Source organism: Trametes versicolor (genome assembly GCF_000271585.1).
Source record: "Trametes versicolor FP-101664 SS1 unplaced genomic scaffold TRAVEscaffold_13, whole genome shotgun sequence".
NCBI classification, from domain to species: domain Eukaryota; kingdom Fungi; phylum Basidiomycota; class Agaricomycetes; order Polyporales; family Polyporaceae; genus Trametes; species Trametes versicolor.
In genome coordinates this window covers 1373104-1498669 of record NW_007360333.1, presented here as the reverse complement: position 1 = coordinate 1498669, position 125566 = coordinate 1373104, and the positions used below count along the sequence as shown (strand labels likewise).

General features: G+C 57.1%; 37 protein-coding genes and 3 non-coding genes across 40 annotated transcripts in view; 16 read left to right on the top strand and 24 right to left on the bottom strand.

Annotated features, from left to right (window-relative positions):
* Nucleotides 1–3722: 3722 nt before the first annotated feature.
* On the bottom strand, nucleotides 3723–4009 carry TRAVEDRAFT_53373 (uncharacterized protein; the record flags this gene model as incomplete). The annotated part of the gene is made up of 2 exons (XM_008046275.1): nucleotides 3723–3925; nucleotides 4000–4009. The coding sequence occupies 2 exons, from the start codon at nucleotides 4007–4009 to the stop codon at nucleotides 3723–3725; spliced, it is 213 nt and encodes a 70-aa protein (XP_008044466.1).
* A 6068-nt stretch (nucleotides 4010–10077) lies between these two features.
* Nucleotides 10078–13004, top strand: TRAVEDRAFT_175070 (uncharacterized protein). Its single transcript, XM_008046274.1, has 4 exons — nucleotides 10078–10487; nucleotides 10609–10708; nucleotides 10766–12023; nucleotides 12080–13004. The coding sequence occupies exons 1-4, from the start codon at nucleotides 10279–10281 to the stop codon at nucleotides 12481–12483; spliced, it is 1971 nt and encodes a 656-aa protein (XP_008044465.1). The 5' UTR covers nucleotides 10078–10278; the 3' UTR covers nucleotides 12484–13004.
* A 7103-nt stretch (nucleotides 13005–20107) lies between these two features.
* On the top strand, nucleotides 20108–22151 carry TRAVEDRAFT_53371 (O-acetylhomoserine ami; the record flags this gene model as incomplete). Its single annotated transcript, XM_008046273.1, has 13 exons — nucleotides 20108–20142; nucleotides 20206–20320; nucleotides 20383–20408; nucleotides 20470–20512; nucleotides 20567–20694; nucleotides 20756–20774; nucleotides 20833–20851; nucleotides 20905–21114; nucleotides 21174–21281; nucleotides 21338–21581; nucleotides 21656–21855; nucleotides 21917–22017; nucleotides 22080–22151. 13 exons carry the CDS (start codon nucleotides 20108–20110, stop codon nucleotides 22149–22151), a joined length of 1320 nt encoding a protein of 439 aa, XP_008044464.1.
* Nucleotides 22152–22519: 368 nt separating this feature from the next.
* TRAVEDRAFT_24307 (uncharacterized protein) lies at nucleotides 22520–23294 on the bottom strand (the record flags this gene model as incomplete). Its single annotated transcript, XM_008045810.1, has 3 exons — nucleotides 22520–22724; nucleotides 22790–23007; nucleotides 23064–23294. 3 exons carry the CDS (start codon nucleotides 23292–23294, stop codon nucleotides 22520–22522), a joined length of 654 nt encoding a protein of 217 aa, XP_008044001.1.
* Nucleotides 23295–23448: 154 nt separating this feature from the next.
* Nucleotides 23449–24004, top strand: TRAVEDRAFT_31937 (uncharacterized protein). Its single transcript, XM_008045864.1, has 2 exons — nucleotides 23449–23809; nucleotides 23863–24004. The coding sequence occupies exons 1-2, from the start codon at nucleotides 23608–23610 to the stop codon at nucleotides 23919–23921; spliced, it is 261 nt and encodes an 86-aa protein (XP_008044055.1). The 5' UTR covers nucleotides 23449–23607; the 3' UTR covers nucleotides 23922–24004.
* A 316-nt stretch (nucleotides 24005–24320) lies between these two features.
* On the bottom strand, nucleotides 24321–24409 carry TRAVEDRAFT_t221. The gene has a single exon. It is a non-coding gene; the product is annotated as a tRNA-Trp (tRNA).
* Nucleotides 24410–26755: 2346 nt separating this feature from the next.
* TRAVEDRAFT_53369 (uncharacterized protein) lies at nucleotides 26756–30267 on the bottom strand (the record flags this gene model as incomplete). Its single annotated transcript, XM_008046272.1, has 22 exons — nucleotides 26756–26893; nucleotides 27310–27420; nucleotides 27473–27508; nucleotides 27564–27571; nucleotides 28519–28576; nucleotides 28632–28659; nucleotides 28719–28731; nucleotides 28783–28829; nucleotides 28891–28997; nucleotides 29052–29091; nucleotides 29160–29175; nucleotides 29232–29268; nucleotides 29322–29362; nucleotides 29413–29438; nucleotides 29490–29515; nucleotides 29584–29601; nucleotides 29664–29673; nucleotides 29730–29786; nucleotides 29845–29886; nucleotides 29942–29955; nucleotides 30018–30096; nucleotides 30155–30267. The coding sequence occupies 22 exons, from the start codon at nucleotides 30265–30267 to the stop codon at nucleotides 26756–26758; spliced, it is 1065 nt and encodes a 354-aa protein (XP_008044463.1).
* Nucleotides 30268–31014: 747 nt separating this feature from the next.
* Nucleotides 31015–34647, bottom strand: TRAVEDRAFT_175066 (uncharacterized protein). Its single transcript, XM_008046271.1, has 5 exons — nucleotides 34043–34647; nucleotides 33410–33985; nucleotides 32490–33359; nucleotides 31941–32436; nucleotides 31015–31888 (listed from the first exon to the last, which is right to left on the bottom strand). Exons 1-5 carry the CDS (start codon nucleotides 34568–34570, stop codon nucleotides 31257–31259), a joined length of 3102 nt encoding a protein of 1033 aa, XP_008044462.1. The 5' UTR covers nucleotides 34571–34647; the 3' UTR covers nucleotides 31015–31256.
* Nucleotides 34648–35442: 795 nt separating this feature from the next.
* TRAVEDRAFT_155754 (uncharacterized protein) lies at nucleotides 35443–42995 on the bottom strand. The gene is made up of 24 exons (XM_008046270.1): nucleotides 42349–42995; nucleotides 42109–42288; nucleotides 41362–42058; nucleotides 41224–41306; nucleotides 40966–41170; nucleotides 40818–40910; nucleotides 40590–40765; nucleotides 40100–40541; nucleotides 39759–40044; nucleotides 39443–39711; nucleotides 39206–39390; nucleotides 38093–39154; nucleotides 37811–38041; nucleotides 37713–37756; nucleotides 37393–37657; nucleotides 37163–37339; nucleotides 37083–37112; nucleotides 36919–37024; nucleotides 36687–36869; nucleotides 36319–36629; nucleotides 36106–36266; nucleotides 35792–36053; nucleotides 35658–35737; nucleotides 35443–35607 (listed from the first exon to the last, which is right to left on the bottom strand). The coding sequence occupies exons 1-24, from the start codon at nucleotides 42885–42887 to the stop codon at nucleotides 35570–35572; spliced, it is 6105 nt and encodes a 2034-aa protein (XP_008044461.1). The 5' UTR covers nucleotides 42888–42995; the 3' UTR covers nucleotides 35443–35569.
* Nucleotides 42996–43732: 737 nt separating this feature from the next.
* Nucleotides 43733–45647, top strand: TRAVEDRAFT_155752 (DUF6-domain-containing protein). The gene is made up of 12 exons (XM_008046269.1): nucleotides 43733–43861; nucleotides 43916–43933; nucleotides 44064–44095; nucleotides 44154–44231; nucleotides 44285–44436; nucleotides 44496–44613; nucleotides 44676–44713; nucleotides 44782–44872; nucleotides 44927–45020; nucleotides 45077–45142; nucleotides 45193–45297; nucleotides 45355–45647. Exons 1-12 carry the CDS (start codon nucleotides 43766–43768, stop codon nucleotides 45562–45564), a joined length of 1098 nt encoding a protein of 365 aa, XP_008044460.1. The 5' UTR covers nucleotides 43733–43765; the 3' UTR covers nucleotides 45565–45647.
* A 222-nt stretch (nucleotides 45648–45869) lies between these two features.
* Nucleotides 45870–48192, top strand: TRAVEDRAFT_155750 (ENTH-domain-containing protein). Its single transcript, XM_008046268.1, has 7 exons — nucleotides 45870–46149; nucleotides 46205–46283; nucleotides 46338–46861; nucleotides 46917–47067; nucleotides 47120–47304; nucleotides 47359–47646; nucleotides 47700–48192. The coding sequence occupies exons 1-7, from the start codon at nucleotides 45986–45988 to the stop codon at nucleotides 47812–47814; spliced, it is 1506 nt and encodes a 501-aa protein (XP_008044459.1). The 5' UTR covers nucleotides 45870–45985; the 3' UTR covers nucleotides 47815–48192.
* A 132-nt stretch (nucleotides 48193–48324) lies between these two features.
* On the bottom strand, nucleotides 48325–51385 carry TRAVEDRAFT_31931 (5-oxoprolinase). Its single transcript, XM_008045863.1, has 9 exons — nucleotides 51225–51385; nucleotides 51055–51171; nucleotides 50628–51005; nucleotides 50121–50568; nucleotides 49855–50070; nucleotides 49595–49798; nucleotides 49462–49545; nucleotides 49280–49408; nucleotides 48325–49230 (listed from the first exon to the last, which is right to left on the bottom strand). The coding sequence occupies exons 1-9, from the start codon at nucleotides 51349–51351 to the stop codon at nucleotides 48627–48629; spliced, it is 2307 nt and encodes a 768-aa protein (XP_008044054.1). The 5' UTR covers nucleotides 51352–51385; the 3' UTR covers nucleotides 48325–48626.
* A 623-nt stretch (nucleotides 51386–52008) lies between these two features.
* TRAVEDRAFT_24301 (beta-tubulin 1 tubb1) lies at nucleotides 52009–53649 on the bottom strand (the record flags this gene model as incomplete). The annotated part of the gene is made up of 6 exons (XM_008045809.1): nucleotides 52009–52060; nucleotides 52114–52627; nucleotides 52684–53061; nucleotides 53143–53487; nucleotides 53543–53558; nucleotides 53617–53649. 6 exons carry the CDS (start codon nucleotides 53647–53649, stop codon nucleotides 52009–52011), a joined length of 1338 nt encoding a protein of 445 aa, XP_008044000.1.
* Nucleotides 53650–56300: 2651 nt separating this feature from the next.
* On the bottom strand, nucleotides 56301–57510 carry TRAVEDRAFT_24300 (glycoside hydrolase; the record flags this gene model as incomplete). The annotated part of the gene is made up of 10 exons (XM_008045808.1): nucleotides 56301–56376; nucleotides 56426–56449; nucleotides 56510–56582; nucleotides 56646–56717; nucleotides 56761–56782; nucleotides 56848–56876; nucleotides 56928–57008; nucleotides 57071–57253; nucleotides 57318–57358; nucleotides 57410–57510. The coding sequence occupies 10 exons, from the start codon at nucleotides 57508–57510 to the stop codon at nucleotides 56301–56303; spliced, it is 702 nt and encodes a 233-aa protein (XP_008043999.1).
* A 679-nt stretch (nucleotides 57511–58189) lies between these two features.
* Nucleotides 58190–59982, bottom strand: TRAVEDRAFT_75160 (uncharacterized protein; the record flags this gene model as incomplete). The annotated part of the gene is made up of 3 exons (XM_008046267.1): nucleotides 58190–58256; nucleotides 58325–59481; nucleotides 59532–59982. The coding sequence occupies 2 exons, from the start codon at nucleotides 59980–59982 to the stop codon at nucleotides 58325–58327; spliced, it is 1608 nt and encodes a 535-aa protein (XP_008044458.1). The 3' UTR covers nucleotides 58190–58256.
* A 519-nt stretch (nucleotides 59983–60501) lies between these two features.
* Nucleotides 60502–62780, top strand: TRAVEDRAFT_175049 (uncharacterized protein; the record flags this gene model as incomplete). Its single annotated transcript, XM_008046266.1, has 4 exons — nucleotides 60502–60859; nucleotides 61410–61807; nucleotides 61875–62635; nucleotides 62687–62780. 4 exons carry the CDS (start codon nucleotides 60502–60504, stop codon nucleotides 62778–62780), a joined length of 1611 nt encoding a protein of 536 aa, XP_008044457.1.
* A 213-nt stretch (nucleotides 62781–62993) lies between these two features.
* TRAVEDRAFT_155735 (serine/threonine protein kinase BUD32) lies at nucleotides 62994–64264 on the top strand (the record flags this gene model as incomplete). The annotated part of the gene is made up of 6 exons (XM_008046265.1): nucleotides 62994–63071; nucleotides 63143–63321; nucleotides 63385–63587; nucleotides 63640–63764; nucleotides 63820–64009; nucleotides 64065–64264. 6 exons carry the CDS (start codon nucleotides 62997–62999, stop codon nucleotides 64100–64102), a joined length of 810 nt encoding a protein of 269 aa, XP_008044456.1. The 3' UTR covers nucleotides 64103–64264.
* Nucleotides 64265–64899: 635 nt separating this feature from the next.
* TRAVEDRAFT_135003 (uncharacterized protein) lies at nucleotides 64900–65292 on the bottom strand (the record flags this gene model as incomplete). The annotated part of the gene is made up of 3 exons (XM_008046264.1): nucleotides 64900–64946; nucleotides 65046–65187; nucleotides 65251–65292. The coding sequence occupies 3 exons, from the start codon at nucleotides 65290–65292 to the stop codon at nucleotides 64900–64902; spliced, it is 231 nt and encodes a 76-aa protein (XP_008044455.1).
* Nucleotides 65293–65905: 613 nt separating this feature from the next.
* TRAVEDRAFT_175042 (drug/metabolite transporter) lies at nucleotides 65906–67675 on the bottom strand (the record flags this gene model as incomplete). The annotated part of the gene is made up of 11 exons (XM_008046263.1): nucleotides 67322–67675; nucleotides 67252–67265; nucleotides 67170–67201; nucleotides 67037–67114; nucleotides 66830–66981; nucleotides 66632–66764; nucleotides 66538–66575; nucleotides 66389–66479; nucleotides 66236–66329; nucleotides 66111–66176; nucleotides 65906–66055 (listed from the first exon to the last, which is right to left on the bottom strand). Exons 1-11 carry the CDS (start codon nucleotides 67512–67514, stop codon nucleotides 65906–65908), a joined length of 1041 nt encoding a protein of 346 aa, XP_008044454.1. The 5' UTR covers nucleotides 67515–67675.
* A 1794-nt stretch (nucleotides 67676–69469) lies between these two features.
* On the top strand, nucleotides 69470–71950 carry TRAVEDRAFT_75155 (uncharacterized protein; the record flags this gene model as incomplete). The annotated part of the gene is made up of 22 exons (XM_008046262.1): nucleotides 69470–69493; nucleotides 69552–69691; nucleotides 69749–69827; nucleotides 69891–69904; nucleotides 69957–69998; nucleotides 70072–70130; nucleotides 70252–70277; nucleotides 70337–70362; nucleotides 70426–70451; nucleotides 70505–70539; nucleotides 70590–70614; nucleotides 70665–70676; nucleotides 70741–70756; nucleotides 70816–70852; nucleotides 70919–71019; nucleotides 71092–71138; nucleotides 71188–71200; nucleotides 71256–71283; nucleotides 71344–71401; nucleotides 71459–71483; nucleotides 71544–71676; nucleotides 71734–71950. The coding sequence occupies 22 exons, from the start codon at nucleotides 69470–69472 to the stop codon at nucleotides 71857–71859; spliced, it is 1092 nt and encodes a 363-aa protein (XP_008044453.1). The 3' UTR covers nucleotides 71860–71950.
* A 179-nt stretch (nucleotides 71951–72129) lies between these two features.
* On the top strand, nucleotides 72130–73798 carry TRAVEDRAFT_175040 (uncharacterized protein; the record flags this gene model as incomplete). The annotated part of the gene is made up of 9 exons (XM_008046261.1): nucleotides 72130–72392; nucleotides 72460–72526; nucleotides 72582–72870; nucleotides 72930–73004; nucleotides 73057–73071; nucleotides 73124–73270; nucleotides 73323–73383; nucleotides 73444–73537; nucleotides 73593–73798. 9 exons carry the CDS (start codon nucleotides 72130–72132, stop codon nucleotides 73737–73739), a joined length of 1158 nt encoding a protein of 385 aa, XP_008044452.1. The 3' UTR covers nucleotides 73740–73798.
* Nucleotides 73799–73888: 90 nt separating this feature from the next.
* TRAVEDRAFT_t220 lies at nucleotides 73889–73960 on the bottom strand. The gene has a single exon. It is a non-coding gene; the product is annotated as a tRNA-Glu (tRNA).
* A 108-nt stretch (nucleotides 73961–74068) lies between these two features.
* On the top strand, nucleotides 74069–75291 carry TRAVEDRAFT_75153 (ribosomal protein S5 domain 2-like protein; the record flags this gene model as incomplete). The annotated part of the gene is made up of 5 exons (XM_008046260.1): nucleotides 74069–74232; nucleotides 74299–74418; nucleotides 74476–74578; nucleotides 74635–74772; nucleotides 74832–75291. 5 exons carry the CDS (start codon nucleotides 74069–74071, stop codon nucleotides 75156–75158), a joined length of 852 nt encoding a protein of 283 aa, XP_008044451.1. The 3' UTR covers nucleotides 75159–75291.
* An 803-nt stretch (nucleotides 75292–76094) lies between these two features.
* TRAVEDRAFT_134518 (uncharacterized protein) lies at nucleotides 76095–77358 on the bottom strand (the record flags this gene model as incomplete). Its single annotated transcript, XM_008046259.1, has 6 exons — nucleotides 76095–76431; nucleotides 76622–76731; nucleotides 76795–76999; nucleotides 77055–77061; nucleotides 77126–77201; nucleotides 77260–77358. The coding sequence occupies 6 exons, from the start codon at nucleotides 77356–77358 to the stop codon at nucleotides 76095–76097; spliced, it is 834 nt and encodes a 277-aa protein (XP_008044450.1).
* Nucleotides 77359–79298: 1940 nt separating this feature from the next.
* Nucleotides 79299–81622, top strand: TRAVEDRAFT_155725 (uncharacterized protein). Its single transcript, XM_008046258.1, has 2 exons — nucleotides 79299–80686; nucleotides 80756–81622. The coding sequence occupies exons 1-2, from the start codon at nucleotides 79538–79540 to the stop codon at nucleotides 81158–81160; spliced, it is 1554 nt and encodes a 517-aa protein (XP_008044449.1). The 5' UTR covers nucleotides 79299–79537; the 3' UTR covers nucleotides 81161–81622.
* A 1185-nt stretch (nucleotides 81623–82807) lies between these two features.
* Nucleotides 82808–83735, top strand: TRAVEDRAFT_135477 (thioredoxin-like protein; the record flags this gene model as incomplete). Its single annotated transcript, XM_008046257.1, has 6 exons — nucleotides 82808–82908; nucleotides 82971–82994; nucleotides 83057–83142; nucleotides 83202–83400; nucleotides 83458–83536; nucleotides 83595–83735. 6 exons carry the CDS (start codon nucleotides 82808–82810, stop codon nucleotides 83733–83735), a joined length of 630 nt encoding a protein of 209 aa, XP_008044448.1.
* Nucleotides 83736–84269: 534 nt separating this feature from the next.
* Nucleotides 84270–84845, bottom strand: TRAVEDRAFT_135518 (Trm112p-domain-containing protein; the record flags this gene model as incomplete). Its single annotated transcript, XM_008046256.1, has 4 exons — nucleotides 84270–84296; nucleotides 84360–84437; nucleotides 84506–84589; nucleotides 84663–84845. The coding sequence occupies 4 exons, from the start codon at nucleotides 84843–84845 to the stop codon at nucleotides 84270–84272; spliced, it is 372 nt and encodes a 123-aa protein (XP_008044447.1).
* Nucleotides 84846–84981: 136 nt separating this feature from the next.
* Nucleotides 84982–85053, top strand: TRAVEDRAFT_t245. Its single transcript has one exon. It is a non-coding gene; the product is annotated as a tRNA-Glu (tRNA).
* Nucleotides 85054–85186: 133 nt separating this feature from the next.
* On the bottom strand, nucleotides 85187–87684 carry TRAVEDRAFT_155714 (uncharacterized protein). Its single transcript, XM_008046255.1, has 6 exons — nucleotides 86099–87684; nucleotides 86006–86043; nucleotides 85944–85951; nucleotides 85657–85878; nucleotides 85459–85591; nucleotides 85187–85410 (listed from the first exon to the last, which is right to left on the bottom strand). Exons 1-6 carry the CDS (start codon nucleotides 87640–87642, stop codon nucleotides 85382–85384), a joined length of 1974 nt encoding a protein of 657 aa, XP_008044446.1. The 5' UTR covers nucleotides 87643–87684; the 3' UTR covers nucleotides 85187–85381.
* Nucleotides 87685–89277: 1593 nt separating this feature from the next.
* On the bottom strand, nucleotides 89278–89967 carry TRAVEDRAFT_92044 (uncharacterized protein; the record flags this gene model as incomplete). Its single annotated transcript, XM_008046254.1, has 1 exon — nucleotides 89278–89967. A coding segment is annotated over one exon (690 nt), but the record flags the coding sequence as incomplete, so codon positions are not given.
* Nucleotides 89968–91117: 1150 nt separating this feature from the next.
* On the bottom strand, nucleotides 91118–93815 carry TRAVEDRAFT_31918 (uncharacterized protein). The gene is made up of 7 exons (XM_008045862.1): nucleotides 93319–93815; nucleotides 92402–93262; nucleotides 92200–92327; nucleotides 92023–92144; nucleotides 91650–91953; nucleotides 91219–91582; nucleotides 91118–91165 (listed from the first exon to the last, which is right to left on the bottom strand). The coding sequence occupies exons 3-7, from the start codon at nucleotides 92235–92237 to the stop codon at nucleotides 91124–91126; spliced, it is 870 nt and encodes a 289-aa protein (XP_008044053.1). The 5' UTR covers nucleotides 92238–92327; nucleotides 92402–93262; nucleotides 93319–93815; the 3' UTR covers nucleotides 91118–91123.
* A 34-nt stretch (nucleotides 93816–93849) lies between these two features.
* TRAVEDRAFT_135512 (uncharacterized protein) lies at nucleotides 93850–94197 on the bottom strand (the record flags this gene model as incomplete). The annotated part of the gene is made up of 1 exon (XM_008046253.1): nucleotides 93850–94197. A coding segment is annotated over one exon (348 nt), but the record flags the coding sequence as incomplete, so codon positions are not given.
* A 503-nt stretch (nucleotides 94198–94700) lies between these two features.
* On the bottom strand, nucleotides 94701–97302 carry TRAVEDRAFT_175022 (uncharacterized protein; the record flags this gene model as incomplete). The annotated part of the gene is given in 16 exon segments (XM_008046252.1): nucleotides 94701–94855; nucleotides 94907–94980; nucleotides 95042–95135; nucleotides 95193–95227; nucleotides 95290–95307; nucleotides 95366–95467; nucleotides 95521–95580; nucleotides 95636–95773; nucleotides 95833–95854; nucleotides 95917–96209; nucleotides 96265–96392; nucleotides 96450–96697; nucleotides 96755–96845; nucleotides 96904–97077; nucleotides 97092–97107; nucleotides 97151–97302. The coding sequence occupies 16 exon segments, from the start codon at nucleotides 97300–97302 to the stop codon at nucleotides 94701–94703; spliced, it is 1800 nt and encodes a 599-aa protein (XP_008044443.1).
* Nucleotides 97303–98785: 1483 nt separating this feature from the next.
* On the top strand, nucleotides 98786–100329 carry TRAVEDRAFT_53347 (FAD/NAD-P-binding domain-containing protein; the record flags this gene model as incomplete). The annotated part of the gene is made up of 2 exons (XM_008046251.1): nucleotides 98786–98974; nucleotides 99028–100329. 2 exons carry the CDS (start codon nucleotides 98786–98788, stop codon nucleotides 100327–100329), a joined length of 1491 nt encoding a protein of 496 aa, XP_008044442.1.
* Nucleotides 100330–100895: 566 nt separating this feature from the next.
* TRAVEDRAFT_75146 (uncharacterized protein) lies at nucleotides 100896–103190 on the top strand. Its single transcript, XM_008046250.1, has 5 exons — nucleotides 100896–101137; nucleotides 101202–101585; nucleotides 101737–101927; nucleotides 101986–102125; nucleotides 102182–103190. Exons 1-5 carry the CDS (start codon nucleotides 100989–100991, stop codon nucleotides 102662–102664), a joined length of 1347 nt encoding a protein of 448 aa, XP_008044441.1. The 5' UTR covers nucleotides 100896–100988; the 3' UTR covers nucleotides 102665–103190.
* Nucleotides 103191–106141: 2951 nt separating this feature from the next.
* On the bottom strand, nucleotides 106142–110068 carry TRAVEDRAFT_31915 (OPT oligopeptide transporter). Its single transcript, XM_008045861.1, has 13 exons — nucleotides 109912–110068; nucleotides 109221–109317; nucleotides 109073–109147; nucleotides 108847–109016; nucleotides 108618–108779; nucleotides 108478–108564; nucleotides 107644–108424; nucleotides 107501–107587; nucleotides 107380–107443; nucleotides 107186–107329; nucleotides 106679–107130; nucleotides 106412–106616; nucleotides 106142–106345 (listed from the first exon to the last, which is right to left on the bottom strand). Exons 2-13 carry the CDS (start codon nucleotides 109300–109302, stop codon nucleotides 106330–106332), a joined length of 2325 nt encoding a protein of 774 aa, XP_008044052.1. The 5' UTR covers nucleotides 109303–109317; nucleotides 109912–110068; the 3' UTR covers nucleotides 106142–106329.
* Nucleotides 110069–111960: 1892 nt separating this feature from the next.
* On the bottom strand, nucleotides 111961–116281 carry TRAVEDRAFT_175011 (uncharacterized protein). Its single transcript, XM_008046249.1, has 4 exons — nucleotides 115535–116281; nucleotides 114610–115484; nucleotides 114202–114537; nucleotides 111961–114139 (listed from the first exon to the last, which is right to left on the bottom strand). Exons 1-4 carry the CDS (start codon nucleotides 116223–116225, stop codon nucleotides 112475–112477), a joined length of 3567 nt encoding a protein of 1188 aa, XP_008044440.1. The 5' UTR covers nucleotides 116226–116281; the 3' UTR covers nucleotides 111961–112474.
* A 298-nt stretch (nucleotides 116282–116579) lies between these two features.
* On the bottom strand, nucleotides 116580–116996 carry TRAVEDRAFT_40476 (uncharacterized protein; the record flags this gene model as incomplete). The annotated part of the gene is made up of 2 exons (XM_008045894.1): nucleotides 116580–116750; nucleotides 116808–116996. The coding sequence occupies 2 exons, from the start codon at nucleotides 116994–116996 to the stop codon at nucleotides 116580–116582; spliced, it is 360 nt and encodes a 119-aa protein (XP_008044085.1).
* A 4439-nt stretch (nucleotides 116997–121435) lies between these two features.
* On the top strand, nucleotides 121436–122117 carry TRAVEDRAFT_134604 (cyclophilin; the record flags this gene model as incomplete). Its single annotated transcript, XM_008046248.1, has 4 exons — nucleotides 121436–121603; nucleotides 121674–121749; nucleotides 121805–121884; nucleotides 121956–122117. 4 exons carry the CDS (start codon nucleotides 121436–121438, stop codon nucleotides 122115–122117), a joined length of 486 nt encoding a protein of 161 aa, XP_008044439.1.
* Nucleotides 122118–122601: 484 nt separating this feature from the next.
* The window catches only part of TRAVEDRAFT_155699 (small oligopeptide transporter), a 3311-nt gene continuing 346 nt past the window's right edge, over nucleotides 122602–125566 (bottom strand). Inside the window, exons 2-12 of the mRNA XM_008046247.1 lie at nucleotides 125524–125566; nucleotides 125299–125468; nucleotides 125066–125227; nucleotides 124928–125014; nucleotides 124091–124871; nucleotides 123946–124032; nucleotides 123823–123886; nucleotides 123628–123771; nucleotides 123118–123569; nucleotides 122857–123052; nucleotides 122602–122791 (exon numbers count right to left, since the gene is read on the bottom strand). The exon at nucleotides 125524–125566 is cut by the window's right edge and continues 26 nt beyond it. Coding sequence (XP_008044438.1) covers nucleotides 122776–122791; nucleotides 122857–123052; nucleotides 123118–123569; nucleotides 123628–123771; nucleotides 123823–123886; nucleotides 123946–124032; nucleotides 124091–124871; nucleotides 124928–125014; nucleotides 125066–125227; nucleotides 125299–125468; nucleotides 125524–125566 — 2202 coding nt within the window. The 3' untranslated portion in view covers nucleotides 122602–122775. The remainder of the gene's footprint in view (nucleotides 122792–122856; nucleotides 123053–123117; nucleotides 123570–123627; nucleotides 123772–123822; nucleotides 123887–123945; nucleotides 124033–124090; nucleotides 124872–124927; nucleotides 125015–125065; nucleotides 125228–125298; nucleotides 125469–125523) is intronic.

Here is a 125566-nt window from a genome sequence, read left to right as displayed (position 1 = left end):
CGTTGCTAGCCATGCACAGCACCAGGGCGAACGATGCGGATACGATCGGCAGAGGCGCCCCAGGTTCTCATGGACGTTCTGCCAGGACCCCCGATTATAGTAGGTGAACCTACATCTCAAAAATCCAGGATTTGGGCCTTTTTGTCCGCGTCCGAAAAAGTTCCCACGCTTTCTGAGTGCAGTTTTGAACGTTTCAGCCAAATCGGAGGCGGTCGACTTTTCAAAATGGACATTTTTGTCCGGAAAAGGCTGATGTAGGTTCCCCTACCATTGTCGGGGGTCCTGTTCTGCCACCGCCCTTCAATTGTGCACAGGGCACGCTGTTCGGCGTCGTCATTCCGTGGCCGAGGCGGGCCTCGCGACTAGACTGACAGCCTACAGGGCGCACGGGGGTGCGGGGAAGGGGCGTCGCGCGTAGCGGGTGCGCACATGGGGCTCTGGGCGTGAAACGCGACCTGGCGAGGCACCGGGGTTATGAGCCCCTTTGCGCATTGGGGCGTTCGTGTGGTCGGTCCGCCACACCGTACGGTGCGGTTGTTTCACTCTGACGTGCATTCTATGTTCACTGATGTGGTAGTGAAGTTGGGAGTCTCTATGTACCATCTATACATTTCAACACACTCGACTAGCAGTCATGAACGGCGCAAGTCGACCAGCCGCCTGCGTATCAACCGCGAACGCCTCTCAATATCTCTACGTAAACCTAATGAATGCATAGGCGTACATTCGGCCCTCCTCCCTACCTGCGGACGCAGTCGTACCAGGCCAGAGCTCGCCGTGGCCGAGAGTCGCGATGCGCCCCAGAGGAGGCGGGGCGCTGCCGCATATGGCTCTCCACGTCGATCCGGATCGTCGGTGCACCACTGCGGGACCGAGGCACTAGCACAGCTTTTCACTAGAGCTCCCAGGTACATCCACTCAGCCAGATCCGTTCTCCCCGACCACCTTCCCAGAGCTTCCCAGCAGACCGTCCTCAGCGGCTCGGAACGACGCATCGTACGAGCTCGTACGCCTTTCTGATCCAAGGATCCACCCAGCGCCGAGATGTAACCACGACGTTCCCACCACACCCCGCCCGTACCTGCCCGCACGCCCTCTTTCGCCCCCGAAGTCGTCGGTAAGGCACGCAGCTGGGCCGCCGGCAGCCCCGACCGAGGGAGGGGGCGGGACCTGGGCGGATGCCCCGATCGGTCGATATCACGAGGCAGCCAGCCGATTGGGTTGGGCCTGGTTGGGCGCAGGGCTGCGCGGGATCTCGTCGCGGCGGCATCGACACGGGCGAGCGGGCGGGGGATCCGTCGTCCCAGCGCGGGCCCGCCGCCCCTCCGTGATCGGCGCGTGCCGATTGGGCGCGGCATGGTTGGGCGCGTCTGGGCGTGCATGGGGAGAGGGAACGAATGGACAGCTGAAAACGCGGGGCTCCCATTGGGCGATGGGGCGCATAGGCTGCGCGGGGGGCGAGGTGGTGATTGGAGGGGAAGAGTGGGGGACGCTACCAAACGCGACGGCGGCTAGTAGACGCGAGGGATTCCGGGCCTCAAGTTATACGCTGGTCTGAGGGTTATGTTTCCTTCGATTGAACATATTCGATGTGCGCCTACCGCCCTGCGGAGGAGCTAACTAATATCTTCCTAGACGCGGCCGCCTTTGTCAAGTCCGACCGCTATACATCGCGACTATGATTGAAGGTCAGCACGCGTAAAGTCGTCGCACATTCAGTACTCAGCGCAGGACCAACAAACACATCGCGTATCGACTGGGGTGCCTCGGACGCAATGGACATCACTCACCGGCATCCACCGCAAGACGCCGAGCCACACTTAATTCCAATGCTCCAGGCTTCTCGCGTCTCAAGTTTCCGACGCGCTTCCGACCCTCTCAGCGCGCCGCCTTTTCCAATTAATGCATAAGTACCAATAGTCAGTACTAGTCAGCCCCCGCACTTCCTGCATTGAATCCCTGCACATGCACGCGTCGGGTTTGTCATTTCACTTGAACGAGCAGCGCGCCAGCCCCGACGAGAGCTCCGCGCATCCTCGGAGGGGAGGGCGGAAGGCGGGCTCCGGACGGCCAGGGTGGGCACATTCAATCGTGAGCGGGCGTGTGCGGCGGAGCGCCCGCTCCTGGGAGGCAGCGAGGCTCGAAGAGGGAGCTAGAGGGAGAGATCCCTACCAAACTGATGGTCGCGGGAATCAGCGTGTCGCAGGATACCTACGCGAGAGCAGCATGTGGATACATACCGTAAGAACACCTTCGGGGACTTATCCTATGAACTATAGGTAGCGCATCGTGTTTTCTAGGTTCGCGGAGTAACGATACACCGCGCAAGCCTGAGCATCGCTGCGGACGGAAAGCGGTGCTCCCCCAACTTGTTGTGTTGGATGGAGGCGAAAGCTCCGGGGTCAGCAGGGAGATTGCCTGGAGATTGCCTCGGGAGTCGTCTGATGTTCCTGCATACATGGCCTCCTCATGGCCGTTGGCAGTGCATTGGAGGTGGCAGCTCCGCAATCCGAAAGTCAACTCAACTTGAAGGGTACCTTAATACTGCGCACGGCCGCGGTTAGCAGGGTCGCCGAGTATGGGCGTCTATGTTATGTACTACGGGCTCGGCGCTACGCTACGCCCGCGAGCTCTGGAACTGTCGAACTTGGCACGAGGCGGGCGGTGGCTTGTTGTGCGTACGCGCTGCGGGAGCCACGTATGCGCTTCGCGTGCTGTGGGGACTGAGCTCTGCGGAGGGAGCAGTTGGCTGTGCATTGAGGTTCAGCGGGGACTTCGGAGGAGTGCATACGAGGCCCCAGAAATTTGTGCGCACCATTCGCGGCTTGAGCTCACTTGTGAGTTGGGAACGTGTTTAAGAAGAGAGAATGAGTCGTACGCCTTCGTGTACGGGGCCGCAGACCTTTGAGAGCTTAGAGCACCACCTACATTGGGGTTGACGCGTCCCGCAAACTTGAGTCAAGCAAAGCCATGTCACTCCTGGTTCTAAGTAAAGCCGCGTCAGCCTAAATCCATTGAGTCGCAGGTAGACCCTGAGCACGTACCCCAGTAGCCCAAGAATGATGTAGAAGGCAGCACAGGAGACTAGCCGCAGCACGGCGGCATTGGGCTGAACATCTGCCCGCTCGACGTCAGCCTACACTCAACACAGACACAGACCACCCCAGAAAAGGGACACCCCCCCTCATGTCAGAGTGATATGGCCGAGGAATGACATGTGTAACGAGCAGAAGCCCAAGAGGCCGAACAGAAACTGGAACGTGAAACGCACCAGACGACGCCAGGGTGCAGGATGAACGGTGCCCCCCGCGAACATGATCACACCATCATCATCACAGTAGCACGGATGTCATTGTCAAGCCAGCGAGAAGCGCGAACCCCGAGCGGGCGCGCACACGCAGCCCATGCAGGCCCGGGGTGTGCGGGTCCGGGTTGTGTGGTCGTTCGTCGTTGGGGGCGAGTGGTGCTGCGAACGGATCCTCCGCATGCATGTGGTGCTCGGGTGATGTGCCTGGGACACCCCAACGCATACACAGCGCTCAGTGGAGGTCTGTAAAGAAAAGAGGGGCTGCGAGCACTCATCATGGTATGAATGGGTGTCAAGGGGCCCGAGAATGCCTTCGAGCGTCGCGCTGCGAGCTCCGGAACCGGCGGGGCGCAGCAGCAGGCGGCGGGCCCGGAAGTGGGTTCAGCCAGAGCGCGATGCGCCCCATCTTGGGCTTCTACCCGTCCGCAGGCCTAGCGAGGGAAGCGGAGGGCGTAACCCGAGCGTTGCAAATGGAGCTGTGAATGGCCGAGTGCGTGCGCGGACGCTGAATTCCGACGACGGAGCCTGGTGCGCGGGCGTCGTCCGCCGGAGGACTGGCAAAGCGGGCCCGTGACACAGATCCAGCGAGCTCCAGGAGCTGGGGATCCGTCCGAGGGCCTGTAGTGCATGAGGTAAGCAGGTGCAATATGTCCTGGTACGGGTACGGGGACTAGATGAGTGGACGCGCGTACCTTCGGGCATAGTTGCTACACGTCGCATCTGCAACCCGGAGGATGGAGAACGAGTTGTCTGCAGTCATGCATTGAAGTCAGCGTGTGCAATATGTCCCCGTACGGGTACCAGACGAGTGGACGCACGTACCTTCGGACATACCCCAGACGTATCGCATCCGTACAAGCCCGGAGGACGAACACAGCGGACTCTACCGCGCAGTCACGTCTTCAAGCTCCAGTAGGTCCGAGATCTCACCTGAATTGCCAAAGGAGTCAGCCATATGGGGCGCAAAGCCCCGTGCAGCGCAGAAGCTGACGAATCCCGCACTTACACACTGCAGTACATGCGTACATACTCGCTCGGCGCGCGCTGCTATTGCGTCCGCGGCGGCCGCAGCGATCTAGGACCACCTACACAGCCAGCGGCTCCCTGTGCGCCTCGATGGTTCATAGGCGCGCGCTCCCGCGGCCGCGGGTGCCCTGTAAGAGCCACTAGCTAGCACCGCCAGTGACGCGCACGACGTGTTGACAGCGGGGCCGAGCGTAGGCCTGCGCCGACATGCACGCTCGGGCTGTCACTGCGGCCAGTCGATATCGGAATTCAGGAGACGCACAGGATGATGATGTCATAGCGTACCTTCCGACTCCGAGGCGCCTCGCACACGCGCAGTGACGAATGCGAACGCTGACCTGCAGCTTCTTGCATGCTGCTGAGTGTGAATGCTGCCCATTCATTGGCATTCGCGTTCGCCGGTCGGCCTTCTGCCCGACGGTGTGATGCGGTACGCTATGGAAGTCAGCAGGGAGGTGAGGAAGGAGTACGGAGAGCTAACTCAGCCGGGCGTGCTTGGTAAGCCCGTATGGCATCGCGAAGAGCACGCAGCTGTAGAGAGAATTCCGAGTCCGAGTTCTCCGGGGCGCAGTGTGGGGAGCGCCGCCGAGAAGAGCGCACATATGCGTCGAGGATCTTCGTGGCGTTCGCAAGTCCACTGGGCCCGGAAGCAAAGTCGTTGTGGCAAATCGACACCGTGCAGGCAAGATTCGTACGCTGGATGTGGGCGCCCGGCACGGGTATAGATGTGCCCGGGTGCCGGTGTATATGCAACGAAGTACTGCGAGAGTTCGTATGCTGGACTGCCCCCGGGGGCAGCCCCGGGCACTTGAGGCGATAGAGAGGCCAAGGAGGTCATGACGCGTCTGAAATGCCGATGTGAGTTCCTCTCCGCACGGAAGCATATGCTGCCCTCTGTCAGGCAGCACGAGGCCTCGCGCACAGCTCGCGTGCGCCGTGCACCCGTACGCTCGCCGTCCGATCCCCCCGCCGCTAAGTGACGTCGTCCGGGCGAAGCTGCGTCCAGCGCTGGGCACAGTAAGCAGCCGCACGTACTTACACACCCGAAGGTTCAGCGTGTCGCCCCCCAGGCGTGTGCGCGTACGGCATCCGAGTCCTGGCGTGCACAATCGAAGCCGGGCCTCGCGGTCCCGCGGTGCAGGCGTCGAACAAGAAGCCGAGAGCTTGATCCTCGAAGGGCGCATCTGCTTCCATGCTCGAGTGTGTGCATTGCCGCGCGAGGACAGATCCAGCCCAGCGTCCGAGGAGGCTCGGTGGCATCGTGCGAGCGTCCGCCGTCAAACTGTATACCGCGGGCGGGTGCGTTCGCAGGCCAGGTCAGCACGAGCACAGCCAGCCATCCGGATTCCGAAGGTTCAGGCTCAGGCCGGCATTGTTGGCAGCGTATCAGCCGCGAACACCACGTAGCACGCCGTGGGCTGTGTACGCTTCGCGTCGCCCCGTGTAGATGTGGTGCGAGAGCGGACATGGTCACGGTGCGTGTGCGCACGGCGAGGCGGGGCTTCGACGTCAGCTTAGCGTTCGGGCGACGTCGGACGAATCCGCCTAGCGAGGGATTTGGCAAAAGCAAAGCGGAGCACTGCGCGTGGCCAATGACCGAGTTCGAAAGAGCGCACGAGACTCATGTAGTGGGACGTAGCAGTGCAACTGCAAGCGGGAGTGCCTGCATGACGGGCGCATACGTAGCCCAGGAGCGCAGGCTCCCGCTCCAGGGACTGCAGCGCCCGCCCGCGCACCCGATCAAGCACACGTCCCGAAGCGGCGAGCGCACCCCAGCGCGCCGGCATCGATCACCCCAGATCACTGACTAAGCCGCGTGCACGATCTCCCGGGCTCAGCCGATTCCCCCAGATCAGATCGCCCCTCGATCGCATTTGGTCTGCAGCAAGGGCGTGCGGCGGCTGGGCCAGGTGTGGGTCTGGGGGCGGGCGGTGGAGGTGTGGCGCTTCGACGGGGGTTCGTGAAGGTGCAGGTAGGTCTATGGTGGGGACGCTAGCTAGGTTTGACAGCTCGCTGGAAATTGGGTGGAATGTGCGAGAGGGTGCGTGTGTTGACTTGTGCGGACGTGGCTGACGTAGACGAAGCGGTGTTCGAAGGATGCGTAAGGCTTCGGCGCACAAAAATTGAACGGTGAGTCGAGCAGTTACCTGAAACCTCCGAAGAGAACGTCTACTCATTTCGAGTCAATGCAGCAAACCTAGGATCGTCGAAAATAGGCAATTGGATGAAGTACACGTATGTTCTGCCATTTACCAACATTGAACACCTCGTCTTCGGTCTTCGGTCCTCGGCCGTCGGTTGCGCCCAGATCGGAGGCGCACCCCTCCCCACGCCCGCACGAGGCACGCTGTGCCGCCGCCATCGCCGGAGACGAACGGCGCTGACGTCGTGGGAGCACAGGCGCGATGCGGGAATGCCGCCGCCGCCGCCGCATGCTACGCGACGCCCGCCTTAAAGCCCACCCTAGGCGCGTCCGCGATGGGACGCTGGGCGCTCGCAGGAGAGTTAGGGTTCGCAGCGGTGGATCAGTGCGCGCGGAGGTGGATGCGTTGCGACGGCGACGCTTGACATGATTACGGTGGTCTGCCTGCGCGCAGACGTTCAGGCGCTGCTTCGTCGACGACGGCGTGTGGTTGCGTGTTACGGGAGGGCGGCCTGCGAGGCGCGTCAACGTACTTACCTATGCAGGGTCCGTTTCCGCACGCGCGGCGAGCTGCTGGGCAACGCATGGAAGCGCGGACCCCGCCCCTTCTCCCAATACGCCAAGTTCGTCTTCGCCTTCGACCCCGCACCCCACAGCGAAGAACTAAGAACGAATCCTCCATAGAGTCCCTGCAGAACAACGAATACCGAAGGACGGCGGCGGGCCCGCGGGTCCCGGGGTGCCGCAATACACAAGCCCAAGTCAGTCCTCTATCACAGCCAGATCTGCAGCAGGGTGCATCCCATGGGGCGGTATTCCCTGCGCGGACGCGTCCGCGGCCTCGCAGCAGGCTAGAAGCGGGCGTGCCGGCAGGCGGGAGTCGCCTTGTGGGACGGCGAACAAAGGAGTGCGCTCAGAGGGGAAGCTGCTTTGCTGGGCTCGGGTGGAGGAAGCTCGGAGTACAAGAGTGGTACGTGAAGCCGCAGGTACGCGACGGCCGCATATCGTCCGCGGCTGCACAGCACAGCACGGCGAGCTCAAGCGGGTGTACGCACACGGACATAAGGATGCCTAAGGCGAGCCGGGCTCGGGCAGGCCTGGACGCCAGCTGTGGAGCTGAGATCCAGATGGGACGCTATAGATACACACCCTCAGCGCGGTAACTCTCGGGAGCCTGGGCGGGATGCATGTGTGCACTATGCAGAGCTTAAATGGAGTTCCATCGTGCTTGGCTAAGGGCTTCGGGTTCGCGGGTTCGAGTTCGTGCACAGTTACCCGCGAGTACGGGCACATACGCGCCGACATCAACGTTAGCTTCGGTGTCAGTGTGCTTGATGAGATGTTGACGGCCGGAGAAGCCACTGCAGCTGCGCCCCGCGGACGGGTCTTCGAGTCGTACGAGGGGCGGGTGCGGGCACTGGTAAGGCACCGGGGAAATGTGGCGGTATCCGTGTGTAGCGGTCTTAATCGAGCCTCCCGAATCTCAGAACCTGCTCCTCTGCGGGTGCGTCCCACGGTGTGTTCGGGGCCTTCTGGGCGGATATGTGCATGTATGCCCAGACGAGTCCCACCTGGGATCGCACGCGTGGCTGGTGCTTCTGCTACCTTTGTCCCAGGTGGGCAGACGGTCAGATCACAGGGCCCGACAGTGTACTGTACGCGGGATATTGTGCGGACTCGCTCCGACAGATGGGCTACGACGCCGTGCGGGAATCAACGTTCTGAGTCTGGGTCCAACAGCGGGCGCCGGAGGACCTATGAGCGGTACGAATAATACAGCTGTCGCGGATGTAAGTCAAGGATGCCCGTCTTATAAGACTGAGACTGACCCGGGCAGAGATGATATATGATTGAGTATATTGAGTGATGTACAGCATTGGGGATCGTCGAGGTGGACGCCAACACCCGATCGAGCCCTGATCACAGCTTGCACCCATCCTACTTGCGAAAGTCGATTTGTGACCGTTGACAACGATGGCGGTAGAAATGTCGCAGATCCTGTCAGGGTGAGTGCTGTCGGCATCAATCCCGCTTGTATCTCCGTACGGCGTCCACACGACGTGCGCCAAATGGCTGTGTAGCCGCTGCAACAGACCCGCTCCCGCTCCCGTGAGCACCGTTCAAGTCTGCAGGCGCCGTGCCGTACGCTGCACATGCCCCATCCGCATTGCAAATCATCCAGCAATGCCGCAACAACTCCCGACACGGCGAGTAGTGAGGGGCGCGCAACGCCCTCTGGGAACATGGAAGCAGGAGTATGGAAGGGGCCCGGAGGCAGGCCCGCACACCCGAACGCCCGCCCGCTGGAGTCTGCCGCCGCCGAGGAGCGCGAGGTTGGGGCACGATGATCACGGCAGGGGCCCGGCGTGGTAACGCAGGCAACTCATGAGACTGGCCACCTGGCGCGCACTGCAGGCGGCGGAGCACAAGGCTGCAGACAGGGCGCGGAGCTGCTGGCCGACGACGGCGCGCAGGGCTTCCCGAAGCGGGAACTCGGACCTGTCTACGGGCAGCGCTGTGTGCTAGGTTATAGCTATAAACTGCATCGCGGGTGGATCGATGGGCTTCCGCGCTAGCTCTGTCATGGGCAGCGCGCGCCCTCCAGCTCGGCGTCCGGGAACCTACGCAAATGGGCGGCCCACGCGGTTGTGCACCGCTGCCAACCACACGACGGACAGAGAAGGGGCGCGCAGACGGAAATGGCTCTAGAGAGCGGCCAGAGATCCGCGCAGGGGGCGCGGCTGTGTGGGTTCGTTCGGGGTGTGCACCCGCGGCGGGCGGGGGATGGGCGCGACGCCCGCAGCGGAAGCAGGCGCTCTGACAGACGGGGGCCTCATCCGTGCAGCCGCGCACGGGCGATTGGCTGGGTGCGGGTGCGGGTGCGCAGGCGCACTTGGCTTGTCAGGCAGGCGTTTCATGGCGGTGTGCAGACGTCGCGGACGTGGGCGAGCAATGTTAGTGGTGGCCTGTGGCCGTACACGCAGGCCGAGACTCGTGCACGGATCGAGCCCGTGCAGGTCCGACTCGGGAGGTGCTGTCGCTGAGGGCGGGGCGAGGCGCAGGGCTATTCTGGACGCGAGGCGGCGGTGGGCTGAGAGCGTAGGTATCCGGGTGGTGCGGCGTCGTGGACCGCCTCAAAGTCAAAGGAGGATGCGCAGGCCGCGGTTCGCAGGAAGTACGTATACCTACTGTGCACATCGCAGAACGTCCACGTCGGCCGGGGCGGACGAATCTTCCGGCTGCGTCGAGTGCTCGCTCGTGAAATGGGCGCACCGCCTCGGGGCTCCTCGACGTCGTGCTGAGTGAGCGCAGCGCGAGGACGAGCGGGGCGGGCGAGGGGAGGCGTGCCTCGGAAGGACGGCATTACCGAGCGGCGGGGCAGGCGCCGGGGGCCAAGCAGCCGGATCTGGCGGGGGCTGGGTACGGGTCTGGGGGTGTTTGGCGCTGCTTGGGGGCAGCGAGGGGTGGTGTGATGGGAGATCCCGATTTGGCGAAGGGGTCGCCGGGGGTGGGACCGGCCGCTGGAGCGTATATTATGGATGCGGCCCCAGCGCGGATCTGAAATCCCAATCCCATCCCCTCCTCCTCCATCCGTTTCCGAGTTCCCGTCCTCGCTCCTCCGTCCCCTCTGCGCACCGCGCACCCACTCCTTAAAGTCCTCGCACTCCCACTCGGCCCTCTAGACGTCTCCCGTGTCCCGCCATAGACTTGCGCTTAACGACCGATCTCCACTCGCACGACGACTTTCCGCCAACCCAGCACCGCGACGGCAACTTCTACTCCCCCGAGAACTCCCTCTGCGATGGCTACTGCGCAGCCGATCTCCTTTCAATCTGCTGAGCAGCAGGACTTCAACATGGGCTCGGGCTCGTTCACTGGGACGAACGGGTCCTTCAACCCCTCCTCATACACCAAGCACCTCATTGGCTCCCCCTTCTCATTCCGAGGGGGCTCGTATGGCAGCCGCTTCTACCCTGGCATGTCCCCTGGGCAGCTCCTTGGGCCATTAGAGTGAGTACTCATATCATCTTTCGTCTCGTTTGCGCGAGTGCAAGGTCGCTTGACCAAGCCTCACGCGAACATCCTTTTGCAATATCCTACTTCTACATATATGCTGACACATCCACTCCAGTCCGAACGACTTCAAGTTTGGCAAGATGTCATCGTCGATCGAGAGTGACAGGGGCTCCATAGTGAACGCCCTCCATGTGTTCGACAGGCAGGACGAACTTGTACGTCGATCATTTTGCTTTCCTCCCGACCTAATCCCTGATATGGTGGCGTCGCAGGCGCGAGACTACACTTGCTGCGGTCTGAACTTGAACGACTTGCATGCGCTCGTCGATCACTTCGAGGAGTGCCATGTCGTCGTCCTCGACCCATATGCTCCCCAGCAAGCCATCGCACAAGCGAACGGCACGTCCTCCCACCCTGCGTCTGGCGCACAACGCTCGGTGTCGTACTTCCCCGACGCGAACGGTGTGCCTTCGAACCAACAGTCGGGTCCTCAGCAGCAGTCAATATCATACCAAGGGTTTGATCCCGATGATATGGAATTGGATGTCGACCAGAACCAAAGTGCGCCGTCTTCCGGAGCGCCTTCGCCTCCCGACACTCCCGTGTCCACTCCCCTCAACTCCTACCCCTCGTACTCCCACTCTGCGCTCCCCTCCCCCGCGCTTGCTCACGCGAGTCAGCCGGCGTCGCCCATCTCCGCGTTTGACACGACCACCGTCCTCCCATCTCGCGCTCACCACATGAGTGGTTTCCGTTCGAGCGTCGGTGGCTCCGGCTCCGGTTCTGGTGCACGCGCTGAGGACGCGTTCAACGCGTACGCGGGCTACTCGGACTACTCGAGCCTACTCCCCGGGACCAACCCGCTCGGTGGCGGCGCGAACACTATGTTCATGCAGCAGCAGCAGAACCAGATGGCGAACATGTCTCTTGGCCCTATGAACGGCAACCAGGCGTCGTGCGCACCTACCGCGCTGCTCCTGTCGAACAGTGCTGGAAACACGCCTGACAGCACTCCCGCGTCGTCCCGTGTCGCGTCGCCCATTCCGGGCAGCTCGACCACGTACCGCAATGTCGCTCCATCTGGTTCGCAGAACGCGCAGGCATCATCATCTGGTGCGTCGTCAAGTAACGGGTCTGGCTCGAACCCCGCGAGCCCTTCGACGCCCCGCGCATCCACCACCCTCTCGCGCCCCGCGTCATCGCTGCTCCTCTCGAAGCCGTTCCGCTGCCCCAAGCCGAACTGCAACAAGAGCTACAAGCAGGCGAACGGCCTGAAGTACCACATGACGCACGGGTCTTGCAACTTCGCGCCCCCCAAGGATCTCGAGCACTTGCAGGAGCTCCTTGCGAGCAAGCGTAGCGAGAAGGCAGCGAAGGCTGGCGAGAACGGTGCGGTCGCGACCGAGGCAGAGGTTACCTTGAGCGACGCCGAGTTGAGGGAGGTCGAGAAGGAGGCTGAGCGGAGACTCAGGCCGTATGCTTGCGGTGTTGGTGACTGCCAGAGGAGGTACAAGAACATGAACGGCCTAAGTGAGTATATGTATGCCCCCCTTAGGGCGCAAACAGTCACTAACGAACATTTACAGGGTATCACTACCAGCACTCTGGCGACCACGGCGCGATCGGACTTGCGCTTCTTGCGAGCGGGCAGCACGAGTGTCTCCAGCACAACAAGAGTCACTCGCGGCATGCGACGCCCTCGCAGCCCGCGACCCCTTCGCAGCCGTCGCCTCGCTCGCCGACGACCCCTTCTAGTCAGTCGTCGTTCGCGCAGCAGCAGTCGTCCGCGTTCGCACAGCCGCCGACCTACCAGAGCGCGTCGCTCAACCCGCCGACGTACGCGTACCAGCCGAGCGCGAGTCAGCAGTTCGCGCAGCAGCAGGCGGCCCCGCAACCCCAGCAGCAGTACACCCAGGCCCAGTCACAGCCGATCCCGCAACAGCAGAGTCAGCACTACTCGGCTCAGGGCTTCAATATGATGCAGCAATAATCGCCGCCGTCCGCTGCTAGCCCTCTTCCTCATGTGTCCCGATGGATTGCTCCGTGCTCCCGGCTACCCTAGACATCAACCGCTCTCACGTCCGTCACTGCACGACCCGCCCGCCCTGGATCCCGGCAGGCGCAAAAAAGTACAGACACAGCACGCGTCAGCGGCGTACATAATGCAGTCTCTCTCATCGCGCGTCCGTCTCTTCCCATCCTTGTTTGTGTCCGTTCGCCTCTGCTCCATGATGATTTCCCTACTCCGTGTTTTCCGTCTGTCTCCCCTCCCAACCAGTGTATAATCGATAGTTTCACTCGTTCGCGTTCGTTCCCGGCGTCCCGGTCCCAGTCCCGTCCTCTCTGCTCTTGCACTGCTCGACGCTCACATATCCCGGTCGAGCTCCATGATTCTCATTACACTCCTCCCCTTCACCCCGTAATATAGCCGCCCCTCCTTCCTTCCCTTCCCCGCCCCACCCACGTTCCCACTCCATCTCGCGCTCTTCTTGCTGGTTCGCCCGTTTCGCCCCCCGCTGCTGGGGTCTTATAATACTAGTGTGTCCACTACGATGACTCTCTCTATCCCCTACGCGCGCGACCGTACCGTTTCGAATCCGCTCGTTACGCACGCGCAAAAAGTACATATCGCACTCAACACGACACATGAAAAAGTAGGGTACGCTAGCGCATTACGTGGTCTCTTCTCCCGTCTCTCCGTCTCTCTGTTTTTCTCGATATCTGTCTACGTTACGATACATGCACGGCCATGGGGCGCGCGCGGATCGAGCGACTGGTGCGCGTCCGCGGCGCCCGCCCTCCCCGACCCCTGTACGCTATGTTACTGCCAGCTCCTCCCCGCTTGATGCAATGGAGTAGATGTTTTCCATTTTGAATCGGTGCGCCGTGTGTGTCGAGCGATTGGTTGTTCCAGTGCCAGACCCCAAGGGCGCAGAGTGAGAACGGGGGCGTCGGTGCTATCGCGCTGCCTGCGGCACGACGCCCCACATCCGCGTCGCGCGCACCGCCCGCGCTCCGCACGGACCCACTCGCGTCCTGATCTCGGGGCGACTGGATCCACTGTACGCGAATGTGGGGGGCTAATGCGTCGGGGGTAGTCGCGGTCGCGGGCGTCCTGTGCGTTTTAGTACTCAGGGTCGAGGGGTCGGGGAAGTGAGGTACGCCGTGTAGAATGAAACGTTCAAGCTTGTTCGACGTCGACGCGCCAGGGGGCGCTAGGGCGGAGAGCAGCCTGGTCGCGCTCGCACACTGAGAGGGACGGTCGATTCAGGGGCAGCACGGCGCGCCGCGGGGGAAGCCGTCGACATCGACATCGACCATCGCACCGCGCGACAGCACCCAGCAGCGTCCTCGTCTCCGGCTTCGTCTTCGAGTTCGCTCTTGCTTCGCGCTCCGTATGTGCAGATTGCTGCGGAGGAGACTCGTGGCAGCACGTCCCCGCTGCACCGCTTCCGAGTCGAACCTTCTGACTTCTGCCTGCTGTCGCCCGTGCCCGTTATTAACGTACACGCTATCTGTGGGAGATCGCACCACCATCGAGCTCGAGAATCCGGATAGCACCAGGCTCCAGCATGCATTGACACCTCGCGCGTAAGTCGCCAACGGGCAATGACAATGGGCGAGTGGGCCCCGTGCACGGCGCCGTCGGGTAAGCGCGATCGATAGCGGCAGCACATCGCGTCCCGACGACCCGCGAGGACCGTCCCGTCGTCGCGTGTGCCGCGCGCGGCTCCCCGAGGCTCCTTGCGGTCGGCCCTCAGGGAACGCTGCTTCGCTTCGCAGGGTTCGCTGCGTGCCCCGGCACGGCGATCCTGCAGGCTGCGTGGCGTGCAGAGCGTAGTCAGATGGCGCCACAGATGAGATGGGGATGAGGAAGAGGAGGGATCGGCCGGATGGGGCGTGTGCGGGCACACCCGCGTCTTCGGGCGGATGGTCCGCGACGCCGTGGCCCGTGGGTGCGCGATGGGTAGGTGCGCTGCCACTCTGGTGTTGCGTCGCAGTTCAAACTCTGCGTGTCGTCGGGGCGGCGACCGTCGTCGTATCGACATCCGACGTGTAGCTCGTGGCGCGTCCGCGTTCGGGCGATCGCCAGGGAACACGAAGGCGAGAGTGGCTCTACGGACGGCCGCGGCAGTAGCAGCGACGGCAGCGGTAGCAGGGCGGCGGATGCGACCGCGAAAGGCTGAAGCTTCAATCCGAATCGTCCGCAGGCTCCTAGCTAGCCCCAGCGTAGTACGAGATCCATGCGGCGACAGTGAGAGACTCGGACAGCGGGGTGCGCGTCGGCCGCGTGCTGCGCAACGTGCCCGGACGCGTGTCTGGCAGGTGGGAACGACGGGCGCGAGGCAGTCACGGGGTCCATGCACGAGAACGCAAGCCAGCAGCCGGGGAGACGCAGAGAGGCAGGCGGAGATGCGAGCCAGAGTGACGGCGGGGGAGAGCGGGAGCAGTGTCGAGCGTCCGATTAGGGGCACAGCGGAGTCGAAGCGGGATGCGCGCGGGCAAAGTCAAGAGGACGCGTCTCATGTCCCATGTCCGGGGATGCTGATGAAGGGCAGTCCCGCATCGGGCAGCGCAGGCGCGAAGAAGTGTGCGCGTGCACGTCCTTCTGTGCGGAGAAGGCGCGTGTCGGAGCGGAAGGAGGCGTACTGCGCGGGAGGAGGTGGGGGCGCGCCTGGGAACGCATCAACACGCGTGGGGCGAGCGTGGACGCGAGCGCACAGGAATGCGCGGGGAGCGATATGAATAGCGGGCGGCGCCGAGCACACCCCATCGTTCGGGCGAAGTTGTCAGATCGCGCGAGAGCCTCGGGCGCAGCAGTGCGGGCGTGTGAGGAGGGGGAGGAGATGGGCAAGATGGGTGAGATTGGGGCCGGCCATCCCCAGGATGGGTGGAACGCATCTGCCATGGCAGGACTGGGGTCAGAGCAGGAAGCGGTGGGGGTGCATGTTGTGCGGGAAATGGGTTGAACCATGGATAGAGAAGGGGACAGGTCGTGGTACCATGAGAGACGCGGATGCAGTAGCACAACAAAACAAGCTCGTTACAGCACCAGGAGATGGAACAGTGATCACGAACATAGTCATATTGGAATGGAAGACCATCCAGAGCATGAGCGTGAGCCAAGACGAAGGCAGTGAGACAAGCAGAAGTCGTATGTTCACGATATTGAAAGCGGGTGAGGCGAGTGTCTTGTAGTCGGTGGGCAAGGGGAGCAGTGGTATTCGACCCCATCTTGCACGTTGAGATTGAGTCGAGTTGAGATAGACTTCTATCTCCAAAGATGGAATCTAAGGGGTTCTATCAGCGAGGCGGAGCCGCACATACTCACCTAGCAGGTACAGTACTGTCGGCTTCTAGCGCGGATGATGCGACGAGACCGGAGGTACAACCTCGGGCGTTAAACAGGTTGATACTAGCAGTCGAAGCCCCGGAAGGTTTGAATTGGGCGGTTTGATGTAGCGTCGGAGACGGCTGGGAACGACGCGGCCCTAAAGGTTGCGGAACATGGATTTGGAGCGGAGAGAGTGGCTGCTTTCTTTCCGACGGTTTTAAAGGTAGTCATTTGTCCACGGCATCAGTTGTAGGGCTCTGTAGATGCAACGGTACGCACCTGGATCGCATTACGCCCGCGTTCCCTGCGTATGGGCGAACACCTACGGTTCAGATAGCACAAGAACGATGTCGACATGCAAAACGAATCCCGGTGTCCTCTTTACTGGCGCCACGCGTCGTTCCAACTACAGATGCGGAGGGTTTTGCGAGCGCCGGGTCCTAAGCCCACATCCTATGGGAACGGGGACGGGCAAAAGGTTGGAAGAAGGGACCAAGGACGGTCGACGAAGAGCATAGGTTGAACCCTGCAGCTGTAAATCGTCACAAAACCGAATCGTGCATTGAACACGCTTGCACGTCGTTGCGGAGGACTATTGCGTATCTGCTAGACATACATTAGTTTCGCTACGGAAGGGCTAGTAGACAATCATGGCGAACCTGCTACCAGACAAGTCGGTGCTCTGGCATGACGTCCAGGCCGTGGTATTACGCGCAGCACACATTCCATACCTGCGTGTTTGAGCTTGGTGATGATTGAGTCCTGATAGTGTTGACATGTAGAACGGACGTTGGTGCCCTAGTTGCGAGCGCCACGCGTCGTTGCATGATTGGACAAGTAGACGCGTTCTGCACGAGAGTTTTTGCAGCGCGCGGTGCCCTAAGCCAAAGCGCAACATTGGCATGAGACAGTGGATATCGACGGTAAGAAAGGTATATCGAGACACACCTAACGGCAGATTGTGTGCCCCCGCACCGTCGACTGCAAGATGTCATTAGTAATTGTCGAGGAGTACCTGCATCCGATGGGGCATGCAGCGGCGGTGGAGCACACGACCATATATACAAGGGCCTAAGGATATGAGTTCTGCTGATTGTGTTAGACCGGGCACGGGAATGGGGTGACGGTTCGGGAGTAGAGTAGAGGGGAAGAGTTAATTGTCGGGCGTTGGTGGCGCCCTTGACATAGCGTCGCGAAGAAGTTGACATGTGGATATAAAGCTACTAAAAGGATGGACAATGCAAAGATGTTGCTCTGAAAGTATATGGTGTCGCATATACGATCTTCAACATACAATGAAAAAATAGAAACGCGCCCCAGGTGTCGAAGCACCATTCAGCGCCACGCGATGGGCCAGTGAGTATTGAAGAGCCAACGCGGAGGCACGGCAATCTATAAGACAAGACAAGTAGAACCAGAGACCAGAAGGGGGGAGTCTACAGAGAGGAGGATGGAGGATGGGGGGGGGAGGAGAATAAGAACAGAAAATTTCTGGGTTCTGTGCGTCCGAGTAGGCGAGGCGGCTACGTCGGCACTCTCCGGCATTATTGCCTTTTTAGGACAGAAGTGTGTAGTTCGGAGGTGGCGGCGCCTCAGGCTCCTACCCATCCGCCGTTTCGAGGTAAGGGGATAAGTCCTGCAGCGTACACAGGCTGAATTCCGACATACCGTATGTTCAGCGCTTACCACTGTACTGTATCACGTGCACACTCCTTTGAATCTTATTTCCCCTTACCTCTCCACGGCGGCTGGCACCAAACGTCTGTAAACAACGGGGCTCGGTGATGTAGCGCCCACATCCGACCCCATTTGGTAGGCCATCAACTAAGGGCGCTTCCGAATTCTCGAAATTCTCGTTCTCGCGTGCCGTCGCGCGAGGTCGCGCGTCGTGCACACCGCGCGCGCAGCGAGCTCGCGGCTCGCCCTCGCCCTCGCCCTCGCCCTTCCACAATTTTTTCTGACTTGACTAGCGTGCACTTTGCTATGCCCGGCAGCATTGTACAAGTGGACTGCGCTGCGCATTTTCTTTTCCCCGATGGTCGAAATCACCTGTCAGTAGTAGTATTACCTCCTCTTGCTTCAATCCTTGGATTGACCTGTTCTCAGCGTTGGTACGACCCCAATGAATCTCAAAATCTATTCAATTTGTGACCTTAACAACGTTTTACCACATTCTCGTGTGCGCGCGCGGCCGCTTTCTCAACGTGCACATGAGTAGTACGCACTATTACACGCTAGTACCTGCACATGCCCCAAACACTCGCGCCGCGGCGGTGTGAGGCCTCGCGCGGACACATTCACGTCCGATTCGCATTGTAAATTTACTCAAGTACGTCCCGAGCAGGATGCGGCTGCTTTAGTTGGGTTTGTGGTGACTCCGGGTACCATGTTCTGGCAAGGTAGTTCAGTGACTGCTTGCCGAGGTTGTGTTGTGTGCAGAGTCCGGAACCCTCCAGTAGCCCCGCGCACGCGTACAGACTAGCTTGAAATGAATATACCTCTACACTTCACGTGCTAAATGTCAGGAAACATGGGACTCGAGCCGCGAGCTCGCTGCGCGCGCGGTGTGCACGACGCGCGACCTCGCGCGACGGCACGCGAGAACGAGAATTTCGAGAATTCGGAAGCGCCCTTAGTTGATGGCCTACCAAATGGGGTCGGATGTGGGCGCTACATCACCGAGCCCCGTTGTTTACAGACGTTTGGTGCCAGCCGCCGTGGAGAGGTAAGGGGAAATAAGATTCAAAGGAGTGTGCACGTGATACAGTACAGTGGTAAGCGCTGAACATACGGTATGTCGGAATTCAGCCTGTGTACGCTGCAGGACTTATCCCCTTACCTCGAAACGGCGGATGGGTAGGAGCCTGGCGGCGCCTCCGTCTCCTCCTTCAAGTTGAACTTCACTCTTTCGACACCAACCTCTGATATTTGCAAACTGTCTGTCGTCAATATTGTGACGTGGAATCAGCGTCGCAAGCTCTGTGCCCCTGTCCGCGGTTGTTGTTAGATACGACGCTGAAAGCAACGTGACAAGTTTGGCATGCTGATGATGCATCGTTCAAGTCGCCAACAGAAGTCTGAAACAGTAAGAAATGCTTTCTCCAGTTTACACCGTTTCATTCCTGAATAACATGCTACCTATAATCAGAGGATCGTCGAACCCGCCACATGCCCCGGGCTGAGCTCAGGTTCACCGCCAGTAAGGTTCAAATGCCGAGCAGATGCTCCCAGCCAGGCATCCAGTGGCCTGCATGATGAACTAAAGTAATGCCACCGCGGTACTATTGACTCAGGCACCGTTATAAACAGTCTCCGGAGGTATCGTGATCCTCAACAGCTCCCAACGGTTCAAAGGATGGCAGAACTCGTACTGCTGACCAACTCACTTAGTTTGCGCCAAAGGGAGTGACTCTTTAGCAGACGCCCTTTCCGCACAAGCAAGCGGTGCGCTACGCTGCCCCGAATACCACTGGGTCGTACGCTGCCGTTCTCAGTCTACCCGGTCTTCTCCGAGGCATGATTCTTCCCATACTGCAACTTCTCACACTGGATCTCCTCGTGTGGCTGAGAACACCGTACAGAACTGTTCAACATGAACTGATCGGAAGTACGAGGTCTGTGCTGCTTGCCTGCGTAATGTCTACCGATCTGACAGGTTTGGATGACAACAGCTCCCCGGATAAAAAATGCTGGAGTTGGTTGTTGTCAAAACGGGTGTATGCTTAGGCTTCCCGAAGCACTGACCGGAAAGCAGGCATCACGAAGGGTTCTTATGCCGGTTGCGTTTTCCCGCACGGAAACGTGACCTCCTTACGCATCTTACGGAGACATCCGCGTTGCCACGTCTGCAGACGTGCATGGCGTCCGCGCCTATCCTCCGAAACCTCACGATTGCAGAGGAACTCTCTGTATGTGCCAGTCACTTCCGTCGTGCATTGCATATAACTGAGACGCTATGGCGCGAGTCACCCATTGGGAGGCGGCACGTCTCGGAACGGCTCCCGGCGGTTATGGAACAGACGGCTCGCGTTGCAGCTTGTTACACGACGCGGCCGCTCACTGGTGACGCTTCTCGTCCACATCCTGCCCACAGAAAGGGATGTGGGGTGCCTCTTCCTCCGAGTTTCTCCATGCTTGCAATCCAATAGCTAGCATCACGCCATGGTGGACGCCTCAACCCCCGCGCCCTCCGGTCCTAAAGGTATAAAGGCCCGTCGAATTGTAAGGGCAAGGGCACCGCCCTACAAACCAGCCCTGCCCATATATCACTTGCAGCAAAATGATCCCCACATCTTCCTCTACCAGCTTCTACAAGTGAGTTGTATTCCCTCCCCCATGATATTGGCTGCGTGTTGACTTTTCACTGCGAAACGTCAGGGAGCCCGAGTTCGAGACTATCCAGCTCCATGCTGGACAGGAGGTCGACTCTGCCACGAACGCACGTGCGCCGCCCATCTATGCCAGCACTAGCTTCGTCTTTAACAACTCCAAGGTATGCCATCTACGCCGTTTCCGCATATACCGCCTTTTTCTCACCGTTGCCTCGCTCGACAGCACGGCGCGGATCTGTTTGGGCTGAGGTACGCCGGATTTATTGCCGTGTCTCTGCCCAACCGGGGTCGCTCACCAACGCCTTCTCAGGTCCCTCGGTAACATCTACTCGCGCATGGGCAATCCCACCGTGGTCTGTTATGTGTTCTTTCTCTGCAATGGTCACGGGCTTACATCAAGGTCGTAGAGTGTATTCGAGAGACGCATGGCAGCCCTGGAAGGCGGCGTAGCGGCCGTCGCGACCGCGAGCGGTCACGCCGCGCAATTCATGGCCATCGCCGCTATCTGCCGCGCAGGGGACAACATTGTCTCGTCGTGAGTTTGCGCTGGTTTATGAATGAACTGTGTATCGGCTGAACTGTACCTTGTCTTCCAGGTCCTATCTGTATGGAGGAGTAAGTAACTGACTCTAAGCATCGTCCTTCCGAGCTCATCGTGCTGATTACCGGTCAGACTTACAATCAATTTAAAGGTGCGCATACAAACCCGTCTTGGAAAGTTCCCTGCTCACGTTTCCAATCCCAGTCTTCCTCAAGAAGTTCGCTATTTCCGTCAAGTTCGTGCACGCTCAGGACCCAGCAGCGTTCGCGGCCGCCATCGACGAGAAGACCAAGGCGCTCTATGTAGAGAGCATCGGGAACCCCAAGAACACCGTCGCACCTCTCCCGGAGATAGCCAAGGTGGCACACGATAACGGCATCCCGCTCATTGTCGACAACACCTTTGGTGTCGGCGGTAGGTCCAAGTCCTTGATCGTGTTGCCCATATACTGATGAAGCATACAACCTGAACAGGCTACCTCATCAGACCGATCGAGCATGGCGCCGACATAGTCACTCACAGCGCCACGAAGTGGATTGGCGGGCACGGCACCGTCCTTGGCGGGGTCGTCGTCGACGGCGGTACGCTCCCCTTCCCCCTCCCCTCTCCCTACACGCTAACTCGTACGCGCGCACAGGCAAATTTGACTGGGCAGCGTCGGGCAAGTTCCCCGACTTCACCGAGCCCGCGGAGGGGTACCACGGGATGCGCTTCACCGAGACGTTCGGGCGCGCGGTGCTCGCGGTAAAGTGTCGGCTCGACGTCCTGCGCGACATGGGTCCCTGCATGGACCCCTTCGCGGCGTTTCTCCTCCTGCAAGGTCTCGAGACGCTCAGCCTGCGCGCGCAGCGGCACTCGGACAACGCGCTCGAGCTCGCACGGTGCGTTCCTTCCATTTCCCGTTCTCCAAGTATTCGTGGGACTGGGTGCTGATTAATGGCGGGGCGCGCGGCAGATGGCTAGAACGCCACCCAAAGGTCGCGTGGGTCTCGTACCTCGGGCTGCCCACGCACGAGTCGCACGCGGACGCGCTGCGGCTGCTCCGCGTGCGGCGCGCGTTCGGCGGCATGCTCACGTTTGGCGTGCGCGGCGATGCGCAGGTCGGGAGCGAGGTCGTCGACAAGCTGAAGCTCGCGAGCAACCTCGCGAACGTCGGTACGTCTTCTCCATTTCCTATTCGGCAAATAATGGGGTGCTGATGGATGTGCTGCGGTAGGGGATGCGAAGACGCTGGTTATTCACCCGGCGAGCACGACGCACCAGCAGCTGAGCGCGGAGGAGCAGCTCGCTTCGGGGGTGACGCCTGACCTCATCCGGGTGCGCAGTAGATTTACCCACCGCATGCTCCTCCGCCATACTCATGTTCGCTATTGTCCCAGGTGTCCGTCGGCATCGAGAACATTTCCGACATCATAGCGGACTTCGATAACGCACTGAAGGTCGTGCCGTAAAGCCGGACACGCGAAGATCGGGGCGGACGTGCAGAATTGTATTGAGACAATGAGACACGTAGTGAGACAACATGGAGTGGGGCCCAGGATACAACAAATAGATAGGAAACAAACAGATGAGTAGCGGTAGTAAAAGCAAGCGACAGCCTAGGCTCGTGCACGATATACGACATGACGATACACTGCGAGGGGAGGGAGCGCGTACTAGCGGGGAGACACAAAAACAACGACGAAAGCCCAGAGCATATGGAAGGGCGAGAGAGGGGGTGTCAGCAGAGGGAGGATGATTGAATAAGTAACGGAGCATGCAGGAAAGGGGTGTGAATAACAGAATGATAACCTCGATGCGTAATGTGACGCATAGCCCGCTATTGGTAGTCGGCCAGATCCTCACAGTCGGCCAGTGGCACCAGGCCCTCGGCGGCAGCGTAGTAGTCGAGCTTCGGGAGCACGACGGTGGGGACGACCTTGATCTCGTAGAGCGCAAGCTCCGACGCGGTGAAGGCCTCCTTGGAGTAAACGAGGTCCTTTACGGCGCCGCCGTCTTCCTCGAGCTCGAGCTCAACGGGAATGCTGTGAGGGGAGGGGCCGAAATTTAGCCACCGTGCGCGGTCTCAGGGGGGCCGGACGGAACTCACCATTGGACGATCTCGCCGCTCTTGGCGATGATGTCGATAACGGAGGGGAATATTTTGAGCTCGTCGGAGCCCACGAGGGTAGACTCCTCAGAGTGGGAGTCGACGGAGGGAGCGGACTCCACCGAGGCCTTGTCGGCGTCGGCGCGCCGCTGGAGTTCCTCCTCGATCTCGTCGACGAGGGAGGTATGGATGTCCTCGGAAAGAGGAGCGAGCACGCGCTGAGGGGGGCAGTCAGTAAGGCGCGGCGGGGGCAGAGTAAGCAGTGGCTAAATACCGGAAGGCTTTCCCGCGGGCGACGCTTGGGGAGGTCCTTCGCCCGAGAGCGGCGGCTGCGAAGGCGGTTGGCGTCGGAGGAAACAGCCCCCGGCTTGTGCCCGCTGACGATCTTCGAGATGGAGGACTTGACCTTCGCGGCCACAGGGGCGACCCGACGGGCCTTGACAGCGTTCACGGACGCCATAGACCTGCCAATGGCAGCAGTAATAACGATGGCGAAAGAGACCATGGCGGTGTAAGTGAAAGGCAGGTGTCAAGGTATAGGGGGACGTCGAGAATGGTGGGGGACTCTGGGGCTCCGGAGGGAGGCGCGGCCGGGTCTTTATACGGGGCGGGGACGGTACCAATCGCGTTGGCGCGCAACTGTGAAAAGGTGATCGGGGGGACGGTATGCGAGCATTGCCCACGACCCAAAGAGAACAATGGCTTGATTATGAGGCTAGTCAAAGCGGCCCTCATGATCGCTGCTTTAGAGGTAACATCAAACTCTACGTCCCTCCCCCCAGGCTCGGCGGACCATCGGCGTGACTGGCTAAGAAACAATGAACAGCCAGCCCCGCAATAGGATTGCGTCGGGCGGGATTATCTTCTGCCCATCATCAATGTCGCGTTACGATAGCAAACCCCAAGCCCACACGAAGGGCCCGATAGAACACGAGTCAGGCATTGCGACAAGCGGGGCCCTTGGATTACTGCGCGGCTCTTTGTCCTCAGCCTTGCTGGAAGTATCTATCCCTCAGGTCTTTCAGACGTCAAAAGAGTGATAAGTCTATATTGAGATTAATTGCTTGCACCTCGTTTCAGCAGACTGGAAGTCTATTGCATGACTGTGTCTGATTTCTCCACATCCCGCTAGCGGTGGCCGCCCTAGGATGCGGCGAGTTGATGACGTCCGGGACATTGTTCTCTGCAGCAGAGTTCGCCAAGCATGAAAGTCAGATGCTCCGTTACATGCTTGGACGTACTTGAGAAACACTTTGAGCATGTGTGCCACTGAAAGAGTCAAGGCGAAAACGGATGCCGGCAGGGGGAAGACGGTCGTTCGGATCATAGACGATTGGCGCTGGGACTCACAAATGCAAATAACTGCAACTTTAGCCACCACCCACTCTCTAGGAAAGTGGCGGCACCGCGTGTTACAGGCTTGCTGCGGGATGCCAAATCCCAAGCGATATGCCGCCTCCAGCTCTGACAGTCCATATCAATATTACTGTATGCTCTGCTGCTACGGAGCTGAGCGATAAAAACAAAAATCTGAACCTTGCCCGGATTGAACGGACGACCTTGAGGATACTCCAAGAGAAAGCTCTGGAATCTCACGCGCTACCACTGTGCCAAAGGTTCATATTGGTTTGAGCCTTAACTCCGTATATGATCATTAATGAACGTTCGCAGGCCTTCATCGACAGCACCATATCCATACACCTTCAAGCAACGACCAACGCACTCTCTAAGCCTCGTTCTAACATCGACCTCCGGTATGAAATATTCGAGCATCTAGCCCCATTGCCGCTTGGGCTGATTTCGCACCCTGGAAAGATGCGCGAGCATGCATATGAGAGAAGGTCAGTTTTGCAAAGGCACTGGACACTCTTGAGGGCCGCTTTAACATGCATATGTCGAGCCTTCGCGGAACCCGCATCGAGCGTCCTTCGGCGAGCTCTATATGTTGGCCTACTACATACCTCTCTTCTGTCCCTCTGGAGGATTCAAACGGGCTGTAAAACCGACGATCCCAGACAGTCACTGCATAAACCGCCAACGCCGTCCACCACGGACGAGTGAGTGCTGGTGAGGAAGGGAATGAGAGATAATGGGTAGCCGCCTAATACTGGCCGTTGAGAGACTAAGTAGTTGTAAGTAGGCACGGTAAGCCCTACTTAGTGTAGTCAGAGTTGGAGCTACACCGCGCGAGATGGACTAGCGGTGCATGGTGTCCGGGGTGCCAGTTGGCCTCGCACAGGCTAGCGTTCGTGTGCCACGGGCTCCGCTCGTCCTACCTTGGAGCTACACAACGCGTCTGGTTGCAGCTTGGCCTCGTCTCTCTTTTCTACGCCACGTAATATCTTATACGCGTGGGTAGCAGCCTCGTTAAATAACCCTCGAACTCTCATCGACAGCCCTATACGACTACGATCATACCACCCCAATCGACTGCACTCGTCCTTCACCCCTCTCGGAGGTCTGCAGGTCAACTTCCACGCTCTCACGAACAGTCCCCTAGACCTCAGACTTCTCCAAAGCACGAGGACATCAAGCGTCCAGCTGACCTCGTTCTTCCTGCTTTGTTCTGCTGGTACATGCAGCGCGATCTGGCACGGAAGGTGCGGAGACAGATATCAGCCTATATGTATCTATGGTGCGTCCGTCCTCTATCTGTACAGCAGCTAACAACACGACACATTTCCCAGGTGGCGGATCCTCAGCTTCGTCGGGGAGTTCAAGGTAAGGTGATACGGCCTGTGCCGGCTGAACTATACTCGCCCCACAATGAACGTTGAGCATTGCCTTTCAGGCCGAGGTGCGTATCCAGCCCTTCTGGGCTCGTCTTCGGTGTCGGCGCCGAACTGTGTTTCATAACTGATTGCACATTTCAGGCTAATATCTAAAACACAAAACATTGTGGCTGGGGATCTGGATAACCTCAGGGCGGCGCCGCATCTAGCGGCCTCAGCGTGGTACGCATTCTCTAAGTCGCCCCGGTAAGCTCAATTCCATCCTCGCATCCTTAACTGACGTTCACGTCCAGTAACGGTTCTGGGCTCACAAGTTCTCAACACAAGGCGGCAGCCAAGAGCCTTGCCGGTCAAGCGAAGGGCGGTGACTCCGGGTCGTTGGAGGGCGGTGAATGCGCCGTGCCGTGTCGCGCAGGGCGGGTCATTGGTCTAGAATGGCCAAGTTTCAGGGCAGTACCGATATGTACGCGTAGTAGTGAAAATAAATTATTTGTAGCTATAAGTATCTGGTCCAGAAACGTCGACTTCTAGCTAGGAGCAGGCCTAGAGTGATCAAGGCTCTTTCCTGATGTGTCCGCCCGCGGGGGGCTCTAGCGGTCTCTCGTTCGCAGCGCGACTAGCCTACCTAGTGCAGAGTCGCAGCGCGCGCGCGGCGTTGCCTCGCGCGATGTTGCTGCAGCTCTGCTATACGATATCGTCCTCACTCGGTGTGTATTGAGCTACCAGGTCTCTCCGTAGATCGTGCAACTGCATTGCTAGGCGGTCCAGCTACATCCTGAAACTACCTGATACCCGGTAACGTCGCGCACTCTCAGGTAAATTTGCACTACCATACCCAGCCCGCTAAGCACTAGTCTTGACCCACCTTTGTAGCACGATCACGCCACAAGTGTACTAGAAGAGGGTTTTACGCAGTGAGTGGTGCGTCGCGTCTGCAAAGATACGTGGGTGCGGTCACCTACGACTCGAACTCGTGGTACACCTGATGCCACGCTAGAGTACCCCGTTCGTGTTCCCAGAATTGCTAGTCAAGGGGGTCTGATAACCAGAACCTTTGGCTACTTCCGCCATATTATGATTTACAGCTAGCTCAGGGTCCGGGCCATCCACGAGTCAGACATCAATGTGTAGTATCTAAGATATGTGCAAGCAAGGGCGCGTGCTTGCGTGCCCCGCCACGAGAACCCCCACATCCATCGCATGTCCCGAGACAGGGCCTTCAACTTCTGCCATGTCAAACTGACAATGCACCCTTCAGGTCCAGCACCGATTCATCGGCTATCGAATGGTCCTTGCCGTCCGTCATAACCTCGGTGACGGTGGTGACCTTGATGTTGATCGGGCCTGCAGATGACACCGAAGACCATTGAGCCTAGTACGCACCCGCGATGAGCCGCTACACCCGAAACGCCGCTCACGGTCATCAGCGAAACCGCCGGACGCTCGCGAGCACTCGGGAGCGCTTGGGAGCGCTCCCAAATGGCGCGATCACTCCCAATTCGAGGCCATGGTGTAGGAGGTTTCGCCCTGTCTCGGCAAACCCCCAGGAGCGCTGCCAAACCCCCCGAGCGGTCGCGTCGTTTGCGAGCGAACGCGCCATTGGGGAGCACTCCCGAGCACTCCCAAGTACACCCAGCCATTTGTATTAAAAAAAGAAATGATATTCCCATTCGAGCGTTCTCGAAACAGGCGGACACGACATCTACGATGAAAGCACTAATTGATTGCGATGTACTAATACAACATGCAGGCCGCAGACTAGATATTGCACAAAAAGAGAAGACTAACCTCGCTGCTCGGGGAGGGCGGCACAGGCACGAATGCCATGCGACCGTTGATATTCCAGTGGTATCCATGCGCACCTGAACCAGCTTGGAGACTCGGGACCATGAGAACGCACTGGGAACAAGGCGGTTAACACAGAGTCATCTCTGGGAAGTTAAAAACTTACGTGGACTCGGATCGCGTATGACGAAGGTCGAGCAGACTATGGAGCATATTAAATCACAGCTCCGCAAGTTAGAGGGGGGCTAAAGACGTACCGAAGTTCCTGATCGTTGGGCGGTGTCATTGTTAGCGTTGTGCCACGCATATAGCTTGTTCATCGCATGTTAGCTGAGTTGAAGGGCGAGATACGGGACGTGGGAATGAAAAGTGAGACTCACACCACAAAAGCGAATATCAGTCCACAAGATTTGGTGTGGCCGCATTTACCCACCTGTTGGACACGTTAGCGCGAGCCTGCAAACGAGCAAAGGAGCGGACGCACGCGGAGTCTACTAGATGATGGACAAGGAGTGGAACTCACGTAGAGTTGCACAGGACATCCGGCGGGAGGCGGGCAAGATGGCCGAGGCGAGCCCAGAGCGCAAGCGATGGAGGAGGTAAGAGGAAGAGGGGCAACAGAGGAAGAAGAGCCCCGACGGAAGCCTTATGTAGGAGTCGAAATGGAAGGCGGCGCGGGACTTGAATAACTGACATCTGGGTATCCCAAAGAGGTCCTCTTGCCGCTGGATTCGGTCATTGTTGGCGTCGGCTCGTGGAAGTGATGTTTGAAGGGGTGAAGTGGTACCTTCGGAAACCTGGAAAGTACTCCTGGGTATTTGGGAGCTCATGGAAGTGCTTGGGAGCGCTCCCCAACCTAGGACGGGCGCCAAATCCTTGGGAGCGTCGTGCGGTTTCGCTGATGGTAGGCTGCAGGTAATGAGTTCTTACCGACTGCATGCCCCGGCTCGCTCTCCGAGTCGCGTGTTTCATCAACCAGGGCGAGCCCGAGCGGCCCTGGGCGGGCCACTTTTGGAGGTCGGAGCACCGCGACGGTGCGTCGGGGGAGAGATAGTCGCGGCAGTGGTTGAGCCTCGATGGAGGTTAGTACTTGCACAAATGAACGCACGGAAGATAACGCTTACTCTGCAAGGAGTGACACAGCATACACTAATGCGTCGAAGGGTATAGGTTTCGGTCAATGTTTTCTCGTAGAAGGAAAGATATACGCACGTTGAGTCGCGACGATGTCGACTGCGACGCAGACCCGGCTCTTAGACCAGACGATCGCCTAGAGAGCAGTCAGTTCGCTCAGCCGTATGTTACAGACCAGGTCCTGTACTCACAAAAACCAAAGAGAGCAGACTTGTAAAGCTAGAATGGAGCTCGTATAGGCACATGGAGATTGAAGGCGGACAAATCTTTCCGCTTACAATATTAGCAGACCTGGCACCAGTCAGCCCATCGTGAATGATCTCAAGTTATTGATGGACTTACCTGTGTTCCATGTGTAGGTGATCAGAACTTTGAGAGTGTGATCCGTCCTGAGATACGCGCGTTTAGTGGACGATCACATGCGTAAGAGGTGAGATATGTAAAACCTACTTTTCAAAGTCTGTCCGCTTACGAAGCAGTCGTAATCTGTGAATGAGCGCACCCGCAAGCAATGCACTTGCCACCATAACTGCTGCTGAATGTGCGACGCCGAGTAGCTGCGAGCTCACAGGTCAGACTCGGCCGACGTAGTTCATGGTTCAAAGACTGACCCGGGTCTTCCTGACCACCTCGGGGGTGCGCGGTAGGTATCTGACGGTCCACGGAGATAAGTATATGCCTGCGTTCCCGGCAGTTATAAGAAGGCAGGAGCAACTGACAATAGGACCGTGGCAGCTGCAAAAACAACGAAACAGTGAGCGAGGCCGGAAACATTGCGTCGGTCTACTCACCAATAGCAGTCCCAAATTGCCCGGCAGTGAGTATAGCCTTATGTGCTACTTCAGTACCTGCGAAGAAACATCTGAGGTGTGTTAACTCACAGCACCAGCAACGATCATAAGCCCATGATACGTCGGCCACACTGTAAAGTTCATGTCAGTACAGCGCCTCCAAGTGATAACGCTGGCGTACTGAGGTAGACACGTCTTGCAAACAGGCTAACCGATAGATCAATGAGTGTTCTGCAGACTGACAACAACACGACATACCTCTGAGTGAAACAGAAAATCACTGCCTGCAGAGAACGACAAGGGTTTAACAAGGGCTCCGAAGAGCTTGCCAGTAAGCATTCATTGGACTCACTGCAAACACGTTCAGGATCTACCGAATGACATGGCATGTAAGCAGGTTGACACTCGGGGTACATACAATGATTCACGTACGTCCATGGACCTGCATGTTCTCTGTTAGTAACTGTGCCTAGCATGATTGCGAACCACCGGACGTACCAGCGATTCTTCTCTGGGATCATGTCGAGATATCGATCGAGCACGAGAAACTCGTAGCTACATAATGCCAGCCGCAAATGAGTCCAGCTGTCCGAAGAAGTAGCGCTTAACACACCTCGCATGCATACACAGCACACTGTGGATAGTTTCCAACGCACTATTCCTATCTGAGCTTGGAATTCGCAAAGGCCACTACCCACGTGAACACGCACAGGATGATTATGATCTATAGTACAACGGCGTGGGTGAGATGTCGCTCGCCTGTACGACGCCCGAGATGCTGCGTACCAATGGTTTCAATATCCGCGTCTGCTCTTTCTGGTATATGCAGAAAGTGTACGTCTGGTGCACGGTCATCCCGTATAGTCTGACATAAAGCAAGAGGTCAGAGCATGAATACCCGACCATATGATGGTCGTACGGACATGAGGCCCAGAAAGGTGCCCAGGAGCAGTGAGCCGAGGTTTCTGAACTGCTCGAACTGGTCGTCGGTGGAGGTGAGGAGGCCATCGGCAGTCGAGGTAGTGTTGGACACCATGCTGGTCTATGGAACGGCGGCTGCAGGACATGGCTGCACGCTTTATAGGCATACACTAGCGTATCAAGATGAGCGATGAGTACGGATAGTCATCATCGACTGACCGTATGCCACCCATGATACTTGGAGAACGGCGGCATTCTCTAGACATCCGCCCAGTGCGTGAGAGTCGGGCGAAGCAGCCGCGGAAGGCTCGAGCGGCGTAGGTGGACGAGGACAGTGTCGGAACCTGTGTAATGCGCGATCAGAATAGAACCAAGCAATGTCGAGAGAAACCACCTTACAAGGCGCTCAACATTCGCCACTCACGAGTCGAAAACACATCTTTGAGCGTACTTGGGAGTGCTCTCGTAACCAGCAACCCTAATAGCCATCTGCTCGTTGACGTACACAGTCAATGCGGTCTCCTCGTGTGAGGAGTTCCTGTGAGACCATAGTACGCCGGACATGGTGCGGCGGAAGCGGAGCAAGTACTTAGTGGCATTCCGGATACACCCAAGTTACTCGGCATCATCTGTCACATTGCGGTTTTCCATGTACGCCGAGACGGATATCTCCGCAGAAACGAGTAGACCCAGACCGGCGGATGGTAGGTAACATCCATTTTCAGCTCACGCACTTTGGATAAGAAGGTTGGATCAGTGGAATTGGGCGGAGTAGAATAGTGCCCCACTTACCCCGGAAAGTATCCCCAGCTGCGACACGAGTCGCTTCATCCCCCAGATCACACCGCGGCCGTTAGATGGAAAAGCATGAGATAGAAATGCATGGTTGGATTAGGAGCTACGTAACATGGAGTCTAGCTATACCACTACCGATACAGCGAGCCATCAGTAGTACATCGCGTCCGTGAAAAGTCGTGAATGCCGTCGCAGACGTGGAGGGGACATCTAGACAGCGAACAAACGGACTCAAAACAAGCACACAGCATACATAGACGACGACGACACGAACCAGCGTTACGAGGCGACATAGCGAGGCACACAGGCTTACGCCGGCCGGCGCGCACCCAGACGCGACGCACCCCACTTCCTCGCGGGCGGGGTGACGGTCTGGAACCCGTCGTCGTCCTTTGAAGGCTCCTTCGCAGGATTCGGGGACGCAGGCGCCTTCGCGGCAGGCGGGGGAGTCGCGGTGACTCTCGTAGGTGCAATGGTTGCGGGGGATGCGGGCCTCGCGGGAGTGCTGTCGCCAGCTCCACTCTCTTTGGCTGCCTGGCGTGCGCGCCAACCACCACCTCCACTGCTGGCGGCGGAGGCGAGGGCACCCGGACGGTACTTCGGAGCCGGACTCTCTGACCTGTCGGGCGTAGCAGAGCGAGCAGGAGGCAGAGCGCTGGCTGCTCCAGGCCGCCTCCATGCCGCTGCCTCGGGTGCAGCGCGAGCGGGTGCGGCGGCAGGGGTAGGTGCGGCGGCTTGCGCTTTCGCGGCTTGCCGACGTGCCATCGCCTCGTCCTCGCGCTGCTGCTGGCGGCGAGCGGCCTCCATCGCCTGTTGGCGCTCTTCTTCCCGCTCCTTGCGCTTGGCTGCGGCAGCCTCCTCGTCCGCGCGCTTCTTTTCCTCGGCGGCAGCACGAGCAGCGGCTTCCTCCTCTTCTCTGCGCTCCTCTTCTGCGATGCGCTCTGCAGGGAGACGGATGAACATATGCGTGCACAACAAAAGAAAAACACAAACCTGCTTCCAAGCGAGCCTCCTCCTCTTCCTGCTCCCTCCGAATACGCTCTTCCTCCTCGAGGCGCTGGTACTCCTCCTCGCGCTCCTTGAGGACGGCGGCGCGACGCTTCGCCTTCTCCTCCGCCATCTTCTTCTGGGCCGTTGCCTGCATCTTGGCGAACTCCTCGCCTCTGCGGGAGTGGATGGAGTCCTTGAGAGTGTTGTAGTCGTTGAGCATCCGCGTCAGGCGGTGCTTCGTCTCGACGTCCTGCAGGTGAGCGGCGCGGCTGGCCTCCAGACGAGCTTTCTGCGTCGTCTCGAAGACGGCGCGGTCGTTCGCCTGCTGCACCTCGTAGTCCTTGGCGAGAAGAGGACGCTCCTCCTTGCGGTACGCACGCTCGACGTGATCGAGGCGCTTGGTAAGGACACGCATGCGCTCGTTGAGCTCCTTCTTCTCCTTCTCCAGCTGCTCGACCTGCATACGCATGAGACTGTCGGTGTTGAGGCTCTCCATATCCTAGCAAGGCATGATCAGTAGCGATCCGTGCAAAAACTCGCGGGAAATCTTACCGTGATGTCGACCTTCAACGTGCCCTTCTCCTTCAAGCTCTGGGCGAGCTTCTTGGCCTCCTCGACACGGATGTTCTCGATCTCCTTCCGAGCACGCTCCACCTCCTTGTTGCGCAGCTCCTGGGCGGCACGACGCGCCTCCTCCTCTTGCTGGCGACGGAGGATTTCAGCACGGCGGCTGGCCTCCTCCTTCTCCTTGCGGACAGACAGCTCGGAGAGCAGCTCACGCCGACGCGCAACGAGCGCGCGACGGACCTGAAGCGCCTTGCGCTCGGCCTGTGCGGCGGCAGCAAGGGCGGCAAACTTCGCTTGCTGCTCTTCCTCGGTTGGCGGGGTGGGAGGGAATAGAGCAGCGAGGGAGTTGTGGAGAGTGATCGCGACGTCGCTTAGGCGAGTGCGCACAAACTCCGAGCTGGAGGGCTGCACGGCGCTGACGTTGACCATGGACGTCGACGAGCTGGGATCCTCGACGGCAGCGAAGGCGCTGTCGGTGAAGGTGATGCTGCCTGCGGCATGGTCGACGCGCACGTTCAGCTCACCGCGGCGAGCACAGCCCATTACGTAGGCCTCAATTTGCTCATTGTCGTAGGAGCCGGTGCCTTCGACAGCAACCTCGCGCAGGGGCGCAACAAGCTCGAGCAGGTTGCTGATGTTGATGGTGGTGTAGACCTGAGACAGCTGAGAGAGAAGGCGGGAGAGAAGGGCATGTTGGAGGAGCGGGACGTATGAAGAGTAGGACGAGTCGGCGGCAAGAGATGTCAGGAGGGGTGCAACAGAGGAGCAAAGCGTGAGGGGGTCGAAAGTGACCTCGAGGACGTTGTACAGAGACTTCACAGACTCCGGCGAGAGTTTGAGCACGTTACGTGCCAACTATCGCCAAATGTCAGTGACCAAGCCGCCAAACATAAAAATAGACGCACAGCCTCGCGCAACAAGCTAGCTCTTGTAGGGGTCTTGGTGAGTCCGAGCAAGGATGACAGCCTGGCACCCTTGCCCTTCATCTCCTCGGCTCCTGCTTCGCCCTGGATACCGACCGGAACGGCAAGCGCGCTGACAAGAACCTGACCAGCTAGCCTGCTCATCTCCTCCTCCGACTTGCCACCGATCGCAGATACAACCGCGTAGTACCGGCCCCAGGCAGCAGCGTGATACAGAGCGTTTCCGCTCATGAGGAAGATCCTGGTCAGCTTCTCGTAGTAGTTGGCCATCATAGAGGGCCGAGGAGCCTTCTTCGCCATAGTGAGCAAATTGTGGACATCCTCGACTGAGCGGAAGGCCTCCTGCCAGAGCTCAAGTTCTACGGAGGTGTTCAGCTGGGCGAACCGTGTGTCGAGATGGTGCTGCAGAATATCGGGGTCCGAGAGGTTGATGGCATGGGGCTGGTGGGCGTATTTCGCGACGTTGGACAAATGCAGGCGGAGAGTCTCGCAGAGGCGGCGGAATTCCACCTTACGCTCGTGCTTGAGGCAGAACTTGAATGCCTGCTGGGCGATTTGCTATACCGGCAAAATTGTTACGTCATGTAAACATTCATCGGGCCTGCAGGCACGAACCTGGTAGATGGTCTCCAGCCGGGCATTGTTTTTGAGGGTCTCGAGAGCGGTACGGTAGCTCTCCCAGAGGAACTTGAGCCAAGGAGTGACAAGGGCCCGATCGGTCCTGTCCTTGCTCTGGTCTCCACTCACCGCGCCGAGAAGGATGCTCTCCGGGGTCTCGCTGGCCTCAAGATCATCGACGTCGACAGCTACAGCCTTGTCGGCCTTCTCCTGCGCCTCCTGCACCTTCGCATCGGAAAGCTGAATGAATCGGTTAATGACGACCTCGATGGACGCCACGCTCGTATTTTGGGCAATGTTCTTGTACTGCATGAGACCCTCCTTTGCCGTACGACCCTTCCGCAAGTCGACGCAAAGTTCAATGAAGCGCAGCATGATAGGTTCCAGGGAGGCCAGAGGTGTAGAGCGGAATCGCTTCGAGGAGAACATCTCAGTGAGTGATTGCAGGGCGGCATGAGTCTGGCCGACGGAGACAAGGCCCTCGGCCTGCTTGAGGACCGTCTCGGGTTTTGAGAACGGTGCCATGCTGGGCAGATTTTGACGTAGAAGTCGTCGAGAGCGTCGGAGACGGCGAAGGTGGCGAGGATGTCGAGGACGACGACGAGGGAGGGGCAAAAAGTTGCGGGCTGCAAGTCAGACTCTGTCCCAGCTTCGCTACCGAAAGACAAGGTTTATCAGATCCTAACTCCGATCACCTAGGCGCCGTCACACAGGCGCCGTGCCGTATCACTGTACATAATAATAAGTAGCGCCCATTTCGGTAGGGTCACCTCTGGTCATCTCCGCACATTAGATGATTTTACTCATGAAGTTGTATGTATGTACTAGTGGCACGGAGACTTCGAGGCTTCACAGCTAAGTTTCACGGCCGAAGCTGCCACTGGATCACTGTACTACAGGAGCTTGTAAATGCGGAAACGAGGATGGCGGGTCACCTCTGCAGAAAGTCCTAATGGGGGCGATATATGTATCCGATGTCCCGCAGAATTCACGATCCATGCACACCTTGACTCCCTCACTGTACGCTGGACAGAGTATAAGTAGTCGCTGCCGCTCAATTAGCCGACGCTGACCACATCTTACCCGCCACTTTCATCGTTGTACATGTGTCATCTGAGAACGTGGTTGTGCAGGACGCCACACCGATAAAGTCTACTAGGTGTGCACTTCCTACACTTCCAGTTCAGCGACGCGCAAAGGCAGGTATTCCGATTTCTCTGAACTTGCGTGGTTTGGCTATGAGATCTTTGCTACAGTCCGTCATTCGGAACGCAGAGCATGTTTCGGGACATGTCCCACAAAACACACCCCGCGCCCCCGAATGTTCTCCATCTCCGCGTGCCCCCTCTTCGCAAGAGAGCGACTGCAAAGGTCAGGGAGCTCGACGAGTGGATAATAAATTAGGTGCAAAGTTGGTCTACACTACTGATATCATGCAATAGCTCTACAATATGCAATACCCTTAGAGTCCCTGAAAAGTCCGGTATGTGCAATGAACGTCTGACGGTGAGCGTATAAAAAGTTCTACTCCTTGTCCTCCTCCGCGGCTTCTAGCATCATGTCTGTATGACAAGTCAGCGCTAGGCCCAATGATATGATATCGTACTCTTACCACTCCACATAGAATTTTGCATCGTGTCCATGTCGTCTTCGTCCTCGGAACGGGACTCTCTCGACATCGATGCGTCCAGCCTAGCCCCAGTGTCAGCACAGACGTTCAACACATACGCCAACGTAAGAACACACCTGCTGCCCATGTCTATGGACAACATGGTGACGTCGCTCGTCCTCTGCCGCCGCTGCAGCGTGCGTCGCGACGGCGTGTCTGGCTCGAACGACAGCATGTCCGCCGAGAACGACAACTCCGGAGATTGAAATGCGCCCGGGGAGATCGTAGGCGTCTCCGCCCCGCCGAAGCGATGAATGGGCGTTTGACCAGGCGATGTAATGTCACGAGTGATCATTGGCGGGGTAGCGGGGAAATCGTCGACGACGATGGCAGGAATGTCTGCATACTGGTGAGCCCTTGTGGATATGCGCCTTGTGACGCAGATACTGACCTGATTGGACCAGGCCGTAATGCTCCATGCGAGCCTGCTCTCTCTGCGCGAGATACCGCCGGCGGTACAGGATCATGAGTAGCAGGGACTGCACGCGGTCGAAGTCCACTAGATCCGTGACGAGCTTGTTCGTTTCGGTCCGTACGACAAGATCCTTGAGGCTGCGAAGTAATATGAGCAACACATACGCACACAGCATGCGTAGATACGTACACGAGAGCCTCTCGGTCGACAATCAGCTTGTGATGCGCCAAAAGCAGCAGCATGTTGGTGAAGGAGATGCCCTTGCCGGGTTCGTGCGAGATGCGTGCCTCATGGTAGAGCCGGTTGTACAAGTTCTTCCTCCGCTTGATAGCAGCACGGTCGACGCCGCTGAGGATTCCGTCTACCTTGTTGAAATCATAGCCGCCGACGATCTTCTCGTGCCACGAGTCGACACCCTGCGAATCCTTGGAGTAGGCCATGATTCTGCGGATGCTGTACTCTGCGGGGTAGATCCGGACTTCGAAGATGCCGCTCAATTTCTAAGGTGAATATCAGTATATGCGTTCGGCCGCTTCCTTGCGTCTCGAACCACGTACCCCAAAGAATCGCACGAAGTTGGCACGCTCCAGATAACCGGTCTTCGGGTTCGCGAACTCGGCCCACACCTTCTTGAACGCGCGCATCTCTTCTCGAGTGATCGATTTGGCCCCGCTGGACATCTGGAATACGTAGTAGAAACTCTCGACGACCACACCGGTGAACAAGTTGGCAAAGATGTACTGCGCGACCGTCAGTGCCGGAGCAACGTCCACCATAAAGATGACTCACCATGCTCAGCAAGTTCCACGCGATGAAGAGAGTGAAAGACCAATAGATGCTGCCGCAGTCGGTCTCCCCGTTGAGATTAACCGTGCAGCGAGGGTAGTCCAGAGCGCTACAGTGAGCAATGGTGTTCAGTATGAGCTCGATCAATTAATGACAGGTGGGCTTACAAGTCGTGCATATACTGATTCCAGCCCTCTCTGTGTGGTGATCAGCACTTGAACAGCAGGCTACACGCAACTGCACATACCCTGTTGTCATGAAGGCTAACATGACCAAAGCTTTGGCCATGCTGGAGTAGTTAGAGTTCCGTGCTTCGCCCGTGTTCCATTTGGTCAGACTGAAGACCTCCACGAAGAGGATCGCGAAGAACAGGAACAGGATAACCCAAAGCCCGAGCAGACTGAGAATGACCGGAAGACTCCCCCTGTGACGGGCTTTAGCACAACAATACACGCATACACAGGGGTTATAACGTACACGGCGGTCTTAAACAGCTTGTTGAGACTGTTCACGCGCTGCACGAGCTTGAACGCAATGCTGGTTATGAAGAGCTTCTGCAGCTGCTGGATGACGAAGCCTCCCGTGTTGAAGCGTACGATCAGAGTGGCGACGAGACTGCCGCCAGCAACGATGATGTCGAAGATGTTCCAGCCGTTTGCGCTGTAGCTCCTCCACCCGAGGCCCAACATCCTGACGAGGATGTCCACGACATACATGACCGTGACGAAGAGGAAGAAGTCGTCTGAAGGAATGCGTTCAGACATCCACTTCATAGCTGACTGACAGAAATCACATACTGCGCGCTTCGTCCAAGATGTCCTGCGGTGTGAACGTCTGCGTCCTGTCGCGCAAAAGTGAGTCATCTGAAAAGCGAAGAAGGTCATGAGGTACTTACATAAGAGCGACGACGTGCAAGGTGTACAACACAGTCATCATCCGATGCCACCAACCATGCTTGTGGACAGCACGATCGTAGCACCACTGCCTGACGGCCCATGTGGGTCTCTTCTTTGGACGTTTGGAAGGACGCTGCCTCTTGACGAGTTTCTGCAAGTCGATCCACTCTCGTTGGGCCTGCGTAAGCAGGGCAGAGCCGGTCTTCGACGTGAAATTGCCGATGATGATACTGCGCTCGACATAAGCGTTGTGCTCGATGATGACGCCAGAATCGACTCACCTGACAAAGAGCGTGAAGATGACAACGCCGCCCAGCAAGTTGTAGATGAGGAAGAAGATCGAGTTGCCGACGGACGCGTTGGTCTGCGGTTGTTGCCCTTCACCAGTGACACTCGTCGCAACACCTAGCACATCCACCCAGCCCTCGAGCGAGACGATCTCGAACAGAATGAGGAGAGACTGTCGGAAGCTGTCAAACGAGAATGTAGTCGAAGGCGCGGGGTTGTCCCACACTCGTGGAACGAGGTAGGTGAACGAGTTCCCATCGTTGACGAAGCCTGTCGAGTACTCGTTGATACAGTCGCTGATGCCAGACGCCGAGGAGTCGTTGCACTCGTTCGTGACGCCCGCGAAGATGTTGAGACCCCAGACGGCGTAGGGGATCATGTACAGGATCGCGAGGAGCGCAGCGTCGAGGATACGGGCGATGCCAGAAATAATCAACGATTCGAAGGTGGACCGCATCTTCTCAATGAGCGTGATAAGCCGCAGGGCGCGAAGAGCCTTCAAAGAGCGTGTGAGGCGGCTGAGACCCCCGATGAAGATGAGGCCCGTGGCAGCGTTGACGAGGATACCCACGAGGATGAAAAAGTCGAGAACGTTCCAGATGCTACGAATGTATGCGTTCGGGGTGAACAGGAAACCGTCCGCGATGATCTTGATGACGAATTCGAGAGCAAGGACAAGGGCAAACGACCCCTCAGCGAGATCAAACCAGGTTCCACGGATCGGGCCATTCTCGGCGTAGAAGTCGCGGCGGTATATGGGAGTCGCGATGCTCTCCACCACAATTCCTCCAATGACGGTCAGGAGGAGCAGGAGTTGGAAGATGGGGTGAGCGATTGCCGAGTGAGGCGTTCCGAAGATACGATCTCCTCCTGGCGGAGCAACGAGCTTCTGGCACGCCTTGCGGAGCCAGTTCTTCTGCGAGAAGACCCAGAACGTCTTGTCGTAGCTAGGGTGGTCACGGATGAAATCGGCCTTCTGCGCCCGGCGCTCGTATAGAGCATCGTTGAGCTCTTCCACGTCGACTGCGTCGTTGTTCAAGGCTGCCAGTACCTCCCTGAGACGAGGGTCAACGAATGACGCATGTGACAGTGAACTATGCACTCACAGATGCCTCTCGGTTTCTTCATCTACAGGATCCGCAGTCGCAACCGAGTCCCGACGAGTGTTACGGAGAGTAGTGAGTGGCATGTCTCCAGCAGTAATCTCGCCCGCGAAGAGACGCTGTAGTCGTCTTAGGGTAGACTTCGCCGAGTACTGCTTTTGCGCACCGCCGCGCCGGGTCTTTGTGTCCTGCAAAGGGTAGTTAGTGTCTAGCGTAAGTTGCAGCAGAGAGGGCGCATACAACGAAGGAGTTCTCTCGTTTCGGGAGGCCGTAGTCTTGCACGAGCGCCTTCTGCATTGGCAGCACCAAGTTCGACGGCAGCTCCACCTCGATGGCCTTCGGCTGCGCCTTGAACCACCGGTAGGGGTTCAGCTTGCGAACCCAAGTAGAGCGCACTTGCTGTGGACGATGCGAGGCCCAATAGTGCGAGGCTTGCCTACTGCGCTTCGACTCCTCAGCGACATCGAAGTTCTCGTTGATGACGGCGATGAACATTTGCAGCACGATGTCTAGCAGGGATTTAGCGGGATATCAGCAAAGACTACGGGATACTTACAGTTTGCGAAGAACATCCATCCAGCCACGAAGAGCACAACTATGACGGACTGTCGAAGGGGAACTTCGGGTTCCGCAGCCTTGTAGAGTACATCTGTCCAGTTCTCGGACGAGAACACCTGATAGATGCCGAGGAAGGTGTTGTATAACGTCCCGAAGTCGATAAGCTCCCCAGATTTGACATCCCCTCCGACTAGCTGGACCGCGAAGAGCGCGGCGAGCAAGTTGATCTCGATGAGGAACAGAGACATGTTGGCCAGACCGTACATGTTCCCGAAGACCGCGAGCTGAACGGAGAGAAATTTGGTCAAATTATCGCGATATTAAAGACAAACTACTTACCAGTAGGGGCTTCATCCTAGGAATCTCCAGGATCACGCGGTAGAACCGCATAAGTTGGAAGATCGTCAGCCAAGGGTAGAGCGGCGAGCGGTGTATAGCCGGAATTTGGATGATGCTTGACCCGATCGCGAGCAGCAAGTCGAGGACGTTCTGCCCCCGGTAGAAGAACTTCCGCCAGTCAGGCAAGTAGGCGAGCACCCGGATGATAATCTCGACGTCAAAAGTGAGCGTGAGCGCAAGCTCACCCTTGTCCAAGATCTCCGCATGCATGTCCGAGATGTCAACAGTGCGCGTCGCCTGCAGAACAAGCGATGCTAGAGCGAAGAAGACCCAGCACCAGCGGATACTCTCGTAGACCTCCCGGATACGGTTCCTGCCAGCAACGCGTCTGCCATCGACCATCGACCAGCCCTCTTCGTTCTCTTCGACCACGGCGGCAAGGCTGTAGCACGGTCAGCGGGCGTTTCAACCAGAGGAAGATGTAACATACGGTGCCGCTCCGAATGCACTCTTCTTTGTGTCCGACCGGATAGCTGAGAACGTATTGGTGATCACCGCAACGAACAGGTTGATGAGCCAGAAGTTCAGGACGATGATGCAGACGATGTAGAAGAAACAGGACACGAAGAACTCGGCGTCCATCATCTGATACATAAGGCCAGACCACTGTGGAGAAAATTAGCCGGAATGCGGGAATAAAATATGGCTATATGCGCACCCCGTTTGCTGAGGAGACGATTACGACCTGGAGAGCAGCGAAGTAGATCATGTCAAAGCTCTCAAGGTCCGAATTTGGATTGTCTGCGTTCTCCTGTGCGCGTTATTCTTGGTGAGACGGAGTGACATATGAAGCAATGAGTACATACCACGCAAATTTGTCCGAGTGGGCAGATGAATCCTTTGGGTGAAGCATTCTGCCCGTCCGCATTGATGTAGCCCATTGTTTGCAGCGTTGTCGAATTGATGTACCCGCCACAATTCTGGTCGAGCGCGATGTCATCTTCGCCCAGGGTAGGGAGCAGATGGCATGTCCGACGAAAGGAGCCCTTGAACGATTGAATGCCGACAATGCTGCGGAAACTATTAGCAACGGATGTTCTTGATCAAAGGTATGCAAAACTCACGAGAAGAGAATCATTGCGAACAGCACGAAGTAAGAAACGCTGGCGAGAAGCGGCCGGGCAGTCTTCAGAGATCGCATGATCGTCTGTGCACCACCAAGTTAAATCAAGTTGGGTTGGACGAATGGACAGTATGCTCACAGTTGTACCGGAAGTGATGGCCAGCAATCGAGCCGTCCGCAGGACACTCATAGCGCGGAATAAGCCAATGTGGTACTGATTTCGTTCTACGCCAGAAGATGCCAAAACCACTGTTATCCAGAAGCTCAAGATAGCGACAAAGTCAATCCTAGTCCAGCTATGTCGGAGGTAAGGCAGGTTGCGATGAGTTTGCCCCCTCGAGTCCTCCACACTGAGGCGGAATGGTAATGACAGCGTATTTTCGGAGTTGTCGGAGCGCAGTGCTTTGGAAAGGAATGTTGGTTCGGATGGATTCCGCATATGAGCATGCAAGTGTTGCGCTCCTGACAGAGCTTTCTCCGCCATTGGAGACTTCGACTGGGTAGTATCAGAACGCGGTCGCGAAGGTGTATTGTTGCTCCCAGCTGAGGGTTGTGATGCCGATAAGGAATGATGCGCAAGGGTGAACGGGCGAGCAAGGTTTTTGCGAAATTGCTTCAAGCGTTGCGTCATAGAGAGTCCTCGGTGAAGCTGGGATGGACCGTGGGTGCTAGTGACGGAAGGGGTTCGAGCGATATTGAAGCTGGCTTCGACAGCTGTGTTCGGCGGGCGCGCCATGTTCGGGTATGTCGCGAAGGGTGACTGAAAGAGTGTGGAGACAGGAACTTCCGGGTCTAGTAAGAGTCCAGATACACATATTCGCGCAAAGGCTTCCAGACTACAGCGAGTGAGCTTGGATACGAATGCCAATCTGAACGTATCACCCACGTGAATAAGCAGAACAGTACGAATAGCACATAGTCTTCCCAGGCATGGAAGTAACCCTTCATGGGAGGAGGTGGGCTATCGTCCGGCCAGTCTTCTGGCAGAGCATGGGGGCGAGATGCCTGGATCGCGAGAACAAGTCCGTTAATGATAATTAGGAGCAATATGATCGGTTCAGTCCATCTGCGGAGCGAGCGTAAGCACTGCAAGCACTGCGCACTTGTACACTTCAAGACCACTTACGGATATGTGAGGAACTTATACAATGCGAGGCGTAGTTTGCTGTGGGGACCTAGGCATCCCAGTGTGCGCCCTCGTATGGGCAGCGTCTTCGTCAAGTCAGGCAGCGCCTCATCCTCGTCGGGTATCTCATCGTCATCCTCGTCCCGGTTCTCGTCGCGTTCGTGTGCGTCATGCAATCGCACGTGCTCATCCAGGCCGAGCCCTCCGAAGTTGACGACGCGTAACGACGCGCGCCGCAAGTTGCCAGAGAAAGTCTTCAGCGTCGTTCCCGTCTTCTTGAGCGGCGACGCGCCGTACCGGACTGTCCTCCGCTTGCCACGCACCGATGCACCAGTCCTCTCCGCATCCACGCTCTCCCCGGTTCCCCACTCCGGTCCCACTCCTTGCCGCGACATGTTGGAGGTGAGGTGTGCTTCGTCGTCATCGCGCGTACTGTCCGTAGTGTCCCCCGACTCCCGGAAATGAGATGAAATGAGCGAAGCAGAGGATTGTCCTGGCTGTGACGCGGAGTAGACCGGATTCGAGTCTTGATAGCGCATTTCGCCTGCACGATACGAGTAGTCACGGAAAGGCGGGTCCTCATCCGTGGGCGAGAAGAAGGGGTCCTCGTTTGAACTCCACGTCGCATTCCCGGAACGCGACGGGCCTGGTGTGGAATCTGACGGCTGCAGGTTGAAACGTAGAGGGTCCTGGATAGCGTTGGCTCCTCCCCAGCTAGTCCGTCGCCGAGAGATGTTGTCAGAAGAGAGAGGTGTTGCGGGCCGAGAACTGCCAAGTCCAGCGGGCGTGCCAGATAAGTCGACAGCAGAAGACGAGGAAGAGTGACGAGATAGGTCCGAGTGGTTTGCCTCCATGCGAGACAGAAAGGAGGACTTCAGAGGAGCGCACTGTGCATGACGGCGGCGACGGGTCGATGGGCGTTGTCACCGTTTCCGACGGCGCGCAGGCTTCACCGCCTGAGATATTTGCGCTCCGACTCTCTTTGATTGGTCCTACCCGGCGGAGATCGGCAACGGCATCTCGGCTGCACCGCGGCTTTTCAATCTCCCGTTAGATCTCGGCTAACTCGCAGATCAAGTGCTAATTATTATGGGCGCTTATTATCATCGTCCTCGAGCCTCTCGACGTCGAGCGGGCGCCGTCCTCCTCACTCTCACTCCACGACCGCTCTTTCCACTGTAGCCTGAGGTGCTGGATCATTAAACGATAACGATAAAACGACATGTCCACGACAAGAACGCCCTATGACGCATCCACACCTGACCGGTCCAGTTTCGACGCTGCTATTCCATTATCACCCCTTGTGTCCTACATTCCCGCACCCAGTCCTATTCGCTATGCCAAACGGCCACCATACTCTGGGAGACTACACGGCTACCTGCTCAAAGGGAGGGAGATAGTCAAAAGTAACTTAGGGATGCTGCTTGTAGCGTCCGCCCAGCTATTCTTCTCCCTCATGAATGTGTGGGTCAAGAAGCTGAATAGTCTAGATACCCCTGTACCGGCTTTCGAGGTGAGTTTCAGTGTTCTCTGATCATTTATGATGAACTCATTAGAGATACTGTAGCTCATTTTTGTGCGGATGGTGAGTGCTCATTGCTCCAGTCGCATGGGCTATTCGCTGGATTAGCGAATGAGACAGCGTGCACTTCGATTGAGAGCGGCATAGAGTAGACGAAACCATCAGTACGTGACTTACTGACCCTTACTCGCAGTCTATTACATGGGTATGTTGCATATCGTACATGTGAGCTCTACGGCGTTACTCCACGACGCAGGCGCCTTACATTCATGTTGTTCTCGAGGCTCATCGTGAAGGTTCCCGACCCCATCCTTGGACCAAAAGGAGTGCGCCTTCTTCTCGTTGCCCGCGGATTCTTCGGGTACGTTTGTATCCCAGTCTTCCTCGGATGGCAGCTGATTTATACTGCGGCAGATTTTTCGGCCTCTTCGGGGTGTACTACTCGCTGCAGTACCTGTCATTATCCGACGCGACAGTATTGACCTTCCTTGCTCCCATGTGCACGGCAGTGACAGGTGCCGTGCTGTTACATGAGAAGCTCTCCTGGCGCGAGGCATTTGCAGGACGTGAGTATATGCGGCTCGTTCGACTTCTACGTCATGTAGCTCATCGTGACACCATGCAGTGGCCAGCCTGCTTGGCGTTGTCCTGATAGCTCGCCCTGATTTTATCTTCGGAAAACAGCATCATGGGATACCATCCGCGAGTGACGTGACTCCCGCGCAGCGAGTGGGTGCAGTAGGGTGAGCGGGATAATAAGTCCGTGTGCCCTTGAAATCCGCTCTAAGACTATTGTACCCCACAGAATCGCTCTACTTGGCGTCCTGGGAGCTACTGGAGCTTGTGAGTTATTTGGTTTTCGATCGAGATCCTCAGCACCACATAGAAATATACTGAGCCATGTTACCCAGATACCAGCATACGCGCCGTTGGAAAACGCGCGCACCCTCTGCACAATCTAGTCTCGTTCTCATCCCAGTGTGTCATCGTGGCGACAGTAGCGTAGGTCCTAGAAACACCTCGTCACGCAACACGAACTCAACCGCTGCTGTTCAGGATGATTGTCATGCGCACGCCAGTCGTTGTACCCATGAGATGGGATTGGCTTCTGATGCTGCTGCTCATTGGCCTGTTTGGGTTCATAGCACAGGTAAGATACCTCAGGCCAAGATATATGCTGTTACTCCTAACTGGCTATTTCACAAGGTCCTCTTGACTATGGGGTTGCAACGTGAGACTGCTGGAAGGGGAACCATGGCTGTCTACGTCCAGGTGAGCATTGCCCAGAATAACTCGTGTGCCCAGTCTCACCGAATGAATAGATTATATTCGCCACGATTTTCGAGCGTGTAATATTCCACACCTCGCCGTCGCTGCTGTCCCTTTTCGGGACTTTCATTATTCTCACATCCGCTGTTTATGTGGCCGTTAGTTTCATATCTCCCCTCCGATATTTCCAGCCCACGCTCACCTGGTTCATTCAGCTCATCAAAGTGAGGACGCAAGAAAACACCCTTGCCGGCGGTATCACCGCGTCCGACGATGCCTCAGTCGAGGAGGGTCTATTGGCGAACGCTGACGGCGAAACGCTGCAAGACTTTAAGGACATAGAACTTGCCAACGCGGTCGTAGTTGGCTCTGACGTGTCGCACACCCCTAGCCCAGAACACGGTACGGATATCACAAAGGCATAACGCGCAGCGCTTGGCAAAACGACATGTCCGGAGATGCGACATCTCTATCGTGCTTTGTATCCTATATATATACTAGATTTCATTCTATCGTAGCATACCTCATCTATATCTCTGTATGCAATCATCCGTTAGCGAGAGCATGCATTCGTGAGCGTCGGTATGGGGAGGATGTGTATTGAACACCTTGCACCGTGAACGAGCTCGAGCTCGAGCGTCACTGTCGCGCAGAAGGCTGCGCACGAGCGCCTAATGACTGCGTCCGCGCGGGGAAGTACTCGCAGTAGGTTGTTCACAACGACGACCACGGCGACACCAGCTCATTACCTACAGCCCTATTAGCTCGGCATATATAGCCTAGGACGTTCTCTGTGCTTCCTCCGCTCCCACCCCCTCGCGAACCAAGGACCAGCGAGGTCTAGCGATGTCCGGCATGCAGCACCTCGGCAAGGGCATCGTCCGCGCAGCCAAAAACTACACGAAGGGATACTCAGATGTTCAATCCAAGGTTCGGGATGCGACGTCGAACGACCCCTGGGGTCCATCGGGCACCCAGATGAACGAGCTCGCGCAGCTATCATATAACCAGTACGTCCCCCTTCGCCGCAGTCGCACCCGTCCGACAAGCCTCATCCCCGGTTAGGGACAACTTCGTGGAGATCATGGAGATGTTGGACAAGCGTTTGAACGACAAGGGGAAGAACTGGCGGCACGTCTTCAAGGTGCGTGGGTCCCTTGCCGCATCCCGGTGTACTTCCCGCTGATCGGGTGCGCAGTCACTCACGGTGCTCGACTATCTCCTCCATGCGGGCTCCGAGAACGTTGTGGTGTACTTCCGGGACAACCTATACGTTATCAAGACCCTAAAGGAGTTTCAATATGTCGACGAGGAGGGCAAGGACCAGGGCGCGAACGTCCGGCAGAAGGCGAAGGACATTACGAACCTGCTCCAGGACGAGTCACGGTTGCGCCATGAGCGGAGAGACCGCGCCATGATGCGCGATCGGATGGTCCGTGGTAGGGGTGAAGGAGGCGAAGACGATAGCGAGAACGCGCAGAGGCGGTCGCAGAGTCTCCCTTCACGGAAACGGAACGGTGGGGGCCGGGAGGATGATGAACTGCGCAAGGCACTGGAGGAGAGCAAGCGGACCGCGGCGGAGGAGCAGGCGCGGGCGAGGCTCACGGCCGAGGAACGCGACCTGCAGCAGGCAATCAAGCTCAGCGAGGAAGAGGAGGCTCGCCGTGCGAAGGCTGTACAAGACGCGAACCAGTCGGGTCTGTTCGATGATGCCCAGCAACAGTGAGTGTATTCGTCCATCCAGATGAGAGTTGAGCCAATACTTATGTGGTCGTAGAGCATCACAGTCCAGCACAAATCCCTTCCCGCTCGTGGACACCTCCTTCCAGAACCAATCCCAGTTCATCCAGCCTCAGTTCACCCAAATCCAACCCCAATTCACGTCCTTCAACCCGTACCAGCAGCAGGCTCAGCAGGAAGCCATGCAGGTAAATCGCCTCTATCCTTTCCTTCGAGGCCCCTAGTTGACGTACGATGTAGGCCGAGTACATGCGCCAGCAGCAGGAGTGGCAGATGCAACAGCAGCAACTCCAGGCGCAACAGCAACAGCAGCTTCAGCAGGAGGAATGGATGCGGCAGCAACAGCTACTCCAAATGCAGCAACAGCAGCAGCAGTTCCTCATGCCCCAGCAGCAGCCACTTATGCCGCAAGCGACCGGCTTTGGGTGAGTACTTCGTGAAACTACTAGTGACATTTATTGACATTGATATTGATATAGCTCCAACAACCCCTTCGCGCCAGCGATGTCACTATCTACTTCCAACCTGCCCTCTACAAACGGCCTCCAGGCCGCAAGTCCGGTCTCGTTCAACTTGCAGGGCACCTACGGCCAACAGCCACAAGTGTCGCAGTCCCCTCCACCCGCCTCACAATCCGCACCACCTGGTAGGCAGAGCACCATGCCCGCGGTCAAGACGCGCGCAGACGAGGAGAATGCGAAGCTCGCCGGCCTCCTGGCGAACCGGGAGGAAGGCATCGACACGTTCGGAAACTTCGGTGCTCTCCGGTCAGTCGCGTTCCGCGTTTCAGTCTTATGCGCATTTATTAAACTCCACGCAGATACGGACAACAGGCGGGGAAATACATGGCGCCGCAGCAGACAGGCCACAACCCGTTCGCGCACCAGCAGCAACAGCAGCAGCAGGGCGCGGATCAACCCTTCTTCTCGATCTAGGCTTCAGGACACACTACCTACAGCGTCCCTCGTTGCTCCCGTCCGCGCGCCCTCGCTCTCCTTCTCTCGTTGGTTCCGCCCAGCCACCAGCTATACCCATTCCTGTCGTCTGGTACCTGCTCTGCCCCCTATGCGAAACGATCGACCGCCTCGCGGATTGTACCCGTTGACAATGTTTGTATGGTTTTGTTCATGACTGTTGAAAGTATTTGCCTTGGGAGCGTGGAGGGGAGCAACGGCACCTTGTTTGGTGCGTGGACCGTCAAAGAAGCCGAACGTTTGGATGATTCGCCGTGATGAAGTCAGGGGGTGAAATAATACAGAACTCGTAATACATGTGTAGATCTAGGCCTACGAAATGTGCAGAGGTGATACCGGATGAGGTGGCTGAGAACCGAGGACTGTCCAGTGTGGCGAGGAGGGGTGATTTGACGTCAATACCGATACATATCGTATACCTGCAAAAAAGGTTTATACTCGCCGTGGGCACACACGGTAACATATACCCTTCTCAGTCCACCAGCGTGATAGCCCCGGTTGATCCCAGCACATCCTTTCCAATAGTACATGCATCGTACACAGTTACATCGTTCTACATCTTCTCCTACACGGCAGACAAAGGTCAAAACCGACATGCCACTACAGCCATGCGATAGCCAAAACCGGCGTTAAACTATCGCATCCTTTCCGGCCTTTTTTCAGGCTATCACATCCTTTTCAGCCTTTTGGTCAGGTTATACCCCGACTATAGCACCTAAGGGCTTCCGCACCTTGCCTGCCGTGCTACCGTCCGCTTCCTTTCATTTCCGCATTCACTCCAAGGTGATGTAGAGGTGTTTGCTCGTCAGCACGGCCGTCGCCCCAGGGATGATCACAATCGTCTGCGTGTTGTCGATGATCATCGCAGGGCCCTTCACCGTGTCCCCAGCACTGAGCGACTCGAGCAAGTACACCGGAGTATCCTTCACGCGCCCGACCCCGTCGAAGTACACGCTGTACGCCCCATCGGCCTTCGCGGGGTCGACCGCGCGCGTCTCGATGTGCGCGACCTCGTCGAACACGGACTCCCCGAGCGTGTCGAACGTCTTCCCGATCCCGCGCACCTTCACGTCGTCGACGATCACCGCCTTGCTCTCGAGCAGGAACCCGAACTCGGCCTTGTACACGCGCCGGAACGCCGCGGCGAAGTCTTCCGCGCCATCGCCGTCCGCGGGTGTGGGTAGCACCATCAACGCCGTGTCCGTACCCTCGAAGCGCATGTTGAGCATGCGCTCGGTGTGCACGCGTGCCCCCTCGAAGCCTTGCCGGGAGAGCTCCTCGCGCACTTGCGCGTCGAGCTTGTCCAAGCGCGCACGGAGGACCGCACGGTTGTCGGGCGTGTAGAATGTCGACGAGGGCTCCTGCAGCTCGAACGCCCTAAGAGGAAAGTCAGGAATAGTAGTTGGTGAATTACAGTGGAACGTACCGGTCAGCGAGAGCGAGGCCGTATGCGGACAGAATCGAACTGTAGTGGTGAATGAGGATCGTCTTGATGCCGAGCAGCTGGGCGATCTCGCATGCATGTTGGCCACCGGCACCACCGAAGCTCGCGAGGCTATATACAAACATGGTCAGCGTAGAGAGTAGAAACGGAAGTCGAGTGCATACATATGCCTAGACGTCGCGTATCCACGAGCCTCGGTCAGGGCGCGGATAGGCCTGCACATCGTCTCGTTTGCAACCTTGATGAACCTGTATGACTTTTCAGATGGCATCCTCGCTGAACGGAAATGGCACTGACCCGTAAACGATCTCGTCCAGACCCATCTTCTTCTCTTCGCTGACGGAGGCGTTGATCTCCTGCACGAGTTGATCGAAGGCGGAGCGCGACGCCTCAACGTCGAGGGGCTCTTCCTCAGACTTGCCAAAGATCTTGGGGAAGTAGTCGGGCACTAGGCGGCCTAGGATGAGATTAGCGTCCGTCACGGCCAACGGTCCTCCCTTCCTGTTGACACCGCATCAGGACTCGCATCAGCGTGTAATGCAGAGTTAAAAGCATACCTATAACACGCAGGTCCTGGCTCTGCACCCGCGCTGTGCGGTCCAGCGAGGAATAGCCCGTTCCGGAACGTCAGACATGAGCCTCCTCCAGCAGCGACGGTGTTGATGTCCAGCTGTGGTGACTGGATAGTGACCCCCGCTGTCGTTGTCTCGTACACAACCTCGTAACGACCCGCAAAGCGCGAGACGTCCGTCGAAGTGCCGCCAACGTCGATGCTAGCCCACTCAGTCAGCCCGGTACGATATTATACCGCATATATGCGCACCCAATGACCGGCGTCTTCTTCTTCTCGTCCCAGCTAGTGAGCGCATAACCGACAACGCCCCCAGCAGGACCGCTCAGAATGCTCTTCAGCCCGGAGAAGTTGTTCAGGTCGAGCAGGCCGCCGTCGCTGCCCATGAACTCCACGCGCGGGCTCCGCACCTTCCCGTCGCGCAGCTTCGCGTCGAACCCGGTGAAGAAGCCGTCGAGGTACTGCCGCAGGACGGGCGTGAGGTACGCGTCCGCGGTCGAGGACACGCCGCGCGGGACCATCTTGATCATAGGCAGCAGCTGCGAGGACGCGGAGACGTGGGCGAAGCCGAGCGTGCGCGCAAGCGCGGCGACCTGCAGTTCGTGCTCGGGGTACGTGTAGGAGTGGCAGAAGACGATCGCGATGGAGCGGTAGCCGTCATCGTAGAGCTTCTGTAGATCCGCTCGCACACCCTCGATGTCTGGGTAGCGGCAGTCAGGCGCGAGGTGTGGGGTGCATGATATTGGCAAACCGGCTCACCTGGTCTACGCATCACCCTAACTGCCTCGCCTGACAAGCCCTGCACGATCTCGCCCGGACCCTCCGCATCGCCTTTCCCATCCCACCCCGCGCCCCGGTAGCCTCTCTTCACCTGCCCGTTCTCGTCGAACTGGACCGCATGCTCCTCCGCCTTGGGATCGGACGTGTAGCCCACGAGCGTGACCCGCTCGTCGACCTCGAGCACAGCGGAGTAGAGTGGTGGCGGGCGGCGGATGTTCAGGTCGAAGATCTTCGGGCGCGATTGGTTCCCAATGAGCAGGAGGTCCCGGAAACCGCGGGTGATCAACAGCGCGTGCTTGTGGCCCTTGCGCTCAAGGAGTGCGTTCGTCGCGACCGTCGTCGACAGCCTGATGTACTCTGCGGATGGTGAACATCATGCACGCGGTCGGGTGGGGGTTGAGCGTACCGATCTTGTCGGTATTGAGCGTGGTCCCCCGCGGGATCTTCTCGCCTGTCGCGATCTCCAGTACGCGCCGGATGCCCTCCGTTGGTGCATCGTTGTAGTTGGCAGGATCCTGCGAGACTGCAGGCCGGTGTCAGGTTCCCCACGCAGATATCGGGTGGTCCAAGACGTACGGAGCTTTACGACGATCTCCTTGCGCTCGTCCGGCTTCTCCGGATCGGGGAACGAGGCGTGCACATCACAGAAGGTGCCTCCTCTGTCCGCGCATATCCTGATCGACTTGTCCGGGATTGTGGGCATTGTCACGGTACAATATCGCTCGAAGGGCTTGGTGGAGTTCGGGACAGAGCAAACGCCAGAGACAAGGGCGGCTCGCCAGCATGCTCGAGTCAGCAGTCCCAGCGGAAGAACCGGAAGACCGCTGCATCGATGTGTGAAGCCATGATAAGGCTTTACATCTGTGCGACAGCTTGGGTAGAGCAGGAGTATCTATACTGGGAGATAGTGGGAGTCGCAAAGATCATCAGTACCTTCCAGGGTGCATGCAATGCACACAAAACCCGCGAATACTGAACATGCGCGACGACGGCGACATCCATCTTCAAGGCCTCACACGTCGGTGAACATGCCTCGGTAGAGAAGGGGTATATTAACAATGCTCGATCCAATCTGCATTCCAACGCAGACCCATATCCCGGTGAGACGACATCAATTCGAGAAAGTAGAACAGTGAATGGACAGGTATGCAGACTAGGGTAACTTCGGTGCCAACCGGGAGGATCGTGGATGTAGCGGATCGTCGGGCGCAGACGACGAGGAGCGGCGAGAGGGAAAACGTGCGGAGAACACTGAAAGCGACCAATATAATGTGGATATGATGTAGAGCTTTTCGGGTTATCGGAGCATGCAGGGGGTAACATGAGCTCGAAAGCCAAAAGAAAGCAATCAGCGACACGCTTATTCCTCCTCGGGCGCGACCTCGTCCTCGTACTCGACCTCCTCCTCGACGCTAGACAAGTTGATGTCAATATCAACATCAGAGACATATAGGCGAGAACATACGTGGCGTCCTGGTACTGCTGGTACTCCGCAACAAGATCCTGCATGTTGGACTCGGCCTCCGTGAACTCCATCTCGTCCATACCCTCCTGCGTGTACCAATGCAAGAAGGCCTTGCGCTTGAACATGGCCGTGAACTGGTCGCTGACACGCTTGAAGAGCTCCTGGATCGCGGTGGAGTTGCCGAGGAAGGTGACGGCCATCTTGAGACCACGGGGGGCGATGTCACACTGCGCGGTGAGGACGTTGTTGGGGATCCACTCGACGAAGTACGCAGAGTTCTTGTTCTGGACGTTCTGCATCTGCTCCTCAACCTCCTTCATGGAGACCTTGCCACGGAAGACGGCGGCGACGGTGAGGTAGCGACCGTGCCTGGGGTCGGAGGCAGCCATCATGTTCTTCGCGTCGAACATTTGCTGGGTGAGCTCGGGGACGGTGACGGCGCGGTACTGCTGGCTTCCACGAGCAGTGAGGGGCGCGAAACCGGTCATGAAGAAGTGAAGACGGGGGAAAGGAACTATATGCGTGAAATCGGTTAAGATTTGCTGATCCATGACATCCATATCAACGTACCCATGTTGACGGCCAACTTCCTCAGATCCGAGTTGAGCTGACCAGGGAAGCGCAAGCAAGTCGTGATGCCGGACATGACGATGGACACGAGGTGGTTGAGGTCACCGTACGTGGGCGTCGTCAGCTTGAGTGTCCGGAAGCAGATGTCGTAGAGCGCCTCGTTGTCGATACAGTACGTCTGGTCGGAGTTCTCGACAAGCTGGTGCACGGAGAGCGTTGCGTTGTAGGGCTCGACGACGGTGTCGGACACCTTCGGCGAAGGCACGACGGAGAACGTGGCCATCATACGATCGGGGTACTCCTCACGGATCTTCGAGATCAAAAGCGTACCCATGCCCGCACCGGTACCACCACCCAGGGAGTGAGTGATCTGGAAGCCTGGAGGCGTAGGCCATCAGTATGTTGTGACAGATTGTAACAATTGTGTCACGCAGCGTCACACATGGAATGAAAGCTTACCCTGCAGGCAGTCAGTGCCCTCAGCCTCCTTGCGGACGACGTCGAGAACGGAGTCAACGAGCTCGGCACCCTCGGTGTAGTGACCCTTCGCCCAGTTGTTACCAGCTCCGCTCTGACCGAAGACGAAGTTGTCGGGGCGGAAGAGGTTGCCAAGGGGGCCCGAGCGGACGGAGTCCATGGTTCCAGGCTCCAGATCAACGAGGACTGCACGGGGCACATACTTGTTCGCGCCGACTTCGTTGTAGTAGACGTTGATCCGCTCGAGCTGGAGGTCGTTGTTGCCCCTGTAAACACCGTCCGACTCGATGCCGTGCTCATCGGAGACAACCTCCCAGAACTTGGCACCTGTGAGGGTGTCAGACAATCATATCCAGCGCCCATCGTATTCGACGCCTCTCACCGATCTGGTTACCGCACTGTTTGGAGATAGCGATTGGGATCAATGGAAATCGACAGATGACACGTAGTACTCACCTGGCCGGTCTGGAGGTGGACGATTTCACGCATTCTACACGACAACGTCAGCAGAGAGCAATCAACGCGTCAGACCAAAAACTTCAGAGCAGCGCGCCGCTGTGGTCGCGGTATCGGCCTCCAGCAGCTCGCAGCTCCAAGATGGGACGAAACGACGCGAACGACACGTACATGAGGGAGTAGAACTCGGACTAGTCGAGGGAGGGGTCGTTAGAGGATGGGGTACCAGGGAGGGACGAGGTCAAAACGGAAACGTCGTTGAGGTCTAGGGTGTCAATATTCAGGCGGAGACCGAATCGCCAAACTCAATGGGGCTCTCCGCCACCGCGAGAGTATCGAAGCACTCCTTCCCTCTCCTCCGTCCGCGCGTAAACCCCATTCCGACTGCCCCCATCACACGTTGCCTGCTCTGTATCCTTTTATTCGGCTGTCTGCTTTGTTTGTGGAAGGAGCAGCGACGTGCAGCACAAAGCAGACTCACTGCGTAAAACCCTCTTCTAGCACACATGCGGCGTGACCGTGCTACAAAGGCGGGTTAATACTAGTGGCTAGTGAGCTAGGTAGGGTAGCGCGAATTTACCTGAGGGTGCGCGGCGTTACCGGGTATCGGGTAGTTATAGGCCATCGAGATAGCCCAGTAAGGCCGGTGCTATAGTGCACGGCGCGTGGTAGTAGCAGTGTGGACAAGAGGTGAAGATATCATATAGCAGAGCTGACACAACAACACGCGAGGCGGCCTAGTCGCACTACGAGCGAGAGACCACTAGAAGGACTAAGCAGGCAGACGTATAGGGAAAGAGCCTTGATCATTGCTCTGGGCTCGCTCCTAGGACCCGACGTTTCTGGACCGGATTACTTATAACCACAAATAGGCTATTGATTAATACTACGTAGTACGCGTACATGTCAATAAGTAGTACAGCCCGAAGCCTGGTCGACCATTGACCCGTCCTGCGCAGTGCAGCGCACTCGCCATCCTCCAACTTCGACCCGGAATACGCCACCATCCTTCGCTTGACCGGTCGGGCTCTCAGCTGCCGTCTTGTGTTGAGAGCTTGTGGACCCTAGGGGTGAACAGGTGAGCATTTGCGAAGGATGCAAGAGTAGTTTTGAGCATACCGGCGCAATATCAGAAAATGCTTACCATAAGGCTGCCAGGGGGGCAACCTGCGGCCTTGCCGGTCATATTCGGGCCCTGTATGGTGTTATTCGCTGCAAGCTGCTGTGCAGACGGAGGATGAACTCACCATAGAGACATAATAAGCTGATATCTGTCACCGCGCGAGCCCACGCACCCTTCCGCGCCAGATCGCGCTGCGGATCCTAGTGGAACAGGGCAAGAAGAACGAAGTCAGCTGGACGCTCGGTGTGCTCGCACGTTGAAGAAGTAAGTCTCGGACGAGGCACCTCACTGAGACTGATGTCCTCGAAGTGGTTCGTGTTGAAGATCTCGAGGAAGCGGAGCGTGGTGTCGCCCGTGTTCTCAACGTGTCGAAGAAGGCCGGCACGAAACCGACGTCTTCCGCCTGCGCAGAGGGTTCACGATGCGGAGCGGCCGAACACGTAATAGACGACATACCTCGTAGTTGAACGTGCGCGCGTTGCTGCGCGTGGAAGTTGACCTGCAGACCTCCAAGAGGGACGGTGAAGGATGAGCGGAATCGATTGGGGTGGCATGATCGTAGTCGTACAGGGCTGTGGGTGAAATTTCGAGGGCTATTTAATGACTTTGCTACCCACACGTATAGAGCATAACGTGGCTTAGATAGACGACTCGACGAGACCAAGCTGCAGCCAGACGCGTTATGTCGTTTCAAGGTAGCACGAGCCTCGCCCGTGGCGTACGAACGCCAGTTCGTGCGAGACCACCTGGCACCCCGGACACCATACACCGCGAGTCTGTCTCGCGCGGTGTAGCTCCAACTCTGACTGCACTACGTAGGGCGTATCGTGCCTACTTACAACTACTTAGTCTCTCAAAGGTCAGTATCAGGTGGCTACCCATTATCTCTCATGCCCTTCCTCACCAGCACTCACTCGTCCGTGGTGGACGACGTTGGCGGTTTATGCAGTGACTCAGCCCGGAAGTTCGAATACGCGGTATCGTCCCATGAAGCGCCCATATTGTCGCGCGACTGCAACGCGGCGGACATGCGTCGCTTGACACACTCCGTTGGTTCAGATGACTCCTGCCTTCACCGAAAAATGAAAGAAGACTGCAGGCAGTAGATCGAACAGGCAGTGTGATAAGACTGGCTCGTGCAGATTTTACGACCAACTTGGGTCCTCCAATTGCTAGCGCTCTTCCACTATACCTTACATGCGGACGTATGTATCCCGCGAGCCATTGCGCATGCTTGAGGTGTACGTACATCACGGACGAATGTCCACTACACCTCGCTACTTCGAACAGCTTTATAACGTTATTGATGAGACTCGGAACGAGATGAGATGAACGTAAGAGCACGGTGCTTGCCATGCGGGCCAACTCAACCGATTCAATCAAAGCTCATGGTTCAATATTCAATTGGCACGATAGATAGAGTAGCGTGAACAAGAGTTCGGGCGCAGGCCATGAATAGAAGCTATCATGGACACATCGGCGTATGCGAAACGCATGCTGTTCGCTACAGTCAAAGGCACAGACACTCGATGTGCGTTGTATGTTTGAGGAAAGGCATCCCTCAGATAGCAGCCGGCGTACATCCGGACAGACTTGTTAGCTGCGAGGGGCAGTTCACCTGCTTGTAGGTAGTTTGCCTATCGGGTATCGGTCAGTTGAAGCCTTGTGCTTATCCACGCGACATACCATTCGTTCACGTCGCCACCGGCCCTGGGATATGCAAAAGGTAAGAAAAATCAATTTTTTAATATGCCGGGAAAGTAGGCGCACCATTGCCAACGCCAGTGGCACCCGGCTTGCAGGTTCGACGGCAGCCGGGAGCATTCGGCATCCGAAGTCACGCCTGAGGTTCAAATGTCAGGATGTTTAGCCCTGGGCTGAAGGGAGGCGCTCCCAGTATACGCACCTCCGTATTGTCTTCCCCACCCTCCGGATGGAGCGCCGTATTGGGCCGTGCAGGCGTTGAAGTCTGTTCCAGCTGTTAGTTTGAAGTCCAGCAAGGAGAGGGCTGTAGGACGCACCTCCGACACCTCCACCTGGAGTCTATCATTGTCATGATGTTCATCAGTCTTTGTCGTGATATAAGTTATCAGAGTAGTTAAACGCACGTAGATGTCGAAGTCTGTGTCCGTGATACCTGTTGAACATCGTCAACTATACCGTACGTGAGCTAGTGTAAACGACACACCTCCAGCGTTGATCGCTTGCACGATCATGGACTTGCCTGCACCGGCACCCGAAGTCCAGGTGAACTCGTAGCACTTGCAGCCTAATCAGACGGCATGGAGACATATAAGTCAGTCTGCACGCACAGAGACACGCAATACTTACAAGTGGCAGTAGCGGTGTTCCCGTGCCCAGCGAAGCCGTACGAGAGCGTGCTGTTCACGATGATCGGCTGGTACTTGTCGCAAGAGAACGACAGGGTGCCCGAGGATGCGAAGCACGCGTTCTGCGCTCCGGCCGCAGCGGCGCCGTTGGTCTTGCTACAGGATTGCACAGGCCCGCGAGCACCTGGGAAGGAAGAGCGAACGATCGTCACGTAACCTCGCCATGCAAACATGGGAGTGTCGCGCACCTGGAGAGAGGTTCGAGACGTATCCGCATGCGGGCTCGCAGCTATGTAATAAGTGAAGACATGTGCTTTGGATGGGTGACGAGTAGACGTACCAGTCCCAAGTCGTCGTCGTGGTACCTGTTGTTTGCCCGTGCGCGAGGATGACAACAGAGAGCCCGGAGAGCAAGCCAAAGATCGCTTTGAGAGAGAACATGTCGCTCGCTGTTCGTATACGCCGCAACGATGTCTTCTGACCATATGCCGCCCAAGGTGATCTTATATACGCAGCTCGAGCCCGCTACATGCGCATGTGCTGCATCACACGATAGGCGCGGCTCCAGACCATATGTTCCCGAACAGGAGTTCCACCGATGGAGCGACCTTCGGCGGACGCTAAGTTGACCCAGCATAAGATGGCAATGCATAGAGTTCGAAGGTCGGATGACGGCCCACGCTTCGATTTCGTCCATGGGATGATGTCTCTGCGCGCTTAAAACACGGGATGCGGCTCCATCCCGAAGATCACCCTGGGGCCTGTTGTTAGCAGGTATAGCCTCCGAGCATCGTGAAGCACAGCAACACCACCGGCAGCAGTGTACTGGACACGTCCCATGCATACATGCACATCGGGATGCATCCCCGTGAATACTGCTCCAAATGGGAATTCCCGACTTGGACACGATGTTGGTCCGCCGCAGGTCATACAACGAATTGGACGCTCGGCTCAATGGGTGCTTCTAGACTCGAGAACAGCACTGGGAGAACATGTATTAGATTTAGCGACTGCTCACCTGGTCCAGTGTGAATTTACGAATTTGTGAGGCACGACAGCGGGCTGCTTGCAGATGGCGCCGGGGAGGATATATGGGTACCACTATGAACACACTTCAGGTAGAAGGGGAATTGAACAGCAATTTGCAAAGCTATCGGATATCATGTATACATGCGAACAGCGACAGTCTACCAATGCGACCCAAAGGATCAGTTCACAGGAATTGCTCGAGTAGATTCGTTACTCATAGACGCACCTAACGTTCTATTCCATGCTCAGCCGGGATCTCGAGCTCATCCAGTGCCTTCCGACCACGAGTCGCCCAGTGGTTCAGCACCTGCTCGTCTTCGAACCACATCACCTGAGGCGTCTCCGTCTTCTCTATAGCTGTACTCTGTGCCGGGGAAGATGGGACCGGCGCCGCAGTCTCTTCGTCATTACCCACATCCACAAACTCCGCAGTTTGTGCTTCCTGGTCCCCAGTTGAATCGCGCATGCGCTGCCGTTTCTTCTTCCGCTTCCGGAGCTTGTCCGTTTCTTCGTCGGCGGGCTGCACGGCAGATGCGGCCGTCGACGCGTTCTTGACAGATAGGTCGCTACCGTCTGACTGCACAGCAGCCTCCTCTTGTGCAGATGTGTTCTTCGAGCTAGGTTGGCCCGCAGGACTGCCACGTCCTCTACCTCGCGCCTTGCCGTTCGGCGAGCGTGCCTCCGGTGGTCCAACTGGCCCCCAAAGTCCGCCCGAGCGTATCCAAGCTGCGACGTTTGCTTGCGACTTGATCTCGTCCAAGACACCGATGACTGCAAGCAGCGTCTCGTCGTACGACCCTTGCGGCTTTCCACCAGCCTCCAACTGTTCCAGGAGCGCGGCACGTTTCTGGAGCTTCTTCTCCTTCCGTTTGCGTTTCTTCGACGTCTCAGCTGCGGCAGATGCCCCATCATCCAATCCATCACCGTCCGGAATCGGCTCCGCGTCGTCTTTCGGAACAAGTGCCGTAGGAGAGTCCTCCGGAGCAAGGAGTTGATGATTGGAAGTTGACGATGGGACCTCAGCCATTTGCGCATCCAGTTGTTGGCGCGCGTCGACGGCGGTCTGCCACTCTTGCTCTTTCTGCAGACTCTCGAGGTCCTTCGCGCGTCGTTCTCCGGAGTACTCGCCAATACACACGTGATTGTATGGTTGCAACTCGGCTTTGCGAGGAGAGTCGTCTAACAGGAGCGTTGTGAGCGCAGAGTGCGCTTGAGGAGTGATCGATATGTTGTCATCGCTCGGACGCGTCGGGCTGGACGGTTCTGGCGATGTACGGGGAGTGCTGGCGATGGAGGAGTGCGGTGAGGAGGGTATATGCGCGCTTTGCTGCGAGAGAAACCCCCATGGCTTCGCCAGATCCTTCACAGTCTGCACTTTGCGATCTGTAGCAAGCGTTATGACTTGAAAATGTTACTGTGTTCAATGCTCTTACGATAGTGATCGCTGGATAGGCCGAGCGTGTCGCGAGCCCAAATGACAAGCAGCTTCTCTTTCTCTTCGCCAAAGCACCTATCCACCATATCTCCAACGCTATGTGGCTGAGCGGACGACCAAACCATCACATCCAGCCACGCACTAGTCTGAGGCGTGAAGAGGTAGGATCTGAATGCGCGCATGTACGGTCGGGGGTGCACCGGCCGCAAGCGCGGCAGCCAGTTTCCCTGCTCGTCGCGCGGGCGATCCTCTTGGAGCTGCTGGTGCCTGGTCTTCGGTCGCGGATTATGCGGGGAGCGGTGGAGTAGAGTGCCATTGAGATCCAGCACAAGAAGCTTCTTGGAGGCAGATGGCTCATCGATGCACGACGGTGCTTGCGCCGCTAGTGAGAGGTATGTTGGCGAGGGCGGTCGTATAGGGGGAGGCGTGACTGAACGGTCGTCGCGCATTGCTCTCGGGGCTCTCGGCGGCGACCCAGTGAGCGGCGATGATTTAGTGCCCGCCGGCGGCATACGCCCATAACCTCGATAACCTGAATGTTCGGGTCTTGCGCTGTCTACTCCGCGAGATGGGTTGAAGGCGCTCTCTCTGGATATGGATGGACGAACCATGATGAGAGCTCTGGGATTGGGGTGGCATTTGGTAGCCCTCACCCTCATAGTCAACGCGTCCGCGACCGCTGGAGCCGCCATGGAAACCGCGACGCTGCCCGTCCATGGAAATTCTGCGCAGGCGGCAGAGTATCCTGCTCGAAGACTTAAACAGCTTTGGAGAAACTTAGAGAAGGGGATGATGGTGGAGAGTTGAAGAGGAACGCGACGCTAACGGCACCATGTTCTACAGAGACGCCCGCGCGGGTACAGATCGCGACGTCCCGCACTGTGCACGTTGTACGCGACGGCGACCGCCGCCCTGTCGACGACGCGGTCCACGATAACAAACTCATACTGGCTTCCTTCATCCCCGCCATGGCTCGTCTCCGTCGTGATACCCAAGACTCAGCCGGCATGACCCTCCAGCGCCCCCTGCGCGTCGTCGCGTCCGGCACGCTCTTCCTCACGAATAACCTCGCGCTACCCACCCACCCGGAGCCCAACTCAGTCGTCCGCGCGCACTCGGTCTTACGCGTCAGGGGAGGATCCGCAAGCACATGCATGTCAATTGCCGCACAGTTCCCTGCTGTAGAGGCCATGCTCGTTGCGCCCCTCGGCGGGAACGATGAAGGGCGTATGATCATCAACGAGCTCGAGCAGGAGCGAGTGAGCACACGATTCTGCAAGGTCTGGCAAGAAGCTGGGGTACCTAGTGCCTGGGTCTTGCAAGCAGGTGAGCCCGAGTTTTGGCGAACTATTGGCACTCGTGATATTGGTGCCTACATGCGCTCACTCGTATCATTTTCCTAATAAGTTGTCCTGTAGAACATGTCTGCAGGGCATGTTTTACAGAACAAGGGTTTGGTTGTTCATATGCGTCAATCTCACAATTTGCGTCACACGCTGCGCAACACGCGTCTCGGAATTGTGAACGTTCGTCGTTCGCACCCAGCTCGCATCTGCCGCCACACCAGCCCGCTGCTCCTTTGATATGCTAAGAAGCTGAGATAGATATGGTATTCCCGTGTCGACAGGGCGGCGGGAGCGGGCGAATATAGCGAAGCTCGTAAGAAAAGCGTCGCCTAGTAAAGCACGCCGTGCTTGTTTAATTGGTCGCCATTAGGACAATCGGGCGGCTTGGCTTCCATCTATTCCTTACTATACTTCGCTACATGCTTGGTCTAAAGGGCTGGACTTTCTGTTGTCTACACGCCTCTTACCATCTTCAATTTCTGACTGGGAGCCACAGGACTGAACAAGACGATCTCTGACGAGTTCTTCAGATGACACAGATAGTCGTACAGTTATTAACAACAATCCCCTCCCCGACATCACGCACGAGGAATTCATCTCTCTTCTGGGACCGCTACTGGTTCCGGAAAATTATGCATATATGAACACACCCGTCCCAGCGACGCCTCCGGCCACAGCCCAGCAAACACCTGCCAACGGTAACTTGGCCCCGGGAAACGCCGCGCAATCCCGACCGTCCACCTCTGCAGGGAGACCACCCATAAATAGCCCTGCACCCGTCGATTGGATCCATTTTGAAGGACGCTCGGTTAAGACGACTCTGAGTAACATCATGGGTCTTGACGGCCTCGCGCGGGAGCGAAAATGGAGGAGCCATTGCGTCTTTAGTGTGGATGTCGGTCGACGTGCACGACAAGGCGTCGAGGCGGTACGCAGTTCTCTGGCTATATCAACTTACCCAATGATACGATGGTACTCATGCATCTATTTGACAGCTTATCCCGCATGCCGACGTGATATTTTTGAACAAATATTACGCGCGTGCCCATTCGCCCCAGTACGCGGCCTCGCCACGAGCCTTCCTGCTTTCCCTTACCAGCATCGCACCCCGACATGCCCTGCTCGTCGCCCATTGGGGCAGCGATGGCGCCGCAGTGCTCTCCGTCCCTACCAGGGAGTACTTTCAAAGCACCGGGTGGGTCGACACAAGCACGCCGTCCTCGGCAAATGGTCCCATGATGTCGCCCAGGGCGGGCGGACCAGAAGAGACTGACAACCAGTCGGTACGGTCTGGGAGCGACTACTGGGCGGGTGACCACACAGAGTCCTCGAGCACGTTCACCGCCGACCTGCTCTCTTCTACACCGCAGCGGCACGGGCGGGGAGCTGCCTACGAGGAGACGCCGAAGCCCGCCAAGCAGAAAGGCGGTCGCGTGAAGAATGGGAAGCGCGCTGCATACAGGAGCCCCGACCGGGACGATGGGGACTCGTCCGACTCGGACGGAACGATCGCGGGGCACGGCGGTGGGCAGAGACAGAACGCGGATGCACCCCGAGGCCGCCCCCAGCCTCCTCCTTCCAATGAAATTGTGGACGAGGTTGGGGCACAGGACGCGTTTGTTGCGGGAATGATGTGGGCGCTGAGTCGCCGCTTGCTTCCGGGCGAGCCGTATACCCCCTCCGCGGTGCCTAGAGACGGAACCGCCGCAGACGCGGATAGGGAGAGGGGCCGATGGCGCCTTGAGGAATGTTTGCGGTAAGTCAACTGTCTCTCAATAACACATACGACTTTGCTGATACTCTGTAGGTTTGCGACCGAGCTGGCTGGAAGGAAGGGAAGGCGAAAGGGCTGGGCTGGGTTGGCGGAGGAGATGTCCAACGCTGGATGGTTTGATGCTTGATATATCTATCTTCTTTTATCTCTATTTCTAATGCGCTACGTGTATACCCAAACATTTACGATCATATCCCGTGCTATTAGTTCATTCATTTCGCCTTGTCGCGGTTCACCCATGTTATGATCAGCGTCTGAACCGCACATAGTAATCTGTGGCTGTGCAGCGGCAGAGTGAGTCGTTCAAGAAGTTGGCTCTTCTCCTGGTCCCCACAACCACGCCATGACCACTCAAGCAGCGTCACCGACGATTGCGCTCATTGAGCATGCGGATAAGATATCTCAAGGAGCCGAAGCCGTAAGTCGCACTTGTTTTTAAAGGAGACCCGTCCATCGACGCTCAATACCTGAACCGCTCCTTGATCATAGAAAATCTATCGAGTGCAGCTGCATCCAGCGGGGAGCGCGGATGAGGCCTCGCCGATTGCCACAGAACACGTCCTGCTAAAACACAGGTTTCATAAGCAGTATCGGCATCCGACTCTGGACGCATCTCTGACAAAGTCCCGCGTTGCGGGCGAAGCGCGCGCGCTTCTCAAATGCGTCAGGTATGGCGACCGATCCTTTGCTCTAGCCTTCCCCAATAATTTCTAACACTCCGTTATCCGTAGAACTGGTGTAAATGTGCCGGGTATCCGTATGGTTGATGCACCCGAAGGCGTCCTCGGTATCGAATGGATCGATGGCAAGAGCGTTCGCTTCCTCCTTGGAGGAGGCGCAGAGGGTGAGGAAGAGGGCGAAGAAGACGACGAATCCGCTGAAGATACCGTCGAAACGGAGGAGGAGCCTTTAAAAGAGTTCAACATATCACAAGGCAAGCCACTAACAGCATAACGCAACGAGAAATCATCTCATCCTCTGCACAGATTCCGTCATGGAGTTGATCGGGACAGAGATCGCCAAAATGCACCAGGCGGATGTCATCCACGGAGACCTCACGACATCGAATATGATGCTCCGGCATCCGTCATCGCAAAAAGGCCTACAACTGGTAAGTCCAATGACAGCTTCCGATCACTTCTACTCACGTATTATAACATATACAGGTCCTTATTGACTTCGGGCTAGCGTTTACGTCGACGCTGGTCGAGGACAAGGCCGTCGATCTCTACGTCCTCGAGCGCGCATTTGCGTCAACGCATCCACAGTCGGAGCCGCTCTTCGCTGGCGTGCTGAAGGCATACGAGAAGAAGATGGGCAAGGATTGGTCGGCGATCTCGCGTAGGCTCGACGATGGTAAGAGCCGTAGTGCTACGGAACCCGCTGGGATAGTGCTGATGCTTTGTGTTAGTGAGACTGCGTGGCCGTAAACGGAGCATGGTGGGCTAGATCATGCGGGTCCGACTTGAAAGGATGTACGAGTGGAGAAGAAGCCAAGAAACAGAACTCGATGATACTGTATCGTTGCCCGTAATTGGTTATCAACCCATCATTTGGACAGCACTGTAACTACATATATGCGGCATCGTTCCTGTCGCATGATTTTACGGCATTCAGGGTCAACTTGTGTGCCTCCTGTGTATGATGTCTCCACAATCGACAAATATGTGCTGAGCTTGAGCCGAGGCCTGAAGCTAGATGATACTGCTCAAGTGTTCACGAGAAGACCGAGGACGTGCGTCGTCACGCTGCGTATGATTGCTGGCCGTGTTTCGCGCCTGACGTCAACGGTGACTTCCCCACTATGTTAGCACGAGCAGACTAATTTCCTCGCATGCGTCGTCCATTATGATGTCCCGGTTGAATGCGTACCTTAACTGTACGTCGCGCAGGGCACACCAGCCCGCGTGTAGGTATTCTTCTAAGCAATGGCGCCCCTCCTTGTATTCAAGGCTATATGCCGCGAGCTGCGACACAGCTCGAACTGGAGAGGCGCCTCACGCTGTCAAGCTTCCGGACCACATAAACTCCTGGGCACGACGGTGCTCCCAATGCATGCCAACGTTTTCGAGCGGAATTTGAGGCGTCTGCGCAAGGAGAAACCTCTGTGATCTATAGCAATATATGTGTTGCTCAGGACGCGTGCACAGACGGAAAACTGCAGAACTCCCGTGAGACCATGGATAGGACGCCACAGCAAGCTTTACGCACCTATGCTAGCACATCTCCGAGTGCATTCCATATCTTCACTCGTCCTCGTATCCCTGCACTGGCCTCCGTTCACGTTTGGGTACTGTGGTCCGCGTCAGTTCCGCCTGCGCACCCATACCCGCCAGCATAGCTTCGCCTTGCTCCTCCGCACTTCCCAGAAAGATAGAAGAAAGCGACTCACCAGGATAGCTTGTGGGGATTGGGTCGGAGTACCTGTACCCCAGCGTCTTGCGGATAGGCGGGACAGTGACGAGCATAACGGGTCCAATGAGGCCAATGACGAGCGAGTAGAAGATGACAGGCTGCTCGTGCGCCTGGCGTTGCTGCATACCGCGCCGGACGTCGTTAGTTCAGCTTAGTTTATTGAACAAGGTAGATGTGCGTACGAGGTAGCGGTATGTCTGCCGGAACGAGAAGAGGGAGGCCATGGTGGCGGATGGCGAGCAGGTGAGGCTTGGCGACGTCGCTGCTCTCCGGGATGAACGTCACGCCCAAGGCTGGGTCACCAACAAATCACGGCGTCACATTGTCGTCACATTCTACTGAACGCCGGATCTCGCTAGCCAATCATAGCGTCCCGGTTTTAATCATATAGACGTAGGCTCGTAAACCAGCACGAGTTAGTTCTGCGGATGACAGTGGTTAGAATAGAGGCTGGACTATCCTATGAGGGGAGGTGTGGGTGAACCCCGTGGGAACGATGCGCCAAAAAGCGTCTCGACGTCTTCCCTCGCCTGCCAAGTTCTACGTAGCGGAAAATCTTCAGAAGATACGAAGTGGTTTGAAGTACACATGTTTCCTCTAGAATATGTTTCTATCATGATATGTAGCTCACGGCCCGCTATGGAGGAGCATATATATTATAAGTTAGTTTCCGCCAGGTGTCATCTTGTCCAACTCCACTTCCTCGATAGGCGTCTCCAAATCAATATCTTCATTTGCTAGCAGCCCTTCCTCTAAAGAGTGTTCTTCGATAAGCGTTGGCGCCTTCGGTTGTTCTGTTGCATTCCGTTTGCTAAGCTATATCATAAAGAGTTGTATTCAGCAAAATAATATCAGAACGCGCTCGCCTGTGTTGAAGCTTACCACTACGTAGACTGCAGATGATAATATGATGACGGTTCCGAGTAAGGAGAGCCAATTTGGCAACGTGTTGAAGAAAATGCGTTCGAAGGCCATGGCGAAGATTACCTGCCAAATGTTCAAATGATTAAATAGTGCATTCAGGGGTTGGGAAGCGCATTACCTGTACGTAGATCGCCATTGTTCCTCTCCCAGCAGTTTCGCGTTGAAGACCAGTAGTCATAGTCATCTGTGAAAGCACAAGACGGTCAAACTATCGTGTCATGTCGTACCATAGATGCGGCCTACCTGTGCAGCGAACCCGCATGCACTGACTGCTATGACCATCAAAATGGAGCCGAGGTTGTCAGGAACGACGGCGGGTGTGCGGGTCACGACCATCCTTTCACCCATTTCCCAATAAGCATAACGTGGAAATGTGGATTATTGAGAAGCACGTACGCGACAGGGGCGGTGACGATGCAAACGAGCGCAAAAGCAGCTAAGTTGTGCATAGGATGAGCGCGTTTGCCTATGGCTCGTATCGTCGTATCTGTTTAGCGACAACAGTTTATCAGTGACAGGTGGGGGAGGGGTTGGTTCTGGCGTACATGCTGTCGTAAGACCTACGACACCAAGGAGGGCCACGCTGCAGACAATCGATGAGCTCAAGGGGTTGCAAGATGGGTACCGAGGCCGTCTTACCCCACCGCACCCAAACGTTGCCCAGGCGTCACTATACGACCTGACGCCGCTTCATTGTCAAGTCCATCGGCGGAATGCCGTCCGAACAAGAAGTCCGGGCGGGCGATCAACACCACGCCTACAAAGCTGAAGGCTGCGTGCATAGTAGAATGAGCCGCATATTACAACACGTTCGCACATGCGGGTCAGCGTACGTACCACTAGCTAGGGCTTGTTTTCCCGTAAGATCCTCTTTCAGAAAAAGCGCCCCAGTGACAGCGGTGCACATTGGTGTCAGAAATGAGAGAACTGTGGTGTCCGATAGCGACAAATACTGCAGGGCGTAGTAGGTTCCGAAAAGCCCTACAAAGCTAGAGTAGAGACGGGTAAGTGAAACGGACGATTGTGTAAACGGGAGCGGTTCACCCTGCTAGACCTCTCATAGCCAGGAGAAGCCGGATTTCCTTCGGCCCCAGTATGGGGCTCGGCACTCCTGAGGCTGACCTGTACGAAGTCGGCTCTCAAAACTCAAGGTCAGGGGACCCTGCGATGAGCTTACATGTAAACAATGCATACCGCCCAGGTCATAACCTAACATCCTGTCAGTCGGTATGACGAGGGGCGCTCATTTTGCAACGCACCATACGTATCCATATCAACTAAGAGACGGAAACCGTCAATCATCCGAATGCACTTCGATGTAATGCCGACTCACCTCGGCAGGCGGAACTCGAGGTTCTATCGCGTTCAACTTCTTGACGAACACACCCATGAGGGATGTGAATGCTTGAGAGAGCGCTATCAGAAGCAGCCCTGTATTATTGTCGAATACATCTGCGGACTGGCGAGCGACTCGGCGTAGGAAACTTGGCCGATGACCAACAAAGCCCGAGTCGCTATCCATGGCTTGTGGGGGGCGAAGATGGGTTATATCCCCCGTGTCGGTCTCCAGCGGGCACGCGTGGATACGTCGGTATCGATCAAAGCGCTCCCCGCTCAGGATGTCGAAGCCGATGAAGTATCAAGAAGAGAACCAGACCCGCACAGTCTACCTGAGGTATCGCCGTAACACAAGTTCTCCGCAGTCTGGACACGGCGGTCGAAGTCAACGTTGTAATGAGTCTCAGTGCCGTCGTTTTTCTGTGCCAGGTACCCTGAGAAACTGTCAGTACACGTAAGGCATTGATACTTGTATCACCCACCCGTGAGAGCCTGAGCTCAGCAAAAACGATTGCATGTATGCACAGGACTTCCTGTCTTCGTCGGCGGCCGGCTAGCCGCGGCGCTACGCACACGCGTGCCATGCGGTCAGTGGTCACTCCCCTCACAGCAAACACATGAATATGTAGTGCCAAATCCTCCTTATTTCACGGCGATGTATCCTTATCTTGCAAGGAAAGAGGCAGATAGGAGTGAGCGCAAGACGGTCAAGTTGGAGGTTCAGAGAGACTCAGAGACGTATATTGGGGCGCTTATTCGCTACGCGGTCGGCATGCTCAACTTGGTTAGAACCACCATGTTCGCCAGCTCGCTCATCGGTACGTCTGCCTAGGGGAGACTAATATTTGCCATAAATGCCCTCTCGACGAATTTCTCTCATTTCTTTGTCGTCTGCGTAGCTCAAGATACACAAGCATCTAGTCGGGAAAGCCTCAGCTGAGCGTCAACCGTTCCGAATACACGCATGGCATTCGTCTCACTATCGTCTCAACTTGGACGGCGATATTCGTGACTTGTATAAGGACCTCGAAGCATCCTCCAGTATAAGTACCTTGTTTACAGTTCGGACCCAAACGCAAGGCTCGCGAGAGGTATGCCTTACACGGGACGGACCAGAAGGGAGGTGCGTGACCGGCAAAGCCTATCCAATTCAATTGGCCGGACCTGCGACGATTGCGAGCCAGACTTGCACCTGGCCGGACCACAATGGGGTCGACTCAGGTAAGCTTAGGGTGGACCCACTTGTTTTGTACATCCGTCAGCTTTCGCACAATGAATCACTCACAGGCGTCATGCGGCAGGCGGCTCCAGCCATGGCCGTATACAACTAAAACGCGACTTTGGCCTATGATGACAAAACAAATGAGGGCTTTTTGTGAGACTTTCGCCATTTCACAGACCAAATCGACCCCAGCAAGGACGTCGTATCCGTCATGCGGACCAAAACACGAAATTTCGACACCTCCTGTATAAGGCCTCTGGGAGGCTTATCCAGGATCCTCTTGTATAGGCCCCTCCGTTCCAATCATGGTAGGAGAACCTTTCAAAGCATACGCACATCAGCGTTCGTACGCGTAAAGAGTAACTCGACCTCCGTCTAACTTTCCGTCTCCCCATTTTACGTTCACATGCGGCATGCAGGAGTCGCACGATCCAGAATGAAGCTTCTCACATCCGATCCGGCTCTGTGATCGTCCCGCTGAACCGTCTGAGAGCAGATCTTCCATCCAACAGGATCCGATCCCTGCTTCCCGTCACCGTGGCAAAGTGGGGATGTCCAATCTTGGTCTGTGCTGCCTTGCGCATAGGTACGTGCACCGCTCCATACGCGCTGTCGAGACCAGTTTTCAATCCATGCTCTAGGTTCGGGCCTATGTCTCCCGACGAGCGTACGGCACGCCACACGTCAGACATTTTGACTTCCGCTGCAATGGGGCCTGAGCAGCTGGGCGTTCTCCGCGCTACCCCCGATCGTCCATCAAGGGGGCGAAGCTCTGCGCTCGCCATCAAGTGCCGAGCGCTGAGCGCATCCGTGCATACTGAATGCAATTCCCCGTCGCCGTGGCTTCCGTCAGGAGTTGGGATCCGCCGGCGGTTTTCATTGTGTTCGTTGCACATGCTTCGCTGCGCGTGCCTAGGATGCTGTCCAACTTTCCGCTCCCGGTATAATAGGACCTTGCGATTGCGATGCCGGCGGACGACCTTGCGCACATCTCGCCAGGCATCTAGTCGCTCTTTCTCTGCTATGAACTCGTCTTCCCCCAATGCTGCTGCCTCAGATCCTTTCGCCACTCTCCCCAAAATACCTGCGCTAGATAACACCTTCGGTGCGCTGCTCATCGGGTGCTTCGTCGGTTTCATGTGCGTTCACGGCAGGTCTATCCGTCGTACTAGGGAAATACTCACGTACACCTACAGACAGTATGGCTGGACCGCAAATCAGTGCTATACCTACTTCCGCATGTACCCTGGAGATAGGTTGATCCTAAAAGGTCTAGTAAGCATGATATTCTCTCTGCGGTACCAGGTTCCGGTTAACGCTTGAATTGCGCAATCTCAGGTGGCTACAGTGCTGTATGTGTCGTATTTTTGCTATCTGACCCGAAAAACTGACCACTTCGTGTAGCGTCCTGGAGACGTTCCACACCGTATTATGCATGCACATAATGTACGCCGCATTTCAAAGTTGGTGGCGTTGCGTCCGGACGCAGCTCACGCCGGGGCGCGCCCCCTTCTCTTAGTTACTATTACCTCACGACAAACTACTTCAATCCCATCGCATTACAGGAAGGCGTCTGGTGAGTGCCCGGGCCCACTCCGTGCCTGAGGAGCTTATGGGCTGATTATTTCTAGGTCTATCAACGTAAGCCGTACCCCATTCCTTCGTGTGGCGTCGAGTGCGCGCTTCTAACGGCTTTCCGCAAACAAGCTTCTTGGAGTTATTACGGTGCGTTTCAGGGGTCGCGGTCGCGCTGCGCGGATATGCTCAGTGCAATCTTTCCGCAGGGCGCGGTCATATTAGCTTCGCAGAGGTGAGTACACGCGGACGCCAAGGATTACTCACGGGCACGTACAAGGGCTGACTATTCTGGCAGCTTTTTCTTGCGGCGTGTGTGGAAGAGTACGTTGTGCGAAATTCTCTATGATGGAGTCACAAGACTGACGAGTGTACAGTTGGACGTCAGTTTAGGCCCTTGGTGGCCGTGGCGGTACGTTGTTTGTCTTACGCCGTGGTATCGGACTGAATGGAAAACCACAGGCGATTCTCCTCTTAGGAGAGTTCGGTAAGTCTCTTATAAATTTGAATGGACATATGCTGACTGATCTAACGCAGGCTTCGCGACCGGTGCGCTGTCCGAGACTATCTTTGAGTCCACTCTCATAATTGACATACTCGCGCGCCACAACAGCTGTTACAGTTGATACGTTAGTATAAATGAGCCCTCCCTCTCAGCTCGAGGTCAAACGCTAACGCCTTGCGACAGATTTATCCATCCAACGCTGCACAACTCAAGTCAGGCGGTGCGCATCGACGATCTGCTGCCAGCCGTTGCCTGACGACTCACCCATTCTGCCTTTGCCACATAGTGGATGAACTCTGCGGGCGTCGGCATGGCAGTTCTCGCGGACACGCTCCTCACCGCTGCGCTGATCTTCAGCTTGCATAGTAGCCGAACGGGTGTCAGACGGTCAGCAACTCTTCGCTGTGTGCGCGGCCGATTCGCATAGCACGCCGGGCTGACTATGAGTTTATTACCTAGGACGGACTCCATCATAGACCTGCTGATCATGTATGCCATCAACACCGGTGGGTAGTATCCATCTCGCTCGCGTCAAAGAGTCTCACACTTCTGTAGGACTTGTCACAGGGTACGTTGCCTTCAGGTACTGGCCTCGGTCGAGCGAAATTGACGTGCGGTGTTAGCATCATGAATCTGCTTTCGCTCATTTTTGTGAGTTTTGCCACGCTCAATACGCTCAACGCTGGATAAAACTCACGGCCAACGGGCTAGGCACTCGCAATGCCGAATAACCTCATCTATGCGGGCATTGTCATCGTCGCCACGAAATGTACGTTTGGCCCCTTCCTCAGCCTCACTTCTCACTCACTTGACGTCCTATGTCCAGTATACGCCAATTCCATGATGGCTGTGTGAGCAGCATACCATTCCTGCTCAGCCTCATCTCCCACTCACCTTTCCATGGATCGCAGGCTGAATTCGCGTCGCGCACTGGCAGCACAAGGAACCGTCGTCCACACAGCCTCCTACGACATATCCGCCATGCAACGCCAATGGCGCGCTGCCGGGTCGCGATTAGAGCGCTGGACAGGTCCTACCTTCAGTGTAAGTTATTCTGTAGCTGTTGTTAGCGAGCTCTCATTTACCCGGTATCTTACATAGCATACCCCTTCCTCTCCGACCGCCATCGACATCAAGGTGACACAGGAGACGTTGCGGTCGGACCCTATGGGGAGCCTGGATGGGTTCGACGCAGAGCATAAAGTGAATGCAGGAGAGGCTGTCTGAGATCCGAGTTGAGACGAGAAGGATGCCCACGCTCGTTTGTATCACTGTAAACCATAAGTTGTAGAATCAGTTGTACGAGCTCCTCGAAACTACAAAATCATCCAGCCTGGTGGGCAACGGCAAGCGGTTGGAGCGTAATTTATGAGATTTTCGACTCGATTCGCCGCGCCCGCGCGTCTGACATTACGCGGCACGTCATCCACGCGCGGCAGCGCGCGCCGGGAAGACGCGCCGCCGCGCTCACGCTCGCGTCCTGGCAGTACCACCACCATGTTGTCTGTCGCTGCCCGCCTCGCTCGATGTCCACGCCTGCCTACACATTCCAGACTACCCGCACAAGCAGCGCGAGTCTCCTCCGCGCCAATTCGGACATATAGCACTCCCCGAGGACCACCGCGCTATGTACGGTTCGGCGAATCTGAAGGTCCCAGCGGCGGCGGCTCGCGCAATCCTTGGGATATGCGAAATTGGGATAGGTCTACGACGGTTGGCGCGGCTTTAGGAGCAGGCGCGGTGGTATACTATGTATCGCAGTACGTATGTGCCCATACCGCTCTGTCAGATATACGCGAGTACTTACACGGCGGGTGTGCTGCGAAGCCTCGAACGGGTGCCCGAGACAGGACGATGGCGCTTTATGGACATCAGCCCGAAGTATGAGTCGAGTGTACGTGAATGTGTATTTGACATGCGCTAGTGGATATTGACTGAACATGGTTCAGCTTGCTGAGGAGTCGCACCAGCAACTCATGCAGCAGTTCAAAGGCAAGGTTCTACCCCCCAACCATCCCGTCACGCGGCACATTCGCCGTGTCGTCGAACGCATCCTTGAGGCGAACAATCTCGGCAAATTGAAGCCCTCAGGAGAGCAGCCGCGGGTACTCCCGTCCGTTGATGTATGGTCTGCGATCGGGGCGGACGACCTTCCGCCGGATGTCGGGGGAAATCTGAAGGAATGGCACTTGTTTGTCGTGAATGATGACAAGATGGTCAACGCCATGGCCTCCTTTGGTGAGCTCATTTCTCAGTGCTGCTGTCCCTGACTTAGTGTCTTGACGTCAAGCATACAGGTAACATCGTCGTGTTTACCGGCATCTTGCCTGTAGCAAAGGACGAAAATGGGCTCGCAGCTGTTCTTGGACATGGTAAGCCGTGGATCTCACTCACACAAAGTCTACATCTCTGAACTTCGCCCAGAAATTGGACATGCAGGTTTGTCTGTACACTCTTCGCCCCATGCGTAGTGATTAACATGCGAGGCCAGTTGCGCGGCATGTGCCCGAGCGCTATTCGTCTGCGAAGGTCTTCATTTTCCTAGCAATGTTGCTCGACGTCATAGGCATCCCGTTCTCGAGCTTCGTGGCGCGTATTTTGTACGACCTGCCCAATTCGCGGACACAAGAATTCGAAGGTCAGATGTTTCCCGCCCATTCCATTTCCCCGCGCTCACACAGTGCACATAGCCGACAAGATCGGTCTGCGTCTCGCAGCGCGAGCCTGCTACGACCCGGAAGTAGTACCACAGTCAGTCGCCTACCGCCGCACTACACCGGTCTTCCCGCGCTGATCACTCGCATTGTCTAGGATGTTCGACCGCCTCGGTCAGCTGGAGCGGGCGTCGAACGGACGTCACATCGACTTCCTCACCACTCACCCTACATCTGAGAAACGGTCACGAGTGCGTGTGGCAGCCATGCAAACGCGCTTCCTCCCGCTGACATCGACTTTCATAGACTCTCCGTGAGATGCTGCCAGAGGCTTACACCGCACAGGCGGCAAGTCCTATGTGCGGGGCTACGGCGGACCATATGGCTCAGTTCCGCGATACATGGCTGGCAGGCGCAGATCCCGAGAGCATGTCAGAGGCTAGGTGGACATAGTGGTTGTAATAAACTAGGCTGGTACCGGACTGGACAATACACCCAACTATATGAGCTCGAGGCAGCTGTCCATCAACGTCAAAATTCATAGACGTCTACGTCCCAACCGCAAAATGCAATGACTGGATGTGCGCGCGAGGGAAAAATTATTCCGACACGGGGAATCGAACCCCGGGCTATCGCGTGAGAGGCGATAATGTTAGCCACTACACCATATCGGATTAAGATATTGCCACTTATGGGTTAGAAATACTAGCAATGTTTTCAAAGCGATCTACTTCGACTTTGAATTAAATCCTGAGTAGTCCTGAGTACACCTTCTTTGCATCATGCCTCGACCACCGTCACCCTCAATACCCGAGAAGGAATTCGTCTATGGCGCCCTCAACGAGTCATTGCGCCTCGATGGACGAGCCATGCTGGAAATGCGTGCCCCGATGCTCACCTTTGGTCCGGAGCTAGGTTGTGTAGAGTGCTCACTAGGAAAAACACGGTAAGCTACCTCTCGTCGTGGCTCATGTCTCGAGATTGATTGCATAACACGCGTGTCGCTTTACAGTGTGCTAGCGCAAGTAGACGGGAAGATGGTGAAGCCGTTGCCGGAGAGACCGCTTGAGGGCATCATAACAATACACTCTGAGCTCTCGTCCATGGCGTCCAACGAGTTCGAACCCGGTCGGTAGGTTCGTAAACCTCTCCCGTCCCCGCGCTTTAGCTGACGCGCGAATATGTCTAGGCCATCCGACCAAGAGGTCACGATTACGCGTATGCTTGACAAGGTCCTACGCCGGAGCGACGCGGTTGACAAAGAGAGTCTATGTGTACTTGCTGGGCAACGGGTACGTCGTTCAATTTCTCTTTATAACTGCTCTTCTTATGTGCTGATCGGAGATAGGTATGGCATATCCGACTGACGATCCACGTCCTCTCCGACGCCGGCAATATGCTAGATTGCGCGTGTCTTGCCGGCATCGTCGCGCTCAAACATTTCCGGAGACCCGAAGTCGAGGTACAGGGAGATGAGGTCACCATCGTATGCGTCATTTCACTCTCTTCTCCTGCCGTTCTCATGCAGCCATTGCGGCCCTGTAGCACCACCCTTCCGAGCGCGCGCCAGTCCCGCTCGCATTGCACCATGCACCGTTCTGCTTCACCTTTGCCTTCTTCTCCGACACGACCACCCCACCGCTGCTCGACCCATCGCATCTTGAAGAGACACTCAGCGCAGGTCTGCTCTCCGTCGCGCTCAACGCGCAGCGCGAGCTGTGCGTCGTGCAAAAGGCGGGCGGCGTCCCGCTCGCGCCTGCGGACGTACTTGCAATTATGGATGTCGCAGTGCAGAAGGCGCGCGAGCTTGACAAGGTTGTTGAGAGTGCGCTCAAAGTTGACTGGGCGGGCAGGAATGTTGAGGTGCGCTGATTGTGGCTCTTTTGACATCGTCCTTCTGCCTCGCCATGGCATGCGTGTCGCATTTATGGGCGTGTACGGTGAGGCGAAAAGTATATGATTGTACTATAAACAATATGTATTCTATCTCAGATTCCACTTCTTTACAACAGGAGACAGATCGGTCCTCAGCAACCTAAACGAATGTGTAACGAGATGTCTGCACAGGTAGTCCAAGAAGGCCCGGGGCCCTCACCCAGCCATCCATTCCTCCCCCTGAAGCCTAGGACGTTTAATCAATGCAAGTCCAGGAAGCGGTAGGGAGGCGGCATGATCTGCGAGTCACCCAAGCCCTCCGCCACAAGGTCGTATCGGTCCCTGCGTGGGACTCGCGCAGACGGTAAGGTCGGGGCCGGGGAGGCCACAAAGAGACGGCGCGACCTCTTGTCCGTCGAGCGCGTGCGCGTCCTTCCCGACGCTCCCCCATCCCCCTCGGGCGACCAAGGCGTATCGGGCGAGTCCGGCGCGGTAGCAGCGACAGAGTAACCGGGTGCGCTGGAGGTGTGCGTCGCCGGGCGCCGGAGCGGCTGCAGCAGTCCAAAGTTGCTGAGAGAGGCGACCAGGGCGTGGTCGCGACGCTCGGCCTTTTCCCGCATGCCCGGGAAGGTGGCGCTAGTCGGGGGGCTCATCGAGTCGCTCCACGGGGTCGCCGCGCTGCTGGAGCTGCTGCTGCTAGAGGGCGCGAGGAATGGGCGTGCGGTGACGGTATCGGCGCTGCGCTGGACGCGGTGGCCGCGGAGGACCATGAGGCGCCAGACCAGGACACCAAGGAGGATCGCGCCGAGCGCGCCGAAGGCGGCGGCGAAGATGACGGTGCTGTGGGGGGACATGCCACTGTGAGAGAGGGAAAAATTGTGGTGAGTATCAGCCTGGCCTGAACTCTGTGCCACAGGCATGAGAAAACAATGATCACCTAGGGTTCGCAGACGCGGAATTGCTCTGAGTCGGGGAGGCCTCGACGTCGGAGAAGACGACCACGGACGATATACTCAACTGGGTCGCTGTCGCGCTACCCGATGGCCGGTCGTTCTGGATCCAGAAGGTGTGGTTGCCCTGATAGAGGTCCGTCTTCATATAGAGCAGGGTTGATTCGTTGGTCGCCGGGTTGTGTGCTGCATGCGGAGAGAGCGGGAAGCCGGTAACATCGTCAACAGTCACGCCAAATCCCGAACTTTGCGCGTTCAACACCCCGTATACGGCGATACCGGTCCCTATGTCTGAAATGAGTGCCTCTGTTTGATTTTTGCTAATTCAGACGACGGCATACCCTGTTGACATAAAGGTATGTGAGATTAACTGTGGGTCTCGCGGAAATAGTAGGGTGCATACGGTGAAGTTCATGCCCATCATACCGAATTCCTGGGTAGTGGTACTGCACACACCAGTGAGTACTCGCTCGGTTTCCTCCGGTGAACGTGAAGATGATCCAAACGTACTGAGAGACCGCATCTACAGCCCATGCTTCAGCGTTCGCCGGCAGCCAAACACACTTATCGCTTGTATGATCAAACACCATGGTATTGCCCGCTTCGCTCTCAAAAATCAGCTGGACACGATCAGCGGTCAGTTATCTCACCAAGAGTCGAGTTGTTGGATAAGAGGTACGCACATAGTCAAAATCAAACATGGGTTGTGCTGGGTCGTCGCCAATGTTGACCATGCGGATGTGATGCTGACCCATAGGTAGGTTGGGAGCGCCGAAAAGTTGGTACGCCGATGTATCTAGTCCCCCGGTAAACCCTTTGAACTCGGTGGAATTCCCGTCGAGCGTTATTTGGTAGCGACCAAGTGCCTCGCGGTATGCGCCATAGACCCTACATCCATATGTCAGTTCAACATATCACAGACCCTTCGGACGTGCATACGGACCACAAGCCTATGAGACGCCCGAATCGAGTGAGTACCGAGATTAATATCAGTTTTAGAGGCAAGAAGCTGACCTTTTCCCCACCAAGAAAAGCTGATGCTAGCGCCAGTAGAGTTGGTCGCATGGTAGCTCGCATTGGGATACGCAAGCTGAGGCGCAAGTTAGTGGGTGCCAGGCGTCTCGCTTCACGTCCTGGCACTGACGTACCAACGACGAATCCACTTGCAGTGTAGCTTCGTACCACGCGATCGCCGGAAGATAGGTAAGGAGCGGACTGATATGCGAGACAGTGGTGTTGACCAGCATGTTGCTCCACCGCCGAGCTCGAAGCTAGAGCACAAGCGGAACACAGACGACCAGCGACACAGGACCAGAAGGTGGGTGGGTGAGTATGAGAGTATGGCGAAGAGGGCTGGGAGCGGGGGGCGAGGCGGGTCGCTCGTGCGACTCGGACGTCGCGTATGTCATGGATGACAGTGGCGGATACACAGCATCTGAAGATGGCCAGCTGTAGACGTGATGTTCTTGCAACTGTGATCAATGTCCCGACGAATCTAAACGGACAGCGTTTAGTGGTTGTTGGGACCAGACAAGCAGCAGCGGTCATGACCGCGGAATGGAAGATGGCCGGCGCACGACGCAGAATTGATACAAGGGAGAGATCTGGGGGCGGTGTTGACGAACAGGGTCCTGGACTCCTGGGTGGGATGCTAAGATACTCTGTCGGCGTGCAACTTGCCGAAAGAGCATGATGCCTCGCACGAAACGTTGCGAGGCTTTTCGACATGGAAAGGAGACTTCGCAGAACGGATAGATGCATCATTGGTACGTGATTGTGGGGGGCACTCCGAACTGAAACGCTGACCGGCGGGCCGATATGACTGGTTGCACGCAGGCTTCTTTGTACTACGTCCTCCTGTGAGTGCACTGCTTTTCGGCTCAAATTCTGCGCCGCCCGTGTTCGAGCCAGCGTCCAAGAAGAAACTAGTTATAGTTACCATTATAACCTGTGGGTATCAGGCTGCTGGCTCTCGAGGCACCAAGACAACAGTTTTGAACCTATATGATCGCGTTAGCATGAGGGAATTACGGACTGATACCTAGTGCTACCTCAGAGTGAAAATCGAAGTACAAAACGTCACAAATCCTTTGTCCGCATAAGGGAATCGATGCCTCAAGTTATGATCCGCCGTAATTTACACATCTCACAGTTGCAGGCTTCAAACCTCATGGATGCTCTCTCCACCATATTGTGCCATGATGGATACCCCAGTCTTGAGAACGGCTCGCCGCCGGCCGGTAAACATATTAAAGTTGACATGTTTTCCCGATCGCGAGAGCATTCTGCCTGTGCTCTCGCCGATCGAGGAAAACCAAGCACCACCGGAATCCATGTGGTTTTCATCGTCATCGGACGGGTCAGCCTTGCTTCCAGACTTGCACTGGGGTTCGTTCGGGACGCGAGTATATGTACACCTGCGAAGACTGCCGAGGAGTTTCGTACTAAAAGCACATGGTCCGGTGAGTGCCGTAAAAGCGGCTCGGTAAAATATGAATTGATGACGCACCTCCTCCTCGTGGGTCTCCTCCTCCCCGCCGAACCCCAGCAGGCTGATCCCATGTCCTCTGCTCAACCTCTGCTCCTGCGCAGGTGGTGGTTTGTTCTACTTGGTTCCCGATCCTGCGATCACAGTGCCGGCACAAATCTTATCTAGTGGGTTTGATCATCATCATCGTGCGCTCGCGGATCTCAAATATAACAGACTATCCCTGGAGCGGACAGAATTTGGCAACCCCCGCCATCTGAGAGGAGAGGCACACGAAGATTGCGTTGGCAACGGAAGGGTTTTGAACGGAGATGAGAAGAGAGGGACAGGAGCGCGATGGCCAACCCGCGGCGCAGCGAGCTACGCCGCTCGATGAGGCCCGCATAAACGATGAACAGTGCTGCAAAGCATGAGGAAATTTCCTCGAGCGCGACATCGGGCTCGACGACTCACGAGTGAGGAATCGGAGCAGACTCGGTGCACGCGATGGCCCGCGGGTACCGATGGCATCCCGCTAACGGTATTGCCGACGCTTCTCGGGCGGCGTGCGGGCACATCCTTCACCAGCCCTCTTTCCTCCCCACACCACCACCACCACCCAAAGGCCTGCGAGGCCGGTGCATGCCCTCGTCGTCCCCCTCGTCCCCCACCCCGCCCTGACCGCCATGTCCTTCCTTTCACGCCGCCGCCGCGCACAGACGCCGCTCCAGGACTCAGGCAACCTCGCCGCCACGGGTTCCATTCACTCCGTCGACAAGCCGCCATCTATCATCCGCAGGCACATCAACCTCTCCTCGCCCCTCTCCAAGCTCACTGCGAAGCTGTCGACCAGGTCGCGGACCTCGAACCTCGCCCATGCGCCCATAAGTAATGTGGGCGTTCCATTCGGACGTTGGCGGAGTCGGTCGCCGTCACCTGCGCCGTCGCTGGACATCCGCATGCCCACTGGCCTCGGACGGCGTGCCAGCGAGCTAGGAGAGCGCGAGGATATCGAGGAGCCATGTCCACCACACACGAGGAAACGCAGCATCAGCCTACCCGCAGCCGTTCAGGCCGCACGGTGGCGGGATGCCATGGCCCGGGAGGAGGCACAGGCAAATGAGCAGGCGCAGGCGAGTACCAGCTCCGTACCACACACCCCTGCCGTATCTCGCGTTTCCCCCGACCTCCTGTTCGTCGCCTTCTCCTATGCGCCCCGCCCGGACGTCGTCGCGCTCGCACAGGTGTCGAAAACATTTTCGCATGCGGCGCTGCGTGCGCTGTATGAAAACCTGGACCTGCGCGACGTGAGCGACGAGCGTGCGACGCAGTGCATAGCATCGCTCGCCTCGCGCCGGCCGACCGCCGCGCTCGTCCGTAGTTTCGCCTGCCGGACGCTCCCGCCGCCCGACGACTCGACGTCGTTCGCGACGGTCACATTCGCGATCGCGTTCAACAACATGGACGGGCTGCGCGCGCTTACGCTCCCCCGGTTCGACGTCCGCATACTGTCCCATACGACGTTCTCCCTGCAACGTCTCGCGCTGCTCTGTAAAAACATATCCGGGCCCGAGTTCCACGCGCTCGTTGCATGGCTTGCGCGACACCCGGAGCTCACCGCGCTCTCGCTCCCGCGGCTCGTCCTCCCCGCACTCCCAGCCCTCCCAGACACCTCCGCGCCTAATACCCCGCATACGCCTGATACCCCGACTCATGAATCTGACGCCGCTGCCCCGACCTCATCTACGTCTTCCAACTGCTCATCTCCATCGTCATCGTCATCACCATCATGTTCCCTCATCCCGCCAACTGTGCTCCCGAAATTGCGCAAGGTGCACGGTCCTGTAGTCTTAGCTGCTGCGCTCGCGCCCGGGCGGCCGTTGGAGAGCGCGAAACTCCCGATCCAGGATACGCTCTATGACGGCCTCCGGCCATCCGCTATCATGTCCGCGCTCGCGTCGGCGCGCGAGACGCTCCGCACGGTTACTATCAGGCCGGTGTCGACCAAGATCGACTCGCGCACGCTCGAGCGCGTCGTCATGGCCGCGGGCGCGGAGCTGGGCGAGTTCGTCGAGACCCTGGAGATACACTGGGTCATGGACGACGAGGTACGCTCCTTCCTTCTCTTCTGCCCGTGTATGAGAGCGTGTCTCACGGCAAGGTTTGGCTATTTACAGACCCTGTACAAGCTCGTTCTTTCCGTGCTCGGGCGGTTCCGCCATCTGCAGACGCTCCGGCTTCTGCGCGACTCACCGCCGCCGTTCCCGTCCTCGCCGTTACTGGAGTTCCCCCTGCCGCCCGCGTCGCCGCCGCTCTCCGCCGGGGCGCGTACCTCGATCTCGTCCTTCTCGTCCGCGTTCCCGCCGGTGTCTGCGCGAAGCGGCCGGTCAGGGGGCATGCTGGACACCCCGTTCCCGCGCGTGCACGAGCGCGCGCACCTGGCGCTCTGGAGCAAGACGTGCCCGACCCTCCGGCGCGTGTGGTTCCTGTCGGGCGCAGAGTGGACGGTGCTGCCGCGCAGTCCGGAAGAGGCTGCGTTCGGGCTCCCACCGTTTGAGTTCGTGGGGTACACGCAGGTGTAGGCTTCGGAGAACCTCGCCCTACGTCCTCAGCGTCTACGGCAGCGTGCTGTTGTTTTCGACGGCCGCCCTGTCCCTGCATCTGCCATCTGCCATCCACCATCCGCCTTGACCATCTGCCGCCGTGCGGCCCCTGCATCCCGCCCCAGCCTCGCCTACGCCCACGCCCGCCCGCATCCACATTCTTTTTCCCACGTCCCGAGTCCCGAGTCCCGAGTCCCCTACCTTATCGCGCTCGATCCCCCGCTCTGCTGCTCGCCCGTCTCCCTCTGCCACTGTGATCCGCCCCATCCATCCGACTCCCATTGCTTAGTGTAGATCGGGCGCTCGCCCGTGCTCTGCTTCGTGTCTGTACATGTCGCATCGGCCGCGCGCGGGTGTGCGGGCGGCGCGGCACGCAAGTATAATAGCTCCTTACATCGGTTCCTGCATGGTCGCTCTCTGCTATCTAACGACTAATATATCACTGCATCTGGTTTTACGTTCGGGTCGCTGTGTACGAGTGTGTGTGCGGCTGCCTGCGGTGGGGAAAGGTCGCCAGTGGAAAGGGCGGGATCCGGCTGGACTCTCAGTCTCAGTATGCCGGATGACTGCGACGGTACGCGTTTGAAGAAGGTCAAATGCCTTGTACTGTTGTACGAGTCTACGCTGACAAAACGTAACGCCCATTTGACTCATGTCTTATAAGCTCTGACTTGCACATATAATGGCCATTTAATGTTCCGTCTTCGCGAAGCAGGAGAAGGGTGACGCGACGCGCCGTAATGACACGCGGTCACGTGTTGGCGGGAAGACGTGGTATGTGCCGAACTTCGAATTCTTCACCGATGATCATATATACGCTTACAAGTAGCTGTAATAAGATACACGGTGGTAATCAGAAGTAAAAGGATAGACACGTAGACAAAGACGAAAGTAGGCCTTCTATATGTAACTTGCTTTAGGTGTGCGATTCGGCAGTTCGACGTATACTCATTGGAGCGACATGTACCATCGGAATACTTCGGAGTACGAGTGTCGTACCACCTCTCCAATGCTTTTTATTGCTCATGGAGAACCCGCCTGACTCACGATGACCCGTTTGCGCGAGCGTGTACCACAAAGCAATGCACGTGCGATGGTTCTTCCGCTTCATCGGGTGGAGTCTATCGAAACGGCGGATGTTACACGGCCGCCATAGAGAATCGTTGAAGAGACATTCGGCTTTGCTACTCAAATTGTATTATTCTACGTGAATTTTGTGCAAGATGTGCAGTCTTTGTACTTATCTCGACCGGTTCTTGTCCCCCCGGAGTTTCCCGGGATCTGGAAGGACCGTGCCTCCTCTGGCCCATCGCGTCTGCTGCATCGCGGCGAAGGTGCGAGAACAAATGACGTGTATCTGCGACATCTCCTGCGCGTATCTCCCGCCCGCCCAAGTCGAACGTTCGGCCGGGGGAGCAGAGGGTGCTTGGAAAGCGCGCCTGCTGCTAAACCGTTCTCGGCGGGCGCCTGCAGTCACGCCCGCCAGCCGTAAGCAGTGCACGTGAGCACGCAAATAATGACAAAGAACGCGCGAGGCCGCTACAAATATTGGCGGGCGCGGGCGCGTCTGTCCTTAGCACCTGCTCTATCTGTCTCCGCCACTCTCCTCCGTTTGCATCCAAAATCATGGTCGCCACCGTCCAGAAGCCCGCCCCCGCCTTCAAGGCCACCGCTGTCGTCGACAGCCAGTTCAAGGACATCGCCCTCTCTGACTTCCTCGGCCAGTGGTGCGTTGCTCTAGACCGCGTTCTGATACCCGTGCAGCCAGCTCACACCGCGGACGCGCTAGGGTTGTGCTCTTCTTCTACCCTCTGTAAGTCCCGCTGGCAAAGTGACGAGCATGCCGCGTGCTGACAGCGCGTGTCTGTGCCACAGGGACTTCACCTTCGTCTGCCCGACGGAGATCCTCGCGTTCAACGATGCGCTCCCCCAGTTCCAGGCGCTCAACACCGCCGTCCTCGGTAAGTTTGCTGGCTGCGCGTGTGTCTAGACGCATCTTACCCTGAGGCTATCCTCGCAGGCGTCTCCACCGACTCCCACTTCTCCCACCTTGCGTGGGCGACCCAGCCCCGCAAGCAGGGTGGTCTCGGCCCCGACCTCAAGCTCCCCTTGATCGCGGACAAGAACCAGAAGATTGCCCGCGACTACAACGTCCTCATTGAGGAGGAGGGCATCGCTCTCCGTGGTCTCTTCCTGATCGACCCCAAGGGTACTCTCAGGTATGGACGCCCTTTAGAGAGCGTTCGGTTGGTTTACTAACAATCCTTTGTCAATAGGCAGATCACCGTGAACGACCTTCCCGTCGGCCGTTCCGTTGAGGAGACCATCCGTCTCGTCCAGGCCTTCCAGTTCACCGTACGTCTTCTTATGTTAGCTCAGTTGTTATCCGTATGCTTACCCAGCTCTTCTGCAGGACGAGCACGGCGAGGTCTGCCCCGCCAACTGGCAGGCGGGCAGCAAGACCATCAAGGCGGACCCCAAGGGTTCGCTCGAGTACTTCTCCAACGCCTCCGAGGCCAACAGCAACGTGAGCAAGAAGCGGCGCCTTGACTGATGCCCCCTTCCGTGATTCTGATCACCCCCTCCCCTACTGAGCAGCTGTCGCACTGACGGCAGGCCCGGAGGGTCTGATCTTTCGCCGAGCACGTACCTCCCCGTCTGTCTCGCTGTCGGATCGTGCCCCTCCTCCCTCTGATCTAGTCGCGTTCGTGTAATGTCCCCCTGCCACGACCCATTCCCCACGTAGATCTTAGAGAGTCGAGAGAGACCTTGTTAGATAGTTAGAGTAGACGGTAGACGCGCTTCGGCGGGTGCTGGGAGGATATCCAGCGCTTCTTGTAGATTAATCACTACTAACAGCTTGTGGATCGCGGTAGTACGGCGTAGCGGAGGTTGTGGATGTCGTTGCGTTGGTGGTGTATATCAATGCTCAACTCCCTTCTTGACTATTCTCATGCTAGTGTCTGCTTGCTTGCCCGAAAAGCTCTATGCACCTTCGTAGACAGTGAGGATTGAGCAGTCGAGAAGATCTGCGATCGCATGGTGCACGCGGAAAGAATTTTTGTGGACGGTGATCGTCATTGTTTTCTTAGCCGATCTCATGCTCGGCGAGCAACTGTGTTCATGGGATGAGTATGCACGCGCGCGACTTCACAGGCGGAGGGTGTATCATACGCACCATGTTTGGGATCCCATTCGAGATCGGGTACACATGCTTGCAGTTTTGGCACACCATCGCGCCCTCCTCGACGTGCATCTGCCGCACCGACAGCACTGGTAAGCGGTCGCCCGCCTCCAGCTTCTAACCGCGAAAATGTGACGTACCTCGAGCAGAACATGGTGCAACTTTTGCAGAAACTCATCGTCCACCATCTCCGGCTGCTCCGCGGGCAACGAAGTGTCCCCAAGCTGCACGCACGCCGCACCCCCTTGTCAGCAGCAAGATTCTGCGCGAAACATACGGGGTAGAATGAAAACGCACCTGGCGCGCGGCGCCGACGAGCGCGGGCCACTCGAGGCGGGGGAGGAAGCCGCGGAGGAAGTCCGCGTTGAACTCGGCCTCGCGCAGCTCGACGGCGGCGTCCTGGAACTGCAGCGGGAAGTTGTTCGTCGTGCAGCCTTTGGCGTGGCATGCGAGCAGGTTGTGCGTGATTAGGCGGACCATGGTAGGCGGAGTAGGAGGAGAAGTTGGGACCCGGGAGGAGGTGGACGGCAAAGTGATCGTGAATTCGAAGCTTCAAATAAGCTTAAGCGAGTCTGACAACGATGATATGGTATGGAAAGGCTAATTACCATTGCAATCCGATATGGTGTAGTGGCTAACATTATCGCCTCTCACGCGATAGCCCGGGGTTCGATTCCCCGTGTCGGAACGTTTTTCTCCCTGCTTATCGAGCTTTACCAAGTTATTGCAAGTCTCAATGAAACTGTGATGAGGCTTGCTGCACTTTATAATCGCCATTGTGTGCAAAACTTTGCTGCACACGACTATACACTGCGCGCGATGCCAATATTGCGTTGTATACTACCCCGCTATGCTACCGCTTCCAAGCGGAATCTAATCCAATTCCTTGTACATCACCGTAATCGTACACACGCCTACAGCGTTTAACGAGGTTGATCCAACAAAGCGAACACACCGTTATGTCAAAACAGCGAAAGCGATAAGATGCGTGATAAACGAGTCCCTCAGACCCGACTTCAACCGACCTTCCACGCCCAACACGGGCCTACGAGAATACGTCAGCTAATACTCAATCAAAGCAGCGACGTCTTACCCAGTGGATCCATACGCTCATGTTGCGCTCCTGTCCACATCCCCAAGAAGCCCATCGCGGACCCAACGCCGCCAACCTGGACACCCTCTGAAACCCACTCATCAACCTCCGCACTCTCCACGGACGAGAACTGCTTGTATCGCAGGTAAGCCCTCTCGCTCTCACAACATGGGGTATAGATGCAAGTGCGGCACTCACCAGCATCCAGCGCACGCTACCGTCCGCGATGACTCCTACTGTACCGTGTATGCGGCGCGGTGGGCCCATGATGGACGCACCATCCGACTGGCCGACGACGTGAATAGTGGGCAGGTGTTCATATCCGGGCACGAGTGAGGGCGAATAGCGCTCCACGCGGAGCGTCATCCCGACGAGGCGCACGGCCTCGCCCATGCGCGAGTCGTCGAACTCGCCGGAGAGCTGCATGAAGAACTTCGTTAGTTGGCAATGGCCCAGTGGGAGACTTATAGAAGGGCGCGAATTACGTTGTGCACTATAAAGGGGGAACGTGTGAGCGTGAGCAGTGTATGTGAAGAAAGGGACGTACGTATTAGATCTCGGTAGTCCATCCAACATACACAGCGCCTATGTCGAGTTTGTTAGTGCTTTGGTGACCATATGCGGTCAGTCGAGTACTAACTTCCAAACTCCTGCGACGCCAGCCCAATCCCATCCGTCTACCTCTTCTGTGTCACTGTCGGTCGCTTTGCCCTTCCCTTTACCGCTATCCACCACGTTGTATGTTGCCGTGGCAGGGGCGTAAAGACTAGCATCCCACGGCGCGCTCCCCGGTCGAAGGCCCTCAAGGGAAAACAGTCCGTTCAGGTCTGCACCCCCAAACGCCTCACGCAGATTCGCCTCGACAAGCGTGCGCACCGCGGCGAGATATGCCCAGTCTGGGCGTAGCTGCGCCGGGGATGGCAAGCGAAGTGGCTCGGAGGAGCGCCCTGGCGGCCCGGGTGCGCCTGGTGGGGTGGTGGTCCCTTCCCCTGCCGCATCGTCACCTTGAAGCTCATCATCTTCATCCTCATCCTGGTCTTCCTCGTCATAATCATGGTTGTGGTCGTGCGCGTGGTCATGATCGTGGTCATCCCCTTCTGCACCTTCCTCGGCGTCGTCGTCGTGCCCTGGTAGGCGAAAGAGGGCAAGAATGGGCTGCAGAAGCTCGTCGTCAATCGGCGCGCCAGTTGGGCGCACCTTCCTGTCCTCGCACGGCAAGAATGGGCCCCAATGTCGCTCACGCTCCAGGTAGCGCATATTGTACACGCGCATGCGCGCCAGCTTCCGCGCGCGCTTCCTCTGCGCCTCCTCGGACAAGTACGACGCTGCGGGCGGGTGCGGTAGCGGGCCATCTACAGGCGACGTCGGTGGAGCCGCGTTGTGCGGGATCGGGATGAAGCCCGTGCACGCGATGAGGCGGCCCGCGGTCTGCATCTCGCGAAATTCATCCTCTCCCAGATACTGGCCCGCTACACCGCCCTCCCACTTGTTCGCTGAAAAGCGTGCGGTCACGGCGGGCGGGTAGCCGTGTGTGAGCGCCTGGCCGAGCCAGGCAATGTTGCGCCCCCCGAGGGTCTTCGGGCTGCCGTTGCCGGCGTACGACGGACCGACCGAGGAGATGCTGCTTGCTATGTTTCGTTGCATTGCCTGGGGAAGTGGCGGGAATGTTGGGTACGTGGCCCCTACGGTGAGGCGGCTCTCTGGGTCTTCGCCGGGCGTCGGGATGAAGGAGAACACGAAGGAGGGCGGGCATGGACTCGCGGTTTGTACGACGGAGACCAGGGCGTCGAGCGCAGGGAGAGTGCGACGGACCTCTTCAAGGTCAGCAAGCTCCTCGAGGTCTTCCTGCCTCAGCGACGTCGACTCGACTTGTCGCGCGATGTAGAGCGCCGCCCAGACACGCTTGCGGTATTCTGCACCCCAGTCGAACGGCACGTCTCGCGGACGCGTGCGCTTCAAGGCGACGGCGTCGTGCCACCCTGGGCCTCCTCCCGACTCTCGAGGGTCGTCAAACGTCGCCAGGAAGATCTCTCTCCAAAGATGGGAGTCGGGTGCGCCATACACTAGTTCCTTGTGGGCTCGACATGTCTGCGAGAACGCCGATATAGCTTGTGGGGAGTTGGCTGCCGCTGCAAATATCAGAATGAGTTCTACAACTTCAGTCGGTACAGCTGCGAGTGACATGGAGGAGTTGTCGACTACCAGCGAAGACAAGTCAAGGGCAACGATGTGGGACGAGGACAACCTGGAGCCGGTGTGTACTTGTAGCCGCTCCGTAAGCTACATCATTTATAGATAAGATTAGATTCTTTAATTGATCGGGGTTAGGGGTACAGAGCGACCTCAGGAGTCTGCAGCCGGGCCTCAAGGTGAGCTCAGGCATTGTCGTAGAACTTTCTCCTCTCCTCCAGCGCATCCTTTTCTTCGTTGCGAGCACTCTAGAACGCGTGAAACTACTAACGTATCGTGTACGTACCAAAGCATCGCGCCTCTTTGGATTGATCTCATAGAACGCCATCTCGGCGAGAACGTAGCTATCAGCGTGCCAGTTTCCTCGCCTCTCCCACGCTTTTCTCTCCTCCGTCGTCGGTTCGTACGGGACTAGTGCCCATAACTCGTACCCAAACGGCTTGATATTCATCTCCCTGATGTAGAACTCGGGTGGGCATGGCCGCCCTGTCACCGCAGTTATCCGCGCGTAGCGTTCGCGGATGCGATTGAGCCGCTTCTCGTTCGTCCACCAACCGGAGGTGGGGAGGTACGTCTTGTCGTGTGCGTACGCGCACGCGCTGCCGTTTTTGCACTTATCCAAGAGGAGCCAGTAGAGACAGACGTTGCATCCGCTGCGCGAGCAGGGCAGTAAGTACAGGAGCGGCGCGTTGAGTTGATACATACTTACAGTTCGTCGCGGACGTTCTCCGAGACCGGTGCATGCCTATACGGGCATGAGACGCCTTTCGGGCACCACCCGTTCTTGTTGTACACCTTGCAAGGGCCCCTGATACCGAAGTGTCGACAATCTTCGCTGTCGGGCCACTCGGCGAACTCTATCTCGTCTTCGTCTTGGACAGTCTGAGACTCTTGGCGGTCGTTCGGCCTGGTCCAGAATCGGCCACTCGACTCCGTCGCCCCGCCGTTCGAGCGCGGTGACGATGGTTAGTTCGGCCATCCCTTCTTCTTTCAGGCTAGGGCTTTCAGCGAGGGATATGAACTTCTGTAGGTCTCCAGTGCGCCCGGCTCAGTCGGGAACTGCTAAGAGATAATTGTTTCGGTTTCTCACCGAGCTTAGCACCATGGTATCTTTTCTGGTGCTTCCGCGCGGTGGCACGACGAAGGCGGGCTTTGACATTATTTGGGTCGTGATACAGCGCCCTGCTCGCGGCGCTCTGGGCGATGTCCCACCTAAGGCAGCGGCACGTCAGCCCTGCGCCTACACGATACATACACGCTCTCTGAACACATACTGTTCCAGCTTCAAGAGTGCCGCGGCTAGATTGGACATATAAACTGGACGTGGGCCGTCAGATCCTGCCGCTTTTCGATACGCTTCTGCTGCTCCCAGGTAAGCGCCGCGCCTGAATTTGCTGTTTCCCTAGCATTTGACCCAGTTAAATCCTCAACATCTACTATGAATACTAATGCTCGACGTACCTCCTTGAACCTGTAACCCTTCGCGCGCTTCTCCTCAATCACCGCCTCACGCTGCCTTGCACGAAGTGCGACCTCCACCTCCCTGGTGCGTTCCGGAGGGGGCAGAGGAATTTCGGGCTCGGGCTCAGAGAGCTGCCCCAAGTCACCTCCTGCGTATGCAAGATCTTTCCGGAAGATATCCCGGGCTCCAAGGTCTCCAGGGCCAATCGTTACCCCACACATCTCGATCGTAAGTCGCGCAAAGGCCTGCTCCCCGTGGACATCGCCGACGTAGCCAAGGAATCCTTGTCCGATGCGCGCCCAGGCGGCTGCACCCACGCCGACTGAAATGTCGTATGGCAGTCCCTGGTCTTGATCGCCGGGCTCGCACGGATCTACACGACTATACACCGCGTCATCGCAAGGGCGTGCGTGGACTATAAGCACATTCGCGGTAAATGCGGGGAGGAGCGCGGCGGATGACAATGGTGTGGGAATGCCGTCAGGGTTAAGCGCGAATGTTTTTTCAACGGGGTGCATGGCCAAGCTCCAAGGAACGCCCCAGAGACGGAAGAACGACACTGTACAGTCGGTTTCGAGGAAGTAGCAGAACTGCACTCCCAAAGCAACTCTTCCGCCAGACCGTGCGTACTCGAGGAGTTTTGGGGCAAGGTCTGCGTGCCGAGGCTCCTCGCAAATCGCAGCGTCCGCTACTATGACTGCTTGAGGACGAGGAGATGCGTGCAGATGTTGGAAGAATGCAGTTCGGTTTTTGATCATTCGGACTTCTGCGTTTTTCTCCAGGCCACTCAACAGCTGTTTGTGCATTATGCCAATAGGAAGGTTGTTGGATAGAGAGAGGATGAGGACTGTCGGCCGTTTGAGCTTCTACAACGACGCCAGAGGCACGAATACATAAGTCGACTGTGCCCACACAAAATGATCAACGGATTGTATACCACGTACCTCTTTTGCTGTGGCCCCCGACGGCCCCGGGATGGGGCCAGCCTGGCGGATGCTCGTTTTTCCGACTAAGCTATTCGGGTCAGCTTCTCCAGAGGCCGCTTCGACCCCGCACATCTCTAGTAATATCTGGGTCGCCGCCGGCTCTCTGCTGAGCATTCCAACATATCCAACGAATCCTTTGGCAAGCGGCGCGAAGGCTACAGGAAAATCCGACTGCATGGAGTGTAAAGGCTCTTCGTCTTTTTCGATAGGTGTTATCGTAGGGGAAGGCGTGGACGTTAACACGTAAACGTCAGTGTCTCTACCGGAGTCCGCGACTTGCTGAACGCGTGTAGTGATTGTGGTGGCTAGACGGTCTTTGGAAAGGGGTTTAGGAAGACCGCTGGGATTGAGGTTAAAAGTCGAGTCGCATAGTTTGCCGGCGTCCCAGAGCATGCCGAAGCGGCGGAAGAAAGAGGAGACTTCGAAGTAGGGAAAGTGTGCTGCGAAACGATGACTCTGCCCCCTCCACGAGCATACTCGACGAGTGCGTCTAGGAGGGCTCCGTGCGCCGCCTCGGTGATACTCGCGTCTGCAATGAGAACAGATTGGGGTTGAGGAGAGCTTGAAAGATATTGTAAGGCGGTCTGAGCGTCGCGGGCTTCGAGTAAGGCAGCGTTCTTGCGCAGACTCTCGTAGAGCTGACGTTCCGTCGTCTCCAGATACTTGTCCCGTACGAAGTACAAAAGAAGGGTGCTCTAGTAGCTCAGCGTTACTTGAATCAGCAGTAAAAGATATAGAGACCTACTGAGACCTTTCGGGGATAGGGCTTTCCTCTTCTTCCGTGCTCAGACAGTCGAAATCCTGCACTGCTCGAGACGATGTCGATGAACGATTGATGGACGAAGGAGAACTGATCAGGTCGTTGATAATGTGGCTATGCGTCGAAGTATGAGGTTATTGGCCACACCGGGATGCCACTTAATTTAGTTCGTAACGACATCGCGAGAACTGTGGAGTAGTCCTGAACAGAAAAACAGTATGGCATAAAGCTGGCGAAGAAGATGCAATAGTACCTGGCATTGGACATTCAAGCATTATCATAAGTGCGTCTACGGCTCTCGAGTTGGTCCTGGCATCAATAGTGAGCGTTCAGATCATGGCTAAAAGTATTGATACACGTACGATTGCGTTTGGATCGCTAGGGTCAACTTCATAGTACGACATCTCGCCCCAGATGTAGCTCTTCGGCGGCCAGTTTCCCCGCCTCTCCCACGCCTTCCTCTCCTCGGTCGTAGGAGCATAGGGATACAGCGCCCAAGGCTCGTAGAACCAAGGCTTGGGATTCAGGTCCATGAGAAGACGTACTCCGGGATACGGCCGACCAGCCAGCGCGACCATCCTCCCGATGTGCTCACGGATGCGGCCCTGTCGTTTCTCGTCCGTCCACCAGCCGGAAGGAGGGAGATATGTCTTGTCGTGTGCGTACTCGCACGCGTCGCCTTTTTCACAGGTGTCCAGGAGCCAGTACATGCAGACATTGCGCCCACTGTGCATGTGAATGGAAAGTGCCGGTCAGTATAGATCAAAGGTTGGGCGATAAGTGACCTACTCACAGCTCATCGCGAGTGGTTATCACCTCCATTGGCGTGTGTCCGCGCGGACATTCATCGCCTTTCGAGCAGCCCTCGTGGTTGTATTCTCTGCACGGGCCTGCGTCACTGGCGCGTTTGTACTCTTCAGGGTCTAGTAACTCCTCCACTTCCACCCACTCCTCCTCTTCATCGGCCTCGCCCTCTCCGGCGTTGAGCGGCCATTCGACCTCGTCCCCTTGGGCCTGGAGCTCGTCGAGTATCTGGAACTCGCGAAATCCTTCCTCGTTCATCTTGGTCATGTCGAGGTACATAAACTTCTGCAAGTCTAAGGGACACCGGCGTCAGCTACAGAGCTTGCGAAAGGTAAGGCACATGATGGGCCCTAGTAACTCACCAAGCTTGGCACCGTAATATCGCTTCAAATGCTTGCGCGCCATGGCGCGACGAAAGCGTGCCTTCTTGTTCTTCGGGTCGTGGTACAGGGCTCTGCCTGCAGCGCTCTGAGCGAGGTCCCAACTGTACATGGACCAGATTAGCTAGACTTTATGACATCACAGTCCAAAGGTCGTACCGTTCCAATTTCAAAAGTGCCGCTGCGAGATTCGCCATGTACACAGGTCGCGGACTATCCTGCTTTGCTGCATTTCGGTAGCACAAAGCTGCCCCTAGATAATCTCCAGCTCTGAATTTAACGTTGCCCTGGCGTATAGTGAGTTAAGCGTAGTCCCGATGATGAAACCTGGAGCCTGAGACTGGAAGCTCTACCAACGCACCTCATTCTTGTGCTGCTCGCCGATTTTCATCCTATTCTCACGCGTCTCCGCGCGCCGTCTTGCACGGAACATGACCTCTACTTCTCTCGGCCGATTCGGCGAAGGGAGGGGGATTTCTAGCTCCGGGGGTGGGACCGGGATCTCAAACTCAAGGCTTCGGGCGCCCAAGTCTCCCGGCGCAACTGTTACCCCGCACATCTCGATCGTCATTCGAGTAAGGGCCTGTTCCCAGTCGACATCTCCCACAAAGCCCAGAAACCCTTGTCCGACCGGCGCCCAGCCGGCTGCGAAGGTGTCCAATGCGATATCGTACAGCGGTCCTCGGCTTTGATCGCGAGCGCGAGGGGTGAGTCGGCCGTATACCACGTGCTCCGGGCGAGAGGTGGAGAAGAGATGCGTGGCCGCGACGAACATGGGAAATAGAGCAGCAGAAGACAGCGGGGCGGGAACGCCAGTGGGATTGAGAGCGTACGTCTTCTCAATGGGATCCGGAAAACTGACGTCCCAAGGAACGCCCCAACGGCGGAAGAACGGTGTCAGATGGGCGTAATCCAAGTTGAGGCAGAAACACGCCCCCAAAACGACCCTTCCGCCAGACCGTGCGTATGCGATGAGCTTGGTGAGGACTTCGGCGTGGGCGGGTTGGCAGATTACGTTGTCCGCAACGAGAACTGCTTGAGGTGGAGGAGATGTGCGCAGATGTCTGAGTAGTTTAGCGCCGCTTGCAACCATTCGAAGGACTGAATTCTTCTCTAAGCCCTTCACCAGCTGAGTATGAGTTCTGCGTAGGGGGACCGGCGAATGTGCCAGCTGAAGGATGATGACCGTGGGAAGTACTTTTGGAGGGGCGTTAACGCTGGGCTATTCATTTGCTGAATCCGTTTACGAACATCAAGAATCCAGCGTAACGAACATACCTTCGTTTGTGTAGTCCCCGATGGCCCTGGCTCAGCGTTGAGTTGCGGAGAACCTTCTGAGGGAAGCGGGAAACCAATAAGGTTGGTTTTGCGATGCAGAAGCTCCAGGCCCTCGAAGTTCAAGTCATCTGGGTGGTTATATGCGCCTCTGGAGGTCTCTGGGCCAATTTTTGCCGAGATCACTGTCACCCCACACATCTCCAGCAACAGTTGTGTCGCTTTTGGCCCGCCATTGACAGTACCGACGTAGCCGACATGCCCGAGAGCGAGAGGAGCGAAGGCCGCGGGGAACTGTGTTTCCTGAAGGGGTTTCTCCTTCTTCACGTCGACGGAAAGCGTACTGGCCTCAGAGGCGGGGTCCTGGGTTAAAAGATACACAGCGGCTTCTGTACCAATATCCTTGACTTGTTGGGCGCGTGTAGTGAATGTGGGAAATAGGTTGTCTGCTGAAAGAGGCTGGGGGAGGCCAGTAGAATTGAGGTAGAACGTCGCGTCGGAAAGCCTGCCGGGGTCCCAGAGCATGCCGAAGCGGCGGAAGAAATGGGAGACATCGAAGTAGGGGAAATGGGCGCTGAAACGTACGCCGAAGATGACCCTGCCCCCGCCCCGAGCATACTCAACGAGTGCATCTAGAAGAGGCGTGTTCGCGGCTTCAGTGACGTTTGCATCTGCAACGAGGGCTACTTGAGGAGGCGGAGTGATTGTCAAGTGTTGCAATGCTGTTTGAGCGTCCCGAGCCTCCAGGAGGGTAGCGTTGTTGCGCAGGCTTTCATAAAGACGGCGTTCCGTCGTCTCCACATAGTTGTCCCGCAAAAAGTACACAAGCAGGACGACCGGCCGGCTAGAATCCTTGCGTTGTGTTTGGGGGAGGAGGGACATGGTGGAGGAGAACAAGCCTGGGTCGCGCTCGACAAACGTGCCAAGCTCACAAGTTTAGGAGACGGGTAAAGCCGCGCGATTGACAGCTCTGGAGCGGAGGTCGACGGCGGCACAGGGGCTTCCCCCATGGGTGAAGGAAATAAGAACCATGGTTATTGGATGATTATGTTCCTGTATGCTCGTCTGAGTTTAGAGTAGAAGTAACGCTAGCACATGAGACAACGCGAGGAGGTGCAGAGAGCAAGGAGAGCGCCAGTTGAATATGACGTCGAAATGTGGCTGTGCAACTAAGAGTGACCGGCCGAATGAGGACATTGGCCACCCTAGGCGGTTCGCGACCTGAGGAAACAAAGATAGATATAAAAGCTTGCCGTACGCATACAGCCAGTGAAAAATACATAATAGTACATTCCATTGTGTCGTTTACTGTACATTGCGCTCAACTCGTAACATGAACGACACTCCGCCTATCAAACTGCTTGACACTCAAAGTCCACGTCGTTCTAAGTGCACGAAGCCGGGACAGTCGAGTCGTCCTGGTGGTTCGCAGCGTTGACACCGAGGCCACGGGATGCAAATGCCGTCCAGAGCGTGCAGAAGTTCGCTCCGCCGAAGCGGTTCGCGTCCGCCTGGATCCATGCGTTACGTGCCGTCAGGACTAGCAAGACTAATCAGAATCGTGAAAGATGAGGATACATGGGAGACCTACAGGTCGGGTTGCATGGCTGCAGGGGAAGAGCGTCGAGGAAGAGGTGAAGGAAGACAGTGTTACCGCCGGTGGTCCTGCGCAAGCAAGTAATCAACATATTGTGCGTATCGTGAGTAACCGTTATCCGACACTTACGTTGGGTCAGTGTGCGCTGTGTCCGAGAAGCCGTGCACACCAACGAGAGCAGCATACACGTTGTGGAGCAGGTTCGCCCAGACCTCTCCGATGTCTGTTGTCATTCAACAGTAAGCGAGTTATTCGGGCGAAGGCTGGCATATATGCGTACCGTGAACCTCAGACAACGTCTGTAGGCTCGAATACCTGTAGTGCAGATGTGCGTCGTCAGTGGCTGAGTTTCGCTGAACTTAGCGCATGCTGCAAACCTCAGAGGGTTGACAGCCCTACAAAAAGCATACATCGTCAACATAGGCATTCCTGGTAAGGTGATATGGAACTCACGGGTCCGTCGAGTACGGGTGGCTGCGAATACCGGCCGGGTCGTTGATGACATACTGGCCCAGGACGAAGTCCACAATCGTCGCGTTCTTGTGCTCCGTCCATCTTTGACGTGTCGGTTAGCATGACACCATACGGGAGAAGATCAGAAAACTCACTCGGCGTTTGCATCGGACCAGCCCTCACCCATGCCGCCAGCCTCAGTCGTCTGCAGGCAGCTACAACATAATCCGTCAGCTACAAGGCTTTAAGTATGCAAGTGGCTGCGCGTACCGCCCAGTTCCGCCACCAGTCAGCCGGTTCGTGATGCCGTGGGTGTTCTCATGCACGACGATGTCGTTCTCGAGCGCACCGTCCCGGCGCGGGTTGGTGTGGTCCCACAGGAACATCCGCATGCGTCCAGATTGACCGCTGAGAAGTGACCCATGTCAGCTACTTCGAAATGCAGTGCGCTCGAGGACACCGCTTACTCCGGAGGCGTAGCGAAGTCCGCTGCGCAAGTATCACACAGTCAGTATACACCTTCTACAACCGCCAGGGCCACTTTATCTCACCATTGTCAAGCCCGGCGGTGTCCTGCACGGATACGGTAACGCGGTCATTCCCCGCGCCGCCCTTGCCGAAGTTGTTGTTCTGGAAGTTGAAGGCAGCCTCGGTGAAGCCGTAGACGTACGACATGTCGTGCACGGTGTTCACAAGGTAGAACGCGTTCGTGCGCGCGGCATCGATATTCACCTCCGCGGTCGGCGCCTGGGACGCGTCCTGCGTGAAGACGAAGTTGAGCCCGGTCGAGGACTCGGAGGTCGTGTTCGTCTGCGCGCCCTTGAACGTGACAACGTTGTTGCCGCTGCGCCGCGAGATCAGTATGTGGGCGAGGCAGAGAGAGTGAGAGGGATGCGTACGCGGTGGCGGTCGTGGTCGTCGTGCCGTCGCTGTGCCAGCCATCAGGGGAGGCAGCGGGGTTCTGCGGGTCGGTGAGGACCTCGAAGCCCTCCGTCAATATCTCCTTGGTGATCGGGAGCACGAGATACTGCGATAAAAAAAGTCAAACGCCACCCACGCATAAGTGAGTCAGAGCTATACTGACCGAAGCCTTCGCAACAAAGTCAGTCAGCTGGACGACCTCGCCGGAGTGTGCGTCCACGAACGCCTCGAGCCACGCGCCGGTCTCGTCGTTCTGGATCTGAATGACGTGCGTGAGGGCGAGCGAGCCGTCCTTCTTCGCAACGAACTCGAGCGTGGCAGGGTGCTCGTTGAACTTGCCCGAGAGCTGGCTCTCAGCCGTGGAAATCGCGTCCTCCAGGGAGATAGAGGGCGTAATCGACGGGACGGAGGCTGTACAGTTTATCAGTATTTGAACATGAAAAGTTGCTGACCCAAGTAGAGACATACTTGGGTTGACGAAAGAAGAACCGAATGATACGACCTGGTTCGCCTTGTTGAAGGCCACGTTCGCAACAGCGTTGGCAATGGGAATGCCATTCTGCACATAGAGAGCACAGTCAACGTAGTGGTGACAAAGCGAGACGAACATCACGTACGACTTGCTGCTTCACGAAGGCGTGATGCGCGACGTCATTCTCAAAGCTTGTCCTGAAGCCGACGGTGTCGGGGTGCACGTTGAGGCGGGACTGGACGAAGGACACGGTCGCATCCTTGACATCGAACTCGTCCCGAGCCGAGAGCGGGTGCGCAATCCCCTCGACACCGAAGGTCTACAATATTGAACAATGTGAGTGACTAGTCTTATCAATGAGATTAGAAATTTGACTTGCCTCGAACGAGGACTCTGGGTGGAAACTCTCGACAACAAGGTTACCGATCGAGCGCCTTTGGGTACTAGTGTGCTTCAAGCTGCCCGTGAAAGGAGCCGCAGACACGACAGTAGCGAACACCACCGCTAGCAGAACGGACTTGAAGAAGTTGTACGAGAGCTTCATGTCTGTGGGTCGTTATCTGAGGGCGCGTCGAAAGAGCTGACCGATAGGAGGAACCAGGACTCGTCGACGGGTGGTCGCCTGGCGCACTACATCGCGCCCTCCCCCAGTATTTGTATCCAATCATCCCAGGTTGGAATGGATGGCGCAAAGATTGCAGCGACGCAGCCCTGGAGAAACAAAACGAGTGCGCCGCATGGCCGTGCCCTGTTCCATGGGAAGATACTGCGTCCTTCTCGTCGCGCGACTAGAGTTCCCTTCGGTCGCCATTAGCTGCCGGCGACGAAGTACGGGGATAACAACCATCCAGGCGCGGCTGATCCTGCGGCCTGTGGGAGGTTAGAGCGTGGTATGTGCTTCTTCCAAGGATCAGCTGGACTCCGCATGGAAAAGGAAGCAGTATGATATGCCTGATTGGGTCATACGAGCGCGAGCACGCGTTGGCCGTGGAATTCTACGACTGTAATCATGGTCAAAGCTGGGTATTCGGAACTCAGAAGTAGACATTCCAGCGCGCCCTCGGAGAATACGGTGCTTCGCGATAATGCCTCGGAAGACTTCCCCTGGCGCGACTCGGCTTGGCGTTCGAATCCGGTCGGAGATCTCGATCAGCAACAGCGAAAAGTTTGGTGACTGAGCCTTTAAAGTACCTGTACCGGGGTCCACTAGGGGATGAAGGCACGTACGCATATGCTTCACCTGTAGAATATGTGACTTCAACATCTTCCTAGAACACCTCTGAAGTGAATTGGCGGAAGACTTACTAGACTACAGACTTCGATGCGTTTAATGAGACCAGTTTTCTGCATGCGCACGACCATCATACACATCTACGTGTTTCTCATGTGGCGGCATGGTCACCGTGGCGTGCGCTGTGAACTGCGTGGTGGTTATAAATATCCGGTCATGCGATCACCACCGCGAAAGCGTCCTAGTCCGACGATGCGTTTCTTGTTGAGCGACAGGTTTATGTAAATTGCATATTGCCTGTGGTGCAATGATAGCTGAGACCGTGGCTAGCAGGCGCGACGTTGAAATGAGATGGTGGTTGGGAATAGAGGCCGCTAACTCCGGCGATCGCCGGCCCAGTCCGAAAACGCTCTGCCGAAAGCGCTCGGCTTGATGACAACCGCCAGAGAACGCCAGTTTCTTGCAACCGCCCGCTCAGCAAGAGTCAAATTATCTTGGGACCCACAACGACAATCTGTATCGCTTGAGGATGAAATCGAACTGCTAATTCTCTATTCGGTGAGTTCTTTTTAACTCCCTGAGACCCTATCCATCCCGGATGGCAAAGGTAAAAATGCAGGCGATCCACGAATCTGAATGTTGTATGATAGCGCGGTACAGAATGACGTGAGGTAGCTGTCGAAAAAGCGTAGGCTTGTGTGCCCAGAAAACGTTGCACTAAGCTCAAAACCTTACATCCCCCGTTCATATGCACCGTCGCTAATGACCAAATATGCCAGGAGGAAATCCTACAATAATGGCTCCCTTGAAACTAGCAATTGTGGGTGGGGGCCCGTCCGCGTTCTACGTGGCCTCCCGCTTGCTTTCTCTCCTACCCGAGTCCAGCTCGAGGGCATCCCAGCTCAAAATCCATATGTATGACCGTCTCTGGGCACCATATGGTCTGGTGCGATATGGCGTGGCTCCAGACCACCCTGAAGTCAAGGTTCGTCTAAGCACCTTCGGCACCGCGCTCGTACTCACACTCGGGGTCGATAGAACTGCACGCACAAATTCGCAGAAGCCGCCGCAGACCCACGGCTCCGCTTCTTCGGCAACGTCAACGTCGGCATCCCTGCGCCGATCACACACACGCTGCCACTCTCGCTCGAGGCGCTCTTCCCCCACTACACCCATGTGCTCTTCTCTACTGGCTGCACTGTACCCGTTCTCCACTCCGCCCTCCCCCCATCGCAGTTTTGTGTCCCTGCGCTGTCACTCGTGCACTGGTATACACAGCACCCGTCCAGGCCAACACCTCCTCCGCTCGAGCGGATCTCGCACGTCACGCTCGTTGGCCAGGGAAATGTCTCGCTTGACGTTGCGCGGATGCTTCTAACGCCACCCTCCGTGCTCGCCAAGTACGACGTGCCAAAGCCAGTCCTGGAAGTCCTCGAACGCTCCAACGTGCAGCATGTATCGATCCTTGGGCGCCGCGGACCGTTCCAAGCCGCATTTACGACGAAGGAACTCCGCGAGATGATGAACCTACCCGACGCGTCTATGGTTCCCCTCGACCCAGCGTACCTGACCGTACCAGAAGGCAGTCCCAAGCTCACTCGCCAGCAGTCGCGCACGCTCCAGCTCCTGCAGAAGGGCTCCAACAATAAGCCCGGCACAACCAAGAAGACGTGGTCGCTGGATTTTTTCCGCTCGCCTACAGGTCTCACAACCCCAAATGCGGCTGGGGACAAGGCCCGTCTCTCCCTGGGACACACGATGCTCGACCCGAATAACCGCGCGGTGCCTACTGGAGAGACGTCTACACTAGAAACCGACCTTATCATCACCTCCCTCGGGCACCACGCTGAGCCCAGTGCGCCCTGGTACGATCCCTCCCTCAACCACCTGCGTACGTTGAGCGGCCGGGTCGTCGATGCGGGCGGTCGTATTGTCCGCAACGTCTACGCGAGTGGCTGGGCGGCTACGGGTGCGCGCGGGGTGCTCGTGTCCACCATGATGGACGCGTATGCAGTGGCTGACACCATCCTGCGCGACCACTTCCCGGAGGAAGACGTACACACAACGCCGATAAGCGAGTCGGATGCGGGGGCTGGCAGCGGGCAAGACACTCCGGCGGCGGAAGCGATCGAGGTGCTGCCAAAGCACGTTGAGGCTGACACGTTCCCGCCGGAGGTTGAGGCTGGCTTGAGGGAGGGCCGGGTCACGGACTTTGACGACTGGAACGCTGTGGACGCTGAGGAGGTCCGCCGCGGTGAGGCTATGGGGAAGGAGCGCGAGCGGATGGTCTGGGAGGAGGCGCGCGAGTTCCTTGCGAGTGCAAGGCCTCGGAATGATTAATACATGACCAGGTCTTTCTTAGACTCGTACTTAGCAGCACATATTTTCCACCACTCATCCTCTGCATATTACTGCTCGCAGAGCTCGCACGACGGACGGCGTTTAATCTAAGTTTCTTCTGAACTGACATGACGACAGTTTCGACCGCCCGACGATCGTTCATTCGCGCGCGTTCCTCGGAAGGTCAGCCGCCTCCAGCCGCTTTCAGCCACCTGCGGCCCTGATACAACCGTTCATCCGGATTCACGACATGTCTTGGGGGTGCGCCGCGCAATGCTTGCGCTCCTCTCTGAGGGCGCATAGTGCATACAAAGACTGCTCTTGAATACATGAACGTTCTAGACCGGTATGTTTCGCTTGGCTTGACTTTGCCGCGTGTGGGCCCTCGGACATACATAGGGCACTAGTACTGGAACCGACGACATCATCCGTCATCGACGTCCCGCTCCAGTCCAGCCCAAATCGCAACACACCCACGCCCCAAGACTTGGCCGCGACCGCGCACTCGCTTGACAGAACACAGAAATACCTCCGGCTCCTCCCCTTTCTCTCCACTCCCCGCTGTCGCTCCACCGGACTCGTGAACTCGTACTTCTTGCCACACCTATCCTGTCTCGCATCAGCCTCGTACACTACACTGCACTGGGCTTCTGGGACCGATGAAAACGAAGCGAAATTGGCGATCGACGCTCCTGCTTGCCGCCGGCTTCTTCCTGGCGACGTCAACGCCGGGTGCGCGCGCGCAGGACCTGACGGACGATCAGCTGAGCGCGGTCAAGGACCGTCTCGCGGAGGGCGCGACACACAGGTGAGCATCATTACTCTAGGCCGCACGGGTCGCGCGTTCTCAAACACGCGTCTGGAATTCGAAGCTGGGAGATTGGCACTCGCACTCAGGCACTCATCGAGGACGACACCTCTTCGTACTCGGTACTCAGCAACAACGGCCTCCCCCCGTCGCAGCAGGCTCCGTCCTCTCTCGATGAAGTCATCTCTATCGCGCGCGAGGTCGTTCAAAATCGTACGAAGGCGGATGTGCAGGGCCCACAGCCGCTGATGGACGCGAACGGCGGCGCAGCGGGCGATCCGCCAAGCATTGGGGTAGCCGTTCTGCTCGCGAACTGGACGGGAGCGGGGGCGCAGGATGGGCAGGACTATGCTGGAGCGGCGGCGAGTCAGCTGGAGTTCTTGCTGGAGAAGGTGCCCAAGACAAGCGACGGGGCTATCTCGCACCGGACGGAGCAGCTACAACTATGGTGAGTCCATGATTTACATTCAACTCAACGGTCGAAGTCTTCCTGGGCCGGACCTCGCTGGGCCGCCCGGCGCGGTGAGGGTCGGAGGAAGGGAGGACCTCTTCCCGTTTGGGCGAAGCACTGTCTGACAGCGTATTGCTCTTCGCTTTAGGTCGGACTTCGTGTACATGGTCCCACCCTTCCTCGCGTACTACGGTGTGCTCACGCAGAACCAATCCCTGGTCCAGCAAGCATACGACCAATGCCGTCTGTATCGCCAATACCTAGTAGACGACGACGCAGGCGGTATGTGGAAACACATAGTGATGGGCGACAACACGGACAGTGGTCACTGGTCTACAGGTAAGCATGCAAGCTTCCGAGTCCTCGCTATGCGTCGCTAAAATGCGGTACACTACAGGAAACGGATGGGCAGCTGCTGGCATGCTGCGGGTTCTCGGTACCATCCAACACTCGCAATATTCGAGCAACATGCAGGAACAGGCAAAGAACCTCACTAACTGGGTCTCGGAGATCCACACCGGAATATACCCGCATCTGGTATGCTACTTCACTTCGCATCCTAATGGCGCTTGTTTTGACGTGGGCCTGTATAGCGCACAAACAGCTTATTTGGAAACTACGCGGACGACAGCTCGTCGTTTGACGATGCTTCCAGCACGGCGATCCTCGCCAGCACCGTCTACCGCCTCGCGGTCCTCGCTGGCATCCACACGCACCTTCCCGATGCCGAGAAATGCCGCAAGGCACTTTCCGCACCCTCCTCCAACTCCACCAGTTCCGCCTCCTCCTCGTCCACCGCGACGGCCCCCGCCAGCTCTTCGACTAGCGCTAGCACGTTGGAGCACTTCACATCCGACATGTGGCTCACGCCCGTCGTGAACCCAAACCAGTTTGGGATCGAGGGCGAGCAGAGCCCCGAGGGCCAGGCGTTCGTCGTCGAGATGTACGCCGCGTGGCGCGATTGGACCGCGGTGGGCTCCCCTGGCGCCAATGCCGCCAGCCGGGTACATGGCGCGGGCGCGATGTTCTTGTGGGTTTGTGTGGGTGTTGTGTTGACATTGCTGTTTGGGATGTGAGGGGGTGTAGGCTGCAGACGGACGTTGACGCGAAGAACGATCTTAGAGAGGATATTACCCGTATCTAGACCCCAGGGGTCATCCCATGTTTCACGATGCTGTAATTGGCTTCTTTACTTTGTTTTATTAGCGTAGACTGTTTTCATTTGGGTAGCTTTCGAGCTTTCGATACCATACTACAAGTGTTGTAATACATATTCACATGCTACGCAATCCTTTCCTTGCTGTGAGTTCAGAAAAGCCACGTCTGTCCTCAGCCTCTAGCAACTCGGCGGTATGGTACTTCCAGAACACATCATATACAAGCGATCGGCGGAGAAGCCATAGATGCATGTACCGTGCATAACCAAGTGACTGCATGCATAACCGTGCTCATCCGTAAGCCAACCGAGCCGGTGTCAACAGCATACTAATGCACAACCATCACAGTCATCCGCAGCGCCTTCGCGATCCCAATGAAGTCCCGCGTAGGCGGTCCTTCCGCAACACTCACGGCCATCTCGCCCTCGCACTCCGCTACGTCGGCTGCGTCCGAACGGGTGGAGACGCAGCAGCACGGGACACTGACTGTGACCGTGCGCCCATCGGCATCTCTGGAGAACTCTGTCTGGTCCAGCCTGTCGAATTCGGAACAATTAGCTCGTCGGAAATGCTACCAAACAGAAACGTCCGCAGTAGGATGAGACTTACCTAGTGACGCACGCGCCCATTCCCAGCACAACTTCGTGCAGCTTCTTCAGCGCCAGACTATCGTCGAGGGCGACATTCGGGTCTCCGAGGACGGACCACGAGCCCCGGAACACGAAAGTCCCAGATGAGGGGTTGTCATCCGCATCGTCTGCGACGAAAAGCACGCCGGACGGCGCGACCTTCAGTCCGTCGTCAGCCGGGCCCTTGCTCCTCCCTCTCTCCCTGCTCTTGCCCTTGCGTTTCGCACTGGTCTGTACTGGCGCTTGGGCAAGCTTCGGCTCGGCTACTGACAAAGCCGCTTTGAGGGCCGCGCACAACGCCTTGATCGTCTGGTACTCCGTCACATCGCCCGCCTCGCCTACGGAGGCCGAAATCAACGCGGAGGTCCGCCGTCTCGTCGACAGAGCGGACGCGGATCGCGTACGGCGTCTCCACTGCATCGTGTTCAGGTCGAGGTAGTAAGGCGACGGAGTGGGAGGAGCGGCAGGTGTAGGAGGGGTATGAGGGACTGCCGAGACGCTATTGGCCCGTGTGCGGCTGCGCCCTCTTCTCTTCGGCGCTGGAGTGGAAGGCCCAGCCGTAGGGGTATCGCCATCGAAGTCCCGCAATGGCTCAAAGTACTCTAGGGTACTGGCAGACGGAGCGCTCTTCCGTGGCCGACCCCGCGGACGCTTGATAGGGACCGGTGCCAATGAGGGCCCTGCGCTAGTTGACGTCGATGCGACAGGCGCGGCTACCATACGAGTGGGCGGAGAGGAAAGCGACGCCAGCCGCCGCTCACGCGCTTCAGCCTCGCGCTCCAGCGTGCTCTTGTTTTTACTTCCGCGCGGACGGCCCCGCGGCTTCTTCACTGGTGGCCCTTCAGGTGCTGGAATGTGACCGGTATCGGAAGGGTTCTCCGCCTCATCTGCCGCTTGACGCTCGAGTGCGCGCGCGATATTGCTGACGTCCACGGACTGGTATGCGTATTTCTCCTTATGTCGAGAGGAAGTAGGTGCACGCTCAAGGGAGCGCGAGACATCTTGCAAGAGTTGCTCTGCAACAGCTTCTGCATCGGAGGAGTCTTCTTCGTCTTCGTTAGCGAGGGCGGGCCTCGGCTTCTTGTAGCTGCTGGAAGGGCCTGCAGAAAGCGTCGGGCGAGCAGGCGTGGTAGCAGAGGGAATAGGGAGCGGATGCTTTCGAGGACGACCAGGGCCTCGCTTTACCGGTGCAGACAGCACGGCAGTAGGGGAAGAAACAGTTGGAACAGCTGCTGCCTTCCGTATCGGAGACGAGCCGGGAGCTCCTTGAGAGATGATGGGCCCCAACCCAGAGAGGCTGCTACTCTTACCAGGCGGTCTGCCCCGCTTCCTCTTGGGCGGCCCGCTAGATGATCCAGCGAGAAGGGTGTTGTCCGGTCGAAATGGAGACACAAATGTGTTTGCAAAGGAGTTGTTCAAGGCGTCGCTCAGGGAGAGGTGGGCCGCAGACGATGCACGGTACTGAATATCGCTTGCAGCAGTATTGTCATCCGAGGTTGGAGGCGGCGAGGGCATCGCGGTGGTCGGCTTCGGCTTCCCCCGGAGTCCTCGTGGAGGACCAATGCGCGCCCCCGGTCCCAGCGAAGGTACCTCAACATACACGCCAGACTGTCTTCTTGGCAGGGTCTGCTGAGGGGCTAGCTTGGAGGAAATCCTCGGTACGGAAATCGCTGAGGCGCTCAGGTCGTTGGACTCTCTCCGTCGATCGTTAAGGACAGCTACAAGTGCTGTGCTAGGTCCTTCGTTCTGCTCGGGAACATGGACATCTAGGGGTCTCTTCGAGAGGGCCGTAATCTGGCGTGCGGGCACTCCGTGTTTGACCTTGGTCGGAGATTCCTCCGCAGAAGAGGAACTGGAAGCTGTAATGATTGAACGTTAGAAAGGCGCGTCTTGAACAGGACTCCACACAACAGCGTATAATGAAACTTTGCATGTTCTATGCTTTGCAAGCATGACTGTGCGATTACCTCTGACGTGCTATTTCGCGGGTACACAATGGCCCATTGGTCGTAGACGCATATATGCGCATGAAATGGCATACGAACCACACTAACAGGGGCCACAAAGACGAGTGCATCGCCGTCTACGTCACCGTCGCGATGGTTGTTCTTCATAAACGAGATGTAGCATGACATGTCGCGAGTGGGATACGACGAGATACACACGCTCAAAGCCATGAGGATTCTGTGTTGTACCATCAAGGCGCACACAATGTCCATTGGCTTTCGCGACGTACTGTGACCCGCGCCCACATGTGACTGACTCTGAGAGGTCGTGCGCCCCGATGCGAGAGAACAGACATTATCAGACTCACAGCTTTGTTCCTCCTCAGCCTCATCTGGCTCATCTCCGGCGGACGAGCTCGCGTACGACCGCGCGCGTTTGTGCGCGTACGTCTTGTAGACTCGCGCGGATCGCGACGGTGTTACGCCGAACGCGTCTCTGCGCGCGGGTGTAGGCTCCTCGGGACTCGGCACTGTGGGCGATGGATCGCGCTGCTTCCGCTTCCTGAAATGGGGAGGAGGCGCGCCGATGTATGCGGCCAAACTGCCCGCCATAATTCCGAAGACTAGATATGAATGTACGACGCAAGAAGACCAAGATGCGGTGCGGCAAGTTGCAAGACGGATGAGACGCGATGGACAAAGAGCAAGCTGTGGGCGCTGTCGCGTACCAAGACAGGCGCAGCGTTGGGCGCGGTCTGATTTCCCACGCTAATTATTTCTCACATGATCGCGTTCAAAGGAATCTCCAGCGTGGATGAGTTGCGCTCGATGTTACACCAGTGAACCTGGGCACATTTGAACGACTGAGAGATTCTCGTGGTGACGCCGAAACGGGATATCATACAGGTATACAAGTACTCAATACAAACGATCCAAGAACTCATGATATACAGCAAACCAGGACGAAACAAATTACATGCGATGGAGCTCTCCCATTACCACGTTCACATTACCAAGTAGCCGGCCTGTTGATGCACAACGGTCAGCTATATTGTCCGCCCAGAACGACTCGCCGGTAGGATTTTACGTACCCGAAAGTCTGGCCAGGAGGCATGGCGGACAACGGCGTGCCCGCGCCCTGGGGGCCGAAGTCGGCGGTGTTGGTGGAGACGGTATTGCCCCACCACTTCTGAATGTTGTTCTTCCCGATCGCGCCGTTCTGCGGGTACTGCAGCGTGAAGTAGACCACGATGATGGACACTGCAACACCGGAGTCGAGCCCAGCAGACAGGATATCTATAAAGGCAATAGAAGGTCAGCGTCCTGTGGGCACTCAGCAGCGACACGCGCAGACTCACAGTTGTACTTCGTCCACCACGAGAAATGGCGGCGGCGGATGAGGTAGTTGAAGATGAACCCAACGATCGCCCAGGGCACGTAGTTGAGCGCGGACGCGGGCGGGATGTAGCTCGTGCCGTTGAAAATGACCGGAAAGTTCACGTAGCGGAGGAAGGAGTTCGGCCAACGGAGCGCGGCGAGGTACGTGAGCAGCGGGCATACCGCGCCGACGAGGAAGAAGAAGAGCAGGCCGTAGTAGATCTGGCCTTGCGAGAACTGCCGCTGCGGCCCGATAACGCCCCAGATGATCGACGCCGTGCCGAATACCTCCGTCGAAGGGCAGATGAAGCCGTCCGGCTGCGCGGGGTCGCACATGCGGTCGATGTTCGTGAACATCCACGACTGCACACCGAGCTGCACCGTGCCCGCGATTACCGCGGCGAGCACTTGTGCCCAGAACATGACCCGGGAGCTAGAAGGGAACGGAGATGAGCGAAGGCGGGGTTTGAGCGAGTAATACGACTCACGGGATCTTCATGTAATGTCCGAGCTTAAAGTCAGACGTAAATTGCAGAGCTTGAGCCATGGTGATGTAGCCGTACGTCTTGAACATCATCATCGCAATGGGTTTGCCGGGGAGCGCGTAGCCAATGATGAGCTCGGTGATGACACTGAATGATGATGAGTATAAGCATAGTATACGAGTATGTGTTGTGCTTACTTCAAGCCGACTTGTTGGTTCGTGATAGCTTGGATCATGCCGACCGGAATGGTATACACGAATGCTGGGAAAGCGTGAGTGACGTGGACACGATAGCATTACGACAACAGCTACAACTCACCGACGATGAGGGCGAGCACGAGGGCCCACACGGGCATCTGTGTGTTCCAAACCTCGATAGAGATGACGCTGAAGACGAACATGATCACTGCAAGCAAATGAGATAACCGCTCTTCTCCGACAGCACCTTTCGTGAGCACTTACCGAAAATGATGGAATACCACCACTCCGGGACCTGCGGGTACTTGGACATAAGCCGCGCGTGCACGTCCGGTTGCTCCGAGAGCGAGCGACGACTCTGGATCCAGATCTGCTTGCGGAAGAACAGCGCGGTGTGCATGATCGTCGCCGTGATGGACGCGAACGAGAGCCCATATGTCATGGCGAACGTCATGGAGAGGAAGAGCGGCGAGTACTGCTCGTACTTGCGGATGTCGAGCGTCGACTCCGGCGTGAGGATGCGCGTGACGTCGTACTCCTGGCCCGTGTTGTCGTACGACGTGCGCGTCGAGATCGGCATGAACGCGGCATACCAGGTGTTCGTGTAGTACAGGATCGGGGTGAGGATCCAGAAGAAGAACACGAAGCCAACGGCGACGTTCGCCTCAGCCCACCACGGCGTCGCCAAGGGGGAGCCAATGTAGGTGATCTGCGACCAGTCAAAGGTGATGAGGGACATCCCGAGGCCGTTGTAGTACCCGAAGAGCTGGTTGACCACCACATTGTTCGGCGCAATCCAGCATACCCAGGTGAAGTAGCTCAGCGCCTGGAAGATGTAGCCAGGGAAGAAGTACCAGAAGAACGAGCCGATGAACACGTAGAGGAAGAACCACTCGCGGGAGATGCCGCCGCGGTTTCCGATACCGGCGTAGTGCTGTGAGTGTAGGGTGTTGAACAGCGCGCAAGTCACCAGGTTCGTCGGCCAGATCATAGAGGGTGGCGCTACGAGGAAGCGGCGCGCAATTCCACCGATAGAGAACCCGATCTGTCACGGGGGTGAGCCCGGGAATATCACTGCCGACAGTATTAGACGCTTACTAGTTGGGTCGACATCACAACCATCCATTGGTATGAGAAGTTGTATATCTGATTGTAGTACACACGCTGTACAGCGATGATGTCCGTCTGTCCGGCATGTCAATGAAGCCGTAGTATCAGATGATAACGAAATAACGTACTGCGTAGGCGGACTGATATCCAACACTGGCCATGATCGTGACCAGAACGTGCTCCTTAACGGTAAACGGTCCCGGATTGACGGATATACCAAATATCTTGACATTCGGAAGCGCGTATGCCCAAAGTCGTCCAAGAGGGTATGACAGCAGCTGCGCTACAATCTGGGGGGCCAAGAGGAGCAGTCAGAGATAGGGCATCCCGGCAATGTGAAAGCACAGCGAGACTCACGCCAGTGACGGTAACGGAGGGGTATCGGAAGAAGAAGAACTGGTTCATGCCGGGGAGGATGATGGCCCAGACAATACCGATGACCCAGGCGCGGAGCGTGTTCACCGGCATGTCTGGGTCATCGGTGTTGGCGACCGCAGAGCGTACCTCCGGGTAGGGTGAATCGTCGTCTGCACACGACAGGGCTCAGCACGATGGGTTAGTTTAAGCTTTGGGCTTCGCTCACCGAGTACGATCGCATCGGGGTCGATGTTGGGGTCGTCAAACTCAGGCTCTAAGGGAACCACGAGTTGGTGGGAGACTGCGAGTTAAGAATGGGTGGCTTGGTCAGGGAATTTTCACGCAGACAAGGGAGTTGAAGAGGAGGCGCTTACCGTTCTTCTCCGCATCCTCTGCAAACTTCTCCTGCAGCGAGCCCGCAGACTGCCTGTCCTCAGCGGAGTAGGTGGCAGGCATTATGGATGCCAGAAGCTGGGGGGTCAGGAGCAGGATCAGTTGGCTATTGAGATGGATATATAGGTTCTGCGACACCTGGCGCCGAGGGCGAACAGATGGATGGCATGAGCGCATTAATACTTCCGCTTCCCAGTTCCTACACGTTATCTCCCATCCCGGCCGTGAGAGCGGGCGTTAGAAGCAGAAGCAAGGGCGACCATGTGCACTCGGCGCTGCGGTGCTCCAAACCCACCGAACAAGCTTCCAATGCGGCGTTTAGAGTTGCGAAAATAGACACCGCGCCGATGCCGGTGGGATGACCGGCCTGGGGCCGGGGTTATGTGTCTAGTGCAGACGCGAAGAGCCTCCGCAAGGAAGTCGTGTACGTGCCAAGGTACGCGCAGGAGGATTCGATGCTTAGGACGTTCTGACGGTCTACTACCGCTGAATACCTGGCCACCGAGCTTGACAGCTCAAGTTTCGCATCCGTCACTGTGCCCATCGGTCCAATCGGGGCCAATGGGCACCGTGATGCTCCGCGGTTCTCGCGGCACCTGCCTACTGCTCCTCGTGCAGTACTCATGTGCCACATACCGAGTATAGCCGTACTAGAAGTGCTTCTAAACTTACCTCCAAGTACCGCGGGCCTATCCGCGGCTCGTGCGATGCTTGATAGAGATATTCTTCCATGTTAGTAACCTGGGCGCAAGCAGCGCTTCGGCTGCGAGCCTGCAGCAGCAGCCCTTCTGCGCGTATACAGTGCTGGCCGTCGGTAGGGCGAGAAGACAGGACGGAAGGAAAGGTAGGCACTCTATTTTGAACATCCGCTGTAAGAGCGAGACTGCCATCAATTGTGGCTCAGGCACCCCCCCTTGCATCCTACACATTAGGTGTGCCTCGGCCCGGCCGGCTGGCTCCCTGGCGCCTCACGCAAACGCCACTTTTCACCTCCCCCGCACCGCTGGTGCCTGGAGGCTGGCGGTGCGCAAATTGCAAACGGCCAACTGGCTCGTAGGGGCTAGAAATATTAAGCGCTACGCAAAGATGGGATGCGCCAAGTTTCAAGGTTTGAGCGCCAAGCCACTCCGCCTACAACGCCAAGAGCCACATCCCTCATGCTCACGGTGTCGGAATTGTGAGGACTGGATGTACAACCTGTTAAGACTGTAATATATCAGTTGTTGCGGGGAGCATTCGATGCGTCGATTGCCAGGCGGTAGTGCTCATGTGGGTTGTGGCGTTTTTGCTGAGGTGATGGCATGCCGCCTCTTGATCCAGAGTCCAAAGATACTGTCAGCGTTTGAGATTGCGCAGTCTTGAAGTCATCGTTATCGTCACTAGGCCTTGAAAGGCATAGGCCATGGTGTTGGACGGACATCCGGTATTGATCCTTGTGTGTGTGTGCCATGTATCTTTGGAGCCTAGATATGACCTGTCAGACAAGGATGTGCTCTTCACTGCTCTTCAGAAAGGCAAACTTTTCTGCATACGGTACAGAGCTCCAAACGGCGTCACTCCTATGATATCCGGCCGATCCGCCGAGAGTAGTTCTTGCAACTTCAAGGGGGTATATGTCGCACATGGCCGCAATGTTTTAAGATAGCCTAGACGCGTAGTTGATGTGCGCCAATGTCCAGTAGGGCACGCTCTTGAGTCGAACAGGATTATTTCTCCATATGCTCTTGTAGAATTCGACCTTTTGATGCCAGGCTGATGCCGGGCTGTAAGGAGAGACGGGGAATGTCGTGGTGAGGGCAGCAGTTTGGATCCGTTCGATGGAGAGATCTCGCGCCTTCATATATACACCAGAATACGTGAAGGAGGTCATTTTTACGCTTCGTGATGAGTCGCAGACACGTCCAAAGACCTCCGTATCGAGACGGAAGCCAGACGTTATCACAGAAGAAGCAAGCTCCCTGAGTCCGTCACCCGTGCGACGCGCCGATCTCGAAGGTTTGTTCGGCACGAAATCGCTCCTGTCGGAGCATATATGAATAACGTTCACTCACCGCCCCGACACAACGGCGAGAGGTGGCTTCATTGACCATTGCTCTCCACCTCCGTACCTCGTCAACATTGATGTAGGCAGACGAAAAACGGTGAGAGACATGGCAAATTGTGGACGCATCTGGACAGGACAGTATGGTAGCACGAAGGACGTCCGAGAACCTGCCACCGATCCAAACCAGACGCGTCGCGCGTATGACTCGCTTCCCGGGCGCCGGTTACCGCGTCACACCTTTGCCAATCTGGGAATGTCTTCGGAAGATGAAGCAGAATCGAAGCGACTGCGAAGTGTGGAGGCGTTGACACTTTTTGACATCTACGTAGCTAGGCCCCTCGACCGGGGGAACGCGTAACATATTCCATGCAGCATTCCGCGAACCCTCTAAACAAAAGTTACCAAAGCCATCAATATCTCCAGTCATCCTTGCCTAGGGTCGCACGTCCCGCGACGACCGGATATATGCGCATTCCTCCTATCCCTCCAAGATGTGTGACAGATGTGGCTGTCAGGTTGTAATGGTCCCAGCGCGCTGGCGTAGTATGTGCAGCCCCTGCTCGTATGAACGCTGAAGTATAATTAAAACTCCCCCGCGGGGTTCGCCCGAGAAAGTGATGATCGACACCCTTGGCACCATTTAGATGTATATTTACTGTAACGTGAACACTATCGACGGATGAGAACAGCGCGGGTCCGCTTCAGCAAGGTGAGACATAGATGATTCGAGAGAAGGAATGCACAACATAGCGGGGCCAAGAGGCGCAGAACATACGTATATTGCGAGGACAGTGGGCGCACAGCGGCGCTGATCCGGGAAAGGGAACGGGCTAGGTAAGGGGGAACCGGGGCCCAGAATGAACGAGGAAGTTAGCCGGAACCGGGGCGGGCTCTGTGGTATCGTCGTGAAAGAACGGGAGGGTTACTATGCAACACTAGCAAGAAACGATGTCGAGGGTTTGAGGAGCATGCGGGGGTGTTGGGGCGCCCGGACCACGAGCGACGCAGCGGGCAGCAGGACGTCGTGTCCGCGGCGGTGGGCCAGGCGAGCGGGGACGACGGCGGCCACGTTCATCGGGGCTGAATACGATGTTTCAGAGCGGACCCTCGAGGGGAAATGGAAGGGGTAGAGGAGCAAGCGCACGAGGTGCGCGCCGTGCGAGGGCGAGGCCGTGCTGGGGAAGCTCCGAACTAAGCTTCCTCCTCCTCTTCCTCGAGCACGTTGTAAAGGGGAGCGCCATGGACGTAGGTGGTGGGAATTTCAATCACAACATCTTCTTCGCTCACCTTGTCGTCAGCGGGCTCGGGCTCCACTATTTCCGGGAGGTCGGCGGGGGTAGGGGGTGTCGGGGTGGCAGGAAGAGGGGAAGTAGAGCGTTCCTTCCCGTTCAGGCGCGCGGTTTGCAGGGAAGCCTGACGAACGGGAAGGCGGGAGGAAGGGATGGGGCTCGCCGAGCTGGCGTTACGCTCACGCTCGCGGTACATCTCGATGAGCGACGCGGTCTTGCTCGCGGAGGACTTCGCCGGAGGGGAGGGGGTATCTTCGTCCTTCGCCGGCGAGATGGCGGGCAGCGGCTTGCCACCGGAGGACTTGCTGACGTCCCGCGGAATGGACTGCGAGCCGATGTGGACAGGTTCTGGGTCTGACTCGTACTCAGAAGCAGTGGATAGTCGGTTCAGATCCGAGTTGTCCATCGGTGTCAGGTTGGCACGAGGTGACTTCTTGACAGCAGATGCGGTGTACGGGTTCTCGGTTGAGGTGTCACTCTCGTACGAGGGACGCTCGAAGCGATCCCTAGGATCGTCGGCAACGGTGGGAGGCCGACGGTCAGGGTGGAGATCGAAGTAACCCACGCGTCGCCTGGGAGTGGTTTGCGTCTGCGAATCACCCTCGTCGTCGCCGTGGTGGTCCGCGCTGGCTGGCGTGTGCTCGAGTACGGAGTCCTGCAACGTTGAAGTGTCGCCCTCGCCGCTTGGGCCCGCAACAGGCTCCATACCATCGTCCTCGTCATCGGAGAAGTGGCCGCGCACGGCAGCGAGCACCTCTGACACTTCTTGGCTGGCGAGTTCGGGATCCGAACGGCCACCCTTGAGCACATTGCGCATCTCGGCGTCCTGCGATCCCATCCGGCGGCTAGAGTTGGCGACGAGGATGTCCACCCACGCGTCGTCTTTCGAGCGTCGACGATTGTGCTTCTTCTTGCCGAGCTCCTCATCGTCAAAACTTGCGAGACGAGTGTCGAACTCCACCGGGTCGTACTCCGTCGGCAGAAGACCGGCTCGCCGCGGCGCTGCAGGGCTTGATGGAAGTCCGGTCGGCAGGCGAAAACGGGAGCTCTTCTTGACCAGAGGAGAGCCGCCGTCATCTTGTGGGCTTGACGGGAGCCTCGGGCTCGGAATAGGTGAATCGGACCGCATGGTGTTCAGAAATTGAGGGCTGAGGGCCTTTGCCAGAGGATTTCCAAGCTCATGGCCGGGAGTGGCGATGACGCTGGCGGATGTAAGGACAGGTGGGGGTCGCGAGCCTTCTTGACTGCGATTCAACGACAAGACCTTGCTACCATTGGAGCGCAGGAGGCCTTCAAATTCGACTTCGCGGTAATTCGGACTATGCGGCACGTGTCCCACGACATACGGCCGACCATTGAGTGTTGGAGCAGGTTTCCACTGTTTGGACTTTGTCGACGCAGAGAAGAGCGAAGGAAGTCTCCGGCGGTTCGCTCCAGATGAGGCAAGTTGCTGACGGTACTCCGCGGGAACAAACTCCTCGAAAAGAACGAGCGTGGTGGAGGCGCGGGGATCCCCAGCGCCCGAGACGGTGTTGGTTCGAGTTACAGGCAAAGACTTGAACTCGATCTGCCAACCAAGGCGATGATGATAAACAGGGAACAAACATACTGTGTGAAACTTGCACTCACCAATGCCCAGTTACATTCTCGGTCTATCTCCTCGTGTCGGTCATCATCCATCCATCCGCCACCGTATATGAGATCGCAGAAGACGTCCACGAAGGCCTCTTCGATCACCTCCTCTCCACCCAGAACAGGCTCAGTGTCCCAGCCAAACGGAGGCAGGGCTTTCTGGGCCTTCTTCAGCTTGCGGTGCATCTCCGCAGATTGAGTTGGCCATGCGTTGATCTGGTTGGCGACCGGAGCGCTAAATTGCAGTGTAGCGCTAAGGTGTGCATCTGTCCGCGAGAAACCCGAAGAAGAGAAATCTTGCCATGTCAGCGTTGCGCGTTTCGCAGCACGGGCCTGTGGTCACACAAAAAATTGATAAATATCGCTAACTCATGAAACGAAGAGTGTGAAAAGCGATTGACATACCGCTCGCGCGCCCTCCGTGAGGTCGAACTGCAGTTTCTTATCGTCCGCTGCAACACTGCCAAAGCCCATTGCCTCAAATTCGCCCCACTTCAGGTCTGTCAAGCTCCGGAACCGGTCCTCGCCACCAATCAAGCCGTGCTCCTTCTCGTCAAACAACGTTGACCCGGCAGATGATGCCGACGAGATGCTTGATGTCAATGATGGCGGCGGCGAAGATGCGGTGGAGGAAGCACCAACGTCCGGGTGGAAAGTCGGTGCGAGGTCCATACGTTTCTTGTATGCGTCTGAGTATCGTGGCGGCAGCTTGAGTGTAGGCGGCGCGATTCGCTCCCACTCCCGCGAGCCCGCGAAAGCACGCTCGCCCGCGCTTGACACGGCGCCTCGAGGCCGCTGCGCCCAGGATGCTGCGGTCTTGACCAGGTCGGGCGAGTACATGCGGACATTGCGCCGTACGCTGAGAATGCGCACAGTACGGGCGCCCCGTCGCGGCTGAGGGCGCTCCTGTTTGCCTATCGACGGCAGCATCGCCGGGTACCCCTGTATCCATGCCTTGAGGCGAGTGGGAACACCGAGGGCGGGCGTCGACACACTCGCTTTGGTGTCTTGCCAGCGTATGAAGGCGAGCAGCAGGTGTTCCGTTGCGGTTACGGCGTGGAGATAGTGCATATATGCATGGTGGAAGTTGAGCGTCGATGGTCCCAGCCCGAAAAGCAAAGGCCCGAAAAGCGGCGACAAGGTGGGAGGCGTGTGCCCGGAAGATGCAGAGTGCGCAGCGAACCGGGTCAATAGAGTGAACAGCCCGACCAGAATTGAACGTAGAAGAGGATCCAAGGGGTCCAGAAATGAAGAGAAATGCAGTCCGGGGTAGTTGAGCACTGCCGAGGAGTTAGACGACGCCTGCGGATGATCGCTCGACGACACGCACCAGCTTCAGAGTCCCGCCACTGGCTGTATGCGTCGTACGAGACCAGTCCGCGGACCTGGTGCCCGCCCACCCATCGTACTACCCGAGCCAGTCCCCACCGTAGCGCCATTCCCAGTTCGTGCGGACCCGCCAGGCGCGCTTCCTGTCGCCATTGCCTGTCCGCCTCCGACGATGCTTTCGTGCACGTATTGAGGAACGTCTGGATGAGCCGTTTCACCGCCGCTGAGGATACGTCGAGCGCGAGAGTCGAGAAGATGAACGGGGTCGTCAGTCCCCGCGTGCCCAACTCCTCGCCCACCACGTCGACGAGCCGTGCGACCTCCTCGGGCCCCAGAATGACATGGCGGCCGTACGACAGATAGCCGTAGTCGTGCGAGGGCGGCTGTTCGAGTACAGGGCCCTCGCCGTGCTCGTACCGGGGCCGCTCGAGGCTCAGGGGGAGAAAGGCACCGTCAGGGGGGCCGTAGTCCTGCTGCTCATCATCCGCGGCGACTGCCCGTGACTTTGCGGAGCTCTTCCCGCCGTCCTTTTTGGCCGCCTTCTTCGCGGTCGCGACGAACTGCTGCTGGACGGGTGGCCGCGGGGAGCCTCTGCTGCTGATGCGGCCGAATTCGTCCTGTGCGCCGAGGTCGAAGGCGGATTTCTTTGTCGGGGTCGATGTGGTCCGTGCACGAGAGAACAAGCTCGGCATTAAGAGTGAAGAGAGCGACGGTATGGCGGGAGGTGCTGAGCACGACGGGGAGGACGAGGGAGGTGGTGGTGGGAGCGGACAGGGGAAATTGATGGGAAACAGCCGAGCCACGCGGCAATTATGGTCGTCGTCAACGACGAAGTGCTCTTCCATTAAGACGCTTGCGGCACAAAGACACCCGCATTCTTTCCACCATTCATAGTATACGTCGCAGAAGAGACAATAGATTGACAATGTCAGATCAAGCAGGGAGTATCAAGCGCATACATGCATGTAAAATCGGAGAGAGAGGCACAGGTATATAGTATTGCGAGCCGGTACGTCAGGGCCTAGGCCCGGCACGCCGGATCAGTCTCACATCGCCTGCTTATGCTCAGTGGCCGGAGGGGGACCAGGAGGAGGGGCGTATTGCGGCGGACCGCCTTGGAACGGAGGTGGACCCGGAGGAGGTGCATAACCTTGTTGAGCCGAAGGCGGGCCAGGAGGTGGTGCATACTGTGGTAGATTGCCTGGCGGTGGATTAGGCTGGGAAGCCCGGTTCAGCATTCATCTACATTGCGGCAATGCTACTTCTCGACTCACCGAAGGATACGGGCTCTGCCCATTGTACGATGCGGGAGGATACTGGGGGGCATATCCCTGGGTGGGGTTGTAGTAGCCATTAGGGCCAGGGCCGGGCGCGGGATAGCTCTGATAGCCTGGGGGAGCTTGCCCCGGAGGACCCGTCCCCACGTACGCGAGATTGGTGCGTTGTACAGACCGGGATCGCATACGTGACCTAGTGATAAGGCCTATGAAGAGTGCAATTCCGAAGACTGGAGACAGGGTCAGCCTGTCATTGACCGTGGGCGATTTGACGATATACTAACATATCGCTATTCCAAGTCCTATGCGTGCACCCGTAGACAGAGTGCAACGGCGCCGGCCAAATCTGATGGATATAGGACAAGTGTGAGTGAAGAGAAAGCGCGTAGCGAAGTGAGAACGTAGAAAGACAGAAATTTCAGCTTTGGTAGGCGTAAAACTCGTCGAAAAGTGCGGGCCGATACAGGATACATCAATGGCAGGTGTGGCGAACGGAGGATGATCCCCGACTGTCCTGCACGTACCAAGCATGGACCATGGTCAAATCACCACAACTAGGACCCATGATGCATATAACTGAGGTTGAACTCCGAGGAAGCACAACGGGCGACTGCCCATGATTATGACTTCGATGTTTTCAGGTAACAGGTTTATAACCTCCAGCATGAGCGCAGCATACAGCCAACATTGATGCAGTTCAAACAACAGGGATTGCAAAATTCGCATCCACCTTGAGCTGGTGATATTTCAATGCCGGCTGAACCGTTATCCAATAAGTGACTGTTCCAGACAAGCTTTCGACAGGCGTCCAGATCGGACGTCATGCCAAGCCTGTCCGGCGTAGAACACGGATAGATGCACACCGTGAAGGATTCAAACGGTATCCGGAGCGCCCTCACAGGATACCGCAGCCTACCTACATGTCCGTCACGCTGGCGACACCAGTTGTCAGACGATTCGTACAGCCTCGTATGCTGACCCAAGCCCCAAGTCAAACTCTTTGGAGTCTGACTGAGGGCCTGACCAGGCTATATGCACTTTCAACAAGTCCCGCTTTCGGTCATGCAAAGTGGGGCATCGCGAGCGCTGCCTTTGCAATTCGCCGACATCAAGAGACACGACAGATGATGATACGCACGCATCGAAATAGCAGGTTGCTTGCGCCCCTGGGACAGCAGAAACTGCCAAAACAAGGGCTGTTAAAGACGCAAGGGCGTCGCGGCGTCCTGCACGATACACGTCAGTCTCGTACGAAGGATGTAATTTTCTCAGCTTACCAGACATGGTGGTTCAAGAGAAAGAGGTGATTGCGGAAAGCCCGCAGGTGCGGCGACGTCGCTAGTGAGTCCGTGCAGTGTACAAGCACCGCATTACGTAATAGCCAAGGGATTCGCAAGGCTGGATGCCGCACGGACCTTTGAACTGGTACCACATCCGTAAGTTGACAAATGACAAGTCGCTCGCTGTCCAGCGAATGCATCCGGTGTCTTATCAACATCACAGGTCTACAGTCATCGGAAGGCCCTGTATATAGGCCAATAGTATCAATGCGGTACAACCTTGCGGGATGCCAGTAGTGCTAGTACGCGTTTATGACGTGCATTGTTTGCGTCACCATCGGCATCGGTGGCAAACGAACAAGCACGGTCGGCTGTCGTACACGAGGGTAAACACGCCCGCTCAAAAGTGCAGACGGATTCCGAAACGGGAGCCACGCTTCCTACCGTGAAATACTCCTACTTGGCTATCGGTGCGTTTTCAACATGTTTCTTCAACCTAGCGTTCAAAGATGTGGTGCAGAGACGAGACCTCTGATGTTTCGTCCGATAGTGAACACCACCTCGCAGCCTAGAGCCATAGGGGGGCGTGACTGTTCATAGGGAACTACTGCTGTAACATGCCAGTGGGCCGGACGCCGCATGGCTTCACGAAGCGCTGGCAGTGAGACTGCTGCAGGACTGCTGTGAAGCCCAGCCTCTGCGTTTGCTGCGGGCGTGGGTAAAGGCTCAATTTAACCTGCAAAGCCGTCCCTACTCCCCGGAGCATGGAATGTCAAAATGTGCAAGGGGCTAAAACGGATCCCGCCGCCACCGGGAACACAATCAATCTTACACTTCCCAGTAAATTCCCCGCGGCCCATGATATCTCATGACACAAAATTCAGGTTGGTCGTGCGCACTCACCAGACCTCTCAGCATCCCCTTTTCCGGTACGCGTGAGATTCGGTTTTGAACCAAGCTTAACAATCATGGCAACGCTACAAATACCGCTGACTGAATATTCAAGCTCGCGGCAGCATTTACGTCGCCGTCGGGGTCTGCCGTGCCCTGCACACCGTTAAGCGTGAGTGAAAACCTTTTTGACCCTACAGGGCTCTGCGTTTCCGCTCTCAAGATTGCTCCCAGTGCACCGTCCCATCTGATTGGACGGCCCATGGACGCGTCTAGACACCGCCGTCGCGTCTGTCACGATGCCCGTGACCGCGTACCTGGCCCTCGCCGAGGACGAGAACACTCTTTTTGCGCGATCACCCATCGCCCCTCCTCCGCCGCACTTTATCCTCGCCGTGTTATCGATCGGGGTCGCCCACGGTCGCTCTACAAATTCCAACGGGGTCGGACCGTTGTCTCCTTCGCGAAGAAGCCCGCTGCCGAACTGAACGTCGACGCTAAACCTAAAGGCAGCGATATGACTGCAGGCGCACCCCCGGGAAGCGTTCTATCGACACGTCTGCTCCGACACGCGCTGCGCAATGGCTCCTGCCGTACACCCCGGTGCATTGGTGCGCTACCAGACTCTCACTCGGCTCCCGGTCGTTTTTAACGATGGCGACATCATCACCTGCTGCGCAGAGGCGGTGCACCGCGGTCCCACATGAGTGCTGGGCAGTCGCACTCCAATGGCATTGTGCAGTCAGAAAGTCTTACTTGTCTGCACGGCGTGTGCAAGTGCCGGTAGGGGTGCCGGGGCCTCTGATTGGGCGATGATATGTCAGTCTGGCAGGCCTGAGCGTACGTCCCGTAATTGTGAGCATCGTGCCGCTCGATAACCTTCGCGATTGTGAGCTCACACCCTCCGGCAACTTTCTCTAGATCGACCCGTGTCCTTGCGGCGGCGTTTTTGCCTAGATTCGCACATGCCGGCGGGCATTCTCGTAGTTGGACGTCCCTTCTCTGATCGTCGGGCCCGCGCCTGGTGCAAAAACCCACCGCCGGACAAATTAGGCGTGCGCGAGGGCACAATGCAAGCTATCTCTGAGACCAGGAAGGCCCCATCCGCCGGCCGAGGCCTGGGCCTTTGCCCTTCGAGGTGATTCTGTGCACGTTGTGAGCACCGTGCGTTTCTGACGGCCTCTGCTCAGCCCACTTGCGCCCTTTTTCGTCAAGTCTCCGTGCCACGCTCAGGCAGGCCTCGGCTCCCGCATGTCGAGGACGCTCGCGAGGACCATGCGCGCCCGCGATCTCTATAGCGCTCAATTAACCATGTTCCCTTGATTCATTGGCACCCTGCCGAAGCACACCCTGTCCTTCTACCTTCCCGGACACCCTATCTCTGAACCCGTGGCCGCGCCGTAGCAACACCCATCGTCACCGAGGCGTCTTCTCGCGGACGGCACCGCCTCATCTCGCCGTGGGGGACACCCTACTCGCGTTTCTGGAAAGAAGCGGGGCGGCACATGGTCTGCCGACAGACCTTCGCCGTGTCGTACGCAGGGAAGATATGTTCGCGGACTTCGAAGAACCCGACGACGCCCCCCGCGCACGCATGGGGACTCTCCGAAATGGCCGCCCCGAGAAATTGAGAATCGGGAACGTACCCACATACTCTAGGCCGCCGTGTGGGGGGAGTGCCTGTAGACATGGCGTTGTGAGTGCTGCCGGTCGTCTGCGGCGGCCGCGACTTATCGTTCTACAGGCTGCACGTCCTGCGCCCGGTATAGATCACGCAAAGTATATCCCTCCGAGGTACACGGAAATGATCCTGAAAGCAAGGACGGCCTCTGGTTGGACTGTCGGGGGCCAGGACCGGGGTCGAGCATGACATCAACACGTGGGTATTGTGTCCTAGATTCCGTCTGTGGTGGCACTCACGGCGCGAGTCTAGAGCTTGGCTGCTATTGCGAAGGCACCCTCGTTCGATGCCGGGCCCAGTCGCTGGTGTCTCTCGGAACGAGGAGGTGCTATACTCGTAGAAGCTGCCGAACTCACGTTGCTGCGGTCGGCTCATTTCCCTCGAGAATGGTACCTCGATCTTGTATATAAGACCTTCTGCGAGTACAGGAATATAATCACCGTTCCCCATTTTTTGAGCTCTCCTCTGTATCCCTTGAACGTAATTTCTTCGCCAATTCGCCCCGCAACACGTGGTAAGTGGGCGCTTTTCTCGCGCGAACCACTTCTCTGAAGTCCACCATCTCTTCGCTCATTTCCTCTTGACCTCCGACCACCATGGCCTCCTTCCTCCGCCGTTTCGCGACCTCGGCTTCGGCCTCGTCCAGCCCAATGTAAGTGTCCCAATGTTCGCCGAATGACACGTCACAAACCGAACGTCTGACGCGGCGACCAGGTCGAAAGTCTTCGTGAGTGTGTTCGCGTTTCGCCGACCGCGCAGCACATCTTATGTGAATGCACGCGCAGTTTGACGTCGCCATCGACTCCAAGCCCACCGGCCGCATTATCTTCAAGCTCTACGACGACGTTGTCCCGAAGACTGCACGGAATTTCCGCGAGTTGGCGACGGGCCAGCACGGCTTCGGATATTCCGGCAGCACTTTCCACCGTATAATCCCGAACGTGAGCAGTCCCCACCTGGCATTCGCGCCTGACTGTTGTTCCGCTTCTGATGCTGCCCGACACATCGCAGTTCATGCTCCAGGGCGGTGACTTCACGCGTCATAACGGTACCGGAGGCAAGTCGATTTACGGGGAGAAGTTTGCCGGTAAGCTGTATGGCGCTTTGGAGGCTGGCTCTCAGCCTGAACGGATGCTGTTCAGACGAGAACTTCAAGTTGCGGCATGACAAGCCTGGTCTGCTGTCCATGGCCAACGCGGGAGCCAACACGAACGGCTCGCAGGTACGCTTTCGCCTTTCCCGTGCACTCATACACGGAGGAAGTGCTGACCGTATTATCGCGTCTGTCTGCAGTTCTTCATCACGACGGTGGTCACGTCGTGGCTTGACGGCAAGCACGTCGTGTTCGGCGAGGTTTCCGAGGGCTTGGACATCGTGAAGGCAATTGAGGCGGTCGGCTCCGAGTCTGGCCGTCCGAAGTCGAAGGTCACGATTACGTCTTCGGGCACGGTCTAACACCAGCTACTGTGTGTGCACGAGCATAGAGCACGGCCATGGAGATGGACACCGGTCTGAAAAGTGTGTGTGTTGCTATGCGAGAGACAGTATCTCGTTTTGGCTCGCCTCGTGGTCATACGTATACACGGAACACTTGCTCGCATGTATTTGCCGCATCGTATTCCATTCAATCCCCATTCCCAGAGCAGGGCATGATGGGCTCTCGGAACCACCCGTTAGTGTTATTTAGTTATTTCCGCAAGCCCGGTAAAGTTCCTGGGAGCTGACTATATGGCACATGCCAAGAAATATGCGAGAGCACTCGTGAGTAGGCGCGGCGAAATGACGCCAATCCAGTTAGCCTTCATTTGAGGATAGTGTCATTCCGAAGGTACTTTCTTTTCTTATGCCACTTACATTGTTCGGCAACAGCCCGCGCTCATGGTCCGAGGCGCGACGCGTTCTGTGCCCATGGGGAGAATTCATTCCACATTACCCACGAGGCATTGGGAATGAGCGTACATCAGCTTCGTACGTTTCTGCTTCAAACCCGAACTTCGTAGATCACACTGTCATTAATGTAACGTACAACATTTGGCCCATACTCAAAACAAGGCCGCATATCTTCACTCTATGCCCGCAATGCACATAGACGTAAATACAGACAGACACGTTTTTACCAGTGCTCTGGCCTATCAGAGTGAATGCAGTCAGCGGAATGCACTACGGGAACCCCAATTCAGCGGCGTGGACGTACCCGAAGAAGCCCCGGTCGGCCGGAATGGGGAGAAGCGGCGTGCCGTTGTAGTCCGCAGTGTTCGTGGAGACGGTGTTCCCCCACCACACTGCAAGGTTTTTCGCGCCGATCGTGCCGTCCTTCGGATACTGAAGGGCGAAGAAGATGACGATGACCGAGATGGCAACGCCCGAGTCGAGACCGGCGGACAGGATGTCTGTGTGCGGCACGGTATCAGCCGGCCGTTCCGCCCTCGTTTCAAAAGAAGAGGGCACCACTCACAGTTGTACTTCGTCCACCACGAGAAATGACGGCGGCGGATAACGTAGTTGAAGACGAACGCGACGATCGTCCAGGGCACGTAGTTGAGCGCCGACGCGGGCGGGATGTACCCAACGCCGGAAAAGATGACCGGGAAGTTGACGTACTTGAAGAACGAGTTCGGCCAGCGACGAGACGCGAGATAGCTGCCGGCGGGGGCCGCGGCGCCGACGAGGAAGAAGAAGAGCAGGCCGTAGTACACCTGGCCGTGCGAGAACTGGCGCTGCGGACCGATGACACCCCAGATGATCGACGCAGTGCCGAAGACCTCGGTGCCGGGGCAGATGAAGCCGTCCTTCTGGTGGGGATCGCACATGTTGTCGATGTTGGTGAACATCCACGCCTGTACACCGAGTTGCACGGTGCCGGCGATAGCCGTGGCGATGACCTGCGCGAAGAACTGCGGGCGGGGGCTGCACGAGGAAATGATCGTGAGCACGACTCCGGATGTATCGGGAACAGGAGACCTACGGGAGTTTCATGTAGTGCGCCAGCTTGAAGTCAGACGTGAACTGCAGCGCTTGGTACATAGTGATGTAGCCCCAGGTCTTGAACATCATCATCGCAATGGGACGGCCGGGCAGCGCGTAACCGATGACAAGCTCCGTGATAACGCTATTATCCATTGTCAGTGACTGCCTGAAATTTATGATAGAGACTACGCACTTGAGACCGATCTGCTGGTTAGTGATGGCTTGGATCATACCGATGGGGACGGTGTAGACGAAAGCTGAGGAGGGGTTTGTCAGTTGTTGTCTCTGGAAGCCCTTGGACAACGCAGTGACGTACCAATGATTAGAGCGAGTACGAGGGCCCAAACAGGCATCTCTGTGTCGAGCACTTCGATACAGATGACGGCAAAGACGAACATGGTGACTAGTTGATGATCTCGTGTTAGCTACCGCGGGAGCTTGACTCTCACCAGGCAACGCACCGAAAATAAGAGAGTACCACCACTCGGGCACCTGGCGGTAGCGCGACATGAGGCGGGCGTGGATATCGGGCTGCTCCGAGAGCGAGCGGCGGGCCTGAATCCAGATCTGCTTGCGGTAATACAGTGCAGTGTGGACGATCGTTGCGGTGATGCCTGCGAAGGAGAGACCGTAGGAGATGGCGAAAGTCGTCGAGAGGAAGAGGGGGGAGTATGCCTGGTACTTCGCCAGGTCGAGCGTCGACTCAGGTGTGAGGATGCGCGAGACGTCGTACGCTGCGCCGGTGTTGTCGAAGGACGTGCGGGAGGAGATCGGCATGTACTTAGAGTACCACGTGTTGGTGTAGTAAAGGATGGGCGTGAGGATCCAGAAGAAGAACACGAAGCCCACGGCGACGTTCGCGGACGCCCACCACGGGGTCGCGAGCGGAGAGCCGATGTACGCGATCTGGGACCAGTCGAAGGTGATGAGCGACATGCCGAGGCCGCTGTAGTACCCAAACAGCTGGTTGACGACAATGTTGTCGGGAGCAGCCCAGCAGACCCAGTTGAAGAAGCCAAGGGCCTGGAAGATGTAGCCGGGGAAGAAGTACCAGACGAGCGAGCCCAGGAAGGCGAACGTGAAGAAACGCTCGCGAGAGATACCGCCGCGGGTACCCATACCGCTGTACTGCTGAGAGTGGAGAGTGTTGAACAGTGCGCAAGTGACGAGGTTAGCCGGCCAAATCATGGAGGGGGGCGCGACCAAGAACCGCTTAGCAATACCACCGATGGAGAAACCGATCTGCAGACGCATTCGAGTAAGAAAAGGTCGTACATGCCGCACGTTAAGGAACATACGAGTTGCGTGGACATCACAAGCATCCACTGATAGCCGAAGTTGTAAATCTGGCCGTAGTATACGCGTTGCACGGCAATGACATCCGTCTAGAGGAATGTGAGTACCTCTTGCCAGGACGGGCATACTTGAACACTCACCGCATACGCTGACTGGTAACCGACCGTCGCCATGATCGTGATGAGGACATGCTCCTTGACATTGAACGGACCAGGGTTTAGAGACACGCCGAAAAGCTTCACGTTGGGCAGGAAGCGTGCCCAAAGACGCCCGATCGGGAATGAGAGCAACTGAGCGACAATCTGAAAGGAGCGCACCCAAAATGGAACTCAATCAGCATGCACTCAAGGGCAGTAAGAACCGAGGTACGTACGCCTCCGACGGTGACCGAAGGATACCGGAAGTAGAAGAACTGGTTCATGCCGGGGATGAGGATGGACCAGGCGAGGCCGATAACCCATGCCCGGATGGTGTTCACGGGCATGTCGGGATCATCGGTGTTCGCGACGGCGGACCGCACCTCGGGGTAGGGGGAATCCTCCTCTGAATGCAACGGTGAGGATGGTTCGGGGCTGCATACGGAACGCAGGCGACATACCGAGGGCGCCGATGGCGTCCTTGTCGAAATTGGGATCATCAAA

What these genes read in the sequence shown, in the direction of transcription:
- TRAVEDRAFT_75146 (XM_008046250.1), top strand. Translation starts at nt 100,989, where the DNA reads ATGAAAACGAAGCGAAATTGGCGATCGACGCTCCTGCTTGCCGCCGGC. An exon ending in ACGGAGCAGCTACAACTATG is followed by an intron (nt 101,586 to 101,736) that starts GTGAGTCCATGA and finishes TCTTCGCTTTAG; the next exon opens with GTCGGACTTCGTGTACATGG. An exon ending in CCGGAATATACCCGCATCTG is followed by an intron (nt 102,126 to 102,181) that starts GTATGCTACTTC and finishes GGGCCTGTATAG; the next exon opens with CGCACAAACAGCTTATTTGG.
- TRAVEDRAFT_175011 (XM_008046249.1), bottom strand. Translation starts at nt 116,225, where the DNA reads ATGCCGAGCTTGTTCTCTCGTGCACGGACCACATCGACCCCGACAAAG. An exon ending in GTGGCGGGACTCTGAAGCTG is followed by an intron (nt 115,485 to 115,534) that starts GTGCGTGTCGTC and finishes ACTCCTCGGCAG; the next exon opens with TGCTCAACTACCCCGGACTG. An exon ending in GAGAATGTAACTGGGCATTG is followed by an intron (nt 114,140 to 114,201) that starts GTGAGTGCAAGT and finishes CTTGGTTGGCAG; the next exon opens with ATCGAGTTCAAGTCTTTGCC.
- TRAVEDRAFT_31937 (XM_008045864.1), top strand. Translation starts at nt 23,608, where the DNA reads ATGAACAGCCAGCCCCGCAATAGGATTGCGTCGGGCGGGATTATCTTC. An exon ending in AGTATCTATCCCTCAGGTCT is followed by an intron (nt 23,810 to 23,862) that starts TTCAGACGTCAA and finishes TGCTTGCACCTC; the next exon opens with GTTTCAGCAGACTGGAAGTC.
- TRAVEDRAFT_31915 (XM_008045861.1), bottom strand. Translation starts at nt 109,302, where the DNA reads ATGCCTGCCACCTACTCCGCTGAGGACAGGCAGTCTGCGGGCTCGCTG. An exon ending in CCCCGATGCGATCGTACTCG is followed by an intron (nt 109,017 to 109,072) that starts GTGAGCGAAGCC and finishes TGTCGTGTGCAG; the next exon opens with ACGACGATTCACCCTACCCG. An exon ending in CGTGCTCGCCCTCATCGTCG is followed by an intron (nt 107,444 to 107,500) that starts GTGAGTTGTAGC and finishes ACGCTTTCCCAG; the next exon opens with CATTCGTGTATACCATTCCG.
- TRAVEDRAFT_175070 (XM_008046274.1), top strand. Translation starts at nt 10,279, where the DNA reads ATGGCTACTGCGCAGCCGATCTCCTTTCAATCTGCTGAGCAGCAGGAC. An exon ending in CAGCTCCTTGGGCCATTAGA is followed by an intron (nt 10,488 to 10,608) that starts GTGAGTACTCAT and finishes CATCCACTCCAG; the next exon opens with TCCGAACGACTTCAAGTTTG. An exon ending in TCGACAGGCAGGACGAACTT is followed by an intron (nt 10,709 to 10,765) that starts GTACGTCGATCA and finishes GTGGCGTCGCAG; the next exon opens with GCGCGAGACTACACTTGCTG.
- TRAVEDRAFT_155754 (XM_008046270.1), bottom strand. Translation starts at nt 42,887, where the DNA reads ATGCGCTATCAAGACTCGAATCCGGTCTACTCCGCGTCACAGCCAGGA. An exon ending in CTAGGATGAAGCCCCTACTG is followed by an intron (nt 40,045 to 40,099) that starts GTAAGTAGTTTG and finishes CTCTCCGTTCAG; the next exon opens with CTCGCGGTCTTCGGGAACAT. An exon ending in TTACGGCCTGGTCCAATCAG is followed by an intron (nt 36,054 to 36,105) that starts GTCAGTATCTGC and finishes ACCAGTATGCAG; the next exon opens with ACATTCCTGCCATCGTCGTC.
- TRAVEDRAFT_31918 (XM_008045862.1), bottom strand. Translation starts at nt 92,237, where the DNA reads ATGGCGAATCTCGCAGCGGCACTTTTGAAATTGGAACG. An exon ending in ATATTACGGTGCCAAGCTTG is followed by an intron (nt 91,954 to 92,022) that starts GTGAGTTACTAG and finishes GGTGTCCCTTAG; the next exon opens with ACTTGCAGAAGTTTATGTAC. An exon ending in ATAACCACTCGCGATGAGCT is followed by an intron (nt 91,583 to 91,649) that starts GTGAGTAGGTCA and finishes TCACATGCACAG; the next exon opens with TGGGCGCAATGTCTGCATGT.
- TRAVEDRAFT_175066 (XM_008046271.1), bottom strand. Translation starts at nt 34,570, where the DNA reads ATGGCACCGTTCTCAAAACCCGAGACGGTCCTCAAGCAGGCCGAGGGC. An exon ending in GGCTGGAGACCATCTACCAG is followed by an intron (nt 33,986 to 34,042) that starts GTTCGTGCCTGC and finishes TTGCCGGTATAG; the next exon opens with CAAATCGCCCAGCAGGCATT. An exon ending in CGTTGAAGGTCGACATCACG is followed by an intron (nt 32,437 to 32,489) that starts GTAAGATTTCCC and finishes ATGCCTTGCTAG; the next exon opens with GATATGGAGAGCCTCAACAC.
- TRAVEDRAFT_155725 (XM_008046258.1), top strand. Translation starts at nt 79,538, where the DNA reads ATGCCCACTGGCCTCGGACGGCGTGCCAGCGAGCTAGGAGAGCGCGAG. An exon ending in ACTGGGTCATGGACGACGAG is followed by an intron (nt 80,687 to 80,755) that starts GTACGCTCCTTC and finishes GGCTATTTACAG; the next exon opens with ACCCTGTACAAGCTCGTTCT.
- TRAVEDRAFT_155752 (XM_008046269.1), top strand. Translation starts at nt 43,766, where the DNA reads ATGCTGCTTGTAGCGTCCGCCCAGCTATTCTTCTCCCTCATGAATGTG. An exon ending in GCGCGAGGCATTTGCAGGAC is followed by an intron (nt 44,437 to 44,495) that starts GTGAGTATATGC and finishes GACACCATGCAG; the next exon opens with TGGCCAGCCTGCTTGGCGTT. An exon ending in CAGCGAGTGGGTGCAGTAGG is followed by an intron (nt 44,614 to 44,675) that starts GTGAGCGGGATA and finishes TGTACCCCACAG; the next exon opens with AATCGCTCTACTTGGCGTCC.
- TRAVEDRAFT_155750 (XM_008046268.1), top strand. Translation starts at nt 45,986, where the DNA reads ATGTCCGGCATGCAGCACCTCGGCAAGGGCATCGTCCGCGCAGCCAAA. An exon ending in GCGCAGCTATCATATAACCA is followed by an intron (nt 46,150 to 46,204) that starts GTACGTCCCCCT and finishes ATCCCCGGTTAG; the next exon opens with GGACAACTTCGTGGAGATCA. An exon ending in CTCAGCAGGAAGCCATGCAG is followed by an intron (nt 47,068 to 47,119) that starts GTAAATCGCCTC and finishes CGTACGATGTAG; the next exon opens with GCCGAGTACATGCGCCAGCA.
- TRAVEDRAFT_155714 (XM_008046255.1), bottom strand. Translation starts at nt 87,642, where the DNA reads ATGTCACTCGCAGCTGTACCGACTGAAGTTGTAGAACTCATTCTGATA. An exon ending in GGCGTCGCAGGAGTTTGGAA is followed by an intron (nt 86,044 to 86,098) that starts GTTAGTACTCGA and finishes AACTCGACATAG; the next exon opens with GCGCTGTGTATGTTGGATGG. An exon ending in TGAGCGTATGGATCCACTGG is followed by an intron (nt 85,411 to 85,458) that starts GTAAGACGTCGC and finishes GTATTCTCGTAG; the next exon opens with GCCCGTGTTGGGCGTGGAAG.
- TRAVEDRAFT_31931 (XM_008045863.1), bottom strand. Translation starts at nt 51,351, where the DNA reads ATGCCCACAATCCCGGACAAGTCGATCAGGATATGCGCGGACAGAGGA. An exon ending in CTGGACGAGATCGTTTACGG is followed by an intron (nt 49,546 to 49,594) that starts GTCAGTGCCATT and finishes AAAGTCATACAG; the next exon opens with GTTCATCAAGGTTGCAAACG. An exon ending in TACGCGACGTCTAGGCATAT is followed by an intron (nt 49,409 to 49,461) that starts GTATGCACTCGA and finishes GTTTGTATATAG; the next exon opens with CCTCGCGAGCTTCGGTGGTG.